This window comes from Triplophysa rosa, linkage group LG15, assembly GCF_024868665.1.
Source record: "Triplophysa rosa linkage group LG15, Trosa_1v2, whole genome shotgun sequence".
NCBI lineage: Eukaryota > Metazoa > Chordata > Actinopteri > Cypriniformes > Nemacheilidae > Triplophysa > Triplophysa rosa.
The window spans coordinates 11963686-12107864 of record NC_079904.1 but is presented as its reverse complement, the minus strand read 5'-3'; the positions used below and the strand labels follow the sequence as shown (position 1 = coordinate 12107864).

Genomic DNA, 144179 nt, shown 5'->3' with positions numbered 1-144179 from the left:
TTCAGTGAAATGATACAGTTGTTATTATAAGCTCTAAAATGTTTTCAGATACTTGTTTGCTAGCATCGTTGCTTGTTTATTCGTTTGCTCTTCTAGGTCGATACAGACAGATAGAAGCGGGCAGAGAGACTTTCAATGTTCTCTTCAGCTCCCGAAGAATTCTAAAGTTTTATTTATTTAAATGCCCGTGGCAAGAACAGTGTTAAAACTTCATGTTTGCTGCATGCACCTCGGACATGATTAACCACCTTTCCCGCATTAAAGCGGACTCACATAGCCATCTGCCAAACGTGATTTTGTTCGACTGGCGAGGCCATTTCATGAGAAAACTCATTTTGGGCATCCTAATTATTTTTCATTACATCGGTGTTTTGGTGAAGTAAATTGGAATTGGACAGTAATTGTCTGGCCAGAGAGATGCGGGTAGACGTGGCGTATCAGGCTAGATGAGGTATGACAGGGAGACACTTTACCACTACCCGCCGCCTATTAGAAAGCTTCCCTTCCTTGATAGCTGAGCTAAACTGGTCTGAGCGTACGGTCAGCCAAGGCAAGGTCATAGAAAGAGGGAGGATCCGACACGAAGAGAAAAGCCTTTCTTAGACTCCACTGCACCTGCACCTGCGCTCGCCCGTGGCCCCTCCGTGGTTCTGGTATTCCAAGTCACTTTGCCATCCCCTGTGGAACTAACCGGGTCGGTGCACCTAAGGCTTTAAGGCGGATGTGTTCAGCACAGTCAGGGAGCCTGCTGTTGGGATTATGACTTTTTTCTCTCTTTCTTTATCTGAACGATGACAGAAAATCCTCTCCAAATGCAGAGAGGTTTTCTGCTGTGCCGATCAATAAAGCTCCATCAGACCCAATGGGGGAAAAAGAGGACAAAAAAAGGCCAATCTGTTCGTTCTTGCTGTGTGTTTTATGATCTCGGCAGTGTTTGTGTAGCAAGAGCTCGGGTTTAGGAAAATGAGGAAGAGATTTGTCGGTCCGCCCTCACCTGTGGAGCACCATGAACTACCTGAAAACTTCTACTTTTCCCAGTGTTGTTGTTGCCAACTTTCTGGAATAGCATAAGCCTCCCCCCCAATAATGTATAATAAGTGTGTCCCTGTTTTGGTTTGTTTTGCCAGAAACTTGCCTTTGAGCTGAATATTTTGAATATATCCGAATATATTGCCAATACTGTATGATATTTGTTTCCTCTCTCAGACAACCACTCTATAAAAGTTATAGACCTTGAACAGTTTTTATTTTCTGAGTCTTACTTTTGTTTCTTTCTCTGAACTTCACAGACGGTTTAACAGTAACCTTTTGTTCCATGAGGTGTATCTGTTTCCGTTTCTCCTTAACCCAACCGGTATAAGAACAGAGTGAACATTGCTCATACCGATGTCCCCCGAGTAGCATGCTACTTTGATGTCTGTCTGGTGGCACGCCATCTGATGCTCCGTATTTAGGAACAGGGTTGTGACACCATGGCCATGGTATTTATTACCGTGGTGACAGAGGGAGGATGGATTGCTAAGGTTTAATAGCAGAGTTTATATGAGCTTGATATTAGTCTTCCTGTTTAAAACCACATCCTGTGACAGACCGTTGAACTCAAACAGTGATTTTATTAGCACAGTTAGCGATAGCTCAGATTAACTGGCCGCCTGAAGTGAGACTGCTTAATTACTTATCCTTACACTGTGATGATCATTACAGTTTAGGTTTATAATTATTTTTACTGCAATACTAATCAATATATCAAAAGGTACAGTAGTCTCAAAGCTGACGTGAATTAACATCGTGGCAGCTGTTTCACGTTCTAATATCTAATAAAGATGACAAGTGCTTTTGCAGTTTTTCTCTATCGCACCAAAACGTACCCAGAGAACATTGATTAGATATGCATTGGCTGAACAATGCCAGTCCAACATTATATATCAGGTTGGAGAATGTGCTGGCTAACCGCAGTGTTTGCTATACTAGCAGTAATTCAGGTTTTATGGAGGGCTCATCAAACTCAAGCTGATTCAGTGGTTGGATATTTATTCAGTGTAGTCAGTCAAAAACCTAAATGCCTGATAGACACATCATAGTACAGACATAGCCTTTCATGTAATTTTTTATAAAGGCCTACAACTAGTTTCTTAAATTAGCCACAACAGCTAAGGTGCAGATGTTTGAGAAAACCTAAGCTACGTTCGAACTGCTCCCCATCTCTGCACTATATTGGGTTTCGGCCATTTTGTAGCAAACAACTTCAACAACTTCACTACTTTCATTCAGATGTGAGTTGGCCGCCTGACTGGAGACACCTTGAAGAAACTGACAGTAAACCCCACAAATGTACATCCAATTGTAAGGAGCCTGCCTGGTCACCCTTCGGAGAAAAAAAACAAGACCCGCAAATACGTGGCCAAAGTTTTGTAATTCGTTCCCTCAGTTTAAAAAACCTACTCACAGATTCTAAAACTGTTCTCTCAGTTTACCAAATCGTGCTCACGTATTAATACACCGTACCCAGGACATTCAAATCTGTGCTCTCGGTTTTGTAAACTGTGCCCTCAGTTTTTTAAATCTGTACCCACAAATTCATAAACCGTGCGCATGCTTTCGCAATCCGTTCCCAGCTTCCCAAAGTTTTGAAAATCAGACCCGCCATTTTCGGAGTGTCTATTTACACTTAGTGCAAATAGCCGCTGCCCTTAATTTTACCTAAAACATTTAATAAAATCATATATTAGGGCAAATATGATATAAATGAACATCTTAAATAAGAATAATGTTAATGTGCATTAATGAAATAAATATTTATAAATTATATGTCTGTATATTTATTTTTTATTAATTAAAAATTATTAGTTATTTGTGCGGACAATTTGCCTGTCTTGTTTTTTTTCTCCGACAGGTGACCAGGCGGGCTCTGTACATTTGTGATTGCTCTATTTGACAGTTATTTTCTACTTTAAAATAATATTTCATATAAACACGCCTGGCCCGGAGTAAACTTCCTGTCTGTGTTTGTTTATTGGTCTGGCTAGTAATGTAACAATTTGTATTATATTTAATTTATATTCAATTCATATACAGTATAGGAATATTTCATTGTATTAAATTAAGTTAAAACTACTCAGCGTCATGTCAGCGACAATACTCTCACATTTTAATAGTTACGTCATTGTTTATTTTCATCAGTGTTCGAAATTGTTCACTCAATTTCTCAAATTCGCTATTAGGGAATTGTGAAGGAGGTAATGAGCAAGCAGTATGGACACACAATTTTGTTGCTTAAAAGCTTGTTTTGGGGGAACAAGGCAAATCTGTTTGCAATGATTGTCTAACGCTAATTACACATTTCCTGGGTTTGGAGGAAGGGATTGAGAAACGTGTCAAAAGTTCATTGTCACCTCTGCAGTTATTTTGCACACTGATTGAATTAGCGAGCGTCGGGCCTTTGGGGAGATTCGTCTCTTGTTTATTTCTGTTGATGTTAATCACGATTGTGCCGTGGGAGTGTTTGTTTGGGGATGTAATGAACTCTGATGGGATGAAGTGAAGTCCGTGTCATTAGTTAATTAGTCTCCTTCTGGTGCAGGAGGGATGGAGCGTTGGACACCAACAGGGGCTGACGTAAGATCAGGCAGGTCCACCTGAACAAGCTTTTTGTCACAACATTGTACAGAAACATTAATGAAAGAAGACACCTTATAGACTCGCTCTGCATTTGTCTTGATGGCAGAATCTGCCTTCTCAAAATAAAGGCAATAAGCTATAGTTTGTGTAATGAACGGTATTGACTTTCATTTACCTTCACAGCTTTCATTTGTTTTCTTCACTGCAACAATAAAAAAGTTCATCTTAAAATAAAGATTCTGTCATTCTTCACTCATACTCATATCATCACAAATCCATATGACTGAAAGAAGAATATCCTGGCAACTTTTTCAATATATTAAAAGTAAATAAAGACTGGGAATGTCATAATAAAAAGGGATGGTTCACCCAGAAATGAAAATTCTTTCTTACCCTTTTGTCATTTCTTCTGTATGACTTTCTTCTGCAGAACACAAAAGAAGATATTTTGAAGAATGTTGATAACCAAACAAAAGCACCCATTGACTTGCAGTTGCTTTGTGTCCATGCAAGAGAAGTCAAGGGGTGCCACTGTTATTTGGTTGTCAAGGTTCTTCAAAATATCTTATTTTGTGTTCCACAGAAGAATAAGTCATACAGGTTTAAAACCACATGAGTGTGAATAAATGATGACATCATTTTTGTTTTGGGGTGAACTATCCCTTCAAGTTATCATAAAATTGGTCCATGTGAATTTTCCAAAGCTAAAGTCATACAATGGTTTTGTGTGAGGAATAGAGACAATCATTCAAGTTGAATAAACGTGCCATGAATTTTAATTTCCTTTTGGAGCTTTGTGACTGATAGTGGTATGGATGCTTTTTTTAAATGTCTCTTTTGTGAATGAAAGTCATGCAGATTTTGAATGATATGTGTGCCCAAATGATAATAGGAGATGGGAACTTTTCCTTTAATTGATTAATTAAATTCACAACACCGCACACACGCACACACACACACACACACACACACACACACACAAACACACACGCACCAAGACATAGCCTTAAGACCGTGTATTCAAGATGTGAGTGGGTTGCTGACCAATGCATTATTAATATTGCTGCATTGCACCGTATGTTGCCTTGTGAAGACTCACGTAGGCTGCGTTCACTCCCAAAACAAACGACTCAGTGGTTAGCATGCGCATATCATGTACAGTATTCTTCCCTTCATTGTTCAGATCATTAGTTTCCACCAGATGTTCGTGACTTGGATATAACGGGAAAAAAATCTGACCCTCAGAACTATGGAAAACACACTCAAACAGCTTTCAACTTCTAATGGATTGATCAATTATTAAAACCAACCTGGACTGTCATTTAAAGGCTCTATTTAATTCTTTCTTTCAGACCTTTATTTAAGACACTATTTCCAGCTCATTGCGTTCTGCCACAACTTCAATGCCTCGCACACTAAAAAACACTGCAGGCTCGGAGAGTAAGTGTCTTGTTTGGGATTTTTTGCAGGCCACAAGGGTGCTGATGTTATTATGCTTTATGATCAGAACAGCTGTATTTTACTAGATATTTTAATGGAGGAAGGCCCACGTAGAGACAAATCATTTTAACAAGGGCAAAATTCTGTGGAACAGATTTAGCTACACAAGTTAAATTGTGCTGAATGAATGAGAACAGCAGGTTTAGCAAGACAGAGATATTTAAGGTACACGTTTTATTTCAAGTGGGAACTTTGATCCTAGTGAGCTTCATATAAAGGTTATAGCTATTGTAGACGGCAGACCTTGTCATCCTAAACTTCCATGTTTTGGCCAAATTCTAAGGCAGCATTGTATGTATCCTTCACACATAATGCTATTTCAGAATGCATTGCACCAAGCTCTGTGAACAAATACAGATAGTGGACAAATCGAGAGAAACAATTATCATAAATAAACATGTATCATACATTGCTAAAAAGATAATGTGCAATAGCTTACATTTACATTTTTTCATTTATAACATTATTATTAAATGTAAATGTAAGCTAATGCACATTAATATTTTTTCAACAATGTATGATATGAATGTATGATTGTTTTGTATTAAAAAATATATTTTTTATTAATATGTAGAAACAGAACAGCTTTTATGTGAATGTGTCTTCAGTTGTTTCTTACAGCCATGCTAGTGTCACTCTATTGGAACAGAAGACATTGTGTCCCATGGTCATTTATGAGGACATACGTAGATGGTAGAGAGCTCACTGATTTTAGTTTTATTACTATTTTTTTACAATATTAGCTTTTTATTTTTATGTTAACTTTAGTTAATGTTAAAGAAATTTTGGGATATGCTTGGGATATTGTTTATTTTTTATGTTGCTATATAAAAATAATATTTATATTTTATATTTGTTAATTATTATACTTTTAGTGCTTTAAACTTAATTCAGTTTATTTTTAAGGCAACATTTAAAATTTTTCTTTAGTTAAGTTTTTACAATAATTTTTAGGAAGATATTTTATTTTATTTCACTGAACAGAAATGTTTTCAAAGTTTCAATTTTAGTAAACTAAAATAACCTTGCCACAATCACAACACGCTGGTGACCATTAATGCTGGTCTTTTCGAAGCGGTTAGCACAAGCTGACATTCATGGCTACAAATGGCAACCAGCACTTTATTTTCACACACCGTGCAAAGCCAAGCAACGGAATATTTGCCAACCTTAAAAGCCGTGGCGGCCAAGAAATGATATACTAGAATAACACGGTGTGAAGAAAAAAGAAGAGAGAGATGAAGAGACCCTATTAGACCCTTGTGTATAGGTGGGATCAGAGCCCATGGTGTGCTGAATAATAAGACTCGTCGCGTTTCAAGCTTGACCTTTCCATGTGACGGTAGAGGCTAATGTGAGACCCAGACGTAGCAGGGAAAGAGATAGCGCTCCAAGTATCCGCTGTCGTTTCGACGGACCTCCAGCGCGCTCTGACCGTGCCCTCCGTTCCGCTGTCATGTGCCCTGAGACGCAGGCAATTTTCATGACATTTTCATACTCCACCAAGAGGTTATGCAATTTGGTAATGATGGGATCGGTTAGTGGCCAAAGGACGTGTCAATCAAAGTGCATAAACAGAGAAGATAAAAGAGGTGAGATAAGATGATTTCACTTATTCCGGCAAATGCTAAACTGTAGCGTAGATAAGCATATTAATTTTGGTTACATAATAGAAAATCTTTGCTAAGTCATATTCTCCATGCAGTTTTGTGCACGGGGCAAATCAGTTTTTGACTCCTGGAAGAGATGTTACATCACCTAATTAATATTCATGAGCCAGACTGATAGGGTTTATAATGCTTAGAGACTTTGAGACTTTCTATGTAATAAAGTCTGTCATGTCACCATAAGGAACACAATTGAGGAACATTTTCATCTCTCTTTTATTCTTTCTGGGGTGAGAGGTACATCAAGTTGGGACAGGTAGCTTCGTAGCCCATAACAGGGTGACTTGGATGTCAGAGAGAAAGACAGCGAGAGAGACGGGGAGCATGAAATTGGGGAAACTCAATCCCCTTGACTCTCTCTAAAAGTGATGGATGTGCTATGATGAGCCAGCGCCTCCCCATAAACATGTCATTTACTCAAAGACAAAAGAAACATTGTTTTACTGCCCTTGTCTGGGCATCTCTCACAAGTGCATGCATCTCTACTAAGTCTCTCTGTCTCTCTGATTCTGTTTCAATCTCGCTTTAACGGCAAATGACAGATGGAGATCGTGCAGATCAAGTGAAGTCATTGAGGATCACAGTGGCTTCTGTACGAATGCTGAGTGATGTCTTTCGGATTTGTTTTTCGGTTTGCCTTTCTTGCTCTAAAGCTGCCAAAAGTGCGAGTGTAGGGCAGACCAGGCATGTTGTAACATGGGGTGAGATGTACTGTAATGCTATGGGGGTAAATGGTATTTTTCAAGGCAAAAACGTTTTGATCCAGCATGCCAAATTCCTGCAAAAACAAATGTTGGAGAGTAAAAGTGTTGGACAAACAATTTTTATCCTTTAGGTACTAAAGTATCTCTGCTAGATGCACAAAGGTTGCACGAAATGAGACAGTGTACTGTATAGGCCTACATTTGTCACAGTAACACACACACAGGGCTGGGAAATGTATTTCACTACAAATTACAAAATACATGCTTTAAAAAGTAATTTGTAATGTATTTCGTTAGATTACACAAGTCTGTAACTTAATCTAAATACTTTAGAATACTTTGGAATACTGATAAGGAACGTAACACAAAGGGATCACCAAACAGAGGACTTGGTTTTCCTCTGCATTTTATTTTAAACAACATTAGTGTTCCACAATATATCTTAAAGCAAAAAAGCACACAATCTAAAAAAAGAAAAGGAACAACGCTGATGCTCAAAAAGGCAGCACAATGCATTAAGAGCTGGGGTGTGTAAACTTTTTTGAATTGGAAGCAAAATATCTTCTGGGAAACATGTGGTAACCCTCTTCTCAGAATGCTGCATTGTGTTTCATGGAAACTTGTTTCCATCACTAAATAAAAAATTACAATTTCGTTTTTTCAGAATTGCAAGATTTAAACTCGCAGTTGCAAGTTATGAAATCAGAATTGCATGAAAAACTCACAATTGCGAGATCTCGCAATTTTGACATTTGTATAGTAAGTTTATTTCATGCAATTCTGACTTTATAACTTTATAACAATTCAGATTTTTTTTCTCTGTTTTTTCTCTCATTTGACTGACAGATGCAATTGTGAGTTTAGATCTCGCACAATTCTAAGAAAATATATCAGATTTGTGAGTTATAAACTTGCAATTGTGAAAAAAAGTCTGAACTGTGAGATAAAAGAACTCTGAGATAAAAAGTCGCAATTACCTAAACAAATTACTTAAACAAGGGACTCGCAAAACATGAAAACAGTCGTTGATCATTCAGGTAACCACAGACATTAAAGATTCAAGGATATGTCAATTTTTTTTCCGTGGCAATTTATATAAATTGGCTCAAATTGTGTAATGGAGTATGTGAAAACTTCTATTGCGTGAAATAGCTTATTCAGAACAGTACTAAATAAACTTAATATGAGATTTCGATGAACCCAGATCCCTCTTATTTTGTTAAAATTATTCCAATTTTGCATATTCTGTGAGGGGCATGAAAATGAGCAGAACTGTAGTTTGGGATGCTTTTGCAGAATGTCAGAGTCAGAGAATCACAGATTGCTCGTTACAGTTAATATAAAGTTTAAATGAAATAAAAGCCGTTGAAATTCCAAGTAAACACTTTGGTAATCTAAAATACTTTTCGGGTGTAACTGTAATTTGATTACCACCACTTAAAAAGTAACTGTAATGAAATACAGTTACTCAAATTTTGTTTTTTAAATACGTAACTAAGTTACATGTATTTCGTTACTCCCCAGCCCTGCACACACAGTGGTAATGAAGGATGGCATAACAATAATTTTGAACAAGTGATTTTCATTAGCACTATTAATTAATGTGCAACCTTTCTATTAGTTTTACAACCCACAATATTACGGTAGCAGGTTGTAACAGTGGCATGTCTTTAGTAAGTAGATTTCTAAACGTCTTTAGCGAGGAAAGATGGTAATAATAAATAGTAAGTCTGAGAAACATTTAAAGGGATAGTCCGCCCAAAAATTTTAATTCTGTCATGAATTAGCTCCTCCGAAAAGTTGTTCTTGTAGATATTTGGATAAATGTTAGCAACTGATATTTCTTGGGTGCCATTGACTGCCATAGTAGAAAAATAATTGTATTTTTTTTCTGGTAAACACAAAAGAAGATATTTTTAAGAATTTAGGAAAACAAAATTCTTCAAAATATATTTTTGACTAGAAATCTCAGTTGCTAACTTTCTTCTAAATATTTTTCTTTGTGTTCAACAGAACAAAGAAACAGGTTTGTAACTTGAGGGTGAGTAAATTATGATAGATTTTTCATTTTTGGTTGGAGTAGCCCTAAAAGAAAGAAAAAAATGACACTGGGTTACAAATATGAAACTAATTTTTCTTGCAAAACTTACTGTTCACCCACAATGTTCTTAAAGCATTTTTTAATTAAGATGTCCATAAAAATGGAAGCAAGTAGTCGCTTTTAGCAACTTGTTAGCAACCGCCGTTTTTAAGACAAAATAAGGCTTTAAAAAAATCACAAGCGGGTTATAAATGGTGTGTTTTATGTCATTTGGTTTATAGGTTTTGTTTACCACAGACCTTATTTCGGGCGATTTACCAAAAAACCCATTTAAAAAAACCCATAGATGGAACCGGAAGTCCACAAATGCTAACTCGCTTCCGGGTTTTGCATATAAAAATACGTCATCTCTGAGCCTCCCTATTCCCCCCAAATATTTTTTCCATCATTTATTCACCCTGATGTCATTCTAAACCTCTATGACTTTCTTCTGCAGAGCACAGAAGAAGATATTTTGAAGAACGCTGGCAACAATATTGGACCCCATTGACTTCCACTGTATGGACACAAAACCACTGAAACATTTCTCAAAATATCTCTTTTGTGTTCCACAGAAGAAAGAAAATCAAACGAATTAATTGACCTTTGAGCTTTTTTTTATTATCGGGTAAAAATCTTGAAGCCTTGCACAGTGCCTAGAATTATAATCAGAATGTCTCCAGACACATATTAATAAAATTTGAATTAAAATATGATAAAAGTATTCGTTAACTTCACCAAACTGATGCAACAGTTGCATTCAAAGTGCAAGTTTTTTTCTGGACAATTTTTTGAACAATTTTAACTCTAAACCCTCCATAAAACCCTGTAGTGTTTCTCTTATCGACTGATGCTGTGAATGTTGAGGAGAAATAGAGAGACATGAACATGCTAAAGGGAAAAATCAACACATACACAATCTCTTGTATTTTCCATCACATATTCTCTCACATAATCGCTCTCACACACTTCACCCTACACAGCTCAAATAAAAAGCGTGCACCTTTGAGATTCGGCAACCAAGATATCATACCTTCCCAGCCCAGCCAGCCTTTGATGACCTTCCCGCTTTCCGGTTCTCTAATACAAGCTCTTTAAACCCCCCGCTTACCCGAGAGAGCCGAACCTCCCCTCTGTACCGCATGATAGCGATCGATATCCAGGTGAAGTCCTGGGTCCTTATGAGCCACTGAACCCCAGCTTGAAGGGTTAAAGGAGAGAAAGAAAGACGCAGATAGCAAGGGCAGCCCGTGCTGAGGCCGAATCCCTGATGAGGCGAGCGAGGCCTTGGACGCACTACAAAGGCTCTGCATCCGAGGCCATCTTCAGTGTCTCTTTTGGTGAAGGAAGAGAGAAACATATCAAACCGCACTGCAGACGGATCGAGCGGCAGTGAAATAGAACAATGGAAGGTTTGGAAGACGGTTTTAAAAAAGCATCTGTGAAGAACTGAGAGCAATATGGAGTGTTTAAAGAGCTAAGAAGAGAAGACATTAGCATTCTGCCTTCTTTACGCACCGAGGAAGCCGTCGAGGTTACGTCGAGGTAAAATTAAAAGCGGGCCCCGCTTTCCTGTTTAAAAGGTCTTAGAAGCCAAACTCATAAAGGCGGCAGAGTCAAAGACGTGAGATCCAGAGTTAAAAGGCGTCTTTACTCCCTCTTTATTTTCTTCACAGCTCTCTTTTCCAACAAAACACCAGGATAAAATAAACCGTAAGCCTGATAAATAAAAGCATGCATGTTGCTGCTCTATTTTACGATAGCTGTTTATAGTCCAACTCTTTTGAGTTATATATATTATAAATCCTGCACTCTCCGCACCGAAACCGCTCAGCACGGAGAGCCTCGCGTGGGACATCCCGTCCCAACACAATATGGCTGCTCTTGAATTTATGTGCCTCCAGGGTTCGTTCTGTTTTGGGGGGGTGTTGTACGTGGTCAGGACTGCGGCCTTCTGACATTTTGGGTCATATGTGGGTGTTTTGGAAAGACTTGGGAATCGCGGAGCCGTGTGTGGTTAAGCTTGGGCTTATGGAAAAGCTGAATCAGAAGAGGGGAGGAAAGCTCTCCACTGATGGATCTGAAAGGGGACTGTTATTGCACGCTAGCCCGTAGATTTCTGGCGAAAACAATGCCTATCATTAAGAGGTCACAAACAGCCGTAAATAAAACAAGAGGTTTCTTACTCCGAAAGATGTTTTCCTACTCTTAGAGTCCATTAGTCTTATAAAAAATGGAGGCTTGTATTTGTAGGCCAGTACAGAAGAACTGGTAAGACAATGGACGATCAGATGCATTCTTTACAAATGCACTATACAGTCAGTAAAACCTCACTGAACTCAGTCGAACTGAGCTGAGCTTACTTTGGCACAGAGGATCTCAGATTGGCTGGCATAATTTTGTAATCACACGGGATGGGTCACAAATTGTGCGAACAACACAATCAAAGTATACAATTTAGCATTTCAGCCGTAGAGAAAGTGCGTTTAAAAAGAACAGAACAAAAGAACTCGCTGAACTATTGATTAAAGTGCTCCCCCAAAAATGATAGATTTCCTTTGATTCGAGTCCAATCAAATCCAGCCAGTTTTATTTCACAGTCTTTTCATAATTACGAGTGATCAGCCAGACTTGTAATAACAGGCCAACTGTGACCTTTTTGCTAAATGATGGCTCTCATTCAACAATGGAGGACCAGAACAAAAATGAGATGTTCACGTACTGTAGACATACTAATACGCTAGAAGTGACAAAAATCGATGTACTTTTGGTTGCTAGTAGACATAGACTACTATATCCAGCTGTATCTGTTTACATTCCTATCGGTTGTTTGGCTGCTCATTTGCATAAAGTTGAGCTCCACCAATTTTTGCTGTCCCCGTTTTGCTTCTCTGTTCACAGTATCAAGCATTAAAAGGATAGTTCAGTCAAAGCTGAAAATTCTGTCATCATTTATTCACCCTAATGACATTTTAAACCTGCATAGCTTTCTTTCTTTCTTCTGCTTAACACAAATTAAGATATTTTGAAGAACGGTAACCAAAAACCGGGGGTCCCCATTCACTTCTATTGTATGGACACAAAACCAATGCCAGTCATAGGTGACCAACGGTTTTCTGTTAAAATATCTTCATTTGTGTTTTGCAGAAGAAAGAAAGTCACACAGATTTTAAGTCATGATAAAGTTTCATTCTTATTGGAAATACCCAACTCGACTGACTCTATTGTAACTGCACATTGCTATCAGTGTGGACATAATGCGCCTGGAAAAAAGAAGAGGAGATCACTTCCATCCTGCGTTTATTCTGTCGTACACTCACTCAATGAAAGTGTAGTAATTTGCTTACAGAGATATTACGCCACCAATTTCCCAACCCAAAATTGATTGGCCTGGAACGTGACTACATTGATCCCCTTTCAAACTGTCACCTGTGATGCTAAAGGACTCCACTGTTTTAATCCAATCAATGGGACAATAGCAGGTTGTCGGAGGTCAGCCTCAGAGAGATCAGCAACATCCATATGGCTTTGTTTAAGTGATGTGTAAGCATATTTTTACAATAATGCAAATCAGACTTGTAGAATAAAAACATGCTTTTAACACAGACCTATGCAAGGAAAATGCTTTGATCTGGAAAATGTCAAACATTTGCGAAGGATTGGAAGCATTAAAGTGGGCCTGTATGATTTGTCCCATTAGTAGCTGAACCTAGAAACATAAGAACATGCTTTTCCAGACACAAGTAGGAAACGAAAGCAAACAGTTTGTGCAAATGTAAACTCAAAGATGTGGACTGTCTAGCCTGATCTCTTGGTCACTTTGTGTGTGATGCTTATTAAAGCACTTCTGGAAAATTCAGAGTATTGTGAAAGTGCTGATGTTTGTGTTTGCACAGGTACAGTAGGTATCAAAAGATGCCTCTGGATATCCGTGTTCTGTTTATCTGAGACAATTAACCGCATTGTGCAAATACGGTTGTTTGCGTTTTATTGAGCTGAAATGACATGATTTTCTCTTAAGCAGCTGTTATCTTGCTCACTAGATAGGATTGCAATTAATCAAAATGCAATTAATACATATTTTCTGTTTCATGAAGTACAGCTTCCAACATTGAAAGGAAAATGGCGCAAGCGCTAATGCGCTAGTAGACCTTGTCTTGATGAGCGTGACATATGCTGAGCTGGATAAAGACCTCACGCTACTAGCAAATGTAATGAAAAATGGATCCTTGCATGATAAAAACAGATACTTGGTTCTATTCACAGCGTAAGGGAGCGTAATTATCCGGGATGTAATATTGCCCCTGTATTTTCGCACCCTGTAAATGGAGATTTTTTCCCTTTAATATTTTCTAATATCCATCCATTCATTTATTTTGTGCGCGGCTCGCCATTTCTTTTCTATTAATTTGAATTCTGCGTTAGATTAAACTAGTGTTTTCAATAATTACATTTCATGAGATCCCACTACGATGGAAATACAGGTCTCAGCCTGCAGTCGGCTGAACGCGAGCGGGTGGAAGATTCATCAGGTTTGCTCCTAAACAGTCCGAGTGGCGGCATGTATGTGTTTATTGACTTTCTCTGCTGTTACATGACCTCAGCTTCTTATTGTTTAATTTCACTAGATTATTTATTATTATAAGTAGGAAGGCCGACTGCTTCATTTCATAGCATTCAGACAATGTGGCTGATGGATATTACAGAAAGAGTTTGCTGAAGGCCAGACGTTTCATATTGGTGGATGTGTTTGGAGGGAGCTTGCGTTCAAGTTTCTGACTTGATGTTTGCACGAGCGGTGAAGGAATTTGTTAGCTCGAGATAAGCATGTGCCGAACTGATCTATTCAAGAATAACAAAATTCTCTTTTTCTCTCGCATTTTCTCCCTAAATCATAACAGTCATGTCACGGACAAATTTGACATGCTTTTACACAAACCCAGACACGCATTAACCAATTGAGGCCACACATTTATCTCTACAAACCGACTCAAAATCCCACAGCCGTCTCTACTCCTTTGATTAAACTGGTGACAGTATACAAAGCAGAGACTGGACAACCAATGGCAAAACTTTTCTTCCATTTTAAGTCATCGGTTACTTTTGGCACTTAAGGGTTGGAGGTGCCAATGGGAATTGCTATTGAAGAGTAAAATGGCTGTTGTTGTTCCTTAAAACTGATTTTAAAACTGATCTTTTTATCGCACGAGCATTGAACTGCACTCAGTAATGATTTATTTAAAACTACACCGTAATGATCAGCGAATTAGTTCCACTTGTTCTTTAAAACAAACTGTTTTTGTTGTAAGACATATGCAGTAATTCCCCGTTTCTTTCTGCTGGAGCTGAGCAAAGTTCTGTTGAGAAAGTTTTCAAGTACATCAGAGCCTAAATCAAATGTACTTTATCCTGTCAAAATGATTGATTTTTCACTGAAACATGACTTTGTAACCTATGCCTGTTTCTTATCTTAAAAAAGCCACATTCTTGCAGTGTGTTCAGAAACGATTTTCCACAAAAGAGGTAGCCTGTCCTACCCAATAATTCCATATTAGACCACATATCATGGACTTGAGGAGAAGAACCCAATTGCAGGCAGCGTTGGACAACAGACTTTAATAATAAAATATAAAACACAAAACAAAGGCCCACGAGGGGGTAAAACAATAATGACAAAGGATAAACAGGGACAAAGACTAACTAAATACTAGACTAACAAACAATAGACATGAACTAAACTCAACACTTACTACAATGAGACAGGAGAATCCACAACAGGAACAAAAACATGCGAAGACGGTAAGCACAACATGTAACCACGTAGCAAACACAATGACCGAACACAGGACAATGAAACATGAGGGTTTAAATAGGGAAGACAAACGAGGGATAACGAGCAAGGGCAGGTGTAGAACATAAGACACAAGAGGGAGACAATACAGGAAACGAGAGGGGCGGGGCCAATGACAAGACACTGGAGAGAACGCATATTATTGTCAAAAGGACAATAATATGTTTCTCTCCACACATAACCAAAGACTTTGCCATGGCTCTGCTACAGGACCAAGAAAAACATGACTAAGGAAGCAGAGCCATGACAGAAGCCCCCCCTTTAATGAGCACCTCCAGGTGCTCACCAAGGGGTAGACGGACAAGACAAGGAAGACTGAGACAAAGACAAGACCAGACAAAACATGGAGAACAGAATAAGAGGCAGACAAGACAAAATAACAAAGGGACTAGGGTGAGACAATAAAAACAACAAACATGGGAGGGGGGGAGGGGCCAAACCAGAGCCCATAGGGGGCAGTCCATGGAGGTGGGGAGAAGTCCCAGTCCCCGGCTGCACCTGAGGGTGCGTAGTCCAAGGGGACGTAGGAGGAGTCCTGGGGGGAACAGTCCTTGACCCTGGGGGTCTCCCCGGGGCCGGCTGGCTGCGGCAGGGCTTGACGCCGGCTGGAGCCGGCTGGGCGCCGGCTGCCGGCTGGCACGGCTGGACGCGCTGGACGCCGGCTGGACGCCGGCTGGATCACCGGACTGGACGCCGGCTGGATCACCGGCTGGACGCCGGCTGGACACCGGCTGGACCCGGCTGGCCCGCTGGACGCTCACCGGACTGGCACTGCCGCTGGCACCGGACAGGACTGCCGGCTGCACCGGACTGGAGCCGGCTGGACCGGCTGGACAGGGCTGACCGGCTGACACCGGACTGGACGCCGGCGACACCGGACTGGACGCCGGCTGGACACCGGCTGGATCCGCTGCGCCTCTCCCTCCTTCTCCGCACCACGGATCCATAGCCGACCTTGGCGAATCCGTGGGGACCGGAGGGAGTTCCGCAGCGGAGAATTAGCCGACGTCATCCCCGGATCCCCTCCCTCCCGCTCGCTACCGGGCCACCAGAGTGAACGGGGACCGTGGAGCTCAAGCCGAAGGGTACCGAGTCCCCCGGGCAGCGGCAGTCAGGTCAAGGCCCTCCGGCGTGATCGACCGCAGGTGGAAGTCCCACGTGGAACCCCACCCCCGGATCGTCCCGGTTGGCCACGAACCTGACCATTGCCGCGAACCCTAGGGGACCCAGCAGCCTCTTCTCAGACGGGGTGAGGCGCTGAGTGAGGCAGCAGTTGAAGATCGTCTTCAACTCTGCCTCGTTGAACTCAGCCCTCTCAGCCACCGCCGAGAATGCCCCGGCGAACTCCCGATTCCCGTAGTTCCCCTGGCGGAAACCTAGCAGCAAGCGGGCTTGAGCGGACCGTGAGGACGACGCCGTGCCGTCCATCTTGCTGCCCGCTGGGTTCTGAATGGGTTCGGTCATTCTATCATGGACTTGAGGAGAAGAACCCAATTGCAGGCAGCGTTGGACAACAGACTTTAATAATAAAATATAACACACAAAACAAAGGCCCACGAGGGGGTAAAACAATAATGACAAAGGATAAACAGGGACAAAGACTTACTAAATACTAGACTAACAAACAATAGACATGAACTAAACTCAACACTTACTACAATGAGACAGGTGAATCCACAACAGGAACAAAAACATGCGCAGACGGTAAGCACAACATGTAACCACGTAGCAAACACAATGACCGAACACAGGACAATGAAACATGAGGGTTTAAATAGGGAAGACAAACGAGGGATAACGAGCAAGGGCAGGTGTAGAACATAAGACACAAGAGGGAGACAATACAGGAAACGAGAGGGGAGGGGCCAATGACAAGACACTGGAGAGAACGTATATTATTGTCAAAAGGACAATAATATGTTTCTCTCCACACATAACCAAAGACTTTGACATGGCTCTGCTACAGGACCAAGAAAAACATGATTAAGGAAGCAGAGCCATGACACCACATTGTCAGTTTAACGTAAACACATACAATTGTCATGAGATTATGTTAAGGAGGCACTCAAAGAAATGAACAAGAATAATTGTTCAAAATGTCAAAATTTGCTATTTTTCAAGAAATGGAAAAACATAGCGTTTTTAAACGATTAAATGCTGTAGTGTTGACCAGCACGTTGTAATACTTTCCAGTGGTTAGATATTTCCAAAACCCAGTCACAAACATAAAGGGTGACTAATAATAATGATTTATGGCCAAATTTCACAATCACAAAATTTGGAGATATAAGGTTTCAGAAGGACAGCAGCGATAGTATATTTTTATACAGCTTATATACAGTAATTCATGAACATAATAGTATCTCATAATGTGTTATCCTGTTGGGAGAAAATGCAAAAAATCGTATATTTATCAATGATAATATACATTTATAATGTGTAAAACAGTTTACGGCCTGTTGCTGTGTATATTTTTTTACTTGATTCACATTCTGGTGCATAATAATTTAGAATGTGAAATGACAACTTTCACAACTGCACACACATACGGACTGAGTTTGACAGTTAATAATGTTGCGTTTTGAGCTGGTGGCAAAATATCTGTTTAGTATACAAAGCACAATGCTCAGTTCAGATCATAGGAACCAATCAGATCGCGAGAACTCTTCATTAAACCACGTTCTGCCCACCATTGTCTAGATCTGACACTAAATACTTCTCTGTCACTCTGTCCAATGAGAAAATGTAACTGTCACTTCATGCAGTATCTAATGTGCTAAAGGACACAATGTGACAGGCCAGCTATTGTTATTATAACAGGAGGAAAGTCAGTGTTGTTTTTATTCATCCATTTTGCATAAGAGGTTGTTCTCGTTTTTTTCAAGAATCAGGTCGATTCTGATTAATATTTGATTGTGTACAAATGGATCAACAACTTCTCATCCCACTATCTTTCATCTTGAAATTTGAAAATTTATCTATAAATAAATTATTCATTTTGTGAGTCATTTCCTGTTTGTTTAGATAACAGACACTGTAAAAGTGAACTCAAAGAACTGTGCCGTCAAGGTTGCTTTGCGTATAAACTAAATCCACTTTAATTCCAAGCAAACTTTTAAATGAAGTCTGTCCATACTAATTCATAGAAATAATTAAAAGCAGCTTGAGATAAGGGTTGTGAGAACAAAGTGATTAAGACGGCCAAACTCATCAGAATTATTAGACTCAAGGCGAAAGGTTATAAATGACAGGCTAATGCCTTCAGGGTCATTGAATGTTTACATGAAAACAATATATGTCTTTTAGTTATCAGCAAAGCGAAGGCATACATTTATTGTCCCTGTTTGCAAATGTCTGCCAGACATGCTCTTCCATGTGTCTAAAGATATGGTGTTCATTACTCCACCTGACTGGAGTGTCTGCTAGTCTTTACTAGGCTGTCTATTAAAACATGTAGTTCAAAACAACACTAATGGCTTGTGGGACACTGCTGAGAGATATGGGTTGTAGGAATCACTTATATACACATGCCCCCCCACACACACCATTGTCCTTCAAACTTGTACATTCTTTGCTGAATGAAATGATGCCATGACAGCTCCCCTGGGGGCCAAACTGGGGTCAAGAGAGGTCACGCTGGGGCCTTTGAAGGATAGCCTGTGCAAGCCAACAAATCAGATGTCAGGATGAGAGGGTCATAACCAGTTTCAAGTTGTATCACTGAGACTTACTTTTTCCCTTTACCTTATACTGTAAAAAAATGTAAATTACTCATATCTTTAAAATGCTGTAAAAATACAGAAATGGACTGCAAATGTCGGGTGTAAAATAACATGAAAAACATAATTTAGTTTTTTTTAAGTTTTTTTACAGTGTATTTTCTCAATATTATGCATTATCATTCTTTTTACAGCAGAAATCTAAATGTACATGTTTTATGTTGTCTACATGATTGTATTGTTCTATAAATTAATTTAGTAAGAAATGAATCTTACTAAAAAAGGTTGATGACTCATTCTGCACTAAGCAGATTTTGTCCAGTCAGACAGAGACCTACCTGACTAGCAAGTAACAAATCTTAATGATTGTAATATAACAACCTGATCTCACGGGAATTTGTAACTCAATTCAATTGAGTTTTAGTCATATAGCCTTTTCACAATGCTTCATTGTTTCAAAGCAGCTTTAGAGAAAGAAAGACAAAACCAAACAAAAGTTAGTATTGTTGTTGACGGAGATTGCCTGAGCTGGAGCTGGGATGATCAGTTAAGTATTCCAGAGTTTAGGTGCTACATATGAGAAAGCTCTACCCCTTTGATGGATTTAGTTATTCTAGGTACTATCATAAATCCGGAGTTTTGTGATCGTAGTGAGCGTGATGGGTTGTAGCGTGATAGAAGCTCTGTTAGATAAGCCGTTCAAACCGTTTAATGCTTTATAAGTGATTAGAAGTACTTTATAGACTATATGGTGTAGGGATGATAAAATTGGTGTTATGTGGTCAAATTTTCTAGACCTTGTAAGACCTCTAGCAGCTGCATAACTGTAATTTGTTTAATGATGATGCAACCACAGGACAACCACTAAGTGTATTACAGTAATCAAGTCTTGAAGTCATAAATGCATGAACTAGTTTTTCTGCATCAGAAATACACGGAATATTCCGCAGTTTGGCAAGATGGAAGAAGGCTGTTTGTGTGACGCTTGAGATGTGTAACTATATTACTACAGTAGGTGGCTAATTTGTATGAATTCGTACTGTAGCTTGTGAATCGTACACAAACGTACGATTACTAGAAAAAAGCTATACTGAAGCCCCACCCCTAACCCCGCCCCTAAACCTAATGTCACTGGCACGAATATGTAGCCAGGTTTTTGCAGTGAGATTGTGTTGGATGTAACTACTAACTCTTGCTATTCAGAAAACTTAAAACAGTCACCCAAAATAGTCAAGCAATTTCATGAGTTTGTGAAAAACAACTTTCAACAGTAGAGTTAATTAGAAAATTAACATGAACCAGTGCCTTCCACTTGCCGGCCTTGACGATGGTCACCTGTGCTGGACTAACCCCAGCTAAGATCTCTCACATGGCCCTTACACTTCCAGCTGTAGCTCCAGTGCCCCCCCCCCCTTCTATCCCTGCAATGCTGTCCTCATCATTAACGCACACAGCATCCATCTGCCGGTGAGCCTGCGGGGATGTAAGTCAGCAGGCCACTGTACGCAGATGCTGCAGTGTTAAAAGCTGCCCTACAGCAGGTGACACGGAAGACCAGGGCTCTACAGCAGGAGAGCACAGAAACCTCTAAATGTGTTTTAAATGAGCTGGGCAGCAGAAGTGTGTACAGTGTGCTAGTGACTGGGACTGCAGATTCATAACAGATTTAAGAACGTGTTGAATCAGAAGAATGATAAGGACAAACTTTCTTATGTTGTTAACAGACAGATAAAAGGTCATTCAATGTCTTCACTTACAGTACATATTTGAGAGAATGGAGTGCTCTTAAAAACTGGAGAATTCTGGGAAATGGTGGTTGATGAACTGCAGGGACTAAAAACAAAAATCAGATTTTGATGTATTAACATTGTGTCACACCATCACTCTATTCGACAATTAGTGACGATATGTTGACATACCTTAAAAGTGTAAATGTCTTTGCATTAAAGTACCAAAAAATGTAATTGAAATGTAAAGCCAATACAAAACAATAGATATTTCATTCAAATTTAAATATAAACACTTTCAGGTAGTCAAACTTAGCTATTTTTAGCTATTCCGATGAAATACACATGTGGTTGGTAACTTTGCCCGGACGCCTGTGTGAAAATAATTTAAAAGCTATTTTATTAAAATAATTGGAGGAAAATGCTCACAACCTTTATAAAACAACAACAAAAAAATGCAATAACATTCAGCCATTTTTCAATGTTGGCAATGTTCAAAATTGTCCTAATGTTTTTTGGGTCTTATTGGGCATATCTTCTTTCATTTAATTACATAAATGTAATGTGTCATTTCTTGGCAGTCTTTCTGGTAGAAACACTTTCTATAAGGTAAAGACATGAAAATGAGCAAACTCTTTTGGACTGCAGCTTTGAAAAATGGATGAGATCATTCAGCCATATGGTTTGAAATGATATATGTGATATTGGGATTAGGATTCTCTTTTGTGTAAAACTGCAGGGATTCGAAATTAAGGTTCATCCTCTCATCGTAAAACATAAACCTGGTATTGAATAGGTTTCAGGCTCATGTGATCTGATACCTGACCCAATCTCTTTTTTTTTTTTCTCCGTTCCCTTTCACTTTCTCAAAACAAACTGTCACTCATCTCTATGGAAATCATGGTCAAATTTGAGATTTTCATAAACAAATAATGTCCAAAACCCACAGGTCATTAATTCTTGCTGTCACCCGTTTCTCTGTCTAACATCAAAGAAACTCTGCTCATATTTCCAGTAGTTGCTTAGTTTGTCAGGCATACATTAATCATAATTGCGATGGTACTTTTGACTTGGACCGGTGGAAGGTTTCAGAGAAACACACATCTGTGTGCCAAAATTTGGATTTGTGTCCAAGATTCAAACCCTCCTGATCCTCTCAGCAGATCTGAACCCTTAGATTTTAAACCAATCAGGGGTTGAGAAAGATTATGAGTAATGATAAATGGTAGATGAGTGATCCCCCTGGATGCATCCCAAGAATTTAGAAAATTGGCAAAACATAAATAAGAATTAAACGTCCCCAGCTGCTGGAATTCTGCTTGTGGTAAATTTCCTTTCCTCAGGTTTCATGGTGAGTTGGTAGCAGCAGCCAGTTCTTAACAAAGTCCAGTTGTGTTTATGAAACGGCAAACCCAAGCTGCAGGTCAGAGAACTCGGAGGCATGATGGATTGGATCCAATGAGAGAGGAAGCTCCATGATGTCTTCAGGCCAAACTGAGTTCAGAGCGGCCTGCTGTGATTATACGGATGACCAATCGACAGGGATGTGTTTATGTGACACAGGTTGGGTCACTGCGAAAGAGACCTAAAAACTATCGGCGAGCTTCACGCGCAGTTCCGCCCAAACGGAGAGAAACGTTGGACGTTTCAGATCGAGGTCATTCTCATGTAGTATTCCAGAAACTGACTAACACGGTTTACAAATTTAGTCCTCAAATTCCCCACGAGCTTTTCCGGAGATGCGCAATGTGCTGAATCGACTATCCCCATTCTGCGAAGTCATGGATATGTGCATGAAGGGAGTTTAATCAATGTCACGCTAATCAAATGTATTGTCATTGCAGTATTAAATTTGAACAGATACGTTCTGACCGCCCGCCCTTCGTTTCTCGAGGAGCGCTCGTGATGAATTGAGGTAGGCCTATCCCGCACGACCGTTGAAAATATGCGTCCAGGTTTCGCATGGGAAAGAGAAACAGGCTTTAGTTCTGCTCTCCGTGTGAGAGAAAATCAGCGAGACCTTGTATCCGCACTATGCTGATTTTATCAAACCAGTCATTTCCTCTCAACCTTTCAGTAATTGAGAAAGACCGGTGCCTATAGGAGACCTCTTTGCTGCTAAAACATATTTTATAAACAAATGCGAGCGATATTTGATTAGTGAATAGTCTGTTGTTGATATAATGAGCTAATCTCAAAGGCACTTGCACACACAGACGAGACGCACACACTCATCAGGTTCATAAATCAAATGCAAACTAATATGACATGCTCACCTGCTATAAACAACTGCTATCAAATATTAGGTCTCAGATGTGGATGTGAGTGAGATATTGAAGTGGACTCACATATGGCTTCTGATAAGAAGAAAATAATTATGTACTTGAAGGAAAAGACATTGCTTGGTCAAGTGCAGTGGGGGTTAATTTTCTGAGATGGGAAATGAAACACTTTGTCTCGTTTATTTTGAGCTGTTTCATTTTTGTGCCATTTTAATTGACATTTCTTGTGTATACAGTCATGGCAGAGAGTGCTGTCCAACTTGGGAAAATTAATGTGTCCGCTTTTTATTCAGATGTATTATTAAAGAAGTATTAAAACATTGTATTCATTCTGCGCAGTTGTACTTAGACCGTAAACTAAAGCTCAGCTATGGGAGGAATTTAAAGAGGCTTGACAAGAAAATGTTTTCTTCACACAACACATGTACAAAGTTTATTGAGTCATGATCTAGGAGAATGGCTACAAAAGATTATTACAAAAGAGGACCAACAAAATATTAATAACAATGTATCAATGTTTTTTTAGCTTTTTATTTTTGTTCAGTTTTTTGTTAAATATTCTATTAAAAAATCCTTAATATGCTGTATGTATGACTTTCTGCAAGACATGTACAATAAGAATTGTACAATAAAAACATTTTGTACAATATTGGGCTGTCAAACGATTAATCGTGATTAATCACATCCAGAATAAAATGTCTGTGTACTGTGCATGTTAACAAACACTTACACATACATACGTACATATAGTACATATAATAAAAAAAATATTAGTTCATATAAATAAATATTAATAACAAATACAATTGTTGTCAGTGCATTTCCTTTGAGCTTTTTATTTGTCTATTGTTTAGTTCCCTTTCTGTTGGTCTCTCGACGTTGTGTTGAACCGACAGATGGGGTTCGTCCCTGAGAACTAATCGCTTCCGACTACTTAGAAAAGGCCAATGAAAATTGGCGAATGAAATTTGCATGCCGGACTCCGCCCCCGGAAAACCGGGTATAAAAGGGAGACAGCGTGCTTCATGCATTCACCTTTCGTTCTTCGGAGCCTTCGCTGATGAAGATCAACTCTTGCTACTTAGCAAAAAATCTACATTGCCGGTTCTACGACGTGGTGCAGCGGACGGTCCCTTCCTGCAGCGACTTCCCCTGGCGTCTCGGCGGTTCCAGAGGTGTTCGAGCCAGCAGACGGTGCCTCACCGTCTGCATTCTAAAAGAGCTAATTTCTCTCATCGAGGAAGGGGACAAGCACGATGTCTGTCTCAAGTGTTTGGGGGTCCAGCACGCTGAGGCAGCCTTCGTGGACTCATCTTGCCCGCATTGCCCGCTCGCGGACCGCTCGCACCCCGTCTCGCTCGCCTCACCATTCCCTAGCAGGCGGTACCACACCGTCGGCATCCTCCTTCACGTATTCGGACACGATGCGTGATGAAGATGAGATGTCAATCGCAGCATCGGAGAGCGAATTGCTGGCATCCGATCCCGACGATTCTTTGCAGCTCCCCCCCAAGGGGGGTCGAGCTCAGGAAGAGGCGGATTTCAAGATGTCGGCCATGCTTTCCCGGGCCGCCGTGTGCATTGGGTTAGAGTGCACTCCGGTGCCTCTCCCCCAGCGCTCGCGGTTGGATACATGGTTCTTGGGCTCTGAGCGCGACTCCAAGCCGCGCCCAACCCCGGTTCCATTCTTCCCGGAAGTGCATGAGGAACTGACGAAGACATGGAACGCCCCTTTTTCGGCACGTACACGTCAAACCAGTTCCGTCGCTCTCTCTTCCCTCGATGGTGGGGCAGCTAAGGGTTACGTCGACGTGCCCCAGGTGGAACGTGCAGTCGAGCCAGCAGACCTGGTCATTAGGTTCCTAAGGGGCGCTAGGAGGCGGAATCCACCTCGTCCGCACTCCATACCCTCTTGGGACCTGGATGTGGCCCTGACAGGTCTCACCAGGCCCCCCTTCGAGCCCCTAGGGGATGCCGCTCTTCCTCATCTCACGATGAAGACGGTACTAGTGCTACCAGACGTTGCAACCCCCCAGTAGGGTGGTTCCGTCTGATGTATCCTCATGCTGGTTCCCACCTTGGTAACCCATGACCTCCCTAGGTGGACCTCCACCTTGCGGTTTACTTCTTCAGTCCGCATTTTTTCCCATGAGTTCTCCCCCATCGGTGAGACCATGTTGGTATCTCCACTAACTCCTCCCTGTGGTAGGAAGTGGTCTCTGTAGCGCATCCCCCACTTGAGGAAGTAGCACTTACCCAGTGGACTTACGGTTCCGGGTGACTTCTCGCTGTTGGAGAAACAAGGCCGCAGCCTGTGAGGCCGAAGGCAGGGGCCTTCCCACCTTTCAAGAAAGCTCTGGGACCCCCTACCTACCCACTTGTAGGTTACAATTTTGCGGTAGTGCTCACGGCTGACACGCCCAGGCCAGTCACCGTCGCTTCGCTACAGATTGTGACAGGGCACAGTGTTATGGCGTTTTCCATAGGAACCCCATCTGTCGGTTCGACACAACGTCGAGAGACCGACAGAAAGGGAACGTCTCAGTTACGGTTGTAACCTCAGTTCCCTGATGGAGGGAACGAGACGTTGTGTCCTCCTTGCCACAACACGTGCTGCCCACTGCAGCAGTCGTGAGAGGTCTCAGGCTCCTCAGAATAAAGGTGAATGAATGAAGCACGCCGTCTCCCTTTTATACCCGGATTTCCAGGGGCGGAGTCGGGCATGCACATTTCATTCGCCAATTTTCATTGGCCTTTTCTAAGTAGTCGGAAGCGATTGGTTCTCAGGGACGAACCCCATCTGTTGGTTCGACACAACGTCTCGTTCCCTCCATCAGGGAACTGAGGTTACAACCGTAACCGAGACGTTCTATTTATAGTTTTTTTCCCAAATATTATTACATATTTTAAAATAAAAAAATCCTAATATGCTGTTGTTTACATTTTTACTAAAACATTGTGTGCAATAAAAACCTGAGTGTATTTTGCTGTACTCAATTGCACAAAACACAACTTTGTTAACCCGTGGGAAAGGTGGTCGAATGAGCTGCCAGGAGCCTCTGATTTTCATATCATCTGGGCCCCTTCAAATCTGCTTGCGAGATCATTTGCAAATAATTACCATCAGCAGATTTATTTCACTCATGCACAGGTTTTTAATTAAATAACATAGTGAAATTAATTAAGATTACATCCCTTAGCCAAGCTGAATCAAATGACTGCATCTTCCTCAGCATGCGTGACCTGGAAGCGCAATATTCCTAAAAACAGAGGTGGGGGTCACGGACAGGCTTCCGGATTCTAACCCTGACCCGGGCAGATTTGCAGTGTGTGTGTGTGTTTCTGTCAGGCTGCTCATGTTGTTCTGGTCGTAATTTGCTTTTTAATCCTTCAGGAATGATGAGGCGGCATAAAAGAGTTCAAACGCTTTTGCCCCTGAAGTGTAGGAGATGAGCGGAGTAGATTAAAGATTTATTGATTCAATAAGGTCAACAAGAGTGTGCTAAAGATGTGTGATAGAAGTATCTAAGATAAAATATATAAAGGATGGAATATGAAAAATAAAACTAGTTTTTTAGGTGTGTGATGAATTTCATAGGCATTTCATCATGATATTGCATTCTAGTACCCTAATCACAGGAGACAGTAAAATATAATAACCTTTAAGTATAATAGTATGCTGAATAAAGGGTTATCAGGCAGATTGTGGCACGGAGGGTCTGCAGAGAGATGATTAATAAACATTGGGTCTGGTTTTTGTTCATTAATATGCCTGCCTCTGATTTTGATGAAGGAGCATATTAACTATAAGCTGAACTTTTAATTTGCGTGTGTAGAGGAAGAGAAAGATTAAAAAAATAAAAGACAAAGAAAGAAAGATAAGTGCGCGTGTGTGTGTGTGTGTGTGTGTGTGTGTGTGTGTGTGTGTGTGTGTGTGCGTGTGCGTGTGCGTGTGCGTGTGCGTGTGCGTGTGCGTGTGCGTGTGTGTGTGTGTGTGGCGAGAGAGAGAGTTTGGCATTGGCAGCTTTGTGCTCAGTGCTCAGCCTGTCTGTTAGTTTCAGATGGCTGCTTAAACTTCATCTTTCATCACCGTGATCTCCATCTAGAGACGCGCTTCGCTCCTGACGACTGCCACCATGTTGGCTCCCAGCCTCTCAAATGAGCCTCCGCTGTTTCAACTTCCTGATTCTGGTAACACTACATGAATATGCATTCACCTTCACCCCCAAGAATCCGCGTCCCCCTCCCTCATCTGCTCGTCATCTTAATGTGCACTCGGAGGCCTGCCTGTAACCGCTCGGCCGAATCGAGAGAGTCTATAGGCGGCTAAAGAATGATTTCCCAGGTGGTCGGAGGCTTCACGTGGACACCGTGGGATTGTGGTGAAGCGATTGCTCAAATTTATGTTGACTCATCACATATTTTGTTCTCTTTGTGTTAGCTGGAGAGCTGGGGTGAGGAATACAGTATGACAAACTTGTGAGAATCGATTGTTGTGCATTCAGCCTCAAAGTAAAACTTGCAATGTCTGTCCTTAAAGAGAGAGTTCAGAACGAAATAAAGATTGTGTCACCGTCATGCGGTTTAAACTTTAGCATAACTTTTGAATGTCTCATATTTGCTTGACAAGGTAAATGGAGCCTTTAACTTTGGAGATCCTTAGAGGATGTAAAAGTAGATTTACTTATTAGAAAAAAAACATGTTTATTGTATAACAGTGTATTTTTTAACAACAAAATATTAAAATGTCACATTTTGACACGTTGATTGCAAAAAGTAATATAGTCTTTTAAGTCATTACAAACATTATTATGTCTTATTATAATAATAATAATTATTATTATTATTATTGTTGAATTGGTGTCTTTTGACAAATGCAGGTTTAATGTTGATCTTGTGTTTCATAAAAACTTTTTTTAATTTCAAAAATACTGAAGGGAGATTTTGTCCAGGACACATGGTACAATGCCTTTGCTTGTCCAAAGCTAGCGTTTGCAGGTACTGCTATATGAACTGCTTTAACTGAAATAATTAAATTTTTAAATTTTTGAGTATGTGCAATCCCTGGGATCGAAACCCAGGATTTTGGCCATATAATGCCATGCTCTAACCACTGAACCACAGGATATATCTTGAGGGGTAAAATTTGGTCTTTTCAGCATATAGACACACAAACTTCGTCTTTATGCTGTATGGATGCTTACTGCTCAAATGTAAACAGGAGCACCTACAGTATTTGAATTTGGTGTGTCTTTCCCAGTGGAAAAGTTGTTTTCATAGCTTTGGAGAAATTAGACAATTGTAGACACCCAGTACAAATACATTTTGATAGAATAGGTCAGTTAATTTCATGATGACTTTGGCAAATCTGACATTGTTACAATCTCATCTGAAACCCACATGGGAGATTACCAGGTGTTTTTTAGGAGAAACATCTGAGAAACAGGAAAGTCTAAAATGTTTCTCAATTTAAGGTCTCCAACTGTTTATGAGAAACAACTGCGATATAGAACGATGAAATTATTTGTTTCCTGTTGGTTTGTACTTTTCACTGGTAAACACTGAAAGTTTCTGACCCCGTCACACTTCTGGATACGTTATAACTGAAGATGACATGTCAAGTTCCTTCCCATGAGTCTCTCGATGATGGCTCTTTTGATCCTAGTCGTTTTCATTGTATCCAGGGTTCACTGACCACGTGTTCTCACATACTTGTGTGAGTACGAGACTCAGGGGAGCAATTACAGTCAGTGAGAGATATGGATTACAGTACAATTGCTTTTTTACCACACCACAGAGTCTGACACATAACCGCTTTGCTCAGACTATCCAGACTGGGGTTTGTAACTGGATGATGTCCTGTAAAATATATACAACACAATGTATCTCTGTGACTGCATTCAGAGGGCACATCTGTTTCCTGTGCGCATATAATTGCTGATGATTTTCACATTAAAGCAGTTCATCATTTAAATCTCAAACAAGAACCGATCTGGACTCCACTTTCTGTTTTAGAGGGCTAGAGTGGGTTTGTTTTAGAGCTTTCTCAATACAGATGAATTTCAATCCACCTCTATTGGATTTTAAAGTCGTGATTTCATCCATGTTGAAAAGTTCATTGATCTGCCTTTTTTGAGAAACTGCCTTAATCAAGGCAAGGTTACCTCTGAGACAACAAATATTGCAATATGATAGGCCTTCAAACAGCCATGATTCCTCTGCCCCGGGGTAGTTAACCCATAGACCTGCATGTGAATTATTTAAAGTTAAATTCATGCAATGTGACCCAATGCTTCACCTGCCCTCATGCCCTGAAAAACAGAGAGAGAAGAAAGAAAGAAACACAGAGAGAGAAGAAAGAACGCTTGGACATTGTATAGAAACCTTGGCAAGAGTTATTGTTAACTGTATTTCATTAGACAACCCCTGACAGACATAAACTTACTTCAGAAAGAAATTTGGAAATTCCAGAAGGCTGTGTCCATCACTGGAAGTGCTTTTGGAGGGAATTGAATTGCTTAATGTACAAAGAATGGGTCATTTTTAATCTAAATAATCTTTATTAAAAGTTCATGAAATGAACGGCTGCGTGTTTGGAGAAATGGGATAAAATGCATTTTAACCTAAATAAGATGGAAAAATTGAAAGGTCCAGTGTATTACATTTAGCGGCATCTAGTGATGAGATTGCGAATTACAACCAACGGCACACTCCACCCTTCACTTTCAAAGCACTACGGTGGCTGACACAGAACTAAGATGTCGTCACGTTGTCGTGTATTTGCTTAAGGAGATAACGTATTTATGTATGTAGTAGCGTAACGTATTAACGTATGTAGAGTAGTTTGTCCGTTTAGGGCTACTGTAGAAACAACATGGTCAATTCCATGTAAGGGGACCTGCGGTGTTTGTAGATAGAAATAGCTCATTCTAAGGTAATAAAAACATTCATAGGGTCTTTATACACCTATAAATGTACTGTATATTATATTGCATTTCTGTAAATAGATCCACCAAAAAATAACACATTGGACCTTTAATAAAGAAGCCACAGTAATTTCAATTTCTTATAATGTAAGTGCTGTTTGTTAATATTTGTTTAAATATATGGCAGCCTGAGGAGCTCCCACAGCAGAGTTTGAGTTCTCTTATGGTTTCTCATTCATCCTATCTAACCATCTCAGGGAGTTTTTGCTTGCCACTGTCGCCTTTGGCTGCTCACTGGAGGTTTGTGTGGCATGTTTATTTGAAAAACCGCTTTGGAACATTATGTTTTGTGCAAAGCATAAAATATTACATAAGAGACTTGTGACATGATTTGTGACTTATGACTGAAGTTGCTATAAGATCTTGCTGCGAGATTGCTTTAAGGTATAGCATCTGTTGATGGCTGAGAGTCGTTCTTTAAACACAAAACATACACAATTATATTACACAATAAATAAGAAAAGCAGACTTTCACAAATTTGTCATTGGTGTTGCTTTACGAGGAGAACACACATAACTACACCAATTTCATTCTCTACTGTTTAGCATGAAGCTGAGTTTTAGTAATGGAAGAAAATACACATAATGATACAAGATTAAGTTTTATTGTTCTATCTTTACCCCCCCTCACCCCTACAGCCATGAAAGTTTATATATTTTGGCTTAACTTATCCCGAGCTGCTCAGTCAGTTTATATAATAAATTTTTCTTCACGAGAATCATCTGGAGTCCTGCTCTGATCAAGTCAAGCTCTTGTTAATCCCGTCTGCTGAGGTGTTGATTTGTTTACCACCGGAATTCCCGCCGACAACATGTCACTTCTCTTATGACAATCAGACGGGGGCAAGCCGGAGAAAACAATCTTTAATGGCTTTCCTGGAAAGGGGCCGATTGTAAATTGAATTTAAATAATTTCTTCTGAAATCACATATTAGCATCTTAGCTTACTTGAATCAAGTATGATTTCTCTCTCTCTCTCTCTCTCTCTCTCTCTCTCTCTCTCTCTCTCTCTTTCTCTCTGGTAAAGCACTTTCATCTAGCGCTCAGCGCTTGGAAAATATGAATTTTATCTGTTTTGTTGGTGTTGAGTCAGAGTCTATGAATTAGAGATGCATTTGATAGTTGAGAGACGAGGTAAATTAGAGGCCGGCGCAACGTTCCAGTTTCTTGTCCGTTGACATGTAGACCCCTAAAAACATTTTTGACCCAGCTCCAAAAAGAGTATTAAAGGAAAGGAGAGTCGCTCCCAGCAACTGCCCTTAAATCATGAGTCAATCAATCATGCATGCTGCTTTCTCATGCTTCTGATTTACACCCAAAGCATCCATTTTAGGGACATCTGATGAAAGGTCAATGTACTTCCAAGTAAGGGATTCGGACGCTAGTGTTAGCAAGGGGCATTAAAATTCTCTCAAACTGAAATTGAGCCAGCATTCTGTACATTTATGAGATTTATGGGTGGATTTATTTGTTTCCCCAGCACCTATATGTACAGTAATATCACAGTGTCTTTTATTTTGACCCAGCTGTTTACGTGCCTTGCTTGTACTATAAGTCATATCACAAGTGACGTTTTGTTAAGTCAGCTCTTTTGATACTGTGTTCAAGGCTAGTGGTGTTTGCTAAAGCAAATATAAACGGAGCTTTAGGCAATACTCGAGTTGAGGGGGATGAGGGGGATGGCATCCCCCTTTGAATTAAAGATGATCAAATTCATCCCCCTTCTAAAACGGCCATCCCCCTTCCCATCCCCTGTTATTTTATCAATGAATGTGTAAATATTACCAGTGGTAATTTACCACTATTTCAACATTTAGTTTTTGCGAATATTGAATAGGCTAAAATACTGTGGACGAGGGGAACGTGCACATAATGACACGACGATTTGTTTTAAATTGACGTCACGTCAGTCAGCGACATAGCAGCGCAGGTGATTTCAGCATCCTGGCCAAGCCCAAGCGACATGAACAGTTTGACCTGACTGACTTCGGCTTTAAGAGGGCAAGAAGTAGCACTGAAGGTTAGTCAAGAGTCAGGAATACGTTTGATATGTCACCAAAGGCGGAATCTCTGGACAGAGGCGAAAACAACACAGTTAACGATGTTAGTTAGTTTGGAGCTTTTTTTCTTGTTAGCTAACGCCAGCTAGCTAGCTAGCGTCAGGTTAGATTACATTCACAAAGTTAATGTTAGATTTGGTTTCTGTTTCACCTGGAATATCTTACTGCAGGGTTTCCCACAGCACTTTACAGTGTCCGCCTAAGCAACACACGCCTGCCTCCTTAACTAGCCGAAGTAGAAAAAATCAATTTTTTATGAGCGTTATCTGCCGTGTTACTCTGTCCTGTTCGATCAGCGGCATCTGGTGGAATGTCATCGCGCTATCTATCATCGTTCGCCAAACATTCTACAACACATAAATGGCAAGTGCAAGGAAAGCCATTACTAGCTATTACTTTTCCTTACATGATTCTGAAACTCTTTGGAAGCTTCTATGAGATACTTTAGGGGAGAATGGGGTACGCAGCATTGCAGCATTGAACTGATCAGTTATTAATTTTGCTTCCCCATGTTCATCTTTTGTTTGGCCACCTCAAGTTTAAGAAATGTCAGGTGGTGCTATGTATTTGTATTATATATTATTTTCAGATTTTGTAAATGGTACATTTGTTTAATTCATTTGTTCTTGCACTTCAATTCAAATGGACTTGACTTGAGAGGATTCATGTTCATTTACAATGTTTTGTGAGGTTTTGTTTCAACATTTAATAGATGAATTCCCAATAGATTTATAGGTATCATGAGTATGAAGTTGCACGTGCACCCAGTGGGAAAATGTGTCCTCTGTATTTACCCTAACTATGTAGGAGCAGTGGTAGCCATGCCAGCCTGGGGACCAACTCCAATTCTGAGGTGCCTTGGTCAAGATCAATGACAGGAGTATCTGATACGTAATATATCAATAGCATGCATGTTGTTTTAGAGTAATATAATATAATAATTATCTTTGTGCTTAAACAATAATCAAAAGGGTACACCGTTGGTCTCCCACCATATCAGCACAAATGATCTGTCCCTAAACGTTAAATCCAATCCACCACCCCCCTGATTATTTTTACAACTCGAGTACTGGCTTTAGGTGTTTGAAAAATACATAACCTAGTATGAGAAACTGATAACACAATGTAACAAATTGTTTAAAAAGTTGTTTTGCTTTAATTTTTACTGTTTCTTTATTAAGTTTAACATTCTGAATACAAAAATCACAGTGTAACAAATTTTTCTTTCGCCTGATATTTTTATAGTTCTTGTTCAATTCTGTGGTGCTAATTATTGTGGTAATATTTATTTTCACGTAGCATCAATGTTTTAGTGTATATTTAGCTCAAGTAAATTTTGAGCTTATATAATTAATTATGATATATTGGTATATTGCAAAAAACTAAAACTGTAGGGTACACATTTGCATATTTTAACCAAAATTTATTTTCCAAAAAAGAATATTATTTTTGAACATATTGTTTTGTGAGTTCCATCGATGGTAAAAAAAATATGTGATTTTCAGAGTGTTAAACGTAATAATGAAACAATAAAAATTAAAGCGAAACAACTTTTGAAAAAATGTGTTACATTGTGTTATCAGTTTCTCATACATAGGTTATGAGTTTTTCAAACCCCTAAAGCTCCGTTTTAAACTTCTATGCGTGTCATAACATGCACCACTGTGATATGGACCCAAGCCACAAGACCAATTCTTAGTTTTAACATTTACAGTTGTTTATTTGGCAGATGCTTTATACCGTGAGTGACTTACTGTGTATTCAAAGTATAGCATTTGATCAGATTGAGTGTTACCTGGGAATCGAGCACTTGGATGCCCATGTCAAACACCCACATTTCATCTTAGTGATGAAGCAGTACTCACTTCAGGATTACAAAGAAATATAGCTTTAATAAAAGCAACGCATTTAGGATGACAATAACACGTTCAGAGAAGACATGAACACATTCTAAATGTACCATTACCAAGTACCAAGACAATTCAGTTCAATACAGCTATGATGTTATACACATAAAACATACACTCACAAAAATACCAGCATTATTGAACCCATGTATAGTTTATGTTCCAATTAAATGTCTGTGCACTCAGATTAAACAAAAGACACTTGACATTCTTTTCTTCCCTTTATTAATTTTCTTCATCTCCACACCCGCACCATTTAAAACACACGGCACATCTCCTCGAGTCCCATGAAAGAGAGCAGCGAGTGTTCCTGTGCATAGAGAATGAGGAGGGGCTTGAGGTCCTTCTCCATTAGCACCACTCTGCTGTTAATCTCTCTCCCCTGGTGTGTCTGTTACTGCGGGAAGAGATTACAACACTTTGTTTATCTCACATCCCTAATATTAAAGCACAATTAAAGTGCTGCAATGAAAGTTTAATCTTCCTTCTCTAGAGACTGTGGGCAAAAACGCGTACATGTACAAAGACACGCGTGCAAACACGTGTGTACGTAGAGTACATGTAGAAAATCATGCCGCAATTTATTAGACATTGTATATGATTCACATTAGTTCATATTATTTGTTATCAAATGTTTCAGTGTGACGTCTTTAGGTTCTAGCGCATGTACATTTTCATAGCTTTGAATCTATGTGACCCTATGTATGAGTACACTATGAACAAATTTAGAGATGTATGAATGTACTTCATTCATATGTTGTTTGATAAATTAGATTCATTTACATAATTAACAACTAATTGGACATTTCATAGTTTCAAACAGTGTTGTTTTTTGGGACTGATTGAAGTCATAATGAAAACACATTACAAAAATAACAACTCCTACAATAATATGCTAGTGTACTGTATTTAACATAGTTTGTACCCACACATACATAAAGGTAAATGATGTATGTATTGTGTATTATGTGGCTGAGATATTTCTTTCTCTTTCTTCCTCGCTCACAGTAACACCACTGTGTGTTTGATTTAGTCACGTCTGGACCCATGCATGCAACAGTTGAAACATATCTCAAATGGAGGATTTATGACCCATAGCTGCCGTTTGCATTATTTTACATGATCTACAACATGTGTTCTATATGAAAGGAGTGTTTTGACCCAAAAAAATGTGGTTTTATCATTCTTTCAAAATCATTTAATTACCAACTCACAAACTGTCTTTCATGGTAGATTAGGTTGGAAATAGTTTCTTTCTCTGCGTGTGGAACCCTGTAATCTGTGTGTGTGTGTGTGTGTGTGTGTGTGTGTGTGTATGTGTGTAGGTGCGCGTGTGTGTGTGCGTGTACTGTGGCCATCAGTAGCTCTGAGTCTAATCACAGCTGACCACGAGGCCCTTCGCCACCTCTCCATGCAGGTGTGGAATAGGCCTGTGAAATTAGTATGATATGAATGTTGATATCAAGACCTGTGTGAGACACTCCAAGCTACGATATGTATCCACTGCTCCCCTCTGTCAATTTTCATACTTACTGATACTGATCACACACACATGCACACACACGCACGCACACACACGCACGCACATTGCACACATGCACACACATTCAAATAAAAAATCTATAGATGCACACATTGAATCTAATTTGACATTGTCATAGAGGGAAGAGTGCACTCTTATTATGAAATTTATTTAGAAGTTGTATTTTGGAGTTAACAATTTTGGAGTTAACATTTTACAACAATTTATTTTGGACCAGTTCAAATGCACGATGTCATTAAATAAATGGACCAAAAGACTAATTAAAGTCTTGTTAAATTGGAGATGCTAAATTGCCCTTCCCCAGTTTGTGTGTAGAAAAACTTGTATTAGCTTTTACAAGATACAGTATCATTTACAGTAGATGCAGTATATTTTGCGGTATAGACTTGTCAACTGTGCAGGTATTTCACACTATACAGTATTTTTACACTAGATACACTATCTTTTTAAATTATAAAAACATTTTCAACTACTTGTGACAGACTTTTGGACCCCACTGTTACACGGGTCAGAAGAGGCGTACGAATTTGTTTAGTGCAAGCTACTTCAGTCCCCAGGGACACACATCAATAAAAGTTCATCAGTTTACATGCTTATCCGATCAATCCTAATTCAGTTATTGAATGTTCCTTTACAGAAGAACCGCTGTTATGAAGCGCCATGTCCTCGAAAGCTAAAACAAAACACCATAATTGTGTTTCTCTTGATCTGACCAATGGAATATTAAACGCTTGTCCTATTACAATTCCAACAGCAATTTTTACAAGCTTACAGTAGACCATTAGCATACAAGACCGCAGGGCCTCAACATGGCTGTTGTACGTCCTGTCAAACACGGTGACACATTTGTATTCAGCTCACCACTTTAGCCCTTTGTTGCCCACATAAAATCATTCTGATTCATTTCGCTCTTTTGATCAGGCCTTGTTTCTCTGCGTGACCATGTGAAATTAATAATTAACGTTCCCCTGGTTCGCTTATCAATTTAAAGGCACAAACAATGGTCTTGAATGGAGGGAAAACGCAAGACCTTCTCAGGGAACCAAAGCGATGAGAGGTGTCATTTAACAAGAGGAAATAAGAGAAGAATCTCCCCAAAAATGATTTTGTGCTCAACATTTTTCTTCCAGATGACTTGTTTATTTTCCTCATTTAGAACATAATGTGAGAAAGAATTCCACTGAGAAAACAGTTTTTTATCTGTCTGGTTGGCTCATCGCAGTATGAGATGGAGGTATGGCATTTATCAAATAGCTGGCTTGACAGCACATGGGAAATTCTAGCTTGATTGCTGGCAGAATGAAGATCTCAAGATGGCGTCTCTCTCATTGGACAGGCATGTCAAAATGAGGCTTGTCAGAAAGTCACTCAGGAAAGGACTGCTGCACCTGGTGCTGCAGGGGTCTGTCGCAGAGGAAAACTGAGTCAAATGCAGAGATGCAAAGTGCAGCTGTATATAAGGTGACAAAGCCTTTATACATTTTGCACATTTTATACATTTATATTTTATTTTTGTTTACAAATAATATCTTTGTTACTACTAGTATGTTGATCATAAGCTATGCTGGATTGTTTGCATTCCTCAAATGTTATCCATGATGAGGGAAAAAATAAAAAAATATGTGCAAGGCGAGAATACAAAAACATATTCTACGAACTCCAAATACTGTTAATTATGTCTAAATAAATATCATAATAAGTGTGCACTCTTCCCTCTATGACAAAGTCAAATATCCAACAGTGACCATCACTTAACTGAAAAATGATGTGATTAAAGCATAATGATATAATTTCCCTAAAGTGTGTCTGACATTTGAAGGAAGGAGGATGTGTAACATAAATCCTATTAGATTTGCTTAATCCATGAACCCAAGCACTTATCAGAGTTCAAACATTCACAGCTGTGAACTAAAATGCACAAGTAACAGGATTAAAATTGCTGAAATACATTCCACTCGACTTGCTCTCACTGAATGAGGCAAATAAAGCAGATTACAACAAATTCAAAATGAAGTTTTAAATAATAAGAAATGAAAGCATGAATGTGGATCGAGCCGGCTTTATTAAAGGGAAAGGTCACCCAAAAACAAAAATTGTTACTATTTATTCACCCTCGTGTCATTCGAAACCTGCATGTGTCTGTTTTTTGTGGAACGCAAAAGAAGATATTTTGAGAAATGTCTTGGTGGTTTTGTGTCCATACAATGGAAGTCAATGGCCTGATTGAAAATGATGTCAACATTTTTATCTACAGTCCATAGTGGATCACGGTATGTTTGTTACTGAAAGTTTGGGACATTGATGTTTTGAAGGCAATGAACATCCATTGAACTGGCCAAGAACAGGAAATAAACAAGTCCATTTTTCATCATCCGTCGCCTCTTCCACTTGTATCACAAGGTCCAACATCAATCTTTATGAGTCCTGTGCAGTAGTGGCTACGTAGGTAAACATGCTCCATGATGAAAAGGAATACCAGGCGCGTAATGATGTCAGTATTGTTGTGGGAGATTTCTTACTTGCTCTGCCTTTTCTTTTCTTTTTCCTCTCTGTTTACCTTGTTCTCTCTCTCACCACATAAATATTTCATATCAATATACCGATGCACTGGCATTACAAGATCAAAGGCGAAAAACAAATTTCCGCAATGCGACATGTTGCATTTCCCGCAAGTCATTTTTTTCTATTATTCAATACATGTTCAAAGAATTATGTTTAATCTTTACATTTTGCGGAGGATTTTCTAGCTGCCATCTTTGTCTAGCATCATCTGCCGAGCTTTGAACTACAGTAAAGTGAGTCTGTTGAACTTCTGTGAGTAAATGTTTTTTGATCCTACACATTTCAGAGATAAACTTCAGGAAGACCCTACAGGCATACTGCGAAACTGTGCGCCACGGATGAAACAAGAATGAGTAGTGAAACCAGAATATGATGACCTAACTTTGGCTCCGAGCCAGAGGAATAAGCATCACTTACAGTTAAACATATAATAAGCTGCTTCACTGTGTAAAAAGGCCAGTGAACCGGGAAGGCCAGATAACTGTTAAATTTATATTAATGATTGGATGCTGTATTATTGATCCCTTGCTAATCTATGTCTTAAAGTTTTAAGTGTGGTAGCGGTCTCATGCATACAGTACAAATACATTTAAGATATTTTCTTGCTTGTTAAATCGTATTAAATATTGTGTGTTTGTGACCTGTTTGAGTGCTGCCCAGAACTCATGTTTTTTTTGTTACAGATGCTCACCTTGACAGCACATGGCTCTCCTGAGACCCTTAGGCAGGTTCTCGTGCCCAAGGCGAAGCTGAAAGTGATAATTCACACTGAAAAGCATTTTAGGACGTACATTACTGGACTGCAAAGATTGCTACGTCTGTCTCTGGGTCCAGTGCACCAAGACAATTACTAAAATAAGCCATGCATATCAGTCATCTATTGGCCTGGAATAAAAGTGAGTCTTCACCTCTAATGCTACCAATAACCTTCTAACTAATTTGGGTGTGCATGAAACACTGGCATTGACCTTATTATGGTTTCAGAGCTTGTCTTTCAAAGTACGCCTTATGAACGTAATGCACAAAAAATTATATAATTGTAAATTTGTTTTGGCTGGCTGTTTTTATGTGTACCTGCACTTACATCCTAAGCAGCAAAAAATGTAATGGTCACTGTCACTCGTGTTGCTGGAAGTTGCTAATGCTGCTTTTCCACTGCATGGTACCGTCAGGTTTAGTACGACTCGGCTCGGTACAGCTAATTTCACTTCGGCTCACTTTGCTTTTCCACTGCAGTTTAGTACCGCTTCAAACTGGGTGGGGATTTATAAACTTATTGTCATGGTTGCGCCGCCTCTTCTGCCGTAGCATCATTGTGAACGCGACAAACACACGCACAACACATGAGTAATGGAGCATTTCGATGGCGGATGGCAGCAAAACAAAATACTGCTAAAATACCAGAGAGTTTGAGAAATCTAACAGCAAAGAGCAGACAACAATCGTTTGGTTTGCTCGACGGCGCACGAGGGTAAGCTAATGTAGCATTTAGCATTGCGTTAAGGGTCTCAATCTCTATTTTACTGTAACGAAGCATATAACAAAATGCCAATATTACGTATTAAAATGCGCATTCATGTGTTGCAAATGCAAAGACGCTGATAATGATTCTCTCTGCCCAGTCAGTGATCTGTGTGTAAACACATCACATTTTGGTATCGGTACAGTACGCTTGGAACCTAAACCGAGGGGGTTTTAAAAAAAACTATCAGTTTTTCTATCAAAACTACTAGCGCCATAAGTTCCCATTGACAACAGTGAAATTATATTGCTGCTAGTCACTTGTAGAAATGCAAATCATTGTTGAGAGTTTAGGTTTAAATGTGAGAAATAGACGGAGCTAATTGTGTCAGTCATTGAGTGATCCTATAAAACTGAGTATTGTTGTTGCTATGCACAGGCTTGTGTCAACCCTGACACATTTTGGCGAATGGGAGTAATTGTTGTCCCCACTCATTTCCAGAACAAAACACAAGTGGATTGAGGCTAATTACCAGATATTATGATGAGGAAATCAAAGGGTTTAAAAACCCCTCGTCAACAGTCATGAACGATTTATGCAAGTTACACCAGACAAATTCGGCACAGTTGGAGCGCTGCTTCGAGTTTCCACAGAAAATAACGGGAGAAAGGAAGGGTTTTAACATTTGATTTATCTGACTTTGGAATTACTTGGGCAATAACGACCCAAATTCTGTCCAGATACATGACTTGGTTTATGGAATGCATTAATCTACAACCGCAAGAATAGTTGACATGCCATACTTTAAGTCTAAGGCTGCAGCCTTTTTTTAAATGAAATAAGTCTAATTGAATAAAGGAATTTTTGAAGAGTAACTGATGTTGAAATGTCTGAAATGAGTGCTACTTTAAACATGAAGTGTGTCATTTTTACGACGTTTGAAATACTTTTTCCTGTCTGAGCTTATTTTATAACATCGGCTATTCAGATAGGCTATTCAAGTGTGCCTTTAGTATATGTCTGAAAACTAAAAACAAGGAAGTATACTTTTTATGTGCTGCACAGTACTTTTTATCAATATACTGAAGTATTGACTTATACTGATAGAAATGTCCAAGTGTATTTCGCCTACTTGTACTTAATCTTTTAATAAAAATAAAATAAAATGATAATTAAGATTTGTAAATATACTTGCCTTGTAGTCAAGGTTCATAAACTAAAACACTAAAACGTGTGGAACGTGTATGAACTAGAAAACTATTAGTATATCTTGTAGTTTACTTGTAGTCACTTGTAGTATAGTTGCAGTACAAATGAAAAACATAGTTGTAAACTAGTAGCATACTCAAAGTTCTACTGTTACACTCAAAAAGTATACTTGTATAAGACTAAAAGTACAGTAGGCCAATTTATTAGTACTTAGTACACCTACAAGTATACAGTACTACTAGTAAATTAGTATACTTACTACAAAAAGTATACTTAAAATTTCCATAAAAAATAAATAACATTAATTTAATATACTTTAGCATACTTAATAAAATGAACTTGAAATATACTTACTGTAAGGGACAGCCTGGACATTTTACTGAAAACATTTACACCCTCTCTCTCTCTTTCACCCAATAAAAACCTATCTGAAGCTTTCAAAGAATTCCCTTTGGGTGCATATGGGCTGCAAAATCTTTCACAACATTAGCCAGAGGGGAATATCCTCTAGTCTAGCAGTGAGACCGGAATGGTCAATAGGGACGTAAGTATCACCTAATTAGGATTAATATCTCACTCCATTCTGGCCCACAATAAAAATATCAGCTCTCAGGGGACATGAACCAAATCTAACAGGACCAGAAAGCATTTCGGCTCTTCCACGTTGACCCAGAAGTATCAAGACAATTGCAAGGTTGTCATTTTTTTTGCCCTGCTATGCATGGCAACGAATGACTCTTGGACGTCTAAGTGAGGACAGCTGTGCACACAATTAAATAAACTAATGGTTAATCTCAGTTAACTCACGCTTTCTCTGGACAACCGTGGGATGGGGCAAAAGTTCATCTTAAGGCCCATCTCAATATATCTTGTTTGAGCAGCATGTTCCCAGAATGGGGGACCGAGGGAGTTTGCCATGAACACTTGGCATGCTGAGCGTGGAGCTGGCAGGGACCCCGCTGACAGCAAATAGAAAGGAAAGGACAGGTAAGTCTTTTTTTCTGTTATCTGGCTGGATCTTCACACACATTCCCTTACCCATTTGTACAGCTGGGTATTGACCTGGATGAGGACCAGATTGGGCCTTGTTGCTAAAGGGGTTGGTCCACAACCACAGGGAAGACTGCCAGGACTCGGACACCAAGACCTTGTGATCTCATTTGATCTGGTGAGTCCCACACTTGTTCCTCACTGCCTGTTTGAGTAATCCCAGTAGCACAACAATTGAACGTGCATAGTGTTGACCACAGATTTGGAGAATGGCTTTTGCATCAACTTCAAATCAATCTAGAGAAAAATCCAGGAAAGGTGTGTGAACTACGCTGGGAAGGTTTCAGACATGTAGATAAAAGCCCAAAGTATTCCCCGTAGTGTGCGAAGTGGAGTTAGTGGAAGTGTCGTAAACAGTGAAGTGCGTTAATTGTGAGCCCATTCCTTGAAAGTTAATTATAAGCATCCGGGGTGAGTCAGCGGTCGATCACGCCCCTTTTCTCCAACTCTGAAGTGTCACCTCTCGTTTCATTCTCCCAAACATTAAATAGTGCACCGCACTTGTTGTCTTCGCAACTCTGCGTCAATGTCAGCATGCGCCACAAACATTACAAGCGCTCAGCTTTCCCCCCATGTTCAGGCCAGACCTGGCTGTGCATCACATCACCACAAACTTAATTACGGGTCGTAATTACCAAGATCTCGGGGAGCTTGACTGAAAGTCAAATTACAAAGGCAACAAAACACGAGCTGAATTGAGGGAGTGCTTGACAGGAGTCATTAAACCGTCATTCACATTCAAATGTCCGGAGCGTTTCGACATCAGTGTTTAGGTTTCGGCACTTTGACTCCCTCTTCTCAGGTTGTTTGCTCAAGGCCTTTGTGGTGGGATTGAACAAAAGCCATGTGGCCTTTCTTTGCAGGTCATGAGAAAAACAGAAGTTAGTCCAGCTAGCTAAGAGGGCAATTACCATATCAGTTTATTTGTGAGAGAGAACAGCAATTTAAATTTTATCATAGACTTTACGGGGTAGGCATCCTTCCAAGAGACAGACGGAAACATAATACAGTATAGATTAGTTTGGATCAAAATTTAGAGTTGGTAAAATAAATGTTTTTTGTTTCATGGTTTATGGTTTTACAGAATAAATGTTACGTAATTATCTTTTAAAACATATTGTAAATGGGTACCTTCGTTATTAGTGGTTTACAGCTATTGCCTATATTGCTCTAAACTCTTCAGGCATATTAACAGATACATTAAGAAGAAACCATCTTCAAAAGAAGCAGCAAGCCAGTTCTGTGATGATTGAGCCATTATGCTTTAATTGGAGGAATATTAATAATGAAAAACATTCATGCCCATAGGGACCAATTCGCAGTGGAATAAAAGAAAAACAACATCTCTGTTCCATAATTCTCAATCGGTTCCTTCTTTTCTAGAGTTTTCTTATGGATAAAAGTTTTAAAAACAATAGGTAAAGATAAAAGGGGGTAGATATTGCATATTAGCATTTCGTTTTAATTACACTCTCAGAACAAAAGCTACAAAAGCTGTCACTAGGACAGTACCCATTTAAAAAGTAATAATATGCACACTTTAGGTGCAAATGTATTATTTTTGAAAGGGCCCTGCCCCAATGCAGCTTTTATATATATATTTTTTTATGAGAGTATTTCAATTGTGTATTTCAGTCTTCTAATGTGTATTACAATTATGTTGTTATGTTTGAACCTCTTCTAATGTAAGTTTACAATATTCTAGTTAGATCAAAACTAATAAATGTAAGGAAAGGCAATAATAATAAAATTTGTGTCTTAACCTTAGATTTATGGCAAACTCTCTGATCTGAAATCTCTAAACTGATGTATGAATATATGACATTGATTATATTTGTAATTAAAATATGAGTCAGAGTTTAACATATTTCATCTGGGGTGGCTGGCATGACACACACGTCAAATAATAAATTTAATGTAACGCATAATATTAGATACAAAATTTACATTAGTTACAAAAACAAGTTTTATATCATGTTTGATATAATGAATTTAATACACAACAATATGTATTTTACATCTATTTAATCAAAAACACCATGTATACAACATACAACATTATACCGTATATGGACCTGCTACCAAAATAGACCTTTATTTATTTAAAGCTCCCCTGTCTTTCTTTTGGGCCCAAATGTACTTGGAACTAATTCCCTCGTTACTCTTAATGCCCGTAAATCGACTTTTTAAAAACAGGGTAAGCTTACAATTCTGATGCAAGAATGGTAAGAACAAACATTAAAACATAAATGACCCATCTCATGACGGGAAACAGAGATGCATACTGTAGCACAAAAACATCAGTTAGCCCCATTTTGCTGCAATAATTGGCGCTGGAATTTATTGTGCTGTGACTGTTGTGGTGGGCTGACAGGCTGACGACTTTGGTCAGAGAAAAATAAACTATGCAGAGTTTAGCAGTTTGGAAACTCTTAGATGTGGCATGTAGCATTCCTGTACAGTGACTGCGCCCTTATTCTGCAGTCTGTTCTTAAACTAACTAACAGTCTCATTTGGGATTTAAAGCACACCACATCCTTCCCACTGCCAAACAGACGCAAGAATTTTATGAAGCAGAGCTTGTGGTAAATTCATTATTCTTTCAATAAAAAATCTCTTAAGTGCACTGGGAAAGATAAACTGATACTGGGAGTTTTCACATTTTCGTCCCTATTATGTCTTGCCAGGTGTCACTTTTGAAAGTAAATGTGATCGCATGAACCAATCTGACGTTTTCCTCTGCACAGCTGTTTCCTCTCTGTTGTAGGTACAGTAAGCTCACCTATAATATCTTGCTGGGCCACCAGGGACCGGGTGGCTTATCACCTTATGTTTTTTGCATATAATTCAGGTGTTTTCCGCAGTAACAGCTTTTAATAAGATACACATACAGGTGTTCCCAACGGGCTGCAGTAATCTGATTTATATGCAGCACGCTGGGTCATTACTGCATGCTAACCGCCGCAGGACTCGAGAGGAAAGTAGACATACATGAACATGCAAAATGCATAGATCTGCCTGCAGCACGTCGACCTTGGGGTGAACGTTACTGCTGCAGCACTTCTTATGCTGGCTTTTTCAAACTGCAGAGATGCATGCAGCAGCAGCTGGCTGACCCAGTTTCACAGCTCCGGCAGAGAATTGAAGTTTTCGCTCAGCACTTCTCAGGTGGCCGAGGGGAAGGAGCCAAACTCCTATGAGACCCATCCCTCTCTCGTCCATTCTGCGTCTTACCTCTGATGTTCAGGTGTTAGTGAGTTGTCAGTCTCACGAGCCGGGGAGAAGTTAGTCTGGCTCTGTGAGACCGCAGGCCATCACCACTGTTGTTTTTTGCTGTAGGTAGGATTCCGGGGCCTTTATCAAAATAAAATGCATGAATTGTTGTGGGTTAGGGTTAGGATTCGTTCCCACATTTCACCACTTCTCTGTATTTCTCCAGTGTTGCTTGTCATTTCCCTGTGTAGAATCCAGTGTCAGGTTTCTGTGCTTAGTAATGAGTAAAGAGTGAGTAGGGGGAGGGTTTCATTATTGTCAGATCCTAATTTGTTTTTAATTAAAAGCTAGGGGATATTAATTGTAGTTTAATCAGTTAGCTAAAGTTGTTTGCTAAGGTTCCGTAGTTCTTAGATGCAAAGCTTCAGATAAAAAAAACTGTGGAGGTTTTGGCACTTGAAAAATGCCTGAGCCACTACGAGCAGCAATTTTTCCTCCCTACTCAAAGCATTTTGTAATCACTCCAACTATAATTTGATTGCAAAGTTTAAATGTATTTTTTGTAATACAGCTCACACAATTAACTTTCAATTGATAGCCCAGGTTGTTTTCTAATATCAGGGCAAAATATGCATTAAGTGAAGAGAGTGACGTATCACTTTTCTTAGATGGGAAACATGATTCTTTTACAACACATATACCAAGTATTTGAAATCCACAAAACATGACTAATGATTTGGTCATTGCTATTTAATAATATTTTACGTTTATGCATTTGGCAAACACTTTTCTCCAAAGCGATCTGGTGCTGTGGTTTTCAAACTAAGGACCAGATTTTGTGAAATTTTATCAAATATAGAAATTTATCATAAATTGTATGCAATTAAACATCAGAAAAATAAGCCCACCAACCAAAAGAATTCATGTTTCAGCATCGTATAACTGAATATGTTATTGGTTTAATTACAATTTTAAGTTTAAGATTATAAGTCTTTATATGGGGGGCCGCAAATTGATGCACTGTACACAAAATTTTGAGAACCACTGATCTAGCGTGTGCATGTCTTTTAACAGTATGTATGTTTCCTGGGATCAAACCCACAACGTTTGTTTTCCTAGCCCAATTTTTTTATAATCTATATTTTTTTACATTTGAAGCTGCAATCCATAATGTTTGCCTCTCTATCTCCATCTGTTTAAAACATGAAATTGCAGGTTACTTCATGTACTTCTCTTTGCATGGGGGCATATTCATATTCAAATGAGGGCATATTGACATGTCATAAAATTGTATCCGACAGCTTGACTTATAAATCTGTTTAGACAACACACGTTTTTTATGTACTTGCTGATTTGTTAACACAATCCGTAACTATTTTACGACGTGGCTAATTCATATAAATTTGTAAGATCTTATTCATACGTTTTATTACAATTTGCTTTCATGCCAGTGACAGTCAGTTTTAAGGGTTTTAATACTGCATTATTCAAATGCATACGAATTAACCACCTCGTAAAATAGTTACGAATTCCCGTGAGATTAGGTTGGATTTTTGTTTATTTTTACCCCAAAACGATACAGATTGCCGCTTAAAATGATTACGCTATTTACCAAATGAAATACATTTATTTAATCCTTAACTTCTAATAGTATATTTTTGGTCTTCATTCAGATCTATTATTTTCGCAATTGAGCCATGTTTAAGCAATCCTGGAGCAAGAGATAAAGTGTAAAAAAAACTTTGCCCCAGGCAAAATCACCATCCACTCCATTTCCACTTCACATCACACACACTCTGGCTAAGGCTTTAACTCCATTTTAAGCTTCTGGGCCAAGCTAAACTATGGTTGAATAATGTCCAAGAAATAATCAAATGAAGTCATCCCAAGGATTACACAGAGGCATGTCTTTAAAAAGAGCCCCGCCCTTTGCCTTAAACCTATTGTGAGGTGGGGGACCTCCACAGGGAAAAACAAGGCTGTGTAATTATGTTTCCTGCAGGCAGGGTGAGTGTGCCTTTGACAAAGGGCTGATTCTCTTGGAGACATGTGAGGAACGTCGGGGATCAGAGAAATCCTGGGCTAATTATCTCATTTCTGCCTGGTTGTTGGGGCTCTGGGAGGGCCTCTCTCATTGGTCAACTCAGTCAGCATAGCCTGAGATTAGAGCGAGGTGAGAGGGAGGCGGAGTCTGCCCCTGCAGTGGAGAAGACCCTCGGAGCATCGTAATTGAGGACATTCCAAATTTTTCAAGCACAAAAGTTCGGGTGGCGGACAATGGAGCTCTCGGTTTGTCTCCACACACGGGTCCAAAATCTTCTATGCTATTGTTACCCTCGCCTGCATTTAATTTCCCAGCAGTCCGCTTTAGATCACAGTGTCTAAGTCTTTAGATGTGTGTCTGAAAAGACTATTGTGGAAAGAGGTGCATGCTGGGAGCAGAGACCCTGGGTCCTGTCTATGGTCAGCTATTATCCTCTCTTTTGTTGACAGCTTTAGGAAAGAGGGTGGTTGCGGTGCGGGCAGCTTTGGGTTTCATATTTTAATAATTTCGGTTATGGCTGATTTAAAATGGGTTTGGAATCCATCGGTGCGCTTGACATCTTCATTCAACAAACTCGGCAAGACTTACAGATCTCCAGCGGCCAACAGCAGCAGGTCATGCAGCGCTGTTGCTGAGCTCAATGGCCTTGCCAAATCTGACCTGCTAAGCTGTACAGCGGTAATGAGCTGGGAGCTCATGCAAGCAGGTTAATGTGCTTTTATTGTCACGGTGCACCTATTAGAGCTGTGATGCCTTTCAACCCACCTCCAACCTCCAATGGAGGTTGACAGAAGAAAAGTCACAGTGAATTCCCCCCAGAGGAAGAGAGGTTGTCATTGGACTAAAATGTACCTGACGGATGAAACAATCTTGAATTTTAAATTGAAATCTTTTTTTATTTGTTTCATCCAGCTTATTTCTGGACTGTTGGTAAATTTAACATAGCTCAAGGAGAGAGTGCTGAGAAAATGGGGAAATGGCACTTCAATACATCACCACCCCCATTGCAAACGTTTTATTAATGATTTAGCCCAGTCTGGAGCTCGGAGACCAAACTCCCACTCACTCGAGCACACTGAACTTTACTCTAATGCACTATTGATTTATCATAATGATTTGCATCAGTTGGATCACAAATATATGCTTTTCTGAAGCCGGTTAATGGGATTTACGCGAAAACTGCAACAGCTCATCAAATAAACAACTTTTGAAACATTCCAGAGGCGCATTTCACATCAGTAAGTGTATTAGCTTAAATTCAGTCAAGCTGATAGACCGTTGACTATTTATGTTAGTTTGCATGAGATTTTGGAGCGCTTCTTAAGACCAATCTACAGCAGCAACAACAGTCTGACATTGGGGATATTAATATTAAATGCTGGTTACTGTGGAACTTCATGTGAAAATACAGGGCTATTTACAAAAGTAATCATATGATGACATCATACATCACCATAACCACATATAAAATCATAAAACAAGCTTTCCCCCAAATTACAGATGTTGCATTTAATGTTATGTTACATTTTAATCATAATTCAAAATCTAACATGAGTTTTTTGTGGGTATATTTAGTTTTAGCATGTACAGTAATTCTAGAAATGAAATATCCAATGTCGTAAATGGCTGAGATTCACTCAGGGGGCAGGGGGGTTTCTCGGGTTGGGGGGCATATTTTATATTTTTAGCCCATAAAGGCAGAAAATTGCCCTTTATGTGTGTATAAATTTGTGTAGTGTTTTGATGCAATTTCATGGATAAAATATAAATATCATCAACATTTTGAGATGTAACTCCACCCCCCCCCCCCGAAATTCACTCCCTGGACTCTGTTCCCCACTATTCCCCCATTTCCAGTCTTGATGCTATGAGGTAACAATACAAACGCACCCAAAAATGTGTGATTAATGCGATTTGCATGTGGTATTTCCTTATCTTGTGAGATGGTTCTGAATGCAGCATTACCGACAACGTACAAAACTTTCAATCAGGGACTGTACAGCATCACTCCAGTACTGCGATCCCGGCACTTGAATCAGCTTCTTAAAATGCTTAAATTGCACTTGACCTCTTTTTACATTCTTCTTCAACATTTAATAAACTACTGCTGCCGTGTTTGTTAGAAAATATACACAACTACACTGTAAAAAAAACTGTAATTTTACTGTTTAATTTGACTTAATTTTCACATATTTTGAAATAAGTAAAAAATGTCAGATTACAGAAATAGACTGCAAAATGTACAAGTTGGATGCAAGGTTATTTTAGTTTACTAAAATAAAATTTTTGAAAAGTTATTTTTTTGTTTCTGTTCATTGAAATTAAATTAAACATTGATCTAAAAAGTATTGGAAAAACTTCAACTAAATGAAAAATTTAAGTGTTGCCTAAAAGAATTAACTGAAATAAGTTTAAAGCACTAAAATTATAATAATAAACAAAAACTAAAATAAAAATTTATCTTATATAGCAGCATAAAAAATGAACAAATAAATTATAAAATGACAAGAGCATACACCAAAATTGCTAAAACTTTAACTCAAATTAACATAAAAACTTTAAATCTAAAAATAAAAGTTAATTTAAAATATTAATAAAACTAAAATCAAAACTATAATAACTATGGCTGCCTGTAAAAAACGAAAAAAACATTTTACGGTATTTTTCTTGCGCCCCAGCTGCTGTGATTTTACCAATTTTACCAAGTGTGTAAGCCGCATGAAAAATTGCCACAACTGTTTTATGAATTCATCCAAACATGCCCCTTTTCACCCCTAGAGCGCTCGCAGATGTCCTACAGAAACAAAATGAGCTAGTTCGAAAATATGTGATTTAACCTCAGACATATCTATCCAAATTACTCTTTGATTGGTTTCAGCAAAAGATGCATGCAACGATTTTCAAGTAATATTGCAGTATTTTTTGTTGTTGTAATCAGATTGGAATGCGTTTAATTTGAGGCTCACGGGGTGAGCTGTATTATGTATTCGTATAATTAAAGCCGCTCCTGCCAAGCAGGACAGCGTTGTGCATACCACATCCAGCTGTCTTCAAATGTGTGTCTATAAAAACATGATTCTTTCGCGCACTTATCCACCCTAGGCAAAAATGCATGGAATATTTAAGGGACATTGGCATTCCCAGCCACTCACCCAGAGACTGAGCCCAGAAAAAGCTCTAATTTTATCAAAAACCCAAACCGTTTGAGTTGTGTCCACACCTGGATTCTCGTCCAACTACCCTGATGATCAATTCAAGAGGCGTGTACTTCTTTATTCACATGCATGTTTCCATGTCCGTGCTAAGCTGTGCGAATGTTAAATCTGACAGGCGTTTGTGTTGTGCAATCCATGAATGAAACTTGACTGTTGGTATTGAAACAATCCTCCAACCTACTGTTAAATTCTCATTGCAGTTTTTAGTCTCACAGCAGCAAAATGTTCCATTCACTTTGCATTCTGACACCTTGGCTTCGCTCTGCGGTACCCATGTTTCAATCTTCTGAGGAATTCCTCTCAACTGTAGTGGCACTGAAAGTGGTAATTGTGAGAAGAGGAAAAAAGGAGAAAAAAAAACAAAATCTGTTTCTCTCATGTTTGCCAGAGGTCTCCTGCTCCCTTCCATGCACTCCTGTCCAGAAAAGTAGGATTACGTCTCCACTGAGGCCAGTAAATCTCTAAACCCCAATTACTCCACTATTTGGTGATTTATGGGTTTATTTTAATGACACATTAAAATGCAATTAGTATTAGTATCCTATCCAGAACAAACTGTGTGCATCCAATGAAAATTCAGCTCTCTCTCTCTCTCTCTCTCTCTCTCTCTCTCCCCCTCTCTCCTCATGTTGAGTGGCTGCTTGGCAGGGTGGATGGTGGTGTTTTGCCCATTGGCTTCAGTCTAACAATACTTAATGGCTGATCTTTTAAGCCTACTGGGTTTGTACTTTGTTGATGTTCCATGGAGAGAAATTTGAGCCATGTTAAGTTTTTGTTACATTTCGATTTTAGGTCACATTTCACATCTTACCATGGGAACAAAGTTGTAATAGCAACCTTAAAGGGATAGTTCACACCAGAAGGAAATCCTGTCATTATTTGCTCATTTCTTTCAGAGACGAAATGGTCAGGGGGGATTGAAATGAGACAAGGGTGAACAAATAATAGATTTTTCAGGTTTGGGTGAACTGTGCCTTTAAAAGGAACAGGGGAACATTTTAAAGAAAACATATTTTAATCACACATTGCTACGCAGAGGCAGAGACGTCCTGCGGCACTGACCTCTGAAATCGAGGAATTTACTCTGCTTGGGTGAGAAAACATTTTCTGTCAATACCTACCGTGACCTACAGATGCCAAACCAAAGACTGTCTCCCCGCAGAACGATAGACATCTTTACACACGGCATCATACAGAAATAGCTCAGAGATCGGCCGATTGCATTCTGAGATGCCTCACAGCATACTGATTGCTATTCCTCTCTGATATCAGCGACTTCACTGTAAACACAAGAATGTGAAATAAAAAAAACCTGTATGCGATGCAGATTTTCTGCAATAATATCTGCTTACCGCAGATATTGCATTGATTTTGCAATGTGAGAACATGCACATGAGAACGTGTTTATGTAGAGGCTGAAGGGAGTCGTGAATGCCACGAAACAGATATATATCAATGATGCAACAATTGGGAAAAACTAATTCAGACCCAAACATGTAGTGCAAAACCATATGCATTTATTCTTTTGAATTATTTGTTTACCTACAGTATTGGAATTTCATATTTTATGGCTGCTTCACTTAAATATTGCAGTCAATGGCAGCCTCAATCTCAGACACAAAGACACGTTTTGTTTTGGTATCTTTGCTGGGACCTGTCATAGAATTATATGGTTTTTATATTAACCTAATGGTATTTTCTATCCTGCTCTTAACCACACCCATAAACTAACCCATACAGAAACTTTTTGCATTTTTATATTTTCACATAAGCATTTTTTAAGTATGTTTATTCATCAGTTTACCTTGTGGAGACCTCTGGCAGTACTTCTATTATATGGACAAAAAAAACAATGCATGCAATGGGTATCGCCTTGGTTTGGTTACCAACATTCTTCAAAATATCTTCTTTTGTGTTCTGCAGAAGAAAGTCAGTCATATAGGTTTGTAATGGCAAGAGTAAATGATGACAGAATTTTCATTTTTGAGTGAACTATCCCTTTAAAACCCTTTGTAGTGTCTACCAGAAACCACTGGAATACTAATACGTTGTCATATGAGTATTCCAGCGAGCAGCAAAGTAAAGCAAAAGTTTATAAAAAAGGCATCTACCCACTGGGTTAAATGCAGTCAGGTCAAGGTTTCTTTAGAAGGACGGATATAACCCGAACAGACAAATGAAACAGGACATGAGAGAATGAACTACAGGGGGCAAGAGAAGAATCAGACACCCAGCATCAGAGATCAGCTTGCTTATGGTGACAGCCTGGATGAGAGAGATGACCCATCAGCCTACAGCCAGACTCACTTTGACACATCCATCGGACTGACTACAGATAAAGCACCAACAACAACCTCTAATCTCATTTCCTTTCATTTTAGATTGGCCGGCGAGCGACTTTTAACCCCCCCACCAGTCTACATGTTTATGTTAGAAGGGCGTCCTGGACAGCCAACTGTTCCCTTGCAGCAGTTTTCCCTCTCCTTCTCTCTCCCATAAACTAATTAACACGCATAGAACATATGGCCGTAAGCACGGGGAAGTAATCATATGCAAATCTCCGAGATGTATAATAGGGGCTTCATTTTGCCTGGGATGCATGCCATGAAAACTGTCAGGACAATGCGGTGAGAAAATATCCCACTCTGTGGTTTTTGTGTCCATGGAGACCGAAGACGAAGAATATCAAATTATGCTTCTCTCTTTCATGGATGGTAAGTCTTTGGATCATATGCTTGATTTAGTGTGAAAGGGAAACTATTTTGCCCGCCCCTGCACTTCAACGTCACATATATAGTTGTGTGGAACAAAAAGCATCTGGTTTGTTTCGGAGGATAATGAATATGAAGGTAAGAAGCGTAATGTTTTCAATGATCTCACTAAATGCTTTGATAAAAAGTTCTTAATGTCAACTATATGAGCTGTTAAGAGTTGTCACAAAACCATTTGTATTATTTTTCAGAACATTCCTTCACAGATGCCCATGCACTTACTGTGCCCCGTGTCAACCCCGTCTCCAGCAGATGTACAACACAGCTGACAGCTGTGTTACTCGCCAGAACCGCATCAACAGTCGCAACTGAAATCAAGATTTCTCCTGAACAATTACGTCTGAATGGAGGCCAAGAGGTTAATTTAGTAATCACGGAATCTGCATAAATTGGAGATCAGGAGATGTAATGAATTATGTAAACTGTTGGTGATGTTCACCGCATTAAAACACCCGGAATGTGTTTCAAGAGGGAATATTTGAAGATGTTGGCCCATAGGCATATAGACATAAATGTGGCAAGAAAAATAACCAAGTAAAAATTGAGCTCTTTTAACGTGATTGCTCTGTTCCAAAATCTAGTCTGCAGAGGCAACATTTCCAAACATCGCATAAGAGGCAAAGGCCGTTGAAAAAAAGTATGCATCTTAAAGAGATCACAAACAATATTTTTCATTACTTACTCACCAACTTGTCAACCAAACCTGTATGACTTTCTTTCTTCTGTAGAACACAAAATAAGATATTTTGAAGAACATTGGTAACCAAACAACCAGGGCTGTGTATTGCCAAGGGCCTTGCGATACGATACATATCACGATGGAATAGTCACGATACAGTATATTGTGATATATTTCGATATGATACTTATTGCAATATATTGCAATACTATTTTAATCAAAAATGTAAAAAGGAAATAGAGCTGCGTGAGGCAAATGGTGGTCACACTAGATACTGACTGGTTTTCGGACCCCCCAGATCCCCCCGGACACCCCCAATACAGTAAAACTGCACATTTTAGAGTGGCCTTTTATTGTGGCCAGCCTAAGGCACACCTGTGCAATAATCATGCCGTCTAATCAGCATCTCGATATGCCACACCTGTGAGGTGGATGGATTATCTCGGCAAAGGAGAAGTGCTCACTAACACAGATTTAGACAGATTTGTGAACAATATTTGAGAGAAATAGGACTTTTGTGTACATAGAAAAAGTCTTCGATCTTTGAGTTCAGCTCATGAAAAATGGGGGCAAAAACAAAGTGTTGCGTTTATAATTTTGTTCGGTGTAGTAGGTGAAAATGAGTATGAGTCACGAGTGGTATGTCTGAAACCTCAGTATGCACAAAACAGTTGGCGAGAAATACCAGGATGGTCTACTGCTTCCGCCGAGATTTGTGAGTGTGCATCAGATGGACACCTCTCTATCCAATGGTCAAATTTCAAAATGTAATCAAATAAAAATAGCAAAAAACTTCAAAGCAGGCATCCGTTCTTTAAATGTAAGTACAGATTAATGAATTTCTCGTGAATAAATTATGTTTGTACCGACGCCTAGGTACAGGTTGATGTTAATACGTCATAGGTCAAAGAGCATATGGGTCACATGACACGAAAACATGGTGGATGCAGTACGTCCGAAATCTATTCATACAACCCCCACACAAACTATATAGAACGTACTGTTTTAACGGTCGACAGGTAGGTACTTCATTTAAATCAATACGTACTGTCAAAGTATGCGGTTTCGGATGTAACGTTAATGAGTCATAGCCAAATCATGAGCTGAGAGTTTGGCTTCTTGTAGCTTCCACAGTGATACTGAATTGTGAACAGCATTGCTGGAAAATGTCTTCTCTGTTACTGTATCTCCCAAAGGTCCAAGCGGAGCATGTATTCACTGATCTGTTAGATGTACTGTAACTGTATTGCTTAGGTCAGGTTTTAATGCTAGACCCAGAACATCATGAGCTATGGTCAAGGGGGACGTGATTTCCCATGATCCTTATCACCAAGCACAATACGCCACAGGTAAAGGTGACAGTAAGCTAACCTAGTTTACAATGAACACACTACATAAGGTTAGAAGGGGATATGTATCCCATACATCATCAAGTAAGTTTTCCAAAGGAGGACAATACACTGGAGGTCGACAAAGCACAATGCAGAAATGACTTTCATGTTGTTGAGGAAGCGTGGAAATAAGTCAGAAAGCCAAACAAAATTTTCTGCAATATTGCAATTTAATTTAATTTAATTTAATAATATTATTATCAATTCAATTTTCGAATTTTCGAAAAAAAAAATGTTTTTCAAAAGTTAATAGCATTTTTTAAATAGCTAGCTTAATGCCACAAAAAGTTGAAGTGTGTTTTAAGTATACTTCTAAAGACTAAAAATATTCAAGTATACTTTGTCTAATGTTTTATAAATATACATACCTAAGATTACATTTTATATACTAGATTTTTCAAGAAACTTTCAATTAAAATTAAATAGATTTTTGGCATTGTTTGCAAAAGCAGCTTTGCAGTACATTATTAGAAACAGTGACAGAAAGCAAATGTAAACAGACCTAAAGGTGTATTATACGTTTATAACAAATATAAAGATGCTGTAACTCCCACAAATCAAATTTGTACTCAAAGCATCACGACAGCAGAACCAGCAGTAACATACTCAAAATCACATAATAACAAGTTTAAAGTGATAGTTCACCTTTAAAAGTACTTACCAACATTTTTCAAAATATCTTCTTTTGTGTTTTGCAGAAGACAGAAAGTCATACAAGTTTGAAATGACAAGAGGGCATGTACTGTAAATGATGACAGCATTTTCATTTTGAAGGTGAACTGCTCCTTTAAAGGATGAAGCGATTTATTTGCACCTGCCACTGAAACTTATCGAATAGCCAACATGCTCCCATACTTATTAACCAGGAAAACATACATCAATGATAACAATGAGCTACATTTATAGTATGACACTTCCATCCCTACGAGCTATAATAGTCCACCCTTGATCTTGATGATAGCTCAATTTAAGAGACTGTTATGGCGAATTCCCTCGTGCTGAGGTGGGATTACACTGCCTCATACCCCTGGGAGTAATCAATAGAGAATCTTTGTTGTTGCCTCTTAGAACTCAGTTTCCCTTCTTAAAGTTTAGCTGTGTTCCCATTTAAACACATCAGTAACACACTGGGACGCAATCAATGGCGTCAGTATCATCACCCCCTACAGAGGCATAAGGGTATCGACCCACTCTGCACAATGGGTGGTGTTCCAGCATCTGCTCTTTCTTTCTTTCTTTCTTTCTTTCTTTCTTTCTTTCTTTCTTTCTTTCTTTCTTTCTTTCTTTCTTTCTTTCTAACACTGGCATTATGACCGTCTCATTCATCTGAGTAGGTGACTGTTACATTACAGTAAGCTGTGATTATTTATTGCGGTTGAGTTGTTATCAGAGCAGCAGCCAAACATCTGTTAGGACCTCTGTTACTACCGTAGATATATCATTTCATATTCAAGAGTCTCTCTGCCGTTTTCCTGCATGTCCTTCATTCAGGCTGATTGTTGTGTGGTTTTTAGAGCGATGTGTAATTATTGAGATGAGTAAAAACAAGGCAAATTGCACAGGGATGGGAACAGCAGTAAGAGATTGTCAAACAGTTCTGTGTCAATGTACCAGATGTATTTTCACGACTGCCATTCAGTAGGAATGAAATTAATCCGTTTGGGTTTTAATCCACGCTTAAACTTTACAAGGCCGATTGGTCAAATTTAGGAACTGTGACTCGCCCAGGTACATTTCTAATCAAAGGAATTATATAAGTAAATTTCAGAATAGGTGCACAGTGTATTAAAATGTTGGAGGTTATGTGTCTAAAAACATATAGATGACTAAAATTAATTTTGCATGCCTTAATTTAAACATAAATATATGTTTCACAGTGCTAGAACACTTGACTGTGACTTTACAAGCTAAATAAAAGAGAAACGATCCAGTCTTTCATACTTATTACACGCCTTACATAAAAAAGTTTAGGTGAGCTATAAGTGTACTTATATAAAAGAAAAACAATAAAGTATACTTTTAGTCTAATTTATATGTAGTTGTCAGAAATCTCGATCAAAAGATTGATAGGACATTCACAGTAGTATTACAACTCTTTTGATTGAGTAGACATACTTCAGTTCAAGTTAATACCTAAATACAGTAGGAACATTGTAGTAAACCTAAAGAACATAAATAACACAACATAAATAAACTATAAGTATGATGTTAAAATGAACCTAACTACTAAATTGGTAGTGCGTGCTTCAAAGTGTACCTTAAACACTCAAAGTAAATTAGCAGCATAATGTAGCAGTACTACTGTATAAATAAACATGTTAGTTAGTACATAGTTGCAGTACAAATAAAAAAACATAGTTGCAAACCAGTTAAACGCAAAGTAGTGTTAATAAAGTTAATTACTTTTACATTTAAATTATACTTACACTTGTCTCAATATTTTTGTAAAGTATGTTTTATCAATGACTTAAATATCCTAATTTAACTAAGGCCTAGTCCTGATTTAAGGTAATCCCTGTCCGGGAAACCGCCCCTTAAAGTATACTCTTAAAAACGCAATTTAGTCCCAAGTATTAAAATAGTACACTACAAGTAAACTTCCATGCAGGTAGTACATTGATACAAGTATACTTACTAAGTATAATAATATTACTGCAAATATACGTAAAAAGTAAACAAGTATGCTTAAAATACTTGAACTTTACCGTAGTATACTTGATAAAATGAACTTGAAGTGTACCTATTTTTGTAATGGTAGAAATGTACAATGTGTATTTACGGTTTCGGCGGCAACAACATAAGCAAAAGTTATGTGACCCAACGTAACTTCTGGTAGACCTCTGCAAAGAATCAATAACTGTTGAGTAGTTTTAAATTAATTTAATATAATTCATATATTTATTTATGTAAATTAATATAAATTACATATAAAATAAATTGTTATAGTACTAGCAACTAGCCAGACCGATAAACAACACAAACCGGAAGTTAACTTCGGGCCTGATGAAGCCCTCTATGGTCACACCTCACATTGCAATTTATAATATATAAAGTAAAATGGAAAACATGTTTGCAATACATAATCATTTACGTCATTGTTTAATTATTGACTTATTATTTCACAAAATGTAAAGTGTGGTCAAGTTTTTTATCATCTACATTATTAATTCATCCGTTTTTCAGTGATCAAATGGTACTGAGATTGACAGATCTTCTCTATTCATCTCATATCCACGAACATCAAAGCCTCCGGGATTCTCCATGCTCTGCCTATTATTATGAGTAATATCCCACATCTTTCGCGAGATGAACTGATAATGGTGTCACAATGCTGTCACACATCTCCACAATGGGCTATTCTCCCATCTGTCGAGTATTTCGTGCCTTGCATTACTGTCTGCTGAAGTCTTATGCGGCGCAAACACTCACATGGACCCCATCGCTGACCCTCCTCGTCCAGAGAGCCCACGCAGATCCAGCCGCTCGACCTGTGCATATTGTTGAGGTCACATCTGCCAGATTTCTTCCACTGACATTTTGTCCCACAAAATGCGTTCCTTAGAATGTTTAATTATGAATCCAACTTGGATCATTTATAATCATTTTTTATTTGTCTGGGTGAATAGCACTTTCTATCACCCGACTGCATTGTGGTAGAATATCAAAGAGAGGAAATCAAATATTTTCGAATGAAAACCACTTCCCGCAGTTGAAAACTCATAAGAGGCTGTTTTGGAAATAAAATGCAAATACGTCTTTCTTGCTGACCTTTGAAACCTCTTCGGGTCTCAGATGCAAGTGCCATTGTTGTGGCAGCCATTTCACATCCAGCCACACCTGCAGTCATTTCACCATCATAAATGAAATCTCTGTCCTTCCAAAGATGAGCTGTCCATGCCACAGGCCGGATAATGGTGGCAACCCCATTACTCATCCCGGTCTTGCATGCCTTTGAGGAAACCATCATATCTGGCAGATCCATCAGAGAAGGCATCAGGCAGCCTGTGAAATTGATCATCTGCTCAGGAGATGGGAGAGGATGGCAGAGAGGCGAGGGGATATATTTTACTGGTTCCTTTAAATACTTAATGCCAGAAGGTGCCACGAGAAAAAGGAAACGTGCAGATCTACAGCAGCAAAAACGCTTGACCTAAAAGCATTTAGGTGTAGCGGCGATACGATAAGAGCATCTAAAAGGTTTTTAATAAACATACAACAGTTAGTTACGGTTCTTGAATCTGATTGGATGAGAAGCGTTTCAAGAATACTGACGCTCTACTGTTCTGTATATAATACTATGAGAAAGTTGCTATTCAGTAGTCATTGTTTCTCGTTGTAGAATGACATTTATGATTTTCTTTTTTTACCCTAACCAGTGATAGTTCTCCCCAAAATGAAAATTCTGTCATCATTTACTCACCCACTTGTCATTCAAACCTGTGTAACCTTCTTTCTTCTGCAGACCACAAAAGAAGATATTTTGAAGAATGTTGGTAACCGAACAACAGTGGTACTTCTATTCACTTCTATTGTATGGACACAAAACCAATGCAAGTGAATGGGTACCATTTGGTGAACAACATTCTTCAAAATATCTTCTTTTGTGGTCTGCAGAAGAAAGACTGAATATAAAAGAACGAAACCATAACATTGACTAATTTCACAGGGAGAAACGTTACATTTGCATGGTCAACGGACATGTCTGTCATCTTTCCACGTGCCTCGAGATGAGCGGCTTCGTCCGGCACATGGCAGCGGGGAAAGATGCCTCTTTTTATAGGAATGACTGATTATTAATGTTATTATAACAGGCACTCTGGATCCCTTGGCAAAAAAGAGCACTCACTATCATTATTGCATCACAGTGCATGGGGACGGTAATTACTACCCAGAAACTTTTCTGCACCTTGCCAATTATACGCTACATCACATTCCCATGGGGATTGTATAACCAGCACAGAATGAGTTATATTAAAAGGGAAAAAATAATAAAAGAAGAGAGGACAAAACACACACTGCATCAAACCGAATTAGTGTAGTTGGACCTTTAGGGTTTCACATGACAATACAATGACATTAATGAAACTGAATGACTGATGATTGATTTAATTGTGCTCATTGAAATGTATAATCAACTGCTCTTTGTATATATTGTAACTTTAAATGTCTTTGTGCTGTGTTGTAGAGCCAAGTTGGATTGATTCTCTTGGGAAACTTTCAGCAGGTTTCACGCCGGGTTGTTTTCATTAGTTGAATCTGACATCTGAATGCGTTAAAGCCATGTAGCTCTTGTACAGCTGACAGAATGAACCGTTTACGTCAGCTAGCCAGTTCATTAATGTCAAACAAACACGTACCCTTATGTCTAAGCGTCAGCGCTGTAAACAGTTTCAAACCTGCCCTTCTCTTTCTTGCCGGTATATACATTAGATGTCACAACACTAAAATATTTTAAGAACAGAAGTCCCACAGACAAGACCAGAGTTGGCACTTTTGAAGTTTGTTTCTAATTTCCTCATAATGGAAAAAGAAGTCAAATGTTCCTAAATGCCCCCTATTGTCAGACCAGCAGAGCAATGTTTTGATAATGCTTCAGTGTTTACGCTTTTAGCTAGCAATGGATTATTTAAAGTTCACCCAAAAAAAATGCTGATATTATTTTTCACCCTCTTTCTTTATTGGAAAATATATTTTGAAAAATGTCTCAGTGGTTTTGTGTCCATTCAATGGAAGTCAATGGGGACCAATGTTGATTTTTATCAACGTTCTTCAAAATATCTTGTGTTCTGCAGAAGAAAATCAAGTTTAGAAAGACGTTTTTATTTTTTGGGTGAACTATAACCTCAGATGTCTTCAGGTGTTTTTTTTTTATATATACTGTATATACAGTATAGATACTGTTATAGGTATTTTAATACTGTATTGTTCAATGGCTTAATCCCTTCCTACAAAATAGACAAATTACAATACATGAAAATGCAGCAATCTGTCATTCCATTCAGTCGGTCTTGTTAATGCCGCATTGAATCGAATTATCCCCACATGTACAGTGGTTTTTAGAGAGACTTCAGTTACTTTTCTTTGCCAGTTTTGCCCAAATACCCAATACACAGACCAATGTGCATTTTTTTTATCGAAACCGAGGATTGTGATCCGTGTTTTTTTCTTCCATGTTTCCAAGCAATTTTAGCTTCTAAAATTATATCTAATTTTTGAGGGTTTTATTAGATGTACATTGCAGGCTAATGATTTGATTGTTGAAGGGTTTATTGTGTTGTTTTTCCATCTATTTTTCCCTCCCTTTATCATTTTCTTTGGAAACGTGGTTCTCAACTGCAATCGCTTGTCTTTTACATGATACGCCTTGATCTGGGGTCCCCTGAAGGTACGTGAAGATGTGGAAGTAAAATCTTGACTCGAATTCTACATTTTGAGTGTCATGAAATCATCTGCTCGGTTGTGTTCACATCAGAAGAGTTGAATAGAGTCTGGTAATGTTTAATGGAAGAAAGATTAGGGTTAGATCTTGGTCAGAAAAACAGCACAAGAATCTGCCAAAGTCTTAAAGCAACCATGGATAGCCTACAGTACGTTTCGGCTGTGTGTTTTCAACAAGATGAGGTTAAGATTCGCCCAAGTTAATAAAATAAATATCAGAGTATCTGCAGAGATATAATCTTTGTAAATCCATTAGGGCCTCTTTATTTAACTTCCAAAGGAGGCGCAGCTTAATCTTCCCACGTCGGGGGCTTTGGATAATGTCTTTATAATGACACAATCCAGGATACTGTCACGAGCCGGGTCATCAAACTCTCTCTCTCTCTTCTCTCTTTCTCTCGTCAATACGTAATGTTAATATTCGTAGCAGGGGAGCATAAAAATCCCATGCGGTATATGAGCTCTTTGAAATGTTCTTGAATATTTGATAAATTGCACGACGGAGAACTTGTACTCAAGTTATTGTAGTCAAATCATAGGGGCCCTATGAAATACTGTACAGAGCACTAACAAAATCATTCAGAGAAATGAAACACACAGACACAGCTATAGAGATTGCATTATATTTCCAAAAATATATGTACAGTCTATTACAAAGGTTACAAAGCAAAAAAAAAAAGGTAAAAGAGGTCTATGTAACAAGAAATCGTCTAGGTATGACCATACAGTTTCTCAGCTGGGGAAAATACTTTTTTGACCAATGAATACTCTCCATTCTCTTGCCACAAAAAAATAAATAATAAATCGACAATTCAATTTCAACTGTACATTTTTAACCTAAAGAGAAAACCGTAAAGCAAAAAGATCATTCTAAAATGGAAACCTATTAACTCTCTTTGGTCCTAAATGAGAAATTATGTACAACTGAAATGGTGAGGGTAACAATAATCAGCTGCGTGTGAGATAGAAAAATATAGTGCATATTCAATGAGCTCACTACAGAGTACTTGAGTGAAAAAAGAAACGGCAATTATAAATAAAATATACAAGTTTTACAGTTAGAACATACACAAATTGTCCTCTGGTTTCGTGATTACTCCGACACAATCAACAGTGCTGAACTCTTTGGAATATTCCATTTCATTTTTCTCTAGGTGGGGTCTCTCTATACGTCTTTCTCTTCAACTTCATAACAGGATACCCTGGTGCACCGTGAACTCAATCAATCCACATCACCGACTGCCATGACAAAACCTTCGCTACCATCAAACCAAAAAAGTCCGAAATAGCACGAAGCGCCTATAAGAAGAAAAATGGACAGATTTGTCATTGACCCGTACGATGGCCTCAATGCGGGATTGATTGAATCCAGGCGATAATCTCAAATTGGCTCAAATTGCTGTCACTACAGGGGCCCGGATCCATACGGAGAGGGTAAGGGCCCGCGAGGGGCCCCGGAGTGTGAGATCAGAGCGTGGGGAGAGGGAATTGAGTGACTGCAGCAACCGCTGAAGCTCGGGAGGTTTGTGCTGACCAAGAGCCTTTCCGCTCGCGTTCAATTCAAAGGCCTGGCACGGGCTCAGTGCTGAGGTTAGCGAGATAGAGCGGATGGGAGATGGGCCCCTGACTAGGGCATGATATGATCCACGGGGGACGTGCGCGCGCGCACACACATAGGCACACGCGAACCAGCTGTGTCCGGGCCTTAACGCTGGCTCACGATGGCGTAAAATGAAAATAGCCAAACATTCAGTTAAATCCTCTAGTGATGCTGTGTCTTCTTACAGTCGAGAATAACACGGCAGGTTCGCACAGCTGTTAAACACGGGCCAAAATAATGAGAAACATTCCACAGTGATGTGTACATTTCAAAAGTCACACATTCCTGACTTCAAAATAAATAAAATACCTTCGTGCTCCAAGCTGAGTAAAATGGATAAACATTACAAAAAGTATTTTGTAAAGTAAAATGCAAATGAATGATGCTTAATGCTCTGGACGCAATTCAATGCTCATTTGTTAAGGTGGAAGGCAGTTATGGCACTAAAAGAAAAGATTAAACCTCTTGAGCTCAGAACATCAGGGAGGTGGAAGAAACATGAAGAGAACACATCAATTCAGCATTTAACCTCATAAGAACAACTTATTAAATTGTACAGTACTGCCGTTGATAAGTGACTTTCAAGCAGTACATAATAAAAGTCTATACAGCACCTCAAATGTCTCAGCCTTGAGTAATTATTGCTCATATTGGTCAGTCTCTCCCCAACTCAGCCATGATCTCACAAAAAATCCTAATACCTAAAAATAAGAGCGATAGTTGACTTTTTTTAAGGCAGTATCGCTCCTTTACACCACAACAATGAAGTCAGTCAGCCACTAGGAATACAACTGATATAAAAAAAACGAAATACTTCTTGCCGAAACAGATTTTGTTTCCAAATTAAAACTAATTTTTTTGCTTGCTTTTTCTCTTTATGGAAACTTGTATTGATGGTAAATAATATCAATATTAAAAAGGACACATTCAACAACAGCACTGTTAAGATCAACTCCATTCATGTGGTACATATAAACTTAGAAAGAATATTGCCACTGTAATAGTTGTTCTTACACTTAAAAAAAAACACCCGAAGTGGTTCTCAATTGTCTTTGTACTAATTCACATCGGAATTGTCATGTAGGATCGTAAAATAAACCGTCCGATCAAGCTATTCCTAAATGCAACCAGTGGGAAACAAAACACCCTTGGGAGCTTCATATAACCGTATGTGTAAAAACAGTGGGATATTTTCATTCAATATAAAAGACTACTGCGGGTCAGATGGACTCACAGCCGATGCAATTCAGTCTGGAGAGAGCTTCATGTAAATAGTGCTAAAACCTCCTCGGCTGACTTTCAGCCTCTGCTTGTGTCTCTTTACCCTCCGATGAGACATTTTACCCTGTTGTCAAGTCCGTAACACAATCCAAAATACAAGCTGACACGAAATGAGCCACATCGTCCAAATGTGGTTATTCCAAAACAAATAAAATCTCTCAAAATTCACTTCAGATAATATCGATAAGAATTAGACTTGTTTATTTTTATATTCACCCTTTTCGATATAAAAAAACAGAAATCAGTGAAATCTATACCAACTATGAGCAAATTTGCAAACGTTTGTGACGGTGAAGTCGGGCCAGTCCGTACAAAGCTTAAAAATCCCCCCCCAAATGCTCCGTCTCAATGTAATGCGAGTTCTTTGGAGCTTTGAGAGTTCATGTAGGATTCTCCTTTGTCTGTCTGCTGTGTCCTCTCCGTTTCTCGGTTTCCAGCACCCTCGCCAAAAATCCTTCGCCAAAAACAAAGGAATGATTCTGTTCTGTCAGTTCTGGAAGGTTAATCGTACCCGGAAGGATGCGGCAAGTGTTTTCTTTGTCGTTGATTTGTCTTCTAGTGTTTTTTTCCTGTGATTATCACCGTTCACGCGCTCTGCGGTGCTGTCCTGGAGAGTTCCGATTGGTCGGAGCGGGCGGGGGGAGGGGCCGTCCACGCCCATTACACCTGAATGCCCGTGCCGTGAAGATGAAACATCTGGGCTCTCATAGTCTGTATACTGCTCATGATCTTCTTCTGATGGCCCACCAAGGAGATTCCCAAACTCATTACATCCCTAAAGCAGAAACACAACGTTCATAAATCACAGCAATGGAGCATGAAGCGCCTGAGAGGTATTTCATTAATGGAGCAAAAGGAAATGGAAAAAAGGCCCATATTAAGTACAACATGACAAGGCTGAGTATGAGTCAAGTGCTCTGATTAAAATTCAGCACAATGCCAGATTCATATTGTGAACGAGAGCCGAAATGACTCTTAGAAGGTTCTCTAGAGGTGAGACGGTGCATTTCTATAGAGTGTTTTGAGCAGGAAAGATTGTTCTCTTACTCGATAGTCATTCTAGCGACGGATTCCAGAGAGCTGTATCCGGCAGCTGTGAAGTTGTCCACGTATCGCTCCATCTTGATGGCTTCCAACCACTCGCTGACCAGTCGGAAAGAGGCGAAATCTGGAGTGTTCTGGTCTAGCAGTGGGCTTATGGGTCTGAAGAGCAGAAAGAGACAATGATAGTTATAAAGGACCGCTACCAACATTTTAGTACTGGTATGTAGAACTAGGAATGGGTCAAAACAGACTGTCCAACTAGTTAATACATGAGTTTTTGTGACAATTTTTTAGTTATGATTTTTCCTGGCTATATTTAGATATAATGTCCTAAAAGCATCTGCATATTATAGTTTTGTTTTTAGTTTTATTTATTTATGAATATTTTAAATTAGATTTTATATTTATATTTTTAGTTTTCATGTTCATTTCAGTTCAATTTTAAGCTATTTTGTTTTATTATTTTATTTTATTTTATTTTTATAATTATAAAAAATATATTTCTGAGGCTTTTGTAACTTTATTATTTATTTGTTATGATGCTATATAAGATTACTTTGTTTTTAATTTAGTTTTTGTTTATTATTATAATTTTAGTGCCTTAAAATTATTTCTGATTTTTTATTTTATATTTCTGAGGCAACATTAAAAATGTTCAATCATTTTAGACCAATATTTAATTGGATTTCTATATACAGAAACATTTACAAAATTTTGATTTTAGTAAACTAAAATAACCTTGATTTAAATGTATAAAAGACATTTATTATAGGCGTCACAATACAGCGGTTATTGTTGATGCTGGTATTAAAAACATGATTATCGATATTGTGTTAATGCTACACATATATAAAATATCGCCAAAAAAGAGAAAACACAAAATAAACAAAATTAAAGATAGCATTATTTATTTATATTTAAAGAAACATTTTAATAGATATCGCAAATTCTTTTTTCATGATAACTGTGTAGTGAAATTGTGACAGCCCTAATACTGACAATGAAATATTTATTGTAATCACAGTTCAGTGATTTAGGAAACTGTTATTTTTACATCTTGTACCATTACTGTTCAAAGTAATGAAAAGGAGACCAAGACTTTCCTTTTATTAATGTTAAATATTTTACTTAAAAAATGTGTCATGGCTCTGCTTCATTTAGTCATGTTTTTCTTGGTCCTGTAGCAGAGTCATGACAAAGACTTTGGTTATGTGTGGAGAGAAACATATTGTTGTCCTTTTGACAATAATATACGTTCTCTCCAGTGTCTCGTCTCTGTTCCCGCCATCTCATTTCCTTGTTATCTTTCCCTGAGTGTTTTATTACCCACACCTGCCCCGTGTCGTTATCCTTTGTCTGTCTCCCCTATAAATACCCTCTTGTTTCTTTGTCTTGTGTTTGTGGATTACGTTTGCATGTGTGTTTGTACGTGCACCCTGTACTCGTGTGCCTACGTCCTGTCTCTGTGGTAACCTGCGGTCCTGTTGGATTTTGTGAGTGTTTCGTGTTTCGTGTTCTCCTAGCTTCCCCTGTCGTGTGATTTATTCCTTGCCTTGTTTTGGATTTTGTTTAGTTTTTGTCCTCTCATGGGAAGTGTTTTGTTTTGAGTTCTGGTTTTGTTCCCGTTTATGTAGTTCCGGTTTTGTTTTGCACCCCATCGTGGGTTTTTGTTTGGTTATTAAAGTATTGTTTTGTTACCTTATCGTTTACCCCCCTCGTGGGTGTTTTGTTTCTGTCCCTTTGTGTGTACAATAAAGTCTTGTTTTGTTAACCCCTTACTGCCTGCCTGCGCTTGGGTTCTCTGCACCTCAACCGTGACAAAATGTGACGCATTCTGTGTTGCAAAGGTATATAACCTCCCGCACAAGGTGCTGAAGTTCCCACAAGGCTTTAACATCTTAAACTCATTATGACAATTGATTTCAAGTCCTTGTTATTGAACATAAGGGCATGGAAGCCGTTTTGCTTGATTGATTCCCTGAGATTCTTTTTTCATCTGTAAACCCTAATAAATGAATGAAATACCAGACAGATATATTTATTTAAATTATTATCTTATTTTTTAACAAATTTGCTCACAACCCTATAAAAGGCCTCTAAGAAATTGCAGACAGGTGTATAAAGTAAAAAACGTACCAAGCAACTTCCAAACCATAAAAGCAAATCTGTGCCGTAAACAGCATCGTTTTCCTTTAGAGGAGATAGATAATAGCGGGGTGTAAAAATCGAATGGGCGTCCTCACCGTGTACACGTCCACATCGGCGTTTTTAAAGTGTTGGGATTGCGGATCATTTTGTCGAGGATGCCAACGATCTGGTCGAATTTGGGTCGGTCAGCTCTGTCTTTCTGCCAGCAGTCGAGCATGAGCTGATGGAGGCCAGGAGGGCAGTCCATGGGGGCTGGAAGACGATATCCCTCCTCTATAGCCTTTATGACCTGCGAGATCACAGCGAGAGATGGAAAAATGAGTAAAGGTGTGGACAAAAAGTAGAAAGGAGAAAACCAAAGACAGGGTTGAATTTGTTAAGAACGAATCACAGCCGGTAATTTTCCTGAATCCGCACAGCTGCATGCAAAAGCGGCACAAACGTTTTCAGAATCCGCCCCGGAGAAAAGGCACAAATAAAAAGAGAAATGCAAAGAAGCCATTAGTATCCAGATTGAAATATACACAAAGACGAATCCTTTCCTGCACCTCAAGCTCTCTCTTTACATCCTCTCTCCGTTTTGCTCATCCTTTAATCAGGATTCTGTAAACAGCAGCTTTACCGGCTAAATCTTTCTGCGGTTTACCTCCAGCATTACCAACTTCAACAGAGGGAAAGTAGGCTAACCAGATGTGATCATTCTTGCTCCGGTTATTAGACTTGCCTGAGCACACGGAAAGACTGCTGAAACTCTAAAAGAGTGAGGGCCGGCACATTGAGACGGGTCTGTCGAACAGCTGTCTGTGACCGTCATACCACCACGAGCCCGTGTAATTAAGCAAGATAACAAGGGTACGTCTAAACCAGGGATGATTGCATTGGATGCTTGGATGTCTGTGTAGTTGACTAGCTCCACATGTGTGGGTTTACGAATGCAACGGGACCATGAAGTAATAAATCCACCTGCTTTTTCACTCAACTGATTAAACAATCCGAGTCAACTAAACTGGGAATTGGGTTGTCCAGGGCGATGCTTTCTTCCTCGTCTACTCCCGAGGAATAGCAGACTGTTTATTTTCCCCGAATCCTCATCTGCTATTCTTGTCATGTCTCACCAAACAAGGCTTGAGCTATGGAAAGAAAAGTGTCAAAACAGAAAAAGTTGAAGAAATGTAAATATTTCTTCCTTTCTTTCTGGAGCCCTCGAGGAGTTGTTCGCCTCCGCCTGACGGGATAGAAAAACCGGCGCTGAGGCGAGACAAGTATCAACACTTCTCAAAGGCGCGTGTTCGAACGCAACACAATAACATTTACATTTATTAACGAATTACGGTGCTGCACATCAGGTCTTTTCCAGTTTTGTAAAAAAAATGTGCGGTTTCTGTGTGTATCGAGAATTCATCCTTAGTCCCACCGATAAGGGTTGTTTACCTTCTCCGAGGACGTTAAAGCCTGCGTAATTTTGACAAAGAATCAGGCTAACAGAGCAGCGTGCACAAGACGAGTGCCGACATCCAGCGACGGATTAACAACACTTCTCCTCCTACATCTCATTAGCCCGAACAGTATCTGAATTTCAATCCAGTTCGAGTGGAACACCCCGAACGGCTGTGATCGGAATGATGAACAGCGCTCCCCTGTACCAATTTCTTCCAGACAAAAGCTTGGCCTGCAGATCGTTCGGAAGGTTTTGCATGGCTAAGCAGATATCTTTGAATTGATTGAGTTCTGCTAATGATGAATTTGGCTCACATTATCATTTCTCATTAGAAAGGTTGAAGGTGTGCCGGAATACAAAAAGGAACTCTACAAGCAAAACACAATTCTTTTTCGGAAACCCATTAAACCGTTTAATCCTCAAAATGTACGAGATCGTCGCTGACAGAGTTATATCAGACCTATGAAAATAATTGTCCTAAAACTTAAAAACCAATAGATTACCTCATTGTTAAGGTGTTACATTTTAAGACTACCTTTAGTCTTACAAGGCCATAAAGTAAGACGAACTAACAAGAGATGTCTTTAAACTGCTAGAATTGCCTTGTGAAAGGGAGCTGGAAAAGCTTTTTGTGTTTAAACGAAAAGTAAGAGAGATAGGTGTTTTTTTTTATATGCAACAATATACAGAACATGCCTTCAATAGTAATTTTAATAAATACAGACATGATCTGATGAACCTGGTTTGACACAGGCATGATGTTATGTTATAAAACATGTTTAGCCTTCTTTTCATTTTTGTTCGCTATGTATCAGTAAAACTGTGACTTACATCCTGGTTGGACATGTCCCAGTAAGGCCGTTCTCCATAGGACATGACCTCCCACATGACAATCCCGTAGCTCCACACATCGCTGGCTGATGTGAATTTACGGTATTGGATGGCTTCCATCGCTGTCCACCGAACTGGGATCTTGCCCCCCTGAAAATGCGCATCAGAAGGATGAGCAACAAAATACATTTATTACAACCTGCATCTTTTTTTACTACAACCTGCATCTCACATCATTTAGGATGCACAGAATGATGATTCAAAACTGAGATTCTGTTTCATTTATATTTAAACTATGAAAAATCAATTCTATATAAAAATGGTCTTTTAAATTAGGGGGTATTTATTTTACTGGATTAAAAAAAGACAATCTTACATGGTACTGTAATAAATAATTATATTTATTATATATAAAATAAATGAACGCTTTCATGCATGAATTTATGACAACCTTGGTCAGGATTTTATTTTCAAGTTTTTAATTGCTCTTAGGGCATGTAAAACAAGATTTAAACTGTTTTTTACACATATTAATTAAACAGATTTTCATATGTTACTTGTAAAGCCACTGCACATTTTGCTGACCTCTATGTTTAAAAGGGTTAAAATATATAATATACATATATAAACGGTTTCCCAAACAAATAACAGTTGCCATCAAAATCAACGTACTCATACAGTGACATAAATATTTAGGTAACACTAACAGTCCCTAATAGATGTTCAATACCATTCTTAGCATTTCTACCACAGACAGCCACAGGCAGCATCTATATTTGCTCTCCTCTGATGCACGAGTTGATTTGTTTATTCTGACAGCACCGTGGGTTTTTAAGACAGGTACGCCGAGACAACGGCGGCTTAATTGACTCACCGTCGTTGTGTAGACAGCCTCGGGATCGTCGTCAATCACTCTGGACAGGCCGAAGTCGGACACTTTACATACGAGATTGCTGTTGACGAGGATGTTCCGCGCCGCCAGATCGCGATGGACGTAGCCCATGTCGGAGAGGTACCTCATCCCCGCCGCGATGCCGCGCAGTATTCCCACCAGCTGGATGACGGTGAACTGCCCGTCATGCTTCTGCATGAGAAGATAAACACGATTGACTATCCATCTCAGCCGCGCATCCATTGCGAGCGGCGGAATGGTAAAACGCGGTGGGTGTAATGAACAGAACAGAAAAGATACTGTGTTCGCTGACCAGATTGTCTAGGGTGGTTTATACGTACCCTGAGGAAGGCGTCTAATGAGCCGTTTTCCATGTATTCAATTATTATCATGACTGGTTTTCCTGAAAGAGCAAAGAACAGACTCTATTAAAATGAAACGCGGCCAACAAGAGTCGTACGAAAGCGGTAATGAGAAACAATTCTGAGACCATTCTACAACTGGGGAGTTTTCTATTAACGTTTTTGTGGAGGACATAGCTTTAAAACAAAAATTTCATAAAACTTAAGGAGCCTTGAGTCCAAAGTAACACAATCCTAATTGAAACTGAATTCAATTCAACCTGCATTCACACTAGATTTACATCTACTAACCTTCCGATCTGCATAGCAGAAAGACACGTGACCAAAAGAAGATCTTAATAAATCATCTCATAATCTCCAAACCTAACGTTACCACATCATGAAAACGGAATTCTATAAACTGCTCACCTCTGGTGACCACGCCCTCAAGATGAACCACATTCGGATGATCGAACTGTCCCATTATGCTGGCCTCGCACAGGAACTCCCGCCTCTGTTTCTCAGTGTAGCCTACTTTCAGCGTTTTAATAGCCACGGAGACGTCCCTCTTTCCGGGCAGCTTCAGCCGTCCGCTGCACACCTCTCCGAACTCTCCTGTGACGCACACAACCACCCACAAGCTGAGTCGCAGCTCTCTGCGCCGACTTTAACACAGTTACCTGCACCGCGTTACCTAATGTGTATCAGTCAAGCTGGCGGCAGGACTCGGCATTATATGATGCTCTGCATCAGTACACAGGGGAGTGCAACCGAGAGAGCAGGTAATTGGATATGCTATATAGAGGACACGCTAACGTACTTATACGGTTCGTAACTAAAAGGAATGCTGCAGCAATTTATCAACGGTGATACATTTATGTGCACGCTGGCCTTAAGAGAAGACATATTAATTATAAACCAATCCTACAGCGGCGCTATCAATAACCAGAGGCCAGAGAGATGTCCTGGCTGCTATCGAGAGTGTAAATATTTGCCTGTCATTGTGATAAATGACAGAGGTGTGTGACTAAAGTGAGGCGGCGAAGAAGACAGGAGGAGCTCACCTGCGCCGATAACCCGCTCGATCTTAATGCAAGATGCATCTAGCTCCTTGGCGAACTGATGGACAGCCCGGTTCGGGTCCTCGTACGTTTCAGGGTCGATGTAGGTTTTGGTGCCTGGAAATTTAACTGTAGAAGGGTAAGAGGATTACTGTTACGATTAAATATGCATGCAGCACACACACAGAGGCCGTGATGGACGGATGCGATTACCGCAGGGCAGAAACACAGGGGCTAAAGAGCCCGGCGTGATGGAAGACAGCATGTCAAAAGGTCTCTTTCGTCTGATGCTTTTACTTTCTGCACATATTTTAGAAAAGCCACGTTACATTTTCTTGTTAGCGTTCTCGGAATTGAGCTGAGCGATATTAGCTGTATTGCGTGGCAACAGCATTTGTAGCTGTCACTCAACGTGTAATGGGTTTTATGAGCCGGAGCTATTGTTTGAATGTGACGAAACTGCAGTTCGGGTATTTTACTCGGAGTCGAAGAGTGAGAAAATATCCATATGCAACATCAAGACTTCACTTTAGACCCAATTAATGTGTTCACCCAGCTTACTATCTAATCAAATCCTATAATTACATCGCTACCTGTCAACGTCAACGTTAAGCCCCATTTAATGAGATGCAAAAACGAATAGGCTACATCACGCTGAGATGAAAACGACTAAAACGGACTGTTGTTAACGAGTAATTAAATTACTAATTTGCAACAAAAGCCACGCTAAAGAACAGAGAGAGAGCATTCGCCTAATATCTCCCCGCTCCTTCGCTTTCATGGCATAGGCAGACGGTTGGCATTGTGCTCCAGTCACATGCGGTGGCATCTCATATTTGCTTTTTTCCTCGCATGCTATAATTGCTCCGTCCATCTAAGCTGTCGGTGAATCTGATACGACACGTGTTTGTATCAGACGCGAGCGACAAATTGGGCTTACGAGGCAGGTGTGCGCCTTATCTGCCTTTTGTCAACCCAGCTAAAATCTCACGGCTTTGCGTCTCAGACTAGATTCCCTTTATAAGCTCTGACAGATGTTATTTGGAGCTTCTGGTGCTGTTTTTTGGCCATGTTTTGCCACAGCGGAGATATGGCCAGAAGAGGTGCTCGCCGGGCAAGGAAGCAAGTGAGGTTGCGCTGCCCCGTACAAGCAAGCTGTGCCACCTTGAACCTTTGTTTCCAAATCAGCACTTTGCCTACAGCGCTGATCATTAGCACAGCAAGTGTGGGAAGGCCATCGCCGACTCTATCTCCAGGGGCTTCATTAGGGACTGCTGAGAGGAAACATCATACTGGCCGAGAGGCCTGGGTGCAGGGATTTAGAATCCGGAGGAGTCGAACACCTCGAAGAACGTCTGAGAGGTCTGAGGGCTCTCTTTAGATCTTAAGCGCGAGGACTTGGTGGTTCGATATCTGCTAATGGCCCGTTTTTATGAGGGTTGTGACCTAGCTTTTCACCACAGGCGAGTCTATATCCTGTTCGGAGGCAATTCATTCCCCTTTTGCCCCTCCCCCCTCCTCTAAAAATTATGTAACAGTTTCGACTGTAGCAAACGTTGTATTGCGCACTGTATCATAGTAGTTGAAACTGTATGTTAATAAAATTCATTTACTAAGCAACATTTTGACACGTGACCTCTCACTCTCAGAACAAAAGGCGAACCTGCAGACTTTCTTTTTTATATATAATTTTTAGTTATATTTCTATACCCTTTGGTAGATCTTGTTTACATGTTCTATTCTATTTACTGCTATCACATCGATTAATCGCGATTAATCGATTCTAAAATAAATGGTTGTGTTTATATAATATATGTGTGTTATCTAAAAGGAACAGCCATACATATATTTGTAACAAATATATTACATAAACACAAACATTTATTTTGGAATCGATTAATTGCGATTAATCGATTTGCCAGCCCTAATTGTATTCTGTTCTGTTTAGTTCTATCACTTGCTAAAATCTATAGGCATGATTCAAAGACGTTATTTTAGAGACCGCATTTAGACTGGAGCTTATTAGAGAGTGTTAAACAGTTACAGTTGATCTGAACATTGGTCAGTGCTGTACAGCATGACTGCGTCTACACTACTGTGCAGAAGGGTTGCACGGTGTACCTGTGCTACGGTAGCATCGCGATGCTAAAGCTTCAAAATTCCCGCGAAGCCGCTCTGTTTTTTAAACGGTAGTATCATAGTGCCGTATCTAATGTTGCATATGCGCATTAACGTCTGTCATCATCTGTCTTTTTGCAGTGTTTCTCTCCTAAATGAATCCGGGTTTTAAAAAAAACTCGGACAAGATAATGATTCAGTGAATCATTCATCAAGACACTTGCTTCGTTCTTAAATGAATCAGCGGTTTTGAACGAGTTGGTTGAGTGATTCACTTACACACAAAAAATTGCAGCCACCTACTGGCCGTTTTAGTCACATTTAAAGTAAGCCTAACATTTTCCTTAATAAGCATTGCTATAAATGCAATTTGTCGCACATTGATTGAATTAGTGACTACTAAAGAAAATTTTAACATGGGAACTACAGTAAACGTTGCTAAAATTACTAGACACTAGTGTTTTTAAATCTTACCATAGTAAATACTATAGTATACTACAGTATTTGCTAAAACTTATCCAATTACTACAGTTAATACTACAAATATTGTAGTGTGCATTTAATACAGTTCACTAAATACAACATTTTGGTCTATTTTGTAGATTTTAATTATGAACATGACACAGCATCGCAATACTACTTGGTATCGTGATATTTCATAAGGTATAGCATCGTAACATATGTCTATGGTATCGTGACAACCCTACTGTGCAGTTCAGTTCCAGCTCTGCTCCAACACACCTGCCCGTAATTCAAGCGTGAACCCAAAGACCCTGATTAGCTGGTTCAGGTGTTTGATTAGAGTTGGCACTAAACTCGGCAGGACGGTGGGTCTCCAGGAGCTTCGCCTGAGCACAGCCGATGTGTATGTGTATAATGAGCTGATGAAAGCTGGCACTCACATTGAAAGTAAAGCTCTTCGTCTCCTTCCTGATCTGCCTTACTGTAGCCACAGTGTCTGTGCGTGAAACAAAAAGAAACTAATTAATGACATGCAGTGACCAGGAAAATGATTTCATACATCACAGGGCTATGGAGGGCAATGCGTCTGTCTCTGCTCAAACTCAACCTGGAATGGCGAGAAAACGTGGATACTTGGAGTCACGGAACAGAAATGCAGCAAATTTATTTCTGTTCTGTGAGCTTTGGAATAAATCGATCAATTAAATGCGAAAATATTTGTGTTGGCTCATTGTGATTCAGAGAGACTGTTTGAAAGTCTTGGGGAAAACTTCAGGAATATATAAATAATCTTGCATTTGCCTACAGCTGGAAATGATCTATCCATCTGAACATTGAGAATAACTCAGTAACCAATTTAACTGACATGGAAAACCAAAGCATTCAGAGCATTTTGTGTTGATGGACATGCAGGGAAGCGATGTGCGTGTCCGTGACCATTTCATGTGTATTAGTTTACTCCAATAATATGACAAACAGCATGAGTGATGAGATTTTTTTAGATGACAAAAGGCAGTTCTGGTATATTCACATGCACTGCAAACCATTCTTTTCTTATTCAGTGTTGTTGTTTTGCGCATTAATATCTAAACATCCATACAAGATAAAAATAACAGTGTAAAACTTTAATTGTGTAAAAAATTAAAATACTAAATAATTTTAAACTAAAAATATCTTATGTGATCTTAGTAGCCAAAGAATACAGATTGATCTCAAATAATAGTTTTTAACTGTAATGTAACCAGTTTTACTGAGCTTTTTGTTTAACAAACACACACACACACACAAATTACCAATAGACTTGAAAAAAATTGTAATACAAGATAATACAAGACTCAGAGAACAAATCATATTATTTTACATAATTTTGTGTCTAGTACATTCATCTTGTAAATGACTGTACATTCATCTTTCTTGGGGATGTTTAGATATTTTTACCGGAAAAACAAAAACTCACACACACACACACAAAAGATTGTCTCTATGGCGAGTAACAGGTAAACAGGTGTGATTATTTGTGAAGGGAGAATTTACAGTTCTGAATCTCATCCTAGGCTAACAGCATGAGTGTGTGACAGGGGAAAATGCATCAGAGGTCATTCCCACAGCGTACGACATGATGGTGGGTGGGTGTGATCACACGCAGGGGGACGAGGGTGTGAGACGTGAATTCCACAGCTATGGTGGCCTTTGAGGGACAGAAAGGCAAACCGAGAGAGCGTACGAGACTCACAGTAGTGGAGAGTCAATGGGGGCCGCGAGAGCGTACCTTCTCCCTATGATGAAACCGAAAACCATGAAGACCAGGATGATGGTGCCGGCCACGGCAACCACGGCGATGATGATGACCGGATTCTGCTCGCTCGATATGACTGTGGCTGCGATTGAAGCACAAACACAACACAGAATATGGAGTGAATGAGAACAAGCTGTCAAAGGTAATCCTATGATCTTAGTTTAGAAAACACAAGACGAGAGGAGACAGCAGGACAGCTTTGTTGCGAAGCATAAAACAAACATTTTTTTTTACTGTGTGCTCTATTGAAACCAGTAACACAGGCGTTTGAAAGGCACAGGGCTATGCGGCAGGGAGGGGCCGGCTCTATTTTAGGGTCTCGCTGAGCGCACGGTTCTACTGTTTCTGAAAGTGGGCTTAATAGTCCCCGATGGTAATACAGTTCCCTGCATTTGAAACAATGACACATTCAGGTTGGATTGTTTCTTGTTAACAGAACAGAACATCGTATCGCATAAAACACACAGTGTCTTAGTGTTTAGACGGCTTAGTTTGTCAGCTAACGGGTCTCCCAGCCTCATCACCAAAAACCAGTTGAAATAACTGTAGCTAAATAAGAAACATTTAAGACACTGAAACCAATTAAAAATGTATAATCATAGCTAAAAAATAGCTTTTTACATACTGCTTTGCTCACCAGATCCAGCTGACTCTTCTTTGGTGGTGACCTCTAGTCTGGGACCGAAGGTGCCGTACCCGGCAGCTGTAAACGCCCGGATCTGAAAGATGTACGCTGTGCTGGGTTTCAGATTATTGACTGTGGCTGAAGTGGACATTGACTTCACCGTGGAGTAAATGCGATCCTTCTGGTCCTTCAGGTTAAAAAAAGCAAAACAAAACAAAACGAAAACTTAGTCCCAGGATATCAAAAGAGCAAATTCTTCAGGCAAGGGAGGTTTCGGCCAAGTGCTTGGCAGCAAATACCGCAGCATTTGGCCCTTTTCACACGCAAAGAGTTCAAGCGGAGGCAATATCCCAGTATTTCATCCGTAACCAAGGTAACCGGAAACAAGCTGTTTCAGAGGAGCTGGTGCTTCATTTACAATTGGAATGTCAAAGAGAGCTCGAGGAAACACAAACATGCGGCGTAAGGCTGCATCTCAATTTGCATACCGTCCGTTTTTATAAACTGTGCAAGATTAGTCGAGTCACAAATCATTATGTGTTGGAAATGATTTGCCAGTGGCATTCACATTTTTTTTGCACCCGTTTATGCTTTTTGGACAAATATTGCTCATAACCTCAGACTGGGTTCACTTTGACAATTCTCTTTGACTTTTTCCAGGAGAAAAATGCTAAGCTTTTTAAAAGTTATTGAAATAATTACTATCACTAATAATTAGCAGTTGCATGTCCATTGCATCACAAGTGCTTCGAACCTGCATCACCTGCAGCCTATGCTGCGCCACGGCTCATGTATTTATCCCCTGATCTGTAAATGATCTCCTTGGACTCTGAGCAGGAAAAAGTCTCAAATGAAATGCCACAGGCTGTTAAAAGTGAAGTCAAGCTTGTTTCTAATTTCCATACTGGACAGAGCTCAGGAAGAGAGAGAGCTGCTCTTGAGAACGGTTCAGAGCAGAGCCCAACAGACCAAGAGCTGAGACCCGGTGAGCAAACGATCTGGACCTTTCTGCTCATGCCTGGCTAGTTGACGTATGAATTTGAGCGTGTACACTATGAAGCTGTGCTTTATAATGGATGGAGAGACCCGGCAGTGGAAAGAAAATGCATGGCTGAGGTGAAGGAAATTAAGTGAGTGTGTGTGTGTGTGTGTGTGTGTGTGTGTGTGTGTGTGTCTTGAGACTACACTTCTGATTAATGTTTTAGTGACAGCGTGTGCGTGCCTGCAAGGGATTGTGGGTTGTTTTTCATTGAACAGATGCTCGGGTAAAATCCCAGGCATTAAGAGGTACGTGCGCCAGTCTGCGTGTGCGCTATAAAGTGGTCTCAGACTTGTGGCTGCGGTCCTGAAAAAGATCTTGTGTACGTTATTGTGTATGTTTGTGAAAGACCTCAGTCTAATTAAAGTCTTTTGAGTGGCTCATTCATTAATGCAATTAGGCTGGAATAATCCACTCACGCCAGAGCGTTTGACTGAGAGCTACGTGCACAGGAATGCAAATCATAAAAAAGATGAAAAAATCAGGAGGTTGCATGGGAAATGAAAACCTGACAGACACATGGTCTCTGCTTCTTTTCCAGCTCTGTCTATCATTTCCGGAACACACACACACACACACACACACACACACACACAAATTCATTAATAGCTTGTGTTGTGGAGCAGGTGGTGTGCACTCACTTTCTCATAGTACTTGATCTCATATTCGGTGATGACGCCGTTGGGCTGCTCTGGTTCCTGCCAGGAGAGCTGAACGCTGTGTTGCTGTACTCGCTCCTTTATCACCTCGCTCACCTGAGACGGCGCTGAAAGAAACACACAGAAAGAAATCTTGCTTTTTTACTTTATTTCATTTTGTTTTAACTTATATATATTTTTGTCTTGTTTGCTAATATTACTTGTGTGTTTGCTCTACTGATGCAACATCCATGCTGCAAATGCTTTGGGAAAACAATATAAAATCAAAAAAGAAATATAAATGGCTTGAAAATGGCTAAAAAGTTTTTTATTCTTTCTTTCAACTTAAAAAAAAAATTATGTGCATTGCATCAAAACTGTGTACTATATTGTATTTTTATTTAATTACAATATATTTGCTTTTTAAGATATCATTTTCTGTATAAACATTGTCTAAACCTGTATTAACAAAACACATAAATACATAATTTCAACAAACAATAATATTGGATGTTTTTGCATGAAGTGTATAAAAACCCACACTAAGCCAACAAGAAGATAATATATTCATAAATGCATTACAAAAACAAAATAAAAAACTATTCCCTTGCAGTAATGCAAATTCAGTACCTGTACGCACACACACACACACACACACACACACGGATAATGTTGTGTCTCTCAGTCACTACTCCAGCTCTGATGAATATTCACTTCCTAAATGTTTACACCTCATAATGGAAATTTCAATTACTGAGCAAACAACAGAATACAGCCTTATCCCAGCCAGAGTAAAACCACAACGTCTGGCTTATGAATGTCAATTAAGTCAAATTAATTCTGCCGACGCGGGCGTAAGCGTCTCTCATATCCCCCACATGAGTGAGCCCGTCCGAGTCCTTTTCACAGAAATACACGCGTACAACCCCGCCATCCACTTTCCGCCATCCCATTTATTCTCTGCCTTTAGCGTTTCTTCCCCAACAGTGGCTGTGTTTTTTACAGTGTGCTGTAATTGTCTTTAAATTACAAAGTTATTGCACACTTTGCACGTTGACTCGCTATAGCTGCCATTTCCAGATGCTGTATGAATTCGAAATGAGAGGCTTGTGGGTAACCCAAATTAAATTTCTTGTTTTTAATAACCTCAGAAATAAGATCCATCTCAAATCTCAGAAGGTAACCTTTGGCTGAGGACATCTTGGAAGGAGTGGATGGAAATGTAGCACTCATGCATACACCATTAATGAGATGTGTCCACTCTCGACGGACATCTGTTAAAGTAAGAAAAGACCGAATTCCCACAAGTAGATGGAATGGAAAAAGAGAATTAGTCTTTGAGAAGAATTTAACCGATGTGTGCGTGTGAGAGAGAGACAGTCGGAGAGGAAAATGAGTGAGAGACCTGGTAATGTCTCCGTATCGTGCTCGGTGAACCGTCGAGGGCAAGGATCTGAGGTCGCGACCCTGTTTGACCCCGGATTTTGTTGGGCACTGACCTTGTGGTAATGAGCGGTTAAGGATTAAAACCTCATTATGGGTTATCCGAGACTCTGGTGGCACCAGGGATGGCGAGGCGGATCAAAAGCCACAACAGTCAATTTGTGTTTTGACATATTTAGTGTAATCCAACTAAAACAATATGATTTACCATCTAGATCAGCCATACCACACACACACACACATCTGGTTTATCTCCGTGGGGACATTTCATAGGTGTAATGATTTTTATGCTGTACAAACTGTATAATTTATCCCCAACTGTACCCCTAAACCTAAAGATCATTGAAAACTTTTTGCATTTTGTGATTTTCAAAAAATATTGTTTTGTACGATTTATAAGCTTTTTTGCCCATGGGGACCTAAATTGTGGTCCCCCCACTGTGACACGAACCCCATACCCCCCAACCCCCCCCCCCCCCCCACAACACACACACACGCATGCGTGTTATAAGTCTTTAAACACAATTCCTCCTCTCATCTGAAAACTACAGCATCAGGACCGACTGCTCAAACAGGAGAGATTTTCCACATTCAGCAGCAGTCAAAGTAGTCTCAACTTTTCAGAATCTGTGTTTGTTTTTCGCCTCTGTCCACATTCATTGTATGCATAGAGTGTCAATTACCCATGAGGAGTGGGGCAACGCAGTCAGGACACAGCAATTTAAAAAGCACACTTGTACGCCACCGAACCGGTTGTACTGGAGTAATTGGATCTTTTGGCCCTTTCAACCGACTATTGGTTTGTAGGAGATGCGGAACTGTCTCTGGGAGTAATAGTGTCAGTCCTTTTAACCCGATCTGGGAAATGAAAGTTGCGAGTATGTCTGCTGTTACTTTTCCCAAAGAGGCTTGCGAGTGAAGTGTTTTCTTGTTATTTCTGTATGTCTATTTCCATATCCACCTCTGAGTCTAGATGCGCTATATAAACCACAATTCGCTCAGAATCTGTAAACTCAGGCCATACATTAACAAACATTTATTTGTTTGGAGAAGTCATAGAAGCTTCTTGTATTAGGTACACTGAAAAAACAACTAGTAGGATTTACTTTTTTGCGAGTACGTTTTTTTTAAAGTAGATTTTACTTAATTTTCTTGTGTTAATTTGCATAATTTTTGCAAATTAACATTTTTTTGTCAAGTTTTTGCTCACAGTTTTTTAAGTAAATTTAACCTGACAAAAAAATGTCAGTAAAATTTACTTAAAAAAGGTAAGCAAAACTTGAAAAAGAAATTCAAGAATTTTCAAGAAAATTAAGTAAAATCTACTAGTTGTTTTTTAGTTTAGAGGAACCAAAAATAACATTTATTGCTGTCAAATTAATAAATTCCAAAATAAATGTTAAGGTTTATATAATATATATATGTGGCGTGTATATTTATATATAAATGCACATACATACATGTGTATATAAAACAAATATTTACGTATATATATATATACTGTATATATATAATTATACTTTACATTATTATTACATTATTGATCTGGTATAAATACAAATACATATTACTCATATTTCTTAAATATATGCATGCATGTTAGTGTGTTTATTTATACATATAAATATACACGACACACACATACTGTATATTATATAAAGACAAACATTTATTTTAGAATCGATTTATCACTAATAAAATTACAGTCACTAATTTGACAGCTACTAAAATTCTTCCAAACATCTTATTGAAAGAAAGAAAGTAATTCAGATCGTGACAACAAGAGGGTGAGAAAAATTATTTTCATTAAGATTCCTTTGTAGAGTATTCTTTTGACAATAAGGCACTAAAACATGTGTTACTATCAACGTTGAAGTGTTCACAGACCACCTGCACTTGTACCACAAAATCTGATTCAGCATGTTCCAGTCTCATCTGTGCTGTAAAGCCTCATTGAGATTAACTGTTTAATGAGACAACGCTCCACTTTCCAGATGTTCCTCGGGTGCTTCTTTAATATATCAGAGATCTTAGTGTAGAACCTACGGCGGAAAGACGTTTTAAAGCATCCTACAGAAGGAACGTTTACAGTTCAGATTTGTAATCTGATTTATTACCACTTACAAAAAAGGAACTTTAACAAGGCCAGATTTGCCCATAAAAATGTATTGATCTGGTCTGGAAAAGGTAAAATACAAACATCTAACCACCGTTTACATGAAACACACCTTCATCATAAAGCGCCGTCTCTCACTGCAGCGAAACAGAAACGGCCGGTGCCCTCTTCTCCACTGAGAACGAGCCGGGTAATTGCGAATCGAGCGTGGTGACAGCACTCATATCGACTCAAATCTGCGAGCTGCATGAGAGACCCTGAGTTCAGTGTTAATATGGAGGAAATGTGTCCCTCACTCCCTCTCCGTGCCACTTTCTCCGTGGTATGTTTAACCACTGCCCTATAACAGCCATTAATGACATGCTTACTTCAGATCGAGTCGACTCGCTCCCGTATTTATCGCACGTAAGGGCCCTAGCGCAGCAGAAAATCGCATAATTGTTTCGTCTTCTAACGTGACGTGTTAGGTGGAGCCGTTTTCGCATTCGGTGGCCGGATGATATAAAAGCAGATATTAGTGACCTTCTAAAGCCTCTTAATGCATAAGTTAATTCAAGCAGAAGCAAGCTTCTATCATGTTCTGCATTAGAATACATTAGGGATACATTATGCATGTTTTTATATACTCTTGCTTCCTTTTCTCTCTCTCTCTCTCTCTCTCTCTCTCTCTCTCTCGCTCTCTCTCTTCTTCTGTTGGCTGGCTGAGTTTCTAGAGCATGAGCATCTGAAAGCGAAAAGCACTAGAATGTCATTTCATTACAAAAGACAAATCGTTTCCCACTCTGCTTTGCTTGCGTGGTATTAGCTTTGAAGTATTTTAATTATCGAGCCACTAAAGTCAAAGCTGTCTCACTCAGGACCACCACTTTTTTATCCATCTCAAAACGACCGTATTACACGGGCGCAGAGCGTTTATCGAGAGACGCCGGCTGAAACGAAACCACAGGCGAAACGAAACCCGAAGGCGCTCCACTGCCTTTCTTTGACAGAATCCAGGCGAAGGACAGGTACAATTTTTGGTTTAGCTGTATGATGTGTGATGCAGATTATGCAGTTTGATGCATGGCTAAAGACACGCCGCAGACACGAAGGGGGTGGGCCCGTGGGGGGGATAGGGTTGTCCTCTCCAGTCATTAGGTGGATTTTTTATTTTTACGGATATCTTTCGGCTGGAGCACAAAATTTTAATAGAGCTGGGCCTCCCACAGACGCTTTTCCAGAGGCCTATGAAAACATCAAGATGGGCGACGGAGCCCTCGCCGGACGCGCACTAACGAGGGCTGACGTAATCGAAGCTCCATAGCTTGACATTTTGACTCCGAGGGAAAGAAAGAAGGGTCTCGATTCAATGTTTGCCGTTTCCCATGAAAGAGACGGGGCAGCAATATTGCGAGTGTGTGTAAATGAATATGCAAGCAGGAAGACAGACAGCGTGGGTGTTAGACCTGCCTCATTATTGCCTGTGGCTCCCAAAGAGTATTTGAGTGTGTGTGCGCATGAACGTCCTCTTGTTCCTCCTGACTGCTGCTGCTGCTTCCTTCACAAGTGTTTGTGCATCTATTTAGACTAACCAACATAATGAATCCCAGCTATGGGATTGTGTGTAGGTGTGTAATCTATCTACATCCAGTGTTGTTATCATCGTTAACAAAAAATAAAAACATTTTTGGTAACTGAAAAACTCTTTTGTTTCGATTTGGGAACTAGCGCTGTCAAACGATTAATCGCAATTAATCGCATCTGGAATAAAAGTTTGTGTTTACATAATACTGTATATGTCTGTGCACTGTGCATATTAATTTTGTATTTATAAACGCATACACAGATATATAGAAAAAATATTAAATGCAAAAAATAAATAAAAATTTATATATCATTTAAATTATCGGTAAATATAAATAAATACATGTAAATATTTCCTAAATATGTATACATGTATGTGTTCATAAATATAATATGAATATGCACAGTACACATTATGTAAACAAAAACGTTTATTCTGGATGTGATTAATCGCGATTAATCATTTGACAGCTGTGCTGTAGAACGCGCTGTTGCATTGAACACATGCGATCAAGTAAATCATTGAAAACCAAACTAAAAAGAAAAGAAAATACGTTTTTATGACTCCAAAGCTGATCACAATCTATTTGGTTATCTTATTTTAAAGATGTTCTGTAGCACAAAAATATTGAAACTAAAATCACTGAAATAATTAGATTGAAATATACTGAAAATGTGAAAACAGGCTGAACTAAGAAAAACAGCCGCTGGCTGAGACACAAAAAATATTATAAAATAATAATACCATATAATAAACTTGCCTATACGATCTTTAGCACAAGTTTACTCAATCAACGAACAATTTGGTTTAGTGCAAATATGACAAGGTGAGAAAAACAGTAAAGAGAAAACAAGGCCGAAATTAAAAGAAGGAAACAGATGGCTAAAAAAGGAAGAAAGCAAGTGAAGAAAATAATTCAGTCCGTCAGAGTAAAGGCTCAGTGATTCAGAAAATAAAGTAGGCAGAAGATGATGGCCGGGCGTTTTGATCAATGATGAAGGGAACCGGCAGAATTGCCGTGACAACCTTTTCTCTTTTGCTGTCTATCTCTCTTTCTCTCACTTTCCCTGCGTATCGCTCCACCCGCTGCCCCGGCGTCCTCCCGCTGCACACTACCAAACAGAAATGTGCTTTTCCAAGCACCGTTACTGAGAGCTTTGTCACTTTTGGTTAGAGGGGGGCCGGGGGATGCTCCGATCCGGCGTTCCGCGCGGGAACCGCTCAAGCTGCTAAGTAACGCTTTCATTTCTCTCAGGGATCAAAGCCCGTGCTTTTCGGGCGAACCGCTAGACGCTTTAAAAGTGAAAAGGCCACTGCAGCTCGCACTTACAGCTAAATCTCAAAGTATAAAGTACGGCGTTAGATGGAGTCGGTACTGGTTTGCCTGGCGTTTCCTTTAAACAATGTAAATGTAAAGAACAGCAGCACGTTGGTTTGTGCCTCGCGGCCTTTATAAATCCTCTGCAATGTTTTTGCTGTATTATCTGACAAGCTGAACGATTTCTCCCACAACGCAGATTGTCTAATATTAATGGCAAGGATCCCTGAAGCCCCTTTTGACACATTGTGATTTAAAAGGGTGTTTTTGCTATTAGGGAAATGTCTCAGGATTTGAAACTCTCCAAGCGGGCTTTGGAGAAGAGAGGAGCACTTCAAAAGCAGCAAGCCGTGCAGCAAAGTCTGGTCATCCTGGAATATGCTGTTGGCAGGTTTGACTGAAAAAATGATTCATATAAATGAACTGACATCCTCTCAAACAACGTGAAGCTGTCTTTTCTTATTGTTCATACACACACACATGTTGTGAGAAATGCTTCACTTCAACACAAAACTAAAACTAAAAATTCAACTCAACTGTTAACTTCTCAAACCGGTCTGCTCTGAAAAATGCACCAGCTTCATTCACTATTGTAACTGCCCCCCGATCGCATATCAACATCTCTGGGTTCATATAAACAGTCCAGCTGTCCCGTGCACTAAACCCTCTCATAAGTTTGGAATGGAATTCACTTATGTAGCAGACGCACAAACGGGAAGCAAGTGCAGACCTACTCCAAACGTCCTCACACAAGTCCAACAATGGCAGCCTATTATAAGCCATTACCACTCCCACTGCACCCTCCAGACGCAGAGCTACCTGACCCCAGTTCAGACCCATTCATTTACTTATGTATAATCATACAGTCTCATTGACCCAACACTGTGCATACCGAGAGAAGGTATTGCTTAAAGATTTATATTTCATAGCCTGTTTCTTTGCCTCACATGTTCATAAGTTGGGTAGAAGGAAATAAAAATAGACGCAAATATAACAATTGTCAACATACAGTAAGAGTATAGAGCTGTAAAATGAATATAGCTAGAATAACACAGATGGGTTCTTTTTCTCAGAAGGGAAATCTAAGAAGCAAAGACTTTGAGAGAAAGACTTTCACGAAGTCTCAATGCCATCTGGGAGAAAAAACTGACACATTAGGCTGATCTAAATGTAGTTTATTTTTCTGTACGTATAAAATGTATGCAAAAGCACCCTGAGTACCCCCATTCATTTGGCCATTTGTAAGAGCAGCAGCTGTAGTTTGACTTCGCTGGTCTGTGTGATACGTAACTGTTACAAAGAAGATATTTTTCAAACACTTGGACATATGATCGATACGGACTAACAAGAAAGCGAAAAAGATCAGAAAGATTATGTATATAATCATGATGTGAAATCATTACCAACAAAGAGACGTTACGAAACAAGCAAAATTATGTTCTAATTCCAGAGACGAGTAATCGTTAAGGGAGACAATGAGAGACGTCTTCGGGCATCCCTGAGTCTCTGCTGTGGGTGAAGAGAGGACAAACAGAAATCGTGCGATTATGACTTTACTCCCATGTGCTGGAAAAGACAGCGTTCTGGATTTTAACAGGCTACCCAGCAGCCCCTCCACTCAAGCGTGATGGCCACGGCCATAAGCACCTCATCATCTCCACAATACACACATCAGCGCTCCACGTCCAATTCCCAACTCAGCCGCAGCCTCCGTTGGAGAAACCCTCAGACCGCTTCTGACATTATACGGCCCACCTGCGGCCAAGAGCCGCCCACGTTATCTACCAGCGGGTCACCATTCAACATCTAACTGCCAATAAACAGGACCACGGTTGAGGCGGCTTAAATGTGAGTTTGCTTTAGATCTGACCATGTTTCTGCAGAAATAAAAAAAGGACTTATTGTGAGATTCTTCTAAGAATCAGTTTTTTTACGTTGCATTTCACTGGAAGTTCGCTCATGTTGGGACCGGCTTCACATTGGACAGACAAACACGCACAAACGTGCCTCATTCGAATAACAAACTTGTCGGAGAAACACAAACCTTGACGGCGAGGCAAGAGGTTGCAATGTAATCATAAAAGTATGTCGGTGCTTTCGTACAATAATTCTCACCCTGAGCGAGGCTCAACCTACAGTAAATGAGGGATGAACAACCCGGGACAGAGGCCAATTACGCCCTGCTCCTCCAGCTTATCTGCTGCCAATCTAACCTTTGGCTACACAAGAAGCTACAAGTTCTCAGCCGCACGGAGGCTCGTGTTAACACGAGCTGTGTTTTTTATCGTTTGTCTTAATAAAACGAGGGCTGTGTGACGATTCGCATTTGAAAGGCTCACTAAACAGGCTGAAGGACCTCAACCTTCTCATCTCAGCGAAATGTCAAAGTAATGCCTCGGGCCGGCGCGTCACATCCACACCAGCGAAGCGCTGATTGCATATCTGAGCCACGGCGGAACGGGAAGGCTGCGATTATTCGCGAAACAAGCTGCGCTTTAAACTGATGGGTTTTTCCAGCGTCAGAAGCACATAGCAAAAGCTATTATTTTAGATTTTGCATGCGTTCAAGGCCACTTATCTCACTTTTACCAACAGTTCAGTTCAGTTCCACAGACTCTCAATTTTTCTCTATTTCTAGGTCTCTTTAAGAGATAGTTCCCAAAGAAGTAAAGATTCTGGCACCATTTACAGAATTTTCTCTCATGTCCAAATCATTAATCCAGTTCACAAATTTGTTCACCAGTTCTCTCATTCTTGCTCTCTCTTGCGCACGCGCTCTCTCTCTATTATATATATACAGCACCAGTCAAAAGTTTGGAAATACTTACTTATTATTTTTTTCGATTATTTTTCACTTTTTAGAATAATAGTACACTATACTAATAATAGTAAACTATGGTGTAAGATAATAATAGCTGTTAAAATTGTAACAATTTTAAATTGTTGTAACAAAAGGATCGAAAATTAAATCAAAAGTGTTATATTTTAGCATCTTCAAAGCAATCACACTTTGACTAGAATTTGCTAAATTGTTTTCTTGACATTTTATAAACCATCTTCTTCAGGGGAAGGTTTTTAAGAAGTATTGAAGGAGTTTTCAATCTATTCAGGCCTATTATCAGCTGATTGGTCTAAATCATCCATTTTCAACATTTTTTTATTAAAATTAGTTATCAAATAAAATGTGTTATAATTAAAGAAATGTATATGTTGGCACAAATATATTTTTGTCTACAAAAGTAATTTCAAACATTTTAGCATACACCAAGAGATTAAAATATTTTTAAGATTATTTGAAACATTTTAGCCAAGCATTTTCAAACTTTTGACTGGTACTATGTAAAGCTGCAGAAAATATATATACAGTATATATTTTAAGTTTCTCTGAATTTACTATTTATAGGTAAGCATTTAGGAAAAAATAATAATTTTTGTTTCATTTTGTAAAGAACTAACAACATTTCTCCCAAATGTTCAAATAAAAATATTGTTTCTATTTGCATTTATTTACAGAAAAGGAAAAATGGAGAAACAGGTCAAAATAAAAGAAAAAATGTTCTGTATTTTTCCAGACCTCAAATACTGCTAAGAAAACGAGTTCATATTCATATAGATAGAGAGAGAGAGAAAGAGTTAACCATATTTATACTATACTAGCTGCTACTACTTTATAAACGTTATATACTTATTTATACAACACTATAGGTGAATTAGTGGAGAAGACCCTGTCGTAAACAACCACTTCTAAAAATCCCAAACCATCTGTCATGAGGAATCTGATCATATTAATCAGCTCTCATATGCTCTTAAATCACAGGTTTGGATGCTGTCCACACGGGTGGAACCGAATCCAGCTTACCGGGGGGGAACAGGTCTCTCTGTATTTGCGCATGGTTACATGCATTCCTCTGATTAAGGCTTGTGTAAGAGCCAAGGTTTAGTCACTCATCGAAGGCTGACTAAACCGAAAATCAGGGTCGTTGATCTTTCTTAAGAGAACAAGCAGAGAGACCTGACATGAGAAAAATTGTCTTGGACACAAAATCACGCACACCTGAATATGATCATGTGTGCTGATCGGACCGTATCACACGCACAGATGCTCGCGCTCCCCGATGGGAGGAGAAATTACTAACATGGAACACGCGTGTGCAATTAATAGATGCTCTGTCTTTTTTTTAACATGTCTGCTTTCTGAGACGGCGAGTGATGAAGAGGAAATAAGAGGGAGAGAGAGAGTGAGATATGCCTGTATCCTGTACGAGATGTTTTATTTGGCCTGAACACAGCAATCAGAGGCAGGGAGAGGGACACATCTGCAAAGGCCTGGACATGCTCCGTTCCAGCCAAATTGGCATCAAAGCGAGCGAGCGAGCGAGGTAAGGAAAATGAGAGAGAGAGAGGGAGAGACAGATGAGAGATTGAGGGGTAAGAGAGAGCTGCTCTTGTTCAACAAACACTCCACTTCTGCTTGTGGCCAGAGAAAATATGAAATGAAAAACAGCGGAGGCTTCCTGGGCCTTAAAGCCAAATAAAGAAAAGACTTTTTTCCTTTCACAAAGCGGGCAAATTTATTTTCCAACCTACGGTCTCGACCCCCCTTCACTCATGTCCATTCTCTCTCTCTCTCTCTCTCTCTCTCTCTCTCTTTTTAATGACCCCTTATTATCTTGCGAGTGATAGAGGGAACATTTGCTCAGGTTGTCACGGTTATTTCACACAGATATGCACCGACGTACTCTCATGGTTAACATGCACACGGAAATGCAATACGGGCACTCCGTTGTGTCTCCGGTACAACGTGTGTGTGTGTTCAACTGGTTTTAAACAAACAAAGAACAGCTATTAGAAAACTTTTTGTTTTTGTACCCAACATTCACTAACTATAAATACAGCCGTGGAAAAAAATAAGAGACCATTCCGAATTTTAATTTAATGAGCATTTCTAGATGTAAGTATTGTGGCCATTTCAGTCCAGTGTCGGTTGAATTTCAACAAAATCAAAGCTCAGGAGCGACAAAAATCAAGATTACACATAACAAAAAATATTTTTTAACTTTTCCTAAATACATGTGCAAATATTACTACTGTATTGCTTAAAAGTGAATATGAACTTGTTTTCTTTGCAGTGTTTGAGCTCTGAAAAAATACAGAGCATCTTTTCTGTTATTTTGACCTGTTTCTCCAGTTTTCATTTTTTCCAAATAAATGCAAGTGGAAACAATATTTTTATGCACAATATTGAGGAAATACTGTTCACAAAATGAAACAAAAATAATCATTTTACTTAAACACATACCCATAAATAGTAAATTCAGAAAAACTGAAAATCATTTTAAAATGGTCTCTTATTTTTCCCACAGCTGTATATATAGATTACACAGAACATGGACTAAGAAGCTAGAACATTTTATTACTCAAAACAAAAAAATATGCATAAGAACAGGAACATTGCTCACAGCAGGCGATTTGAAGTCCGACAGCAATTTCCTTGAAATGTATTGTTGAAGGTGGGGGATGTTACACAAGTGGTGTTACACAAGTGAACAGGCTTTGATGGGGGTCATTTGGACTAACGCTAAACTAATTCAAGACACGCTCGCACACAACCGCCAGCTGTTCGTCTGTCACTGCGGCTAACATTGCGCAAGACTTCTGCCTGAGTCATGCGGATGTGAATCGTGTTTGTTTGCATGTATCTGTCATTGCAGGTGTGCAGCCTTGTCATTTTGATGTCTCATCTCCTCTTGACGTCTTTATAGTCTCATCCTCACAAAAAAAAGGTGTGAAGAAATCCCCTTTATGACACACAGCTGTGTATGAAACATGCCATGTTTATTCATGAATGAAAGTTTGACAAAGGGCGTTTCGGAGCTTGAAGATGTATAGCTTTGTGGAATTTATTCCAATCGGTCTTGCTTCTGTTGGCCTGTGACATTACTCCACCGGACCTGTGACAGTCCATCGGATTACAAATAATGAGGCCCGGGAAGCCCCGCTGCTCTGTTCTGTTAGCATAGAGAAATTGTGCGTTGATTGTGATTAATGTTGAGTTGAAATGGAACTAGAAACAAACAGATTTGTTAATCAGACCTACGGACTGGAAATACAAAACAGATACTACGCAAGTTTTCGTTGGTTGGTCAGTAGATCGTGATTCCCGCTTTAATCGCACCTGTAATGATGATTTGTTATCAATTAACGGGATGTTTACAATATCCTAAATGAGATGATTCATGGCCCGATTAATTCGGGCGGTGGGAAACAGACGTTTGAGGGAACGGCGCTGCGCAACGGTGGCTAAAAGTTCAAGCAGATTTCAGTGGTTTTATTCTTCCCCTCGGTTTTGTTCTTTCTGGTTTGAGAATAGGGTGATCAGAGTGAGAAAGAGCTGATTATTCTCTCGGTCTAAAAGAGAAGAGGATTCGAGTATCCATCTGGCTCGCTTTAGTGTGAGAACCTGAGGACTGCTGACGGATTCTCTGCAAGCTAAAACAAAGCTCTCTCTCTTACTCAGCCGTGGTTTACCAAACCTCTCCTCTTTCATTCTTTCCCAGTGAACGAGTCAAACCAAAAACATGAAATCCAAACCTTTGTTGCGTTTGAACTTTTTCTTCGATAACCTGGAAAATGAAGTGACATGAAATTGGTTCTATTGGTAGCATTTACTCACCCTCATGCCATTTTAAACCTGTATGACTTTCGTTCTTCTGCAGAACCCAAAAGAAGATATTTTGAAGAATGTTGGTAGCCAAACATCATCAGCCCCCATTGACTTCCATTGTATGGACACAAAACCACTGAAGCATTTCTAAAAATGTCCTCTTTTGTGTTCCACAGAAGAAAGAGTCACATAAAGGTTTTGAACAACATGAGGGAAAATAGTAATGACAGAATTTTCATTTTTGTGTGAACTAGCCCTTTAAGAATCTGAATTGAAAATGTACTTGAGAATTTCTAGTATTTTAATATCAGCACACACTGAAACCCTCAAAGTTTGTGAAAAAACTGATGATCCATGTTATCTTGACATGATTCAAGACATTAAACATGATTTCAAGGACATCTTGTGGACATCTGAGCTTTTGTACAAAGGCACTGTCAATTTGGTTAGTGACGTCAAAACAGCACACAACCCCAAAATAGTTCCTCTTCATTTTACGTCAGAGCTCTTCCTTGCTCTAAATATTTCAAAATCCATAAACTTTGTTTATTTCCCTTTTCGAATTAGATTTGTCATCCCAGATTTTCACTGTGGTCTCAAACGTATGTATAAACCAAAGATCTTTTCCTCTCCCTTTCATGTATCTTTCCATTCTCTATTTTCTAGGCCAAAACCATAATGCTAAAAAACCAAACCTGGCTTACAGTCGGCACACAGTAAAGTATGTTCCCCTGCTTTTCTTTCTCTCTCTCGATTCCCTTTGTCCCTTCATATCTCCATATCTCTCTCTGTACATTGCAGATTCGGAAGACTTCATCGCTCCAATTCAAAGTGCCTGTGAGCAGTCCAAGCTCCCAACACACAGTACAGGGATAAAAGAGAAGGCCAGTTGACTCTCATCCCCAGGATAGCTGGCCCTAATCCTGCTTTCTGTACCTTTATGAAATGAGAATAACAATTGTGATAGATAAAACAGTGGCAACATGCATCTCACTGCTGGAGGGGAACTCTTGAGCTAGACTGAATTTGATGGCCTGAACTTTGACCTGTCTGTGGTTTAAGGGATAGTTCAACCAAAAATGAAAATTTGTCATTAATTCACCCACATGTCATTTAAAACCTGTGTATGACTCTTTCTTGCGTGGAACACAAAAGAAGTTATTCTGACTCAGTAGTTTTGTGTCAATACAATGGAAGTCAATGGGATCCCACGTTGTTGGAGCACCAACATTCTTCAAAATATCTTGTTTTGTGTTCTGCAGAAGAAAGTAAGTCATACAGGTTTGGAATGACATGAGGATAAGTAAATGATCACAGATTTTTTTTGGGGGGGGTGAATTCCTCTTATTCCTATTCCTGTTTTCTCTTTTTGCTATTGCTGCTGTATTTGGACAAATATGTGCATTATTGTTTCTGGTTATACAACATTTTGTAGTGATGCTACTAGAACTTTGCACATAAAAGCCTTATCTTGACACAAAGAGACAGAATCTTCTCGCAAAAATGTATTTTCCCCCTGCCTGCTTGTTTTTAGCACACAGGCTCTGCAAACAGCCGTCGTACCAGTTTTCCATAATGCAGCGGAGCGCCGGGCAGGTTTTCTGACATTTTTAATGGGTCTAAGACATGAAAGCCTTTAGTGTCAAATTTCACTAGCATCATTATTGTATAATAACTCTAAGCGCCATATTAACAAAGCAGTCAAGAGTCAAGGAAGACAATAAACGAAAGCTTTTAAAGCCCGTCGCCGCTAATGGACTAGATACTAAGTCTACGTTTCAAGTACATTTATGTTTTTCATTATCATTAGTTTCTTTTATAAGGAACGAAACAACGAGACCCCTTTTAAACCGTCACGGAGCCCAGCAGACTTCACACGACAGGTACAATGAGGTACGATCAACCGCCCCATGTGTGACATAGTAGAAACTGACTGAACTGACACTAGGTAATGACTGGCCTTAACACATCTAAAGCACAAAGCTTGCCCAGGGTCAGCAGTGACCGGCTTTCAGCTCGTCCACTTAATAGTCCACAAATAGTCCTATAAATATGGAGGCCTCTAGATAACATACTTTGTGTCATTAAGTAATTATTGGAGGTACTAGCTGAAATTGCTCCATTAAATAGATAATGCTTTCTAATTTAAGATCAAAGCCAGCCTCTCTTACAGGACGTTTTTGCGAGATCCTTAAAAAGTCAAATGCAGGGAGAAGTTAAATAAAACTCGGCTCAGACAAATTCTTTTTTCAACCCCTTCCTCATCATTCTTCCTTCTCCTCCCTTTTGCGTTCTCTTCTATCTCTTTGACTTTCTTGCTACATCTATAAGTTGAGGAAGACAGTAAGTAGAAAGTATTGAGATGTAAGTGGAAAAACAGTGAAGATCCTTTGAAGTCCCCCTGGCTGATTAAAGTCTGGAGTCTCGCCAGATTCAAAAAAATCTGATTTAGCTGTTCAAAATTCAGCTTTTATTTATTTTTTTAGCAAGAAAAACATAAAAATGCAGAGACCACGGCGCACACATAACAAAGATGTCCCTGAATTTCCGGTCAAGTGAACTCTCCGTCCATATGGAACTAATATGTATCCGAAGCCTTGAATCACTCTTAATGGTGCTGTCTTTTAAAGTGGTCGGCCTAACACAAGCACCATTAATCAAAGTACACATCTTTAACAAAAGCTGCTCTTGTCTGCTCTTTGTTTATTAGCCTGGATTGCTATAATCCCTCACTATTAAACCGGACCAATAGCTATTCAAATCTATAATCCTGCCCGATTCCAGAATGGGCCAATCAGGGGGGAAGTCTGTGATGGTAGAAGTGGAGGACCACCATCACAGTAGCTCCTGTATACAAGGCCCGTGTAACCATAGACACTGGCTGGATAAAGGCTCAGCGATCGGGCTACTCCACAGGGCAACAATTAATAAACAGGTGTTAGTTTTTTAAGGAACTGAACAGCTTTAGAGATTTACTGTAATTGACGATTTTACATGTTGGAGGACAGAGCCGGGTCGTAAGTGGGGACCAGCGCCACTGTTTGCTTTTAAGAAGCTGAATAAATTGTCACCAAGCCCACCCCCGACTTCTCCGAGCACAATGATGGTTACGTCGAAGCTTTGGCCTGCCTTTGTGCTCTAGACTTGTTTTCTTAAGGGAACAAAATCTACTTTGTCAGCAGTTAATTGGGAGGATGCTGCTTTTGTATTATGCAAATGAAAAAGTTTTCACTGCTGTTTAAAGTGAGCCACCTCTTCCGTTAGTAAAGAGTGAAAACGCCATTAATGTGAACCTCTGTTCCCACACCTGCCCACGGAGGCATTGAGGCTTTCTATTTCTAATAACAAATATCAGTCTGGATGGTCACAATGTACTGTCAGGTTCTGGCAAACATGGAATTTGTACTGAGGCACTGAAACGTTGACAAGATTTCTTATTTGCTGCCATCACTTTGAGAGTTTGGAATGGAGGATTCTGGGTAAAAGAAACATGTTTATGACATTATGGGAGCTGGAAGCCTGCAGCCTGACAGATTGTTTTAGCCCATCTTTTGAAATGACGTGGCGTTTATCACACTTTCTGCCTGGAAAGGAGAATTTGTGGTTGAGTGATACTGGATAATGGTTGATGCTGATGTCTGAAATACTGGATAACTTATGGCTGATATAATGCTGATATTTATATAGAACTTAAATTATGATGTATTATATTTTATAATGCACAAAAGAAAAATAAAGTAACCAAACAAGATTTTTCTGAATTGATTAATACTATGTAATAGCTATACTATAATACTCTAATAAATTGTAATATATATTTTTTGTAATAGTATTTATACGTATATCATATTAGCCTATAAAATGTTTAATATTATATTGAATATATATTCTATACATTATTTAATATTATATTATAATATAACAATTGAATACTTAAATCTTTTAAAGAAATTGTAAACAAAAAAATGCTTAAATTACAAATAGCAAATAAAACCGTCTAAAAATTAACAGAATATTATCTGAACTAGTCTGCCTTGACCATGTCTGGCACTGGGCAATGGTGAGGGCTTAACCTGATTACGTCTGATCTCTCTGAAAGAGGAAACACACCTGTCTAGACCACGCCGAATTTCTTTTTCTTTCCTACAGAGACAGAAGAAAAGGTCAGCAAAAACAGACAAAGCAACACAAAGGCGGCAGTTTGTGTTTTGTTTTAACAGCACGTGAAAACGGGCGCCGACTCTTTTCCAAAGCAAGAACAAACTAATGCTCTACATTTTCACAATTACAGGTGTTTTCCTCTGTCAGAGAAGAAAGATCACATTCTTCACAGCAAAAGAAAGTATCAAAGAAAAGAGGCCTATAAATAAACCAGAAGAAACGTCGGAAAAATAGCTATAGAGCAAGCAACCGAACATTCCCTTGAGCCAGAAATTGTTCTTTTGCTCAGATCTTGCACAGGTAATTTCCAAGCATCTGTCAGCAGAATCTGGTTTCTTTATCTGGTACTACTGACAAATAAAGAAAATGCTTAATAACCTTCATTCATTATTTTATGGGGGGGGGTCAAGATTCGATCAAGATTTCTTTTTCATGTTCCAAAGAAGAAAGTCACACAATAACAACATGAGCGTGAAAAATGAGTTTTCGTTTTGGATGAACTATCCCTTTAAAAATAAAACATTCTGGTTTTAATAACGTAGAAAAATACCACAAAAGACACCAATCTAAAAGATGAGCCTTCTGGCATATATCAAAACTAACAGTTGATTTTCATATCAAATCAAAGCTTGTCCGAAACGCAAAGCGGCACGTCCATCTGTCCACTGCGATGACAGGACACCTGGTGTTGGATAAGACTGCAATAAGTTTATCAAAGCTGGTGGTCACTATCCGCCGTCCCAGCATCCCCTCTGCCTCCTGGTAACACTTTTACAGTGTCCACTCCAGCTGTTTCCCCCATCTGGCTTTAGTATAGATCTCGATCTCTGTCTCAGTTCGTGGATGCTGTAATCTTTTTATTGTTGTTTTATACTACAAACATTAAAAGCCAGGACACCAGATGGCCCTCATATCACCCTACAGCTTTGATGAAAACGTGGCTGAGAGGAAAGGTGTTTGTGCACCTGTGTGTGTGTTATAATATCACGTATAGCTTACAGCAGGTGTGGCGTGATGAAAATCCCGTTTTTTATTGTCACGCTATGCTTATGAAACAGCTAAAAGTTGTCCGAAAAGTTGCGAATTCCACGCAGGTGCCAAATGTTTTCCCTTCATCCGTGTTTCTTTTTCTCGTTCGCTTATCCCCATGCCAAAAGTAGTTGGTCTAAAACTCATTAGAATTTCAATGGCTAATGGAGAGAATAAGAGGAGGTGTGAGCAGGAAGAGATGAAGACATAATTAGTTTCCTTCTCCACAGGAGACGGTGCGTTGATGAGACAATGAACAACAGAATAATGAGGGAAAAGGAGAACTTTTCCATCATCTTCTGGCCTTTCATCACGCAAAAAATAGCCCAGCCCCTTAAAAAACTAAAGCATTACATGGTTCTGCTTGCCACATCAGTAACCAAAAATGTCAAATGCATGTTAATAGATAATATACAGTAAGCCAGCCATTCGGTTTATTTTGCAAAAATGACTAGACAACTGCACTCACCAAATACATAAATGACATTTTCTTATTATAACGTGAGCGAATACTGAGATCCAAGAACTGACCAATCAGAACCAAGCATTCCTAAAAGCCACGTAATATGGAAAACCAGACTTACTTCAGCCAAAACGTGTGTTTATAAGTCTGGCGCCTTTACTGTGAGTGTTTCTGATGTGATTGAACAGACTGCTACAGAGAGGTATGATATCAGATGGGCCCAACATCAGCAGACTAGAGAAGCTGTTCTGTTTGGCACTTAGATATGCACTTGTCACACGAGCGAAAGACTGGGTTCAAGGACTTCAGCGCTACAGCTGTATTTTACATCCAAACACACAGCCGGTACACTCGCTCTGACACCTACTATAAACACGCGCACGCTCCCCTCTCCACATGCACACAATTTGTGAGCTGTTAAGGTGTTGAGTTGGCTCTTGAGTGGTAGGTGTGGCAGCTGGTCTCGGGCACGGGTGACACGTATCTCGGTTTAGTCTCACTTTGCCACGGTACCTCCCCTTTATGTCAACCCTTCTGCCGCAGGAAATGAAACACTCTAACCTCAGAACAGCACGCGGGAAACATGTTGCATGTAAACAGGAGAAACAAGCAGCACAGGTGCATTTGTATGTATGTGTGAACGTGTGTGTGTGAACCTTTTTAAACATGAGTTGTTGGGAAAAAATGCTTGGAATCTGGTTAATTTCCCAAAACTGTTTCCCAATATCTCTAACATTTCCTTTCGTTCTAGTCTACTACCATTTGTTACACGTTTTTATGTCATGTTTACAAGTAATGTCATAAAGTATATATAAAGTGAAAGTGACCTATTAGTCAGATATGGTGACCCATACCCGAAATGTGACCTCTGCATTTAACCCATCCAGTGAGTAGTGAACACATGCACAGCAAGTTGTGAACACATGTACACCCGGAGCAGTTAATACGTAAAGTATATAATAATAAAGTAATTTCATAAGAAATATCCAAAAATATTGTTTAAAAAATGAACAACCTACATATCAAGGCTCTTCCATTTAGTCTGGAAAACCATGTGGTACTACATGGAAAAAAGCATGTAATGCAACTGACTGTATCTGGGTTTATAAATATCCACAAAACATCCTTAAAGGAGTCATTCGCCAGAAGTACGTGTTTTTCTTTGTCTTTTGTGTGTTATAAGTTGCCAATGCATGTATTAGACACGTGAAATTGCAAAAATTTAAGTGTCGGAACAAAAGATGTATTTTATCTAGAAGCGAATGATCACCCAGACCTGCCTGAAACGCCTCGTATAACCACACCCCCACAACTTGACGTCAGCTCGTGGAGTGATTTGAGTAAAACCGCCCAAATCTACACGCAAGTAATGTGGGCGGTCTTGTAAATCTCATTGTACCGCTGCCGGAGCAGCCATGTCGTGGAGACGCTGTGTGTTCCGTTGCCAAAAGATGAGTCAACAAAAAACGAATGGTTACATTTTATTGTCAACACTGTTCCAGAGAAGTACAATGAAAAAGTGCTAGTTTGTGCAGAGCATTTTAACCACGATTGCTTCACTAATCTGGGAGCGATCAAGACCGGCCATGCACGGCAGCTTCTGTTAAAAAGTGGGGCAATTCCATCGGTTAAAACTCCGCGAGGACAGTCTGGCGCTTCAGATTCACAGCCTGTAAGTAACATTTTCATTTAAAAGACTTTGTTACGGACTAACGCGAGTTGAGTTTGTCGTGTGTTTGTGATCTGCAAATGCAGACACGCGCGCAACGTGAAAAAGACAACATAAGTCCTAATAATCAGTAATAATGTCCCAACTAGAGGCAACACATGTTGTGTTAATAATGGGGTTTATTGTCTTTGTTGAGTCGTGACGAGACATGGCGTATCACTGGTTGATCTAGAAGGGCCAAAGAGCTTATTTATCATATCACACAATTGCAGTATTCCACCAATCACTACGCAGTAGTGAACTGGCCAATCATAGCACACCTCACTTTTCAGAGCGATGAGCTTTGTAAAATATCCTCGCGTTTCAGAGAGGCGGGGCTAAGAGGAGATACAAACATGCACGGTATGTGGAAAATACAGCGTTTTTTAACCTTAAGTCGTGTAAACACATTGTAATACATCTAAAGCAAACAATAATATTCGTTTTAGCCGCGTAAAATGACCCCTTTAACAAAACCATGAATTATCCACTAAGACCATGGCCATCGGCATTGCGGGACATTTCCAGTTTTGTTCCAATTTTGATTTCTCTGCTGCAATCAAATCTGCTTACATTCAGGTGAAAGGCCCTAAAGAGTTCAGTAGCTAATGACAATTAAAGGGAGACTAAGAAAGTCTGCCTTTTACGCATGGTCGGCACCTGGAACTCGAAAGGGATTGATAGTCATTTAAAAACAGCATCTGATGCTCCGACAATGGATTTTAAGGTGTTGGGGTGAGATGAGGGGGCGAACTTTGTCTAAAAACTTTGTTACAGCCTCACAGGAATCTAAATAATTGAACGAGTTGGTATCCGCTCTTCTGACGGCGAGAAAAGATGAGTGGTAGAGGAAGAAGGGGGTGGAGGGGAGGGGTTTGAATAGGAGACAATGAAGAAGGGAATGCAAGTGAATATACGCTGTAAAAACATTACCTATTTCAAGTTTTATCAAATTGTTTTTAAAGTCACTTGAATTTAAATGTATTTAGTTGTATATAGTTCCATTTTGTATAACTTCCAGAAATTTAATTTCAACTTCATTTATAAGTCAGTTTAATGTCATTTAAACTCAAGTGATTTATTCACCCTTGAGTTGTTGAATTTTGTTGTTCTAATGAACACAGAGAAAGATATTTGGAAAAATGCTTGTTACTAAACAGTTCTTGGCCACCTTTGACTAGAATACTAGGAAAAAATGTCTTTGTTCTGCTGAACACAAAAGAATATATTTTGAATAATGCAGGAAAGCAAACAGTTCTGGGGCACTTTTGACTACCATTTAAATTGTTCCTACTATGGTAGTCAATGGTGGCCTTTTAACATCAGTAGCTTCTTTCCACAACAGATATTACTGTATAGCAAAAAACACTATTTTGTCTCATCCTCAGAAATAAAAAAACATGATCTAACTTAATAATAACAAAATAACACTCAGTCCTGGATGCTGATTGGTCAACGTGCTGAAATTCAAGATATATGTGACCCAGGACAACAAACCAGTCTTATGGGTCAATTTTTCGAAATTGAGATTTTTACATAATCTGAAAGCTGAACAAATAAACTTTCTATAGATATATGAGTTGTTAGAATAGGACAATATCTGGCTGAGATACAACAGTTTAAATCTCTGGAATCTGAGAGCGCAAAAAAATCAAAATATTGAGAAAATTTCCTTTGAAGTTGTTAATCAAGGGCACTGTGGCAGACCATCCACTCACAAAAATAAAGTTTTTATATATTTAAGGTAGGAAATTTACAAAATATCTTCATGGAACATGATCTTTACTTAATATCCTAATGATATTTGACATAAAAGAAAAATCGATAATTTTGACCCACACAATGTATTTTTGTCTTTTACTAAAAATGTTCCCGTGCTACTTAAGACTGGTTTTGTGATCCAGGGTCACATACAGTATAGTGACAGCTTTAGCACGACACCTGTTCACCTTATCACAGCACAGCACCCGTATTGTTATTTTAGTTGCATAGCAACGTTGTGTTATGTCAGTGACTATCTACTAAAGCCACGATTCTAGCTGGTGGGTCTGATCTTGACAGGGTTACGGACGGCAGGAGAGAAGATAAAATGCAATCATATAATCCCACATAGTTAGAAAAGTAAAATAAATCGGCTCATTAACTTCTAAAAAGGAGGATAAAACGATTTCCATTTTGTTGTCAAAGTCTTTGCATCTATTAAACTCCACAGTTATATATGGCTACTTCTTTACATGGTTTATAGGTGGCTGGCAAACATCCTCTACTTCTCCTCGCTCATGCCGAGAGACAAGTGTAGATCTCTTTCTCTCCCTCTTCCGTGACACAGCGGCCAGTACAGGAGGACACGGCGGAGCAGTGGCTGCTGGGAGTCTGCACTCAGTCAAGCAGAGAGGATTCTGGGGGATTTGGGGGGCTTCGTTTGTCAGCAATAAAAGGCTTGCAACAAGATCCTCGCTGAGATTAATGACCTAGATAGGCCACCGCAATGCCATTTAAATGGGAAAGTAATTAAAGTGCACCTTCCATGAAAATTATTCATTGCTGACGGATTGGGTGACGGACGAATCGGGAGGCATTCCTTAACAATGCCACAGGTTAAGTGCCCGCCGAGGCCACCGCGAGCCAGACCACCAGCGATTTAACCACAGCTGTTGAATCGCAGCGACCGGTCCAGCTCTTATCAAATTACCGCAGATGGAATTACCAAAAGGAGGAAGAGAGAATGAGAGAGAGAGAGAGGCAAGGGAGGGAGAAAGGGCTCTCAGGTAACATAAAACGACATACAAATGCTACAAAAGAGTCTTGCGGGATCCGCTTAACTAGAAAATTACACCACCTTGCACCGGCCGACTGGGAAACCCGGGAATCAATCAATCCATTCTGTTTAACGTCCCTGCCACAGATTAGGACTTTGCGGAGATCAATCAATGGCTTTATTGTTCCCCAAAGTGTGATTCTTCTCAGGGGTATTGAACGAGATCCATTTTGCAGTGATAACGTGTCAAAAAAGTGGCCGTATTAATTACCAAAGACTTGCAGGGGGATCATCTTTCAGTCTGGGGCATGAGAATGGTTTCTCGCACTTTATAACGCTTTGTGTGACACATTTAGACATCGGCTGAAACGTTTCTAATCTGAAATGTGAGATGAAAACAGGCGCACTTGGATGCTCCGAGCTCGGCTTCATATAAAATCTCATCAAGGAGTCCCTGTTAACGCCAACCAGACTGCCCTGAAGACGAAAATGATTCTCCCCGTTGTTTACCTCACAACACAAAGGTTTACCAGATCAAAGTTTGACGTTCGCTACAGAGCGATCCTCTCTATGAGATAAGAAAGACCATGTACGGTTCCGCAAGTCTCAAGCACTTAGCTAAAAATAGTCACGAAGCGTCTCATCTCAATGACTCTGCTTCTGCAAATCTCACAAAATGGGTCTACATGCACAATCTATGCACGCTAAGGACGAAATTTAGCCTATTTCCTCGCTCGCTTTTCTACCAAAACAGAAGATAAAGCCAGCACGGCAGAGTACCAGGTTAATGTGCTTCCCTCTTAACACTTTCTAAACGAAACGGGCCGCAGTCAAAGGCGGCCATCAGCGGGCAACGCGCACATCGTGCACCTCTGACATGTAACCTAAGCATTAAAAATCCATTTCCACAGCTTCACGTCCTCCCTCGCTTTGATTCTGTTTACCTCGCAAGCTGTTTGCATCTAAACCACCCGTCTCCGTGCACTCACGTCTGCTGCAAATTCTACGCCACGGAGGGGATGTTGAGCGCCCGATTCCACACTGTTCTCGTCAGAAGCACTCTGCTGAATAAATATTAATGGTTATTCCTTAAGCTATTTCCACTCAGGAGCATCAGGAAGAACAGTGGGTGTTGTTTAGACACAGAGAGAGAGAGGGACAGAATCAGAAAGGGAAGAAAGAACGACAGATCTGAGGGCATCTCGGCAGAGAAAGAATGAATACAAAGATTGCCATTAAAAAAGAAAGAGGAATTTACAATCGCCTGTAGGGAACTTCAAAGGTGGAGAAGAGAACGAATGGAGAAAGAAGAATGTTGATTATGAACCTGCCGATACAGAAGCGCAGTGGCTATTTAAACCCGTTTCAGGAAAGAAATTGGGCTTTGGAGGAACAATGAGGACTTCGAATAGCCCCTCTCTCATACGGACACGTCTCTTTAACTCCTCTGCTTTCTTTTTTTTTGTCACTTTCCGTGTCTTTCTTCTTCCTCTCAGTAGCGGAAGGATAATTAAGGAGAGGTGTGAATTCCTCATCAGATGCGTAGCCATCTGGATTCAGGCGCCGCACCTTTGCTTTCTGCTCTGCTTACTGTTTCTACTCCTACGCTCGGTGCCTAGAGCAGCGACTTATTCACATGCAGATGGAGACGAACGACGAGAGGGTCTCGCCTCCCTTCTCTCTCTTTCATCTGTGCCCTTTTTTCTCTCAGCGTTGCCTCCCGTTGCTGTTTTAGTGCAGTTAACCGTATATTTAACATTATAAATCCTCTTAGATCCCTAATAGACCCACTCTTTTCCAAAACCACCTTCTCATTTTAAAATCAACATGAAACCACATTCAGCCTATTTAACCGAGAACAGAATACTTGGGAAATACCGTAGGGACTTGATATGACTATCTCCTTAGGCTGCTCCTTGGGTTTAATAGAGCCATATTATTGGTAAATATTATTTCTCCAACCCATGCGGCCGAGGAGACATGAGAAAGATGCCGTTTTTCAAACTTTAAAGCCTGGATGAAGTCATCAGTGTTAATGAGTGTCCTGCTCCGTTTGACCGACCGGCAGCTTATTGTTTCAGGAAGCTCCATTTTCACCTATTATGAGGTAGTCAGCCATTGCCGTGGTAACCCAGGGGTAAAATTGCGCCCGAAAGGCTCCGGTGAGCAGAGAATTGAGCGCGCTCAGATAGGGTTAAATTCTTACATCTCGGTTCTAAACAAGGGCCTGATTGTCCAGAGGTCCTATCACTTTGCCCTCATAGTCAACCTGTTGTGTTCAACTAGATTCTGGGCTTAATTAATAAAAGTGAATTATTAAATCTATTAAGAGTTCAAAAATGCATACACTTGCAATGCTATCTACATGTCTTCTCTTATATGAGGGATATGTTCCCCATTTTCCGTCTCTATGGCTCATTCTGTAGTAGACAGACTTGAAAAATTAAACCAGTAACTACCGACACTACAAAAAAAAGCAGAGCCATACAGTATATTTTCTAAATCTGACAATAACTAATGAGTAAATATTGCCCAGGGTGGCTGGTGTAATTGTCTGTTGTCAGTATGCCAGACACAATTACTTACGGCTCTCTCTCCGAGACAAGGGTCTTTTCCTTTTTCTCTCTTTTCCTCTCTCTCCCGCTTACTAGCTCGCTCCTAACCTACCGCGTGTCCTTGTGCCTTCTTACTCCAACGCATGTCTCTGTCACGATCCCTGTCATAAAACATATATCATGTTTTCTCCCCTTCCTCCTCGGCTCCATTTCCCGTTTTCCTGCCTGTCGGTCATTATCCTTTTTCCCCTGTATTTTTTTATCTCTCCGACACGTGGACATGTGCACCGCTCGCATTATCCTGTCACCGACCTTGTTTTATTTGCCAACCAAACAACAGAATGCAAATGAGAGATTTTTGAATGCAGGTGGGGTGACACGTCAGTTACGGTGGGATCTGTTTTTTTTACAAGTAGTCAAATACTGTACAGCTCTGTTCCAAAAACTACCGCTACCGCTACAATCCACACACGTAGCATCTTACGTGACTGAAATTTGGGATGTTTATAATAAAATATTCGCTCGCATTTCACAACTGGATGCTATAAAATGCTGCCTACGTAGGCAGTTCGCTATAGGTTTAGAGAAGAGAGACGTGTTTTTGTGTGCTAAGCGTACACCATCATCACTGCAGTCTAAGCACTAGGTCACTAAAGTGCTAAGCATTCAGTGTCTACTAACCTCCTGTTAATGACCACAGCCAGTATGCATTCTAAAGCAAATTGTTTTTCATGGATGCTTGGGCATGAAAGAGAAATCTTGTTTTGCAGATCCATAAAAAAATTCATTAAAAAACAAACAAATAAAGAGCTCTCGTATGGTGTTTTTCTAGCACAGGGAGTCCCAAACTTTTCAGCCCCAAAATAACAGTGCCAGGGACTCGAGACCCCCACTATCCTCAGAGGTGGGTAAAGCACTTTTGCAAAAGCACTTTTTAGGTCTATCCAAACACAACCATAACGACAACACAAAATAACACAGTCTAACATAATATGACTTTATAGTTACTTACTCATTATTTTACTAGTTGTTTACATAAACCATGAACTATTACTACAGTTGGTCAAATTTCATCAAACTGATTCGAGTGCTGATGGATGTCCTCTTTATGCAAATGCCGGCCTCTTTTCGTACCTGAGGACGATGACTCCGATGACTGCTTCTCCGCCCTCCTCCGCTGGCCTCCCTGCATTGTCTTTTGGTCGATATTAACCAACGTTTAATTTCGACAAATAAAAATATACTAAACTTAAAGCGTGGAAATTAATCTGCGTGCACATATCGTAATGTTTAACGTGGTGCTGTAAATTGACTTGCTGCACCTAACCTAATGCGGTTGCTAATGTGACGTACAGTAATCACCTCAGAGGTCACGATCGAGGGGGAGGAAATTCCAAAGGCTGATGGCTTTTTATTTGCATGGTTTTATTTTTAGCTTAACTAATTTTTTTTAATATATTGATTAAATGCGCTATTCCTCATAAAAAAAGATTCCTGGAAATCATCTTGCAACCCCACCCTCACGGCCTTGCAACCCCCCCGGTGGGACCCGACCCCTACTTTGGGATCCCCTGCTCTAGCATGTGCAGTCTTAGAAACAGTTCTTAAATTACAACCAACGCCGAGAGAAAATGTAAGAGATGGAGAGAGAAAGAGACAAAAAGAGGGACACACTCTATTTCCGATTCTCCAACCACGAGAGCCCGTCGAGCTAATAATGTTTGTGGCTATGACTTCAGCGCCGGTGTAAGCATTTGCCACCCATTTAATTTCAGAGAATAAAGTGAGACCTCATATCATTTATCACAAATTCAACAAAGACTCTTGCAGAAATGTCAACCTTGGCGACTGTAAGTGATATTTAAAGGTGGCGGTTCTCCTGGCAGGCAATAAAAATGAAAGCGGAAACGCGAGAGGTATTCTTGTGCGTGACTTCTATTATTTATCATCCGATGCTGTTCGCCGCTCTATCCCCACCACAAAACCACAAATTATGAACTGCAGGAAAACTGTTGCCAGATAATTTGTTAAATTATCCCAACGGCGGTAACTACAGTGGGGGTGTTCCGTGAATGCGACTGCTGGATATTATGCAGGCTGGAGCTGAGAACGTTGTCCATCTAAGCAGCACAATAAAATATTGACTGGAACTTCATTGAAGCCTAAAATATGCTACCGAGGCACCTAGCACGATGCCAAAAAACCAAAGCACCATATATTTGAAATGCAGCTTTGGATATGCAGTCCAATATTAACCTCAACATTTACATTTATGCACGCTAGACACTTTTACCCAAAAATAAAACTTTTCAAGCATTTCATCCGTACATGCATTTGTTGAGAATCAAACACCCACTGTTAGCACTACGCGCTACCAAATGAGCTACAGGAAGTCCAAACCTCTCACCTGCTTGGCTAGTGGTGATGCTGACGGCAGCAAACAGTCGCTGGGTCCGGCTAAGGTCGGACACGCCGTTCACAGCCTCGACCTCGAAGGTGTAGTTTGCGTGGGCTAACAGGTCGGTGATGGTGACGTAGTTGTCCGTTAATCCACTCTGCTGTGGAAAATAAGCAACGTTGCTCCCGCATGGAAAGCACTCCTCGGGCTCCCAGGTGCAGCGGCGGCATATAATCCGGTAGGTAACGTCATTGCGGCCGCCTGTGTCGGCCGGCGGGGTCCACTCCAGGCTCACGGTGGTGTGGTTGATGTTGTAAAGCAGGTTCTGTGGAGCTGATGGTGGCCCTGTAAGTAAGATGAGAGATAACGTTTCGCTAAATATGCGGCCGGTACACTCATTTTATGGGTCCTCCAGACGCTCGTGGATTCTGCCCACTACTCTCCTCAGACAAAAACACCAAGGAGATTCGAGGAACCCAGAGCGCTGGCAAATCCTGACATGCAATTATACTGTAACCTAGATACATGGAGATGTTATGCTTAAGAATGTGGGGGAGTTGAACTTGAGTGCTGCCAAGGTCAATGTAGACAAGCGAGCGATCACAAAAATGAACAACGAAATACTGTTTCAAACCACAACAAGGTAGAACAAGATAAGGCTATCTTCCTCCTACTGATGGGAGTCATCTTCACAGAAGCATTTCATTAGAGGGCCGGGGGTAATGAGTTTCCTGTGGAAAATTTTGAGGTGACAATTAAGGTGATACTTTATCAAAACCAATGTTTTCGATCGCCAGAGTGACAAGCAGTCTGAGCCATGAGGACAGGGAGTCCCTTTCAGAATTTAAGAGTCAGATCATGAGCAAGTTATCACCCCTGACAATAGGAACAGCACAGAATTCCACTCAGCCAGCTCACAGACGGATGACCACAGTGGAAAACAACTCATCATCCCCTAATCCCCGCCAGTGCCAAAGAATCTGGCGCGTCTCATAAAGCAATGATTTATACTTTGCTACTTTTATCCAACCACCAAGCTCTTGCTTTTATCACCCTAATGTTTTTATAACTGCACCACTGCCTGTTCAATATCCCTTTTATTAGAACTTGGCTTTGTGGTCGTCTTGCATCATGGGTTTGCCGTTTTGGAGAGGTTCGATTTTCGTCCCTCGAAATGAAACGACTAAAGCCAGGCATCCTTTATGATCGTTGCTCGTCAGATTGTCAGATATGAGCCTGGCAAGAGTTTGGCAGACTGTGCAACATTATTGGTCTTTTGTCTGACTCTAGAATTTACAGCTTAGCTAAGACCTCAGTCAAGATGGACAATATTAACTGGGTGTTATACATCATCAATCCATGTCACGTCTTGACATCGTCACTGACACGCAAAATTGAAATGGTACTGCATAAACCCAAGATAGCCTTGCGGTGATAGCGGCACTGTAAAAGATAAGGGAAAAATGGTCACAAATTCTCATTTTTGTCCAAAGCATACTACATATAATTTTGTTACGCTCATTACGTGAAAGAAAACTAAATAACAGGATGCGTATGTTATAGACATATAGACAAGTGAGTATAAACATTTTAGTAAATGTTTTTGCATCTCTCTCTCACACACACACACCACATAATCTATTGTTTTGCTCTATTTGGTTCTTCATTACTGCTGTCTAACAGACACTGTCAGAATTTTGTCAGAGGCTAATATTCAACACAAAGTTAACTAATTGGCTGTCGGTCAGGATGCCACACTAAGTGATCAAAGACTGAAAGTTTTGCCATACCATGAAAAAAATTGTTCAAACTTAGTGGTAAAATTGCGGCCAAAAGTGCAAACCAGACTTAAGTCGCTTTCCTTCCTGTGTTGTCAGTGACGTGCCGGTCTGCTAAACCAGAGACGTTTACTAACAAAACACTTGATGCATATGCATGAGGGGAAAGAGCAAGCATTAGAATTGTGCGAATGCTTAATGTGACACTTAAAATTTGCTCCTCATTAAGGCTAATGGCAGACACACATCCATCCATATTCATCAAGGTAGGAGGGAAACGAGTGAGAGGAGGACATGAAAGGGCCACCTGTGGCAGGTGAAGAGACACTGTCTGTCTCTCTCTCTCTCCTCGCCGTTATCTCCCAAGCTAGAAGCGCAACTTCACCTACTGATGCTAATGAGGGCCCTCCTACTCCATTCCCCCCAGGGAGAGCCTTGCACACACACGCACAAAACAACCTTCTAGGGATTTAGCTTTCAATTTCCATGGCAACCTTTAAGGATAATAATAATAACACTAATGGCTCCATTTGGCCTCCCTGATTTATTCTGCCTTGAGTGGCAGAGATCAAGGGATTGTTTATCTTCAAATAGACAGCTGAGACAGAGAAGGGACTTAAGTCAAGCTGTCATTGAGCAGACCTATTCACCGACTCAGGTAGCCCTGAGATGAATCACTACTCAACGCTGGCTACAAAGAGGTTCACAAAACATTAAATAAAAGTGCTGTATCTAATAACAATGTATGATGTTATTCCAATTTCATGAATAGCTACAGTCGCTTACATAAAAACCAAGAGCGAGCTCACGCAGTGTTGAATGATCCCGAGGGACTAATGCGGCTAAAGCAAGATTTTCACACCGTCGAGTCGGCCGACATCCAACTAATAGCTTTCAACGTTTTTTCCATATTTTATTTACATTCCAAAAAATTCCAGTTTAACAAGATTGAAACCTCTGCAACTGTATCCAAAATGTCTGTATTAAAGAATACAAAACTGAAGCTGCTGTTATCGGTCTCAGTATAAAACATTACATCACTTTCAATTTACAGCACTCTTGGGATAAGCATTTATACATAAAATGTGACGATTAAATAAAAAAATATATAATATCTGTAACAATGTTCGTATAAAAGCAGGTAGGAGGCAGGAACCGGCGAACATTAAATAAACTTTTTAATACAATAAACAAACAACCAAACCAAAGTAAAAGGCCGGCAGCCACCTCACGGTCGACTGCCGGCTACACAAACATAACTAAAACACATAATGTCCAGGCCTGGTCCTCTCTCGTCGTGCCTTCCTGTCGCTCCTCCTCTTATGCTTCTGGAGCTCCTCCGTGAGAGATGCGAGACCGGTGTAACGCACAGCTGACACTCATTATCACTCGCGCCACCGGCCTCGCTTCGTTCTCTCACGGCTCTCGTCCCACCTCCCTCGTCACAATATCATTTTTTTACAGCCGATTAGAGGATGTTTGATCTTTAAAGGGATAGTTCCTCCAAAAAAGAAAATTCTGTCATCATTTACTGACCCTCTTGTCATTTTCAACTTTTATGACTCTCTTTATTTTGCAGAAAACAAAAGAAGATATTTTGAAGAAAGTTGGTAACCGAACCATGTCGGCACCCATTCACTTCTACTGTATGGACACAAAACCAATGCAAGTGAATGGGTGCCAATTAACAACATTCTTCAAAATATCTACTTTGGTGTTCTGCGGAAGGAAGAAAGTCACACAGGTTTTAAATGACAAAAGGGTGAGTAAATGGTGACAGAATTTTCATTTTTGGTTGAACAATCAGTTTAATGTACAATTATGTCTATTGGGACTTTAGGCCAATCAAATTTCACTGTAATCGGGGATACGCAACACGCTGCATCTGTTGGTTTGCCGTCTGTATATTCCAGCAGCTCAGCCTTTTATTTCCGCAGGCCGTTGTGGGTGTCATCAGCTGTCAGTCAACAAAAAAAAACGCCTTCCGAGTTTACAGCTCCCGTGTGCTCGTTCACATACGAGTGTATACAGTATATGTGTTTCTATATATTTAATCTGTCACCTCCTCTGCAGTGTGCTGCGAGACGGTTCTGCAGGGACGCTGGAGGAAGGCTGGGGGGAAAATGGGACAAATAACTGCCACAGTCAGTTTCGTTCTCGCCACCGCAAACCAAACTATTCTTTTAATGGATATGGAGTTTGCTTAAAGCCCACTCCTCCCCCCTACACTCTCTCTTTTACTTTCCCACTCAACCTTATTTTAAAATACACCCTCATTTCTAGACATACACGCTGTATTGATAGTATAGTAAAAGACGATCTCAATCTTAAACAGTTTATCATCTGAAATAGTGATGCGCACAAAACTTTTAAGCTCTAATCTGATTGGCTGGCTTTATGCAAATATCCGTGGTACTGGCACATAATTTTTTTAAACAGTACACCTGAAAACAAACAGGTAGAGATGTGGTTGAAGTGAAGGACTTAAATGTCTTCTCCCAACCCAAAATGTGACTGAATATGTAACACCTGACCGAATCTCCAATCAAAAACCATGAAACTGTGATCACGACTCCTCCAGCACCACTTCCCTTGCTCTTCTCCTATGAGAGAATGTTAATTAGGTCAACCTGCTGATCTTGTGCGTGTGCGTATGTGGGGGGGGGCGCCTGTATGAATGTGTGTGTAAAGCCTGAAGTCTCAGGCCAAGTAGCGCGGCAGCTTAACTCAGGAATCCAGTTCTTATCTGCACTTTGAGAAGCTCTTGGCTGTTTTAGTGCTACTCCAGCTATTAAGATTCAACCCGGTAATGAGGCTGACTCAGAGCTGCTACTTGTGAGCCGTGTTCAAACAGTCTAGCCACTAATCCCTAATCTGCAAACATGGTGCCTGAACTTTGACCCCGCTCATACCAAGGATAGAACAAGGGGCCGAACCAGAGAGAAGGGTGAGAGATGCTGGTTTCTTTACTGTACTCGTGTCCCTTAGCAGCTGTGGGAAGAAAGGAAGTCTCACACTGGGACACGTCAACAAATGGAGGTGATGATTCCAGGGGGCTGAGGGTTGGAGTTGAAAGGGAGTATGTGGGTTATTCACCATCACTTTCAATTTCTTACTCGATCTGTCTTACCTTCACTCACAAGAAACAAAAATAGTATGGTAATGTAATTTATTCTGTATTTTTAGAAGTACTTTTTGGAAGAACAATGCAAAAAACACTGTACATTACTTTCTTTACCACTTAAATGTACCATGATATTAATTGATATCTGATATCATGATACCAACATTGTTGTATTGTGTATATACTGTGGGTATATATTTAAAGAGATACTTCACCCAAAAATGTAAATTCTGTCATTATTTACTCACCCTCTTGTTATTTCAAACCTGTATGACTTTCTTTCTTCTGCAGAACACCTTTCTCCTTGCCTTTCTCTACCATCTACCACTTTCCCTTCCCTCTTTTCTTTCTGTGACAAAGTCCCACGCTTCTCCCAACCCCTCCAGACCCTCACTTGTGCCAACACCGTGTGCAGCTGTCGAATGATTGATGTCATCCCCGAAACCCGTCAAGATCTCTCTTCTTTCGCTCTATCTCAAGAGGAAGAAAACTTCCCGTAAGCCCCCCCCCCCCCTCATTCACAGCAGGCTCACCTTAGTGTCGCCCATTTATCTTAGAGGCTTACACGTTCTGGTAAACCAAATTTACGCTACGCTATTGGGATTATTCATGCTATACGGAAATAATCACAAAACCAAATCTTTCTCAACAACTACACTTCTTTCATTCGATCAGCAATGACAGACACGCTACAAGTGAATATTAATTCCATTCACTCTTGAAATCTGAATTTCATTAAGGCCGCTCTTAATCCATGTTCTGAAGAGCTGAGTGTGTATTGACAGAGTTTAAGATTCTGTAGGTTTACACCTCGCTCATTTAAAAAGCTGTCCATCAGGGTGTTTATTCAGCGAATGTAAATTCACCCCCAATTACCATTCAGTTCCATGCGGCTGTAAATCCCAAAAAGAAATCTTCATCTCAGACAATTCAGATGGCCACAATAACTTAATCCTGAGATAATTAAGACAAGTCTGCCAAGGACAGTATTTCGATCGCTCTACGCTGTGGCACGACTTCAAAAGCGATGCAATTTATGTTTGTTAGGAGGTTTTCTTTACCCGCTTGATTTACATGGCTTTAACTTCTGTAACAAACTTTCAAAAGTCTTCCAAGTTTTTAACCTAACAAATCACATTTTCCCCATTCTTTGTCAAATCCCCCTTGTCATTTCACATAATCTAAAAAGTTTTGGTCCCCAAAAACGTGCGCCCAGGGGTCTTGTGACACCATGAGCCGGCCCTAGTGCCAAATTCTTCAAATATCGCTCAAGTGTAGTGTTAAATTCAGTGTTGGTGGTAACGCGTTACAAGTAACGTGCGTTACGTAATCAGATTACTTTTTAAAGTAAAGAGTAATTTAACGCAGTTACTTTATAAATTTACATATCAATACTCGAGTTACTTTTCAGTCTAATCATTGATTTACATGAACATTTTTTAAACTGCAGAAGTGAAATTCTGAATTAAAAGTGTAGACATGATCGCTCATGCTTTTTTTATAAGCAGTGTTGCCATGTCTGCAGTGCTGCAGTGTTCCGGCTTCGATTTTGTTACGCAAATCTGGCAACCCTTGACACAGCGATGGGAGGCCAGAGCTCAGATGCGGAGCTATAGTGTGGCCGCACTCGCCACCATGGACAAAATGCCTGCAAATGCCAGTCATGCTCAATAGATAACTTTCAGATCGTGAAATTAGCGTGAGTCACGAGTCGCAACAGCAATCAATTGTCCTGTAAATGCCGATCATGTTTGGAAGATAACTTTCAGATCCCGAAATTAGCACAAGTCATGACACGCAACAGCAATCAATGGTCTCATGCCTCGTGAATCTAAACATAAGCTTTTTGTGGCGCTGCATGCACAGACAGATCTGCAGATTTAAATGGGCATGGTCATTGTTAGAAGAAGGGTTGTCGAGTGGGCGGAGCACGGGTGAAAGAGAGGAAACAACTGTCATCTGATAGTCTCCTCACCAAATACCAGCATATATAAAACATAATATGTTAAATGTCATTTTCCCCGCAAAATAATATTATGTAATATTAGTAATATATTATATACAGTATTAGATTAATCATAATTTCATATAACACTATCGAGTTGTTTTGGCTCAACAAAGTGCTCAGCAATGCAAAGTGGATCTGTCATATCCCTTATATATTACTTTCTTAAATCTAAAAAAACACCCATATTTGCCGGCCAAAAATCCTCCTTTTTCCCACACAGTGTTATACGACTGGAAACGACTCTGCCGTCCCAAAACCTCACCAGTGGCATCTTGTGCAACTAGCCGCGCTGTCAAAACACAATAAATATGGGGAGTGACACCGTAGTTAGCAGTGTCAACAGTAGGCAGAGCTCTGATGAGGTGGAGGACTACTGGTCAGGAAATATTTGACATGTGTTTTTTAAAGAAAATAAAGGTGTGTTATAGGCTATATAGGATTGTTAAATGCATTACAGTGTTAAACACTGAAGAACAGCAAAGACTGGAAAAGCATGAGCATCAGTTAGGTGAGGAAAAAGTAAAGCAAAAGTAACGCTTTAAAAAAAAGTATTTTCAGTTACTTTCCACAAAAAGTACACAAGTACAGTATTTAGTTACTTTTTTATAGAGTAACTCAATATTGTAACTAGTTACTTTTAAAAGTAACTTTCCCCAACACTGGTGTTGTACTGATTTTCCCGTAAAACGCTTGCCACAAAACATCAAACTCTCAGTTTTAACTTATTCAGGCAACACTTCCCCGATCTGTGAGAGATTATAAAAAATATAAACATTCACTTCATAATATTATTTCGACAGCAACATAATGATGTCATCTTTGGAAACATCATTTTTCCACAGAGAAGTCTCTTATAATCTAGTTAACGTGCAAAAAACAAATCACAAATTACCTTCATGGTCAGCGAATTTTTCTCAGAAATATATCCCCCTCACCGCTTCTCAAATGTCTGGGTTAATTCACTGTGTATCTTTTTTAATGTTATGCCTCTCTGGCCTCGTGATGTCAACATTGCATGCAACTGTATAAAACGCTGTCGCTCTATATCATCTCTGCAGTATTTCTGCATCACCTCTGTTACGTATTGTGGTTTTTGTCAACTCCATAACGCATTGTGTTTCTAAAAAAACCTTTGTACTAAGTCCTAATGCGTTTCAACATCGCATGACTTCTCCATTATTTGCCCTCAATAAGCTATAGAGAGAAACAAGATGATTCCTAATCCCTCCCTTCTGTGGCATTTTGCCCTTGATCAACAAAAGACGCAATTGTGGAACAGTAAAGTCAACGTTTTCGTGCCCAGACAGTTTAACCACAGCCAGACCATGGTCAGGGTAGTGACAGATCGCTTGTGTGTTTGGGGGGAGAAAGAAGGAAAGCAGAGGAGACCAAAGCAATATTGTGCGGCGAATTTAAAGCCGGTGTTTTCTCTGTTCTTTGATTGGAGGGCATTGGGCAACAATTAAACTAAATCACTTGTAGTGTGATCATCTCTTTTGGAAGGCAGCGGTGAGGCTAATTCCAGGAGTTACAGTAATGGAAAAAAAGAAGAAAGAGAGAATATGGGTGGAGACAGAATGGAAAGCAGAGGTGGATTGTAGCAAATCATTCATGCGTGATGTGCGTGTCATCACAGAATAGACTGTTCAGTGGTAGCCTGTATATTTGCCTGCTTCACAAACAACAGAACAGCTCTGGTCTATGTCAGTGCCATGCCTTATTCTTTTTGTTTGTTTTTTTGTCTGATTTGTTCTTTTATCCCATTTGTTTTCATTATGTGCTGACCATCAGCAGTACTACTGCCACTGAAATTCATTCACTGTAAGTAAATCAACTGCAGAATATAAGCTTTCATAATATTTGTGTTTGGTAGGTTAAGTTTGACTCTTTAAGTGTGCACCCTTAAAAAAAAAAAAAAAGAGTATTTCCATTTGAAAGCACAACATGCTTAACATGTCCAAGCACACAAAAAAATACGTTCCTTGGTGCCAGAAGCTCTTTGTAATTTGCTGTTTTGTTCTTTGGCCTTGATATCTAAGGAGAAGAGATTTTTTCCAAGTAAACTTTTTTGCAACCCAATAATTTCATAAGCTGTTCTCCTTTCTCTTGAAGAAAAGGATATCCTGGGATTCTGCTCTACTGAACCCATATTTAAGCATATTTCCAGGTAGTTCAAACTCACCCTAAAGAAGAACTTACCTCCCAGCCTTCACTCTAGTCTGGCCTGTGTAAATAAGTCATCAATGGCATAACTGTAATATTCAAGGAGAAATGGCCGAGGAGAGCGAAGGAACCGAGAGGAGAGGTGTAAATGAGAGGGAAGGGGAGGAGAACGTGACAGAACATAAAGAAGCGATGGAGAGGAGGGGATGAAAGTACTTCTGGGACCTGCTTCCGTAACTTCTGACTGTAATTATGTTCTCGTTTTACAGGAAAGACTCAATTTCTTGGCTGATCATGAGCTACTGGAGTCGGAATAAGTTGTGTCAACATGCCAATCATAAAGACGTACAGGCTATGAGGATACACAAGAGAATATACATATCAGTTCTGGATTTGAGTGCTTAATCCAGTTTCACATCCGGAGTGTAGTTATAAACAGTTTTTATAAAAACTATACAGTAAATAACTTTGTTTCATTAAAACAAAAACAAAAAAGGGTCTTGACCGCAATTATTAATTATTGGCATTCAAATATTCATACCACTGTCGTATGAAAAGAATAAATCAAGAGTCACTCCTGTTAGCAAATATGAACATCTATCACAAAACTGACTGTGTGAGCATACAGAGGAAAATTCTCAGGTCTGGAAGACTAAAGGGAGGGTGTGTAACACAAATAGTTTACTTACTAGTGCAGGCGACTGAAGGCGGATCGGCGAGGGCTCTGTAGTAGCCGTCCTCGCAGTCACATCTCCACGAGCCCTCTCTGTCGTTATAACTGTGTGCGGGACACCGGGAACACTGAAGATCCTGAGATGAAGACTTGTAGAATCCACGACCACAGGCTGGATGGTGATGGAAAAAAAGAGAAAATGTAAGAAGAATGAAACGGTCGTTCACATAATGGAGTAGCAACTTAGCAACTATGTTCAGCTACTATTAAAAAATGCTCTCTACTTTTTAGAGAAAAAAAATTGTTAATCTTTTTTAAACAATTGTAAATACCCACTTAAAACAACAATTTTAAGACCGAGGAGAAACCGGCTGCATTAAGTCGACTCAATGTACCTGCCTTTGAGCGAGGATTAAAGTATGTCAAGTAATTAATATTCATGATTCAAGTAGATAATGTTTGAAATATATCCCTCCAACGTTTTAAATTGTTTCTACGACCCGGAACACATAGGGGAACATAACAGGGGACGATGAAGAGAGCACTGAAAGCATGTTCGCATTTTGTGCATCTAGTGTTTGTATCAAACTGCCCCTTAAACATCATTACAAGCAGACACACACAAACACACATTCGCATTCATATGTTGCATCAACCAGAAGCAGATGCATATGTTTACTCTGGTCTAATATTCCTGATCTTTCATAAGCACGCCTGCCTTCACATCACCTCTAGCAGTCAAAAATGTCCTAGAGGCAAGGTTACTGTGGAAAATAGGAAACTTAAATGGATTATTTCAGTATTTCACCTTTTATGAGGGAAAAAAGGACATCCCACAGGCAGCCGGGGATCAGAGACAAAGCAGAAATTAGGGCCGGATGGCTTTAGGCTATGCACAAGAATCACCCTTGCACGTTCCAATGACAACGAGTCATTTATTCCCACACTTTATTTCATATGCCCATATGGGCTGAATTTCCAATGAAGCGCTCCCGTCATATAATATTATTTGCATTATAATTAGACAATCGCATTTTTTTCTGTGTATTTACAATATTTTATTATCTCCCAACCCCGTAGCTAGTTGTGTTAAATCGACCAAGCAGATAAAGAGAAATTGCAAAAAGGACGGTGTTAAAAAAAACAGTTTAGGGCGAGACATTTTTCTCATTCACTTTAAGTCTGTAAGCGGAGAGAAATAAGCTATTTTAAGTTTGGCCTTTTGGTCCGCACTGCTGAGAGACACTAATCCACACTTAGCAGCTGTTTTCTTAAAACCCCCTTCAGCCTAAACAGGGAACCAGCCCCACATGAGTTTTCTCAAACGCTAACCACGCCTGCATCCCCGGGATAAATATTACTTTGTTCAGTTATGCATTCTAAAAATCATTACCGGGGACAAAGCACTACTGATTTTCAATTCCAAATTGCACTTTTTAGATCTCGGTAGTTCCATCACTGCATGCTTCCGTGACAAGACTAAAATGGAGATTGCACAGAAGGCCGTGCCGGTTTCCTCGTTTTAAGCACCACCTTGTTGAGGCGGGGGGTGGCTGAGGGATACGGTATCCCCATTTCAGATACACGAAAGCCCTGTCACTGTGTATTTAGCTCAGAACCCCAGTAGGGCCGTGCGACACGCAGAACAAGAGCCTTCTGAGGCTGGGACGAGGAGGAAAGGGATGTGATTTTATCTGGGATTTTTCTTTACCAGTGGGGACTTGTAATTGAAAGCAGCAAGACTAGTTTTGCACAGAAACCGGTGCCGGCAAAGTGTACCGTGTAATAGCCGTGGTTCAGAAAATAATTATCGTCGTTTTTTTTAATACCTTTGTTTAATTACGTATATTACCTATAATGATTGTGTAAACAAGCTCAATGCAAACACAATCATCCTGTAGCAGCAATGAGTTGGTTTGATAAGGCACTGAAATATTCCCATTATGTTTATTCACAGTGGGTTTCTTGGAAAAAGGTGAAAGGAAAAGAGGAAAAAAATCCAAAGAAAAAAGACGTGAAACATCTTCACTGGAAAGCTGGTGTGTCTGTTAGCTTTGTGTTCAGCTCTGAGCTGATCTGTATGGGGAAAAGATCCCGTCTGAGCCCGAGAGCTCAAGACAGGCCACCGGCACCCAGCGGCTCCTCGCAAACACGCTAAGATTAGCGCTATCACAAATCACCAAAACAGGAAGACTCTCGACTGCCGACGCACTGGCTTTTTACGTCTCTGAAGCAGGGACGGTTTATTTTTACATCCGTGTGATCGGGATTTGTTTATTGCGGCGTCTGAGAAGCCCAAGTATCCCTGAGTTGTTTACACAAGCAACCAACCAGCAAATTAGGCCTCAAATCAAACGGAGCGCTGACACGGGGGCCCGTTTGAGAACCTGTCTCCACTCCACCTCACTGCTTTTACCATGAGTGACATGCACAAACACGGCCATTTCTAGGGGCCCGAATTCCTGCCCCCCCAATAGTAATGGCTAAACACTGGTGCTGCTAGCCAAAAAACACGCTACTATTGTGCTAATGCACTAACCCGCCGCCGAGGAGATAAATGATAGCTTTGTTTTCCCCTTCCTGACAGCTTTATTTCTGCTAGAGGAAAAAGATGAGGCTTGACCAATTATGCCTCCTTCTGCCATGCTGCATAATGTCTGCTAGCATGTAATCATGACTAAATTAGCGCTACATGACCTCGTGTGCCAGCAGTTCTGGAGAGCACGCTAACCAATCTATGAAACTGACATTGAGACAATATCCTCCACTTAACTGCCTATTTCGGCTCTGAATTGAAAACATGTCCTGCCAACACAACTGCTTCATTGCTTAATTGCCAAACGGAAACGAAAAACAGTAGCTTAGGCGGTTTAAAAAGTTAGCTGAAGGACTCGGTTACGACGGCTTTGTTTGAGCTGCCGCTAGCATGAAGGCGAGCTAATGGGATGTGCTTGTTGACACGGGCACGTCGCGCGGGCAACGGCAACCTCATTTAATGCACAAAGAAATTAGTCGGCCCCTTAGAAACACAAGCTGAGGTTAAACAGAACAACAGAGAGAGAGAGATTAAAACAGGCTGACGTACCTCGCAGGTTCTTTAGTAGGCAGCGGGCGCTAGCGTTTGTAATTTACCTTTCAGTGGTCAACTCTATCTTTCACTAAGAGAGAAAGAAAAAGAAAAAGGTTGAGGTTTCTCATACAGTATTGATAATATAGGAGAGCGTTGTTAAGAAAACCAGAGCTGGATTTAAAAATATCCCAGTGAAAATCTGTATTCTGTGCGTCTGGACACAAAACAACAGAGACTCTGAAGGGTTTAGATACTGGCTTTTCTTTCTTTCTCCTGTGTTTAACTTCTCAACATTTTTGTCCAAACACTTTAAATGAATGATGAAGCACTGAGAGAAAACTGACCAGCCCAAAACAAAACTCTGTCTTTAGACATGCCGGCTTTGCAACACCGAATATCTCTTAATTTTTTGTGATGTCCGGCTGAACTGCATAGACAGCTAACTATCCCAGCAGTCCACTCTGTGAGCAGTATAAGCAAATGTCCTAATCACACGTTTTCCTAAGTGCTGGTTTTTCTCTCCGTCTTCAGCTCTCAAATTTTTCCTCTCTTGTTGGCTTTCTTTTGATGCGTTCCTATAAACTGCTGCTCTGCCCTTTTATGACCTCAGTATGTTATTTTTTGACCTAAGGCTGCGTTCGGAATGGAAAACTTCTAAATAGGGCACAGTATACACTGAACACTGCTTACAATTTTAACCATATGCATTATTACACAATCTGCGCTCAGGGTTTTTCCTGCATATCAAAATTGGAGGCGGCCGCCTCTGTCAAATTTCGTGCCGCCTCCGACTCTCATCAAAATTATGTTGGGTATCTGTCTTCACAAAAACACTGCGTTCACTCAATGCATTTGTAACTGCAGTTGCGGCATTACGCCACTACGGAGGCGCTGTTTCATTATAAGTGCAGTGAGGCGCTGGAGAGTTGCTGTTTATTTTCCTCAGCTATATTAGGAGCTCTATTAGCTGTATTTCACGGCTGTTCAGGTGAATATTGTTTATTTTGCATTATTATACGTTCAATTTCTTGAAAATGTTTCTTAAATTAACGTGGTGTCCTTTAGTGTAACGTTTTAAGTGCAGATGGCTCCGTTTACACAACGTACACTGTACACATCGAGTTCACCTGAATGCACACTGTGATCAGAACAACTCGCAAACGAATAACTCTTTTGAAGCGATACAAATATTATACAATCTATGTTTCATGAAAGAGCATTTGAGTTTGAAATGACATTAAGGTAAACGAGTGATAACAGAATGTCCAGTTTTGAGTGAACTATCCCTTTAATTTTTTGAGTAATAACATAGACATCAGATTACAAAAGTTGCAGATAACATTTAAAGAATATAGAAACAGAATTAAAGAATAAGAATTCATTTAGAAGTTATGTATTTGTTTTAACCACAAACTAAACACACCTGATTAAGCCATGCGCTTTAGCATGAACTAGTGAATATCTGGTCATGTTTTTGTCTTGTCACACTGACATTACCTGAAACGTGTAAATGCTTTGGGCGTTTTGTAGTTTTCATGACTGGATTTTACAATCCCTGCACTACACAAGTGGATATATGCACATCTTCTTTTAATTAAGTAGTTTTAATTTTAAAAGTAAAAAAGACAGATTTTTTATGTACTTAAGTACTGTATTAAAGGTGAAAAAATAAAATAAACTTAGCTCTGAATACTGTGGTAGGCTATATGAGACTTTTTTTTATTGCACTTATGCTTTTTGTTGTCCTTATGTTGTTCCAATTGCTTCCATTGTTTCCCTCATCTGTAGGTCGCTTTGGATAAAAGCGTCTGCTAAATGACTAAATGTAAATGTAAAAACATTAAAAAATGTGTATATGAAATACTAGAGCATGATATATGCTCTGTATTTTTTTCCTCCAAGTAATATCCGACTCTATTTTCAGTCTCATAATGTAATTGAGTAAAAGTAAAAATACCACTATCTGTCTCTGTTTATTGTACAAAACTATCACCATATACAAGACTCTAATGCAGAGTGGCGTTAAAGCGAGCCCGCGCACCCTGAACTCAGAATGATGCGCTTAATGCATTCGCTTCGTTATTTACAGTTATGCGCATCCCGGACGCACAATGATGCGCTTAAAGCACCTACTCCTTCTGAAGTCCCGGGGATCATTTTGCTCCCCAAAGTAAATAATAGTTAGAACACAATGAGAAGAGATGATATGTTACATGTTTAACACATAGTGCGTTGCATCAATCCGACAGTATACAGTTAAATCAGAGGTTTAAAAAGAGTTATTTCGTATGAAGACGCAACATATTCAGACCGCTTCCAGTGCTTCTAATAAGCTAAGCTATACTCAGCGAGTAACGTTAACTCACAGTCTCTAGCAAAATACATTTTAAACAAAACCATAGACTATCATCTTGTCATTATGAAGAATAATGAAAACATTGGAACATCTTGGAAAGAGTAGCGTCCTGACCGTCACCGTACACACGCATGCTGACTGGAGATTGACAGACAGCACCAGCGGAGGTCAGAGTTTCTTAATTATGCTATATTGGTTTATTCCTCGCATAAAGCTATCGAATGACATAAAAAGTGCATTGGTGGTTTCATGATAGTCAGTCCTTTTTGAAGCTTAAGAGTAATTTAAGCAGGGTCACAATCTGCAAAGGTTCACATACACTAACTTACACTAGTACAATAGCGTTAATGTAAATCATTAATGTAAAGCGTAGTTTTACATTACAAAAAAGTAAATTACAAAAAAGTAATTTATTATGAAAGTCTACATCTACGTGCCCCTCTCCGTCCGTTTGTGATTGCGTGTCCATGCTGTGATGATCCCATTCTGGGGGTAACTTAACGTTAGGGGGAATTCCTCCGTCCACTAACTTACTGCGTCCGAGGCTCTCGATCAGCCCTAATAGCTACTACTACACTATTATTTATACAGCTGATGAAAGAGTCTGTTCCCATGCTATCAGCCATTGAGTGACAAGCATTTTAATCTTTCCTCCGAAGAGACCAAGAAATCTACCCAACTCCAGGAAACAGGCAGAGGGCACAAAGGAAGGGGAAAGAATCAAAAGCAACAAGAAAGCAACAAACCAGGATGGGGTCCAGTTTTGGACCTACCCAGCATGCACTTGCGATTCAACAGCTAGACTGAGACAAAAGGCGTAAACGTTACAGACTAAAGAAACTTGGATTAGAAGGTTGTGAAAATGGCAGATTAAAATAGATCTTGTTCTTAGCTATTCGCATAGTGCCCAACACGTTACTCTGTGTTTCTTACATACAGACAAGAATCTCATTCATGGCAGCTACCTGTGTGGAGGAGAGATAAGTAGCTTTCCATCAGAAACAAAGAGAAGATTAGCATTCTCTTACACTATGTTGAAGGACACACCGGGATGCCCTCTGAAGCCCTCGGAGGCAACAAGAAAGACTTGTAAAGAAAAAGCAGATCAAAGCCCATCAGGGTCCTCTCCTAAATATAGTTAAAATGTTAACATCATCAATCGTGCCAAAATCCAGCTGTTCTTTCTTGCCGCCAGTTACACTCCATGTAAAAATAGGTTCCGTTTTGGTGAATTTGCCAATGGAGTTTTCTGGAACATTAGGTCTATGAATAGAGTGCTAACAAAAAAGCTAATTATGAAAGACATTATAGAAAAACCCAGCAGGGTTAAAAGAAACGCAAAGGAAAAAAGCCGCGGCTGGCGTAGTAGTCAAACCGCAAACCTTCGGGAAAGCAGCTGTGAAAATAATGTGCATGTAGCTAAGCTAAATACATTACACTTAAATTAAGCCAAATATCTAATGGGATCCATTATCCACTGAACAATAGAAAAACCTTACTCTGGCTGTCTTTTACGCATACGTTTGAAACAACAGAGGAGGACAGCGGCATTATATATCTGCAATTATGCTCAATGCGTTGTGCTTTGTCAGTCACATTCGTGTTGGCTAGATTCGGTCATCCTCCATTGCCAAGAACAGATCATTCAACTAGCTCCTCATATGACAAAGAGAGGCAATCACGCTCAGATATTGGATGGACAGAACATTGTGCCAAAATAGGGAAAAAATGCATAAAGATGTTATTGCTGTTAAATTGACCTAAAAAGAACGGTATCTGTTAAATACAGCAGTGCGACACATCCCCGCTGCATCGGTCCAGATGGCATTCTTGGAATATGAGCTGTTCTGTGATAGTGGAAAAAAATGAAACACAAAATGTCACTTTTACAGAAAAAAGGAATGCTTTTAGAACAAAGTACCCTTTTAAGAAAAAAAGGGTTTGGTTTTAACCCGAATTTCAAATGCCTTGGGTGAAATGCCTGCTTTTGAGTATAAATGTTGGTCTGTTGTTTTTGTCTGATATCAAAATTGAAAAATAAGCATATCCCGAGGCACCTGCGTTTGCTGTTTTGGATCATTCGGCTTGACTTATTGCGTAGATTGGCAAATGGAAAACAAAGACGATTTTACCATTAAATAAATAAAAGGGGCCACGCGTCATTTACAGAAACGATCTACTTCGGCGGATAAAGCTTCTGCCTGGATGCGAAACAACATAAAAATGTGCGTTCGGTTATTGCATTTACGACATCACAATAACCATTTATCACCTTGAGTTAGCTCCTCCCCCGTAAACTTGTTCCATACCCCTGCCTAATCGTATTTTATGTCTGTGTGTTTACAAATACCACTGAAATGGAGCACAGCGGTCCCCTCGAAAGAGAGGGATGGAAAACGGCCAAAAAATTTGAGAAGACAAAAGCTTTTGCAAGATAAAAAGTGAAAAGTCCTAAAGATCAAATCTCCTAAAGGACTCACTACCACCACAACTAATCAGATCTACAAAAACCTTCACCATCAGCGAGTTATCCCACACACAGCCTGGATGACTTTGCAGCTATAACAAAGGTGACTATGTGAGACACAATGGCAAACCAGCAGAGGTCCCTTACTATAAAGCCAGGCACGGCTCTGACCTGTTCAAACATGCATGAACGCACACGAATTTGAACAAACGCACATCCACGCTGTCCCAGAGCCACCCACACACGCTCTTCAATGACCATCTATATCCCCGCACGGGGCCTGGGGACTAATATAGCACTCAATCAAGTCCCAGCATCAGTCCTGGCGATCCATGAAACACTAACATACATCACACATTTATAGCTTTCAATAATCAAGCCTTCAGAAGAGTGATCCTTTCGTGTGGTCTTGATTACTGTGTTGCTTGTAGCTATCCACGCAAAAATAAAGAAAAACATTACTTTCTTATTTTATTGATTCTCCTTTGGCACGACGCGGTCACTTCAAGTTACATTCGGTAATAACTTGGCAGAAAGACAACAGTCTGTCTGTGTGTGACATTTCTTCTCCATAATCTCATTTTATGAGCAAGAGAGAATTTAGTCTGCTTCTCATTAACAAACTGCATCTCTGCCCCCACAGCGCGATCAGAGCACGACGAATGTGGAACGATTCCGAATGTGATTTTGGAAAGCTTCGATAAACAAGCTATTTGTTTAAATGTCGGAAATAAGAGGATTCTACAGGAAAGAAACACTGTGACTTCCGAAAACATCAAATTAGTTTTGTTTGTATGGATACAAAAAACGCCTTGCATACAGACTTTTTACGTTTATTTTTACCATTTTATGGAATGCAAGACACTCTTGTTTTCCCTGAATGTTGCTGATGGTCAAATTATTATTATAAACCGCAGAAAAAGTATTTATAGGCCAGGACTAAAAAATAAACTATTCAAATTGAGCAGAAAAGCATGGTGAATGTAACTAAATGGCAAAATGGATGTACTTACAATCTAATTTCGAGAAATGAGTAAACAATATTTCCCATGTAAACGCATTTAAATCCTTAATGTAAACTATTTCTTCCAGTTTGAGCCTAGGAAATTGGATTCGTGCAACACCCCTAAAATTCTGCATCTAAGTCTTATTTACACAATCACAAAGAATTTGAGAACAAATAAACACTTTCCAACACATAAACACTCCACCGCCTTTCGCATGGGAAAGCATAAAGTACTCTCGGCACGAACTCGCTCTCGCCAACTGTTGACAGCACTGGTCGCACAATCTTTCTTTCCTGCTAAAAGCAGAAAAAGGTGCACCGATCTGCGAGTGTGGACGAAAAAACACAACAAAGCCGAATGTGAAAGAGAATGTGACTCAGCGGCAGTAGATCAAACGCACATGTTCAGACAAAACAAATGAAAACATTTAAGCAATGCGAAATAAATAGCCGACGTGAATAGACCTGGATCTTTGTCATTTTGCTAGCAATGCCGTGATGTCCGTGGTGTCACCGGGGTCGCTGGCGGGCTGAGCACGAGGTCAGTGAATATTAACTTCATTTACACATGGTTGCAAACAGAGCAGCTTGCACAATGCAGGCCTGCCTGCTCTGCTTAGTAACGTGAGCAGCCGGGCTGACAGGTCACTGCCAGGCTGGAAGATGGATGAGCCAAGCAGTTGACCCTTGGCTTGCCTGAGGAGCCAATTCTATGGCTTCTTCCCCCTCCAAACAAAGACCCCCTACCAGTAACCGCCCTGCTTGCAACTCGGGCAACACTAACAGGTCCCGACATCTCCATCGACCCTCACACACGCACTGATTTTGATAGGCTTAGTCTTCTAAAGCTGGGGCAAAGCCTGACACACCCTGCAAAACGCTCTTTTTGTGTACGCAGGCACGCAAATGGGCCTCTGCTATGGGCCAGCTTGCTCTCTTTAACCGTCTAAACACTGGCACACACGCTTCTTTTTTCGGACTGCTCTCTCTGCTCATCCGTACTAATGGATGCAATTGGACTAGAGGACATTGTGTTAAAAGCAACAAAGCAACTGTGTGTGTGTGTGTGTGCTTGGAGAAGCTTTGGCCCAGAGCGACCGGGTGAAAGTGATATGTGACCAGGTTGAAGGCCTTAACACTGAGTGAACATCGGGGAGGGTCGTGTTATCAGAGAGACGCTCCTCTGGGAAACTGGGAAACGGGCAAAGCAGGAGACTCAGCAGCTCAATCTCTCCCTAAGAGCAAAATCAATAACTTATTACATAACTGCAGACTTTTCTCCTTTACAGAAAGAGAGTGAAAGAGAGAGGAATGTGTGCTCTTTTATTAAAATATCCCTTTCTTTATGAGTTTGTTGTTATGATAAAACTGCACTAAAGGCCCACGCTGACTGTTTAACGCTTATTAAAGATGCACCCTGTCATGTTTTCCACATTAAACATATTTGACACAAAGAAAACCAAAACTAATAGGATGTATTTTAATATAAAAAAGCAAAATTGCAAGCACGTGAGCTGAAGTGAAGTAAGTTGAAGTTTTTATGTCTTTGATGTAAAATGTTTTTAATGTAAAGCTTTGTGACAACAACAAATTCTATTTTTAAAAAATCAGTAAATCTTGTATGCCCAAATTCGCTGTTTTTCAGGAAACGGAAAAAAAACTATATTTTTTAAATGCTTACAAACAGTGTTGTCAAAGTTGGCAAGTACTTTTTAATGCTTTATATTGGTTAGATATGTGCAAAACCCAGTGACAAACATAAAGCGTGACTAATAATAATGATTTATTGCAAAAAATAAAAACCACGAAATATGGTGATACGAGGTTTCAGAAGGACAGCAGCAAAATTTGAATTGAAGGGAAATGTAGTGGCATAAAAAATTACAACCTCATGTCATAAAATATTCTTCCTTTAACCATTTTTTAATAGATCAAATAAAAGTGACTGTAAGCATGAAGCCACCACAACACATCAATAACTGGAGTGCTGCTAACTGACAGCCCTGCTTTAGCTGACTAACAAAACAACCGAATGACAACTCCTCTCGTGTTCAAAGCCACCGTCCATCTGACAAAACCAATGGGCAAAAATAAACAGTTCTCCGGAAGCACGCCGCTGTCCTCTGAGACCCTGACCAGGCGAGAAGACCGTGATCCATCAGCAGATGATTCTAACCCTGACAGCTTCGGACCCAAAGGGGTTGCCAGAGGAACTTACCTCCGTTTGAATAATTAAGCTCACTTACAGTTCTCTAACGGATGACCGTTTGTAGCCTTTACTTTCACACCTTATCAATCACTCGAGTGTCGGGTCTTTATGCAATCTGCCCACCCCCAGCTCCTGGTGGCATCATTTGAAATGCAAAGCACGCTCTTCTCCCTGAGCTTGGGCCTGGCTCTGGGGCCAATCTTCCAGCTAGCTTCCCTCCACCCTGGCTACTTTAGTGGCTTGTCTCCACAGCTAGCTCCTTCCTTCTGTGTTCTGGCAATCCATCAGGCTTTGACTAACTTCTGTCCAACTATTTGACATCTGGGAGATGGATGGTGTTAGCGCCTGCCGTTGCCAGAACCTCCGCCCGCTTGCATGTTAGCTAGAGAGTAGTATAGATCCATTTAGATTTTTGTTCTTCTTTGAGTCATAAACACAACAGCTTGCTTAGTAAAAAACACAGAGACAGATCAACTATTTTATCTTTTTTTTGGATTGAGATACGGTTTTTAATGTGATGTGTTCAAATTGAGCAACATACATTCCACAGATTGTCTGAAAAAGCTCAACGAATACAAAGAGATCAATGTCTGTCTACAAGGACTCTTTTTCTGCCACCAAAGGACTTAGTGTGTCCCTTTTCTCTAAGTAGCCACTGTTGGACAGAGTTTCGCAAATGAATGGCGACTATTTTTACTTGAGCTCTATGCAAATAAACTCTGGCATGCTGCTGAACATTTCACATTGCTTTTTTTCCAACACTCAAAACACTGATTCTTGACTGTGAGGAGCAGATTTTTGAATAGCAGAAAGGACTGAAGCCTTCTACGGAGACTAGCTGGAGTGAGAGAGAGAAAGTCAGAGTTAGGGGCTGTTCAAACAGGAGAAAGAGCGCAAAGGAAGGGAATGAAAAATACAGGTGTTTCGAGAAAAAAAATCAAAAATAGGTCTGTTTCTACCTTGATGCAGTGACTCGCCAATACTGTTGGTAAAACAACAGAGACGGGCTGAAACAGTCATCCGCTTAGCGAGTATTTACATATAAAAACAATTAAAAACTAATGCGGACGGATGCAAGGACGCGTCCTGTGTAAATGGCCCCTTAGAGGAAGAGGAAAAGACCAAAAGGAGGAAGAAATGAAAGACGCACAATGCCCATAAGGCATCTGATGAATGACACCGTCAAAACACACATTTCAGTGGCCCTCCTCAGGTTTCCCTGCTCAATTATTAATGCCAGACATTTTAGAATCGATTCTGTATGCATGAGCGTCTATTTGTGCGTATATATGTACATATACCGCACATCAAGACGGTGTAAAAAATGAACTTTCGAATGCATAAGGGTCACAGAGTCTTAGCAGACCCCTGAGGAAAGGAGAGAGAGAGCAAGTGAGAAAGAGGAGCCGAAACATGAGCAGTGTGCTCCTGGAAAGATCAGCCCTCCATACTAAAGAGACCCCTGTCACTCACAGGCCATCCACCCCAGATACCGCGCACTGCACCACTGTTTTCTCTGACAGACGGGGAAAAAACTCCAGTATTTTTCAGTCTGGTTGGTGCTCGGGGGGAAACTCTGTACAGGCAATTTAATATCGGTCGAATCGCTAAGAGGAAGTGCTGATGCTGCAGTCTCACGCACATTTTATTTAGATTAACTACAGCGGTAATATCACAGCCACTCATGCCAGGAGCGACGCACAACTCATAAAGTGACAATGGAAGGGGCAGAAATCTAAATGGCAGACAGTGTTCTTTGTTTGTTGTTGGCTGCGAGAAAAACAAGCCACGTCGTTTCTATGGAATGTAAAATGAACGGGGATTCATTCGAAAGTATGTGAAACGTCTCGGGATATTGGGACGTGTCCGAGTCGCATGCTAGTTTTACTGCTTTTAAAGATATTTTTGTGGCAATAGGTTGAAAACTACAAAAAGTTCTAAAACACATCCATTTATTACATTCAATGTGTGCCAAATAACCTGTATTATATAGAAGTACCATCAACTTTCTCCTTTGCTCCCTCTTTTGATTTTAAAACGGCTTTTAGCTTTGCAACAACCTCTCAGCCTGAAGCAGCCTGTCCCGGACGGCATGCCTATTTTAGCTTTTGATAACGTAATAGTGTTCTGAAGTACCCTTTACATGATAACTCAATGATGTGGACGTGTATGTGCGCGAAATAAAAGCTATCCAAACCTCCTGGTCCGCACGCGTGAGGCTGAGATAACCCACACTGGCAGAAAAAAACAGTGTGGACGGCTAAACCAGTCCACTTAAACTGTGCAAAACCAAACGGTCCTCTTCCCATACGGTAATCACCAGAGTCAGGTGACTGCCAAAAACCAACACTTAGCACCATTAGTGAAGCTGATGGGACTGGAAGTATCTTAGTCTTAATTGCAGTTACAGCTCGAGTAACCAGAACGATGCAGAAGCAACAGTAATTGCGTTTCCTGTTCGGACACTTCCTAAATAACCCCAGGCCTAAATGTAACAGAATGTCCGTTGTTTGTTTTTTCTTTTTGTCTGGGTCATTTCAAAGGTCTAAATTGAGACTGAGCGACGGCTGAACCTTTGCATGACTTGGTGTCGTTTGCGAATGATTGGCTTGGCCCGGTGCCAGGTGGAAAGAGAAGAAATGAGACAAAATAGAGCAAGAGGGAAGTTGGACTCGTACTAAAGAACGGTGAGCTAAGCTGAAGTGCTAGTTATCATTTAATTCCAGCGTCAACACGACTAGGGCTATAAATTAAGAGCCCACAAATCAGGGATTCCAATTACTGTGCCAAGGATTTTTGCCCCCACATTTAATCCATCATTATTATCTCCGCCCAATAAGCATTTTTGTTAACTTGGCTTCTCTTTTTGATTTATTCGTTTGGCTGTTTCGTACTTTTCAGCATGGTTTGTTTTGCTTTTGTATCGGTTCGCTTTAATTCATATGAATTACCTTGCGCAGAAATAATTCTATGCTTAGGCACCCAGTCAAACAATTGGAACAAGAATTGTCCCAGTAAATGGACACATAAGCGCACATAATGACGTAATAAAACCTTAATAATTGCACCACAGCTTCTCGAAGCATTGCACGAGGTTAATGCAACCCGTGAACGCACACACCAACAGATGTTGAGTGAGTGTAGAGGATGGCAGATGTAAATGAAATGGCTAACTCACGTTCACATGCATCTCCCTTCTGGTGAAATCCGGCTTTGCATATACATTTCCCAATGGGTACCAGCCATTCTCCTTCTGCACTGCAATGCATCTTGGGAGAGTTGTCAGCCTCCTCTTCGGCGTCGCTGACGCACGTCCCCTCCACTTCCACCAGAGATGAAAATTCTGACCCTGTCACTGTATCTGGGAAGGTGGCCAGGTTCTCAATAATCGACCAACACTTCTTGTAATAAACTTTGACGGAGACCAAAGCGATGCAGGCCCCTACATCCTGAAAGGCCAGGTAGAAGCCTCTGCGGGAGAGAGGCCCGATTATACGCACCTCCGTGTTCAGCTTCATCTTTCTTTCCCCCAGGTCACCCTGAGTAAAACTCTCGTCCGCAGCTATAGTGTCAATTTTCACATACTGACTTTCCCTTATATTCCTCCCCACCTCCACGTCGGTTTCTTGGTAGTACAAGTTGAACGTCTCCTTGCAAGAGCCAACCACCCCTGGAAGGCTGTTACAATCCCTCAAGGTAAACTTCAGCTCTACAAAAATCCTCTGGGCATCGCCCTTTTCAATCCAGTTAGTCCGTAGCCAGTTGTTCTGATTTGGTTCCATGACCTGGCAGACCTGGTATGTGCGAATGGGTGTGTAGTTTTCATCCAAGCCACTTATCTCTTCCCACTGAAAAAAAGGAAAACACAGTTAATCATCACATTATATTGTGTGCAACGCTAAAATGTTCAGAACTAATCTCAAGAGATAATGTTACTGCGTGTTAAAACTGGCCTCTGTGTGAATAAAAACTAAACACTCAAAAACGGACAATCTACTGCAATCTATTGCATTTTTTAAAATATTGGTATGAATTGAAAATGAATACTGTACGTTTTAAGTCTCAAGAGAATAATTAATCAAAAATTGTGTTTTCAGTGATTTGCTATTGTGTGCAGTTTTAATAATTATAGGAAGAATCTTAACTTAAATCATTGCAAAATAAGCAACACTAAGAAATTGAACTGGCCTCATAAGCGCGTTGCTGAAATTAAAGCACGCTCAAATGTAATACACAAGTCAAAAGTTGTAACACACCTACTCAGACTTTAATAGTCATAATTGTCAAGTTTTCAAAACCATGAAGACAAATGAAAAAAAAAAAACTATGTAGTGACTAAAACTTTAAAAACTCTTATAATTTAGCTTCTTCAAAGCAGCCGCCTTACGCCTACAGTATATTACAGCTCTGCACCCTGGAGACATTCTCTAAACTTTATGAAGTGTGTTTTATCCAGCATTAATAGAGTTGTGTATACTGAGCACTGGCTGACTGCTTTTTATAAAAAATAAAAACAGTTTTTTATTCATTTAATATTAAATTGAAGCAATATATATTATTTATGCCTACAAATTACTTTGAGATATTTAACCAGAAGCCACAGTTTTTTATTAAAGAAAGTAAAAATGTATGCCTCAAAACTTTTACTGTGTGAAGATACCAACATCTAAGTTAATAACATTTATTGTATCAAACTCAAACGAAAAAAAGTTTGCGTTCTAATCTTCTACAATGAAGTTACTGTTGCCGTTCTGATGTTACGTAGGCCTACTTTTTAAATAGTTAAAAAAGGTTTTACTTCGAATCTTTGCAAAAGCAACAGCAGAGCATAATGCGTACTCAAGCTTGGCGTTTTTCAGCAGAAGGCCACTTATGTTCAGGCCTTCCCCAACAAACGCGTGTATATTTTACTTACCTTAACCTCCTCAAAAAAATTAAATGAGTTCAAGACTTACAAACAACTATTTAAACTTAAAAAAATAGGCCTCTCAATCGCTTATTGTTTTAGAGAATGAAGTATAAAACTCATCCGGCGTTGTGATGTGGTACGAAGACCGACAATTAAAATCAACAATACAATATACCGCAACATGATTATAGGGGATGCTAAAAATACTACTAGCAGCCAGCGAATTACAGAAGAGGTGAAAATTATAAATGTTTGTTAGCAATGAGAAACTTGTAAAGTTTTCATCTTACCCCGCTTGGAGGAGACGATATCCATTCCAGCTCTGTCTGCTGCGCCTTTGAATCCAACAGGATCACTGCCGACGAGACATAAAGCGCAGACTTAAAATAATGCATCTTTAATTGAGATTAATGTCTGTCACCTCTTACATACCGCAATCCTAACGTTACTCCGGTGGAAATCTAAAAAGATCGTGAATGAGCGCAAAGATGTGTATGTGAGAGAGCGAGTCTGACCCATTTTGAGACGACAGCGGTTGAGATTTATGACAATAAGCACCTCGCACCTCTGAAAGCCGCGCGACACCTGTTCCTGTGCCAATATAACTGACTGACACGTGTTATTTCAAGCCTTTGCTTTTGGTGGACTGTGATGAAGTTCATTTGTCTGCATCGTTGAGAATATTTCACTGATACGCACGCGAGCGCGCAGGTTAAAGCAGACTTCATCACGTGTGAAATTAAAAGCTAGATTTCCATTCGGATGCCTTTTACTGAAGCGTTAATGGATTTCGCACGATAGTGACAAAACAAGAGATCACTAACAGGCCGTTGCGTTTCAAATAATTCGAGAAAACACCTTTGTTAAAAAGTTTATAAAGAGAATTGTCTGAAAATAGAAAATACCTTTAATAAATGACACATGAGCTATTCTGTGTATTAACATTTTACTAAATTACTTTAAACAGCCCTAATAGCAACTAGACGTTTGTACTTAAAATGAATTATTTTAGGCAGTCCACTCTATAGTCTGCACCATGTTCTAAACTCTATTTCATATTCCAATGAGAATGTATTATGCGTTTTACGGATCTTTCGGGTTAGGCTGCATACTATATGTTGCTGTGTGATAGATTTGCAGCAGGCTAGACATGTATTGGAATACAAAAGCAGCGCTAATACACTGCATATCTCAAACGTAGAATTGATAACTTGGTAAGAATACATAAACATTTCGATCGCTTATTGATTGCCGAAGGTTTTCGTCCAGGACAATTTCTTTACCACTTAATTGAAGATGATCGCTCCCAAGAGCATTTGCTCAAAAAAATAATCCTGCCTTTACATATTTTGCAAAAAACGGATGATATATAAATTCTACTGCTGAATTTGCTCTACGCTGCCCGTTTGGTTAATAGGCATCAAGTAGACCTTTTCAAGTTTGGTGTTGAATCTGTCCGAGCGCGTCGTGTGTTACCGTTATCTCTTTGCAGTTCAAAGACAGCACGTTATGATTTTTTGATCAAATGAGCACTTGATAGCCAATATGGGATTTAGGGTCATGACTATATTGAGCGTAACCAGATTAAACATGGTTATCGAGTCTTCATTGCAGTTGTAAATCACTCGTTTTGGTATCCGAATAGCGAAAGTCTGTGCGTCAGACTAAACGGTCAAATGAAATGATACATTCCGGCATGAGTACAGGATACGTAACGTTGTCTAACGTGGATAAAACTGCTTGAGCGCTCTGTCTGTTTGACGGTGCAGACTGAAGTAACAGACCGCACTGTAACTGCGATACTGCTGTAATGATGTTTTGCCTCATGACAACAATGTTACGATATTTCACTTTGGACTACTGGTTTGTTCGCTACTTCTAAACAGATCGCGCTCCGCTGTCAGGATGTATTGGTCGGACTGCAATGAAGGAAACTTTCCTACTCACCCTCTCGTGTGTTCTGTGCTATTCCAGTGTTCACATAAAAACATAAATGAAGGCAAAATATAGTCCACAAACACGAAACTGAAGCGCAAACCATGGTGCAATTAAAAGTTGGCTAAACACTGTGCGCTTTTTCCAACGCGGCGTTCCCTTCCCATTGACGACGCTCGGGCACCAGCTCTGGGTGAATGAAACAGCCGTCTCTCACTCAAATAGCATCGGCAGCTGAGGGGCGGGGCATGGAGCTTTCGGAGTGTCACTCATGTAGACTGACAGAGAGCACACCCACAACTGGAGCGCGAAAAGCCATGGGCGTGTAATTGAGGACGAATCATCCTGTAGCGAAGGCGGTCCTTTAGTTTTGCACGAAAACACAGAAGTGTGTGCATTTACAAACTTTCGGATTATATGCTGTTCCATTGTCGGAGAATGTAGGAAAAGGCATACGGACAAGTACTGTAAGTCGTTTAAACTATTTTTGTTGCTTTTTGCTTTTATGAATTTTATTTTATTTTAAACTGAAATAGACCGCCTCTTTAGACTAGAGGTAAATATTCTCACTATGCAACGAGGTTTATTATAATATTTGAAAAACTGTAAATTCAATGTTGATGAAAACAAACTTTAAGAGAGGCAAATGGTGGTTTGAGAGAGAACCACTTGCTAAATTCAAAAGCCTCCTCTATCAAGATAAGACTTGAACCGTGGGTAGGGCACTCAAGCATGTCACGACATCCAAGCAAAACGTTTATATTTTTTCCCAAGTCATTGCATCATCATAAGTGCAAAAAGCCTTAGCAGACTTTAGTATCGTCGTGTCTGGAAGCTGTTTTTGAAAAAGTAACCTACTCATAGCTGCCCACAGTCTGCACTTTAAAAAAGTTTAGCCACACAACCTAAACTGTATTATGTATATGGAAACATCTAAAAAAACTGGTTTTGTGTAACCATGTAAAATAATAACATATTATCTAAAAAAGACAAATCAACATGACTATAATGGGTTTTTTAGGCCTGGTTAGGTCAAATTTAAGTTTTCCAGGAATTTCCAGACTTAAGAAAAATAATATTTTGTCATACTACATATAAGCAAGATGCAAAAATGCAGTTTAGTTTTTTTTTATTGTTGGTTTGATTTTTGTATTGATTATTCAACTACTTGTTAACCTAGTAGAGTAAAAAATATCTCTAGACATTTTTTTTATATATGTTTGTAAGTCACAACAACCTGGATTTATTTAAAATATTCCAAAGGAACAAATATTAAATTAAATGTAATAACAATAATAATGACAAATTTAGACAAGCTGATTTTTTGTTTTTATGTATTTGACTTTTGCATAACACTACTGACTGAAAAGAAGAATTGTTTACAAGTTTAATTTAATTGGTAAAAACAAAAAACAAGCTATAGAATAGTTTTCTTTTTAGGAAAAAAAGTGTAATAAAAGAAAAGAACGTTGTGTGCACAGACTGAAGGGCAGGTGGTCTGTTGTGTAGGCATGAAGACATAGAAACAGATAAGAGACGGATAAACATTGACTGCTGTGTTTTCAGAAGGTCATCTAATGAAGGGAAGTACCCTGCTGGTTCACTGGGCAATGGGCGTGAATGCATTGATTCATTATATGCATTTCTGCTCCAAAAAACGTGCACTATGAAGATTGAACTGCTGGGGTTTTAAGCGGCGCCAAGGAATCGAGATAAACAAAAAACACAATTAAAAAGTGTAAAGTTAATTTCCTGCTACTCAGATGACTTGCCAAATCACTGATAAATGAGAGCATGAAAGGGACCTCATTACCCCTGAACGTATAATGCATTTGTTACAGGTCACTTATGAATCTCCATTTCCTAGAACGAGTAAAACAACTGTAATTATGGCCCACAAATATTGATTAATAAACTCCGTACACCACAAATGGATGCAGGTAGACGAGGACTCATTTCAAGGTTTATTTACCTCTGTTTTCTTATTCATTTTTGTTGTTGTTGTTTGGCCTGTTTGTTATGCAAATGATTTCTAATCCTCTTTACCCTTGATAAAGGCTCCTGAGTTGCATATTTCCACGTTGCTCATTATTAGCGTATTAAACTAGCTGCGAGCTACGTTCAATTATTAATGTTTTTGATGGAAATTATTTAGTTACCAGTCTCTTAAATTAGTCACAGATTAGATCGCATAGGTGGAAGTGACACGTTGGGCGAAACGCCACAAAGCGACAAGGTATTCAGCAATTTTTTGTTTATTGTCGATCCTGAATAAACAGACCCACGTAAACATGTATGAATTCATGCTTGAATATTTATAACCAACAAAATGCATGCTCATTAACATTCTCATTCAACTGAATCTCGAGCGACAGTAGGCTTTTCAGGTCCCCTCTTGCAGTTTTTCACAAACATATTGCTTAGTATATGCAAAACGGTTTTGTTTTACTTTACAAAAAATCTGCAAATCTTTATGCTGAAATTCAGAATACACATTTAGCTACTACTAAGTCCTCATGGGCTTAATGTTGCCATGGCATCAGTTAATTGAATTCCATTGTTTGAATTGAGATTAGTATGTAGTAGTCATGTGGAGATGACAGTTTGTGCAAGCAAAGTCGTACCTGATTCCACCCGGAGCTCCAAGCTGAGCCCTCACAAAGAGCTAATCATTTCTGAGGATACTTCATTCCAAGTGGGTCTTTAGTGCGTCTTTCCTGAAAAGAAATGCAGCTCTTCGGAGATAAAACTGTGAGTTATTGTAATTTTACCTAAATTTGTTTTAAATGAAATCAGAAGGGATAGGCTGAGTGTACTAGACAACTGCAATATTGTAAAAAATTAGCTGCATTCTTTGAAGTAGTGATCATGCACAAGGGGTTATACAAATGTTTATTAGGGACTAAGAAAGCAATAGTACTCCAAAAACAATCACAAACACTGACCCCAGATGGCTAACTCTTAAAGTGAGTGAACTGCCCACACTTGCAGATGTCTGCCATCTAACAACCGCAGAAGACTTGCATTTTTCACAGTAGAATGGCTTTTGTTTTTGGACTACATCTCTTCATAAGCAAACAATCACATGCTGTTGTATTGAGGTGATTTCCCTTCAGGACTACACGTCTTTTCTTTATATTTTCTCACTTGCTCTGAAGCAGCTACACAACCGAGCTGAGCTGAAATGAATGGAGGGATAGGCCAAAAGTACTTTTTAAATAGTACGTGTTTTTAATCTCCTTCCACCCTCGCTCGTTCATAATGAGAGCGGTACATCTTCAGAGCAGCAGGCTGTCAGCCTGATCTCTCCATTCAGGCAGGGTGGAGCACTGTCGGCCTGTTTGAATTCTGTGAGGGCCTGAAGGGAAAACCACCCAGAGCTTTAATATCCAGCGGGACGGAAACCCTGGTGGACGGCTGGAGAGACATGGGCTTGGCGAGCGCTCGCGGGCAATTTTTATTGCACTTTACGGTTTGGTAATACAGCATCCCAAATGATTCAGACGGGTGTTGGAATATTACTCAGAGGTTGGTGTGGGCTGAATAGCATTTGTTTGCACCTGACACTGTCTGTTGGTGTAATCACAGATGAAGACAAGCACCGACATCTGTGTCTGTAAATGGATTATAAAATGTTAAACAATTAGGTAAGTATCCCTGGGATGCTAAGCAGACATGTGGCTCGTATACAGGCCAGCAGGGAAAAAAATATGCATTTGTCTAAGCAGCTGTATCTTCTAAAGGAAAAGTCTGTCTTAAAAGTTCACACTGTGATCTTTAAAACATGGCCAGATTAACCCCTAAAATTAGCCCTTGAATTTTTCACATATGGCAAGCATTTAGTCACAAGTACACATACTGTATGAGATCTGGCCTACTGCTATACCGCACACATTTTCAACCAAAAAGCAAACTAAAGGAATTTAATCATATCTCACTTTGCCCTTTTCAAATATACAATTAATGAAACTAAACACGTGCATCGATCTAAAACTTCTATCGTGGCAGGTCATTCCCAAAGTGTTCGTCTGAGGGAAAGAAAGACAATGACACCTCATTTATGTGCGGTGAAAGCAAGTGATCTGTCAGTTTAGACGGCAGGGCTGTTTAACTCCACTAATTGTCAGACTAACATGAAAAACAAAGCTCTTATATCTGTAATGCAATTATGTACAGAGCATCAGTCGCCATGCAGTACAAATCATAGACAGAAGAGGGACTGCATGAATCTTGAGCTATGCGTTTCTGTCACCAGAGGCGGCAATAAACCCCATGCACTGATTGATCTGCGCTCATTAAAGAAGAACTAAAGCCTGCTCATGTCTCTTATGTGACCATTATTATCACTCAAACGAAATTGATTTAAGCTCTTAACCATAGCATGCGCAAAAAACGGGTGAAATGAAACCTACTGTTTTGGGGGAAAGGAGGGATGGGTGTCATTCAGAAAGCAGAGCCTGTCTGCATCTGATTGACTAAAATACTTTTACTTGTTTGACAAAGTATCCCTAAAAGATCCCTAGAGTCCTGTGTGACTGTGTAAAACAGCTTTTTAATGGGAAGCTATTCTATATACCTAGATATAATGTGTGTAAATGAAAAGATGAATATAGTAGAGCGTAGCGATGGCAAGATCATGGGTTTAATTTTTTTTTAAATGCAAATGCGCTGTACTCGCTTTGGATAAAAGCTTCAGCCAAATGCATAAATTAAACCTCCACATGGACCACACATGATTATTGTGTCAACAACATGACTGTCTTTATTTCCATTTGTGTCATTTTCCTGGTTTGTATGGACTACAGGGACACTTGTGTAGTAGTACACTGATTTTGAAGTTGACAGATGAAGACATCCAGATGGCCACGACGAGTTAGTCACACTAGCCTGATACACTAGAGCAGTATGTAGTACTAAGGAGGGTTATGGCTATTCCGTAATGTCTGTTTTGGCCAGAAAAAAGGGTCCTGAAACATTTCCTTGTCAGTCTGCAAGCTCAGTGTGCTACGTTACAACTTAGTCCCAGAATAAACAGACAAATCGCATTTTGCATTGTAAGTGTGGGGGCGCCTGACACGCACATCTGGAGATGAATAGTTTTAATGCTCATGTGAAAGCACGTCAGTGAGGCTTTCAAAATCACAAGCAGAAATCTGGACTTTCATCAAGGTGATTTATAAAAAAAACGGTTTTATTCCCACCCATGTGCCATGTCTTGCTCCCTTCAGGATCAATGGAAATGAAAAGGAGGAATGGAAAGTAAAATCGGCTGACTGATTTACAGTTGATCAGATACGGGACCTTATTCACATATATCATTCTGAGTAGATCTACACAAATTCCTTGTAAGTTTAATGGTAATAGCGAGCACTGATGCGCAGGGGAATGTAACCGAGTCAGTTTAATAATACTGTATAATGAACTTTCCAACAACAGTTTAATAAAAATACATTTGAAAAAATCCTTAAAAATCATATACACTCACAGCATTGTGACTCTGTGATTTTCACATAAAGCAGGTAGACTGCCATTAAGACAATATGACTTCGGCTTGGCTGTATTGTTGGACAAATTCACAGAGACAAAAAAATGAATAAATTGACCGCATTAGTGCCTTTCTACAATGGCATTGTGTAGTGAAAAGCATTAAAAGCAAAATATTACCAAATGGTTATTTCTTAAAAATAAAATTTGCAATTGTTTTAAACGTTTGGGTTAAATCTATAATATAATAATATACCGCACATACCACGTCAATGTGCACAAACAAAAGTGCATTTACACGTGAATTATTAAGTTTTGGCAAAATGCATAACGCCCCACCGTGTCACCGGACGCGACGCGACAGAAGACAATAGAACGCATTGCGACCCGTTCAGACCGTCAGCGACAAAGCAAGACGATGTCATTCATTTCAATGGAGAGCCGGCGACACGAGCGACAGTGACCGTTGGTGACAGGAAGTGGGCGTGTCTAGCGGAGCGACAAAGTTGAGATTTGCTCAACTTTATGCAAATGATGAGCGACTTTCGGGAGCGACTACCAATAGGAGTAAAGCAACGGAGCTCACGTCATCCGTCTCTCGTCAGTTATTGCAGGGTTTGTTTATAAATGTTACTAATGTTACCAACACGCCTTCTTACGACCTCGTAGCAAGAGATTAGCGACACACAGTCACTGGCGGTCTGAACACACAGTTGGAACCTATCATAATTTTTTATTTTGTCCACACTGGATGCAGCACGTCGTGCAGGGCGCGTCTGGTGTAGATTGTCATGACAACAAGGTTTATAGCGGCCGCATATGGCAGAACAAACCCACTGCTGCAAATGATGAGTAAAACTGGATGTCACTTTAACTTGACTTTCTTCAAACAAATATCTGAATATGAGGTAAAACAAACTTTTTTGCGTTTTGTATAAACGCTGATAAGCATGCCATAAACACAGTTTAACTACCAGCTCACAGTCTAGAACTACAAAAACCATCATCTGCCACCATAGAACTACAACATCCCCCCCACCCAACCACCCCCCCCCCCCGTTCTACATGCCGCGATGCATGCTTTTACGGTACTTATTAATAAAATAAATTGCATTTAAAATACATTTAAAACGTTTAAAATGAAAAAAGTATTGCATTATGCTAATATACCAAAAACGCTGCTTAGTGCTCTTGTAATTCATAACCTTTGCCACTATTTCTGTTTTCTTTGTATGAAACATAAAAGTTGCGCATTTATATATTTATCTTTACGTGTGTTTAAGTTTATTGATCTCAAACGGACCCCTCTCAAATTATAAAAAATATTTTAAGCTTACCATTGCGATGATGAGTATTTTTTTAAAAGCAATATCTCGCCACTGTGGTTTTGTTAGCATGCCTTGAATTGAACAATAAAATATTGTCTCAGACGTTAATTTGCATTAATTCATGCTACCATTGATGTTTTTCAGATGCTTAACACCGTGCAGCTGTTCACCATTGAGGAAATCTTGCTTGGCTGCCAAGAACAAGAAGGTGTTTAGCTGACCTTTCCGACAAGCACCCTTCCCAGGTACAGCAGACAGGCATGAACCAAATGTAGCAACAGTCTAACATTACTCAGCTGACTAATAAATCAACTAGCCATGAGAGAGAAAAACAGCCTGTGTGGGTTTTCCATGGTGGGAAATGGTAGAAGGTGGCCCGGTTTGAATGTGAAGGATAGATAGCTGAAAGGTGTATAATTTCAGTGTTACTCCAGCTGCCAGAGGCAGCCCTTAAATGCTGACGGTAGTCAATTTGCTGATCCGTGACCCGCCAGCCGGCGTTGCATCACCTTACCATGCTACAATCTGTATTTGTGTGTGTTAGCAAGACATCACTCCCTTGGAACTAATGTTAATTTGTTTTTTGCAAATATGCTGCATGCAAGACATTAAAGCTGGGGATAAATAATCATCCCCAGCCCAATAACTTTCACTTCATGACTACAATTATTAGCTGAATTTATAATGTGTGAACGTAATAACTTCAAATCATGTAATAAGAACAGCTGCCATTATCAGGCGGAGTGGGAGAGAATAGGTGTGAATTTGTCCTTGAGGCGTATAGCAAATATGAAGTATATTGATTTTTAATTTCACAAGAGCACCACCAATAGAGATCCAGAAACCTTCAGCAATTATTGTTCAATCAGGAGGCTAATGACAGAAAACACAGGCTCGAATGAGTTCACTTTAGGGAAAGCCATTGAACACACACACATACTTTAATGATATCCGCTGAAGCATCTGTTGTGATGAAGCCAAGCAACATGCAGTTGGTTCCCAGCAATCCAGGTTTCAGAGACTGTCTGATACATAAGCTTTATGTTCACATGGGGCTATCGCAATATCTGCTTGTATCTTCATGCATTTTGGACCAACGTGTAATGTTGGTTGGCACTTTTGGAGTTGGTACTCAAATCAGCCTTAACATTGTGCTGATAATGCATCACAAAACATGATATCGCATGAACTCTGAGCTGTTTTTCTGAGGACCGCTGTTAGCTGTATGGTCAGCTTATTGTCTTTATTAAAGGCCAATATTCACTATGACTTTTTTCTTTTATGTCAGGAATTGTATTGTAACAAAAAAAATATATGGCATGTTTTTTTTTTCAATTCCAATGCACTTTAAAATGTTTTTCATATAAATTCACTTTTCACTAAACATTGTTAATGTCTTTTCCTTATATATGTCTGTTTTGCAGAAGACAATTATGTGCATTTGTAAAAATAAATATGTTCGTATATCTATATTGTAATCTCATTAATAGTTAATGAGACTACATTATGTAGTTTTAAAATAGTCATTAACCATTTAAAAAAGAAACTGTTGTGCATTAATTGTGAGATTCATTCTGGTTATGTTGGCTGTTTTTATTCATTTGTAGTTACAAAATGCTGATTATACTGCAAGAATATTCAAACAAATCACTTTCCAACTGATCAACAATACTTCAGATCACTGCTTGAAGTGTCAGAATCATGCCGCTCATTGATTTTATTGCTAGATGTGTTAAAATAACATTCAGAAGATGACAGGAAAATATGTTTCTACAACATTTGTGATAGTGTACAGAAGGACTTTGTCATATTCTAAAGTGCTGTACAGCCAAAGATGGATTAGTCCTGCAGGCCATGAGGAATCGTATTGCAAATGTAAGATGTAAACACCCAAAATACAAAAAAGTAATATCGCAAATATGCAAGTGCAATATGTTGAGTTGCAATTTTTTTTTTTAAAATAAACTTGGCAATATGCAAACAATTTCTTCTTTTATAGTGTGTTCAGTAAGCACTGCTAAGGAGTGGTCATGAACAGTTAACATTACTTATTCCTTTAGTTTACATTGTGGCAATCTATGTCAATTTTTTTAACATCTTTAAAATGCAAGATTTCAATTCACTTCCTGTTTTTTCCCGCATAGCGTTCTATTTAAACGTGAGCAATGAAAAACCACAGTATATTCTTGGATCAAAAATGAACAGATGACAGGAAGGCAAGGGAGAGGGGAGGAGAACATCTTTCACTCATGCTAATAGCCCGAGCTCCAATAATGAGATGCCAGCGAAGTTTGCAGTCATCGTCATCATTAAGGAACCCACATGGACTTTTGACTTTAAGCATAGGTAAAATTTCCTTGAGGGAATGAAAAGAGGGATTATGTAAGCTTTAAGGGGATTGGAGGACGTATAGCCCAGTTCCTCCGCCTTGTTTCATATTTTGATTCACTTAATTCTTTGTGGGGTGGTGAAAGCGCTGACTGTTGTCTGACTCGCTTTCA

At 39.7% G+C, this 144179-nt stretch overlaps 1 protein-coding gene across 5 annotated transcripts; it reads right to left on the bottom strand.

Moving 5' to 3' along the window:
* Positions 1-65090: 65090 nt before the first annotated feature.
* Positions 65091-135055, bottom strand: epha7 (eph receptor A7). Of its 5 annotated transcripts, none has more exons than XM_057352451.1 (17): positions 134879-135055; positions 133222-133286; positions 131201-131870; positions 116931-117086; positions 107178-107513; positions 78995-79119; positions 77315-77501; positions 76627-76771; positions 75335-75390; positions 72318-72443; positions 71683-71868; positions 71254-71315; positions 70895-71104; positions 70021-70170; positions 67847-68040; positions 65607-65762; positions 65091-65334 (listed from the first exon to the last, which is right to left on the bottom strand). In XM_057352451.1, exons 1-17 carry the CDS (start codon positions 134970-134972, stop codon positions 65220-65222), a joined length of 3033 nt encoding a protein of 1010 aa, XP_057208434.1. In that variant the 5' UTR covers positions 134973-135055; the 3' UTR covers positions 65091-65219. The 5 variants fall into 5 exon arrangements, with proteins under 5 accessions (XP_057208434.1, XP_057208437.1, XP_057208438.1 ...); XM_057352454.1 differs by having other exon boundaries at positions 72318-72431; XM_057352455.1 differs by having other exon boundaries at positions 76663-76771.
* Between the last annotated feature and the right edge of the window lie 9124 nt (positions 135056-144179).

Excerpts from the sequence above, each read along its gene's own strand:
- epha7 (XM_057352451.1), bottom strand. The coding sequence starts at position 134,972 with ATGGTTTGCGCTTCAGTTTCGTGTTTGTGGACTATATTTTGCCTTCAT. Across the intron at positions 65,763-67,846 it reads CCGATGTGGACGTGTACACG|ACCCATAAGCCCACTGCTAG; the intron begins GTGAGGACGCCC and ends TCTGCTCTTCAG. Across the intron at positions 65,335-65,606 it reads GTCGCTAGAATGACTATCGA|GGATGTAATGAGTTTGGGAA; the intron begins GTAAGAGAACAA and ends TTTCTGCTTTAG.